General features: G+C 42.2%; 2 protein-coding genes and 1 non-coding gene across 4 annotated transcripts; all 3 read left to right on the top strand.

The window, feature by feature from the left end:
• The first annotated feature begins 24,081 nt into the window (after positions 1–24,081).
• On the top strand, positions 24,082–25,734 carry LOC124720208 (piggyBac transposable element-derived protein 4-like). Its single transcript, XM_047245531.1, has one exon. The coding sequence runs from the start codon at positions 24,082–24,084 to the stop codon at positions 25,732–25,734; it is 1,653 nt and encodes a 550-aa protein (XP_047101487.1).
• A 4,528-nt stretch (positions 25,735–30,262) lies between these two features.
• On the top strand, positions 30,263–122,309 carry LOC124720160. 2 transcript variants are annotated; one of them, XM_047245469.1, is made up of 9 exons: positions 30,263–30,534; positions 45,210–45,458; positions 54,075–54,239; positions 58,234–58,488; positions 71,362–71,495; positions 75,244–75,449; positions 78,924–78,992; positions 98,875–98,943; positions 121,712–122,309. In XM_047245469.1, the coding sequence occupies exons 3-9, from the start codon at positions 54,076–54,078 to the stop codon at positions 121,868–121,870; spliced, it is 1,056 nt and encodes a 351-aa protein (XP_047101425.1). In that variant the 5' UTR covers positions 30,263–30,534; positions 45,210–45,458; position 54,075; the 3' UTR covers positions 121,871–122,309. The 2 variants fall into 2 exon arrangements, with proteins under 2 accessions (XP_047101425.1, XP_047101424.1); XM_047245468.1 differs by lacking the exon at positions 45,210–45,458 and having other exon boundaries at positions 121,712–122,307.
• A 2,983-nt stretch (positions 122,310–125,292) lies between these two features.
• Trnat-ugu lies at positions 125,293–125,366 on the top strand. The gene has a single exon. It is a non-coding gene; the product is annotated as a tRNA-Thr (tRNA).
• The last annotated feature ends 18,813 nt before the right edge of the window (positions 125,367–144,179 follow it).

Below are 144,179 nucleotides of genomic sequence, written 5' to 3'. Positions count from 1 at the left end.
AAAACTATAATAAATAAAAGGAAAAAAGGAATGGCTTTTAAGAAGGAAGTTTACCTCAAAACTAGCTAGTAAGGTGAAGCTAGATGGAACCTCTAATTTGAATGTTCATAATATATAGGATTTAAAAAATTTTAATCCTTCATCAATTTTGTAATTTGCTTTGAGTTTCAAATATTTGTATATGTATGTAAATGTTCTATGTGGAACTGGAAAAATGTCTGATCAGAATGTGCAAATCAGAAAAAATCATGATGCAGTGAATTAAGCTTCTCAAAGGTGTTATGATAAAGTGGTAAAGTGCAATGCAATTAAATCAATGAGGTTCCCACCAAATGAAAAACTAAAATGTTATGCATCGTTAAGGATACATTCATCGAGAGCACAGATTTTCTCTGTAAACGAGGAGAGGGAATCCATTTAACAATGAGGCCAAACTTTGCCAGCAGAACAATGATGGTTGTTGCTGAAGGCATGTGGTACTCATCTCAGATACTAGGATAATTTCATTGGGCGTGGATGTTCCCACCAGTTCTTAAGGCAATGCACATCCATGCTATTGTCGGAGTCTGCATATTACATAAACAAAATTTAGTAGAACCAGTCTTGAGTTCGATGTGGTTACAAGAGCATTTTGTGTGCAAGCTCACATGGTACCATGTACAAGCAAAGACAATGCCATGACTACTCAAACAATGAAAAATAGTTGGCTGTGGGCAGTGGTACCGCAAGTGGCAGTCAAATTCAGAAGTGTATCCAACCAGCGGTGCCAGCAGAAACAATCAGATTTTTCTTTTCTCCTGCAGTCAATAAGGACCTTGTGAAATCGCAAAATATTAATCACAAAACTTCATTAAGTTTGCAAAACTTAATTAAGATAGAACGAAAAGAAAGTAGAAGTTACACCTTTTTCTTATGTATTGGACAGAGAAAGAGCAAGTAAAAATTATATGTACACGCATATCTGTGTACTGTAATATTAGGATAGTTCTCATTTTTGTACATGGTGGAGTGAAAAACTATAAAGAAATATCACACTTCCACAAAAAATGTATAACCTATTTATGTAATTAATACTAGTTTTTCTTTTGTTTATTTTTGTCATAATAATCAAAAGCAATATTTAGAGTTAAGGTATGCTCAAAGAGATTCCCATCGTAATTAACTAATCATATCACCTTATGTTCCCAGACAACAGATAGAGATAACAAAAACATAAAGGCTCTGCTCATATACCCTTACTAATGATGACACACTGCCTCCTCCTTATATATTTGTGTATGTAAGTTTTTTGTGATAACCGAAATCTTTATGCAAAGTCGATGATCAATTATCTATAAGTACTGCCTGCTGTGTATCTTTGTAAACATCACACAGTAGGGGATTTCCCAGAGGGGGAGGGGGAAAGTGGCACAGTAGGTTAAAAGGACGGGAGGGGGATATGGTGACAAAAACGTGGTTCAGAAATGAACAATCGGTTAAGGGCAACAATAGGTTAAGGGGAAGGAAAGGGGAGGGGTTACTTGGAACACACCAGTACGTTAAGGGGAGGGAGAGACATGGAAAACCACTTTACAGACTAGTAGGTTAATGACTGATTATCCCCGGGATGTCATAAATCAACATAACAATAGGTTTGCCTGTGAATGTATGTTTGCCCCTGATTTATGCAATCCCCAAAAACAAAATGTGTCAGGATTGGCTTTGCCCCACTACTTCCAGCACCACAAACAGCACCACCAGCTGGCGAGGACACAGCACCATCAACATCACTGCCAGCTCTCCCAACACCAGTCGCATTATCGCCAGGGGCATCATCAGCCGCAGCATCGTCAGCAACAGCAGCAGCCACATCATCACCAGGAGCAGCCCCAACACCGCCAGCTGCAACACCAGTTGTGACGCATACATTTCCTAACCCAGTCATCCCACTGACTCCTTTCCGCACCTAATTTAAAACTGACACTAAAACTAAGAATAGGCCAAGTATCAGTGAAAGGGTGAAGATAAGAGGACCCACCGATCTCTTCCAGATACTGATGACATGCATATCGAAATCACAACAGCAACACCAAGTTGCTCAGTAGATGTGACCCCAAATTTCTAGATTCAAAGACACTCGTATGTCACTTTCAGTACTACATACCAGCAATGTAAATCCAGCAACTCCTCCATATGAGGGATTCCTTCACCATTAAATCTAACGATCCTCATTCCCATTCATCCCTCCTCTGAATTATCCCCTCTTTACATTATGGCCTTTACAAACCCTCTGCGTAAACAAGCCCAGCCTCCAGGCTGACACACAACCGTAATCAAAAAGTGTAACGTAGACTACACAGACGAAGAGATCGAAAGTGAACTCAACTCACTACCAGGAATCAGCGTGTGCAAGACACTATGCATTGAAAGGGATAATCGACCTCATTTTTTAGTACGAGTATTCTCGGTATCACATGTCATCTCTGACACAATTGTCAAACATAGGGCCTTGATTTACCACAGGAAGCACCCTGTAGAAGCTCCTGGTCCACTACACAAGGGTACAGGTTTCAGTGGTGCCTGCAGTACATGACCTCCTGAGGTAAAATTGCAGGAATACCCACCAATACAAACCAAGCCTCACAAACAATGCCCCAACCTAAACTCCCACCTACTTGAAACGCCTACAACCATCCTCACACCACCTACTTGCAACACTTGCGATTAAATCTAAGCCCTGTGCCCAAAAGCCTGAACTCACCCTCATCATACACAGTTGATACACCATTCCACACAAACAACTCTTTCCATCCTCCATAGATATAATCCGCTTTGTAACATTAATCCTGCAGAACATACATCCTTTTGAAATACCCTTCATCCTGCAACAAATTACCCTTGCAAACTGCTTCGTCTTTCAACCTAGTACCTTCGTTATGTATTCCGAAAATCAAGCCAAATTAATTTTTTTCACCCCGAAACACTGGTTTCACCCAACCACTCACACATATTTGTTTTACTGAAAATGGCGCAACAGACATACAACATCCTATACCAAAATACCCGTTCCCTCCACTCCAATAAACATCTTCTTATCCATATCCTCCAACAACACAAAATCCATGCCCTCCACCTCAATTAAACCTTTCTTAAATCATACCATTCCATATAGGTGTCTCCTTACATTCTACATCACACCGATAATCTCAATCCCATTGTCCTGGTGGAGTTTTCGTCGCCCATCTCCGAAATATTCCTTCTACATCCCAACCACTCCTAAATGATCCAACAGAGCACCTCATCCTCATCATCTTTCTCCCAAAACTCACATTAATCATTGCCACTGTCTTCACCCACTCTAACCATCCCATCCATTACGATTTTCCAACATGTGTAGACTGAACCTCTATCACATTTTAATCGCAGCTGACCTTAACCTTCACTCCCACACACTCACCGATAAACAGCAGTGGCATCAGCTTATCAACATCCTCATGGCCATGATATCCTTAGCCCTGTCTAGTCTCGTCCTGGCACACATACAACCCCCCCCCCATGCTATTTTTGTCTCCCCCAACCTCTTGAGGCACACCACTGTAAAAGTCATAGATCCAGCTGGGCGTGATCACCTGTCTGTCCTTCTCCAGATCTCATACTGCGTACCAAACCCAACACACGCCCTTCCAGTCATCCACCCTGATATACCCAGGAATATTCCCAAGCAGACTAGAAGGCATGCCATGTCCAAGTTAATGCCATAATCGAAAGCCATGACTCAAATCTTCAAAGTCTTGACTACATACAAAGTGAGGCAGACGTTCTACAACACACCGTCTTGGATGCAATTTTCAACTATATTACGCCTCAAACTCTCTACTAAGACCATCCTACTCACCCTCTACATGCTTTTGCCCTGCTCAAAGAACTCCGAAGTGCATATAGAGCATTCCTTTGACTAGGACACAATCACATGCCACTGGAAACTCCAGCGACATGTCCGCATTTACTCACCAGCCAGATGATGTTTGGACTGGCTTACAAGATTCATTAAACTAAATAGTATTCCATAGAGTCTCTGGAAAAACCCCACTTCCACCTATCCCATCCTACATAACAACAAACCACTTCCAAACAACTTCACCAAAGCCATCCATTTCATGTCCTACCTGGAAGACACATTCACCATCCCATATGATACTAACTTTGAGTACTCGTTACACCCCTACGAGTATGATGTACTGACACAACTATCTCACCTCTGGCACCAAACTTCCAATACTTATACAGCACGCCACAAACAGGACTAAACACGCCAATAGGAGCTGACAACATTACACAAACCCTCGCTAAAAAGCGAAAGTCACATTTGCCTACTGCCACCTCAAGGATGGGCCCAGAACCTATCACGAAACCCTTACCATTCCTTTACAATACCATCCTCTACACAGGTGATTACCCAGATGGTGGAAAACGTCTACAGTCCTCCTCTTCCTGAAACCTGATAACCATTCTCACAGATCTCATCAGATCGAACTTTCAGCCTCATGTCAGTTTTCAGCAAAATCTTTGAAACTGTTATTACCATTAGGCAGAAAATTAACGAGGAAAGCAAATATCCTTACCATCCAACACAAAGCCTGAAACTGACTAGAACTACTAATAAACCATACCTGGGGTCTGCATCTCTCTATCATTATCAACACCAAGCAATCCCTCATTTGATCCAGCCTAACCTACACCAATGTTGCCTGGATCTCTGCCTCGCCTAACACCTGAATTCTGTAAGTCCTTGAAATCCTGGAAAGACAAGAACTCCACCTCACCTTCAGCATCCGCCTATCTTTCCCAAATCGCATCTTGTACCAAATAAATCACTTCCCACAACTTTTTCTCTTTCCAGAGCATCTTCAGACCTGATACACTAATCACAAAACCCAGTCCCAGTACTCAATTCCCCATCCGCTAATAACCAGTCTAGGTGCCCTGCTACACCACTACATTCATATTCCACTTTCCAGGCACCTTCATGCCGTATTCACCCCCTCCTACTGGAATTTTAACCAGGTGCCACTCCCCACAATGAAATCCATCCTGAGGTTTACTCCTCTTTCCAACATTAATCACAACACTCCTGTCTCACCATCCTTCCATTTTCTCCTTTCCCCTTCATCCATATCGATGATTATCAGTCACTGCCTGGGGTTCCACAGGACGCTGTAGTCATAATCATCATTGCACCCTTATCAAGATAATTATTTTTATGTATCACCTAACATCACCATTACATCATGGCATCATTCACATTCACCAGTGATTGTATTTAAATTATACTTAAAATAGTCAGACGAGTTTTAGAAACAACCAATAGTTTCCATCTATGATTATTTTACAAAAACTTCGTTTATTGTCATTTTTATGTCAAAATCGTTTTTTACAAAACCATCTGTTACTATCATCTTTCTACATATTAACCATTTTTTTAAAATACGGTTTATTTAGCCTTTGACTGAAGACCAGTTTTCATTTCCTGCCAACCCGCACCCTTCGTGAGGAACTGAAATAGCAATAAAGGGAAAGGAGCAGTTTAGGCAGTTAGTTGCCCCTGACGAAGTTGATGGAGGTAATCGTCGAAAGCTCAAGGTCTCACTCTGAACTGACATGCCAAGAAATCCAAGAATATATACTGTTATACAACAGTGCTTACTTTATTAATTTGATAACATGGCATAGATTGGTGAATTATATAGCAGCTTGGAAAAACGCTCTCACTTCGAAACATTCATCTGTATTTGCAATGACTAGTAAGAGGTCTTTGAAATAAATGGCAATTTCACCAAATTATTGCAATACATAAAAAATGCGTTACATTAATTGCCTGAACGTATCCTTAGCAGGCAGATAGAACTGCTCCCCAGATTTCCATAGAATTTTACTAACTGTGTTTTCTGATATTGCAGAGCTAAACTCCTAGCGTTACAATGACTTGGCGTTAGAATGACCTGCCTGTCGCCAGTAATCTCGAAATTATTCGTTTTTTCTCGTTTTCTGTTGCTTGCAAGATCTATCTAATACAATTGTAGCACACGCTTTCTCTTGGGTGTTCGACATCTTAACCTTGCTTGATGGTTAGACAAACTAGTATCGCCAATAAAATTTGAACATATGCAGGCTGCTTCATCGACGACCAAAGATAATTCAGATACACTGTACGCCATTGATTTCTGCTCATATATTTGGAGTGTCTCGTGCAAGTAAAACATCTGGCTATATGTTGATGTTTCAGACCAGAAACCAGCATCACATAACCAGCTGCTGTCCGCATGTGACTGCAACAACGTCGACAGACGAATATCTTACGTGGAGCTCTGTGTTCAAGTGGAATGTGATTGTATATTTGTAGCTATAAAATTCGAGTACTTGTCCCCATTTTGGTTCTTCAGTTATCCTTTTGCACTAACAAATCAGTCAGAATACTAAACTGACTGAATGCTATTAAAGGTAAAAATATGGTGCTAATTTTAATTTCACTTGAAAGGGAAGAGGCGTGTGACTGCTATTTTCTATTTTTTAACACATATGTGTGACTGCATTGTGAAATAAACTTAATACTACATGGTAGTCAACATTTGTTGCGACTTACATGGCAAAGTTGATTATTTTTGTGCACTTTTCCTACAAAAAGTAATACAACAAGACCATGCTATACGCTACTGGCACAATGGAGATTATTTTAAACGCATTTGTACAGATATTTTAATTCTAACTCTGCACCTTATATTTAATGTTGTATAATTGTTTTTTGTAACCTAAGTAAACAACCTTCAAGTGTCATACACACCTATTTGTTAGTGCTTGGTGTATGATAAAAGACTCTAAATTTTTTCTAGCCATCTGTATCATTGGGAGAGCTAGTTAACTGACATATTCAAACCAGCAAAGTTACAACTATTAAGGTTAATTCAGTAAAAGCGAAGTCTAGATTACTACCATATGTAGTATTTATTAAGGTTAATTCAGTAAAAGCGAAGTCTAGATTACTACCATATGTAGGGTTATGTCTGCATACATCACGTATTTGTGATAATAACTCACCCAATATTTTTTCTTTTGGAATCCTTTATTATTTTAGTGTACAATTGTAATACAATTAATTTTGTAAATCAATCGGAAGGATGGGCTATGTGATTCCCACATACATTGAAATTGATGCTATTTACATTTTCCATCATAAGCTCCATGACAGAGTTAATAAGAATGCTCGGTCAGGCAGTTAGTGATGTACCTTGATCTCAAATTGACATGGGCACATGCTCAGCAGATATATATCAAGCTATTAAAATTGATTTCATCCTTCATATATTAGTGTAAGTGAAAAACAGTTGCTTAAATGCTACACAACCTTCTTTTAAAATTTCCTTCCTTGTATTAGTCTCTGTGGAAACTATATTTTTTAACCCTTTGACAGTTCTGGGTTTTTTCTTTGTCACGGGATATAGTCAGTGTACAGTATAGTGTCCACAGAGACTAATACAAGGAAGGAAATTTTAGAAGAAGGATGTGTAGCATGTAAGCGACTGTTTTTCACTTATACTAATATATGAAGGATGGAATCAATTTTAATAGCTTGATATATACCTGCTGAGTGTGTGCCCATGTCAATTTGAGCTCAAGGTACATCACTAACTGCCTGACTGAGCATAATTATTAACTCTGTCATACAGTTTATGATGGAAAATGTAAATAGCATCAGTTTCAATGTATGTGGGAAACACTGTCAAGCAGAAGGGACAGGATGATAGGGCATCTGTTAAGAAACTACAAAATAACTCCTTGGTATTAGAGTTGTAGTGGGTATAAACTGCAGGGGAAGATAGATATTGGAGTAGACATGCTGTAGCATGGATTGCAGAGTATTGATGCAGATGTAGATTTAAAGTATGTACTTTCCTTCCCACCTTAAATATAGGGTCATATTCTGGGGTAATTTGTCAGCAGCTAAGCAAGTTTTCAGAATACAAAAAAGGCGATTAGAATCATAAAAGATGTAAACCTAAAAAGTCCTGTGTGCCCCTGTTTAAGAGTTTAGGTATTCTACCTCTATTGTGTGTTGTTTTATAGAGACTCTCGGTTTTTAAAAACTAACGTAATGGGCAAGGAATGGCAGACTATTTAAACAGTGACAATCATCAACCATAACAATTTTGTTGTGGTTATTATTGTTCTTACGATCTTCAGTCCAAAGACTGCTTTGATGTAGCTCTTCACATGACTTTATTCCATGCAAGGCAGTTTGTTTCCAAACAACTACTGCGACCTGCATCATGTCAAACCTGTTGTTGTATTCATCTCTTAAAAAGCGTAAACTATAAAAAAAATGGATGTAAATTCCAGCAGTAAATATAATGCAGCAAACAAAAACTGGCCAGATGTTCTCTGATGCTGACTGGGTATGGTGACGTAATGTCGATTTCCAGTCCAAAACGTCCGTGCAAACTGCCAAGAAAGACAGGTAACCTACAATTCACAAGACTTTGTGCAAACATGATGTAATTTTGATGTTACATGCACTTATCAAACATTACAGAATACAAATATTACACAAATAATTATAGTACCTTCACACAAATACAAAACAGAGAAACTTCTGGTACAAATTGATATTGCATAGTAAATTTAGCCAATTACAAAATTACTCAGATATAGAAGGTTATACAAACTGATCACATAGAGTGTAGTCATACGATATTCTCTGACTCACTTAAAAATTCATCAGTTTCATAAATGCTGAACTCAAGAACAAATTCTTATAATTTTTTTGAGTTGTTGAATTGGAAGATCCCTGATATGTTGGGGTATGGCACTAAAAATTTTTATGGACTTGTATAGGAAGCACTTTTGTTTTTTTTTATAGTTACTTGGAAAGAAACTGTGTCCTGCTTGTTTCTTGTGTTATAATTATGTCTCATGTCATACTGTTGATGACTGGAATAGTTTTCCTTAATATGCTTTACACACTGTAGTATAAATATTGATTGTATGGTCATAATTGTAATTTTTAGAGCTTGGCCTACAGTGAGTTCTGTGTGCCAAGTTACATATCAGTCTTATTGCCTTCTTTTGTAGTTTGAAGACATTAGCTGCCTTGCTTTGTTGTACCCACAGTATTATGTCATAGGAAATGTGACTTTGTATTAAAGCAAAATAAACCACTTAAAGTACTGGCACATTTAGACAAAGATGAAGATTCCTTAGAGGAACTCTTCCTTTGCTAAGTTGCTTCCCACTTTTTCTATATGGCTGCTCCAGGATAATTTTGAATCAATTGAGATTCCAAGGAAATTAACAGCATTTGAATTCTGCTCAAATTCAGTGTTATTATTCCACAATAGATCCAGGTTTTTCATTTTTTTGGTTGACACAAAGGGAATTAGCTTTACAGTCTGCTTCATATTTCACCTTCTGTGCTGTTTCTGCAGCTATACAGACTGCAATATCATCTGCAAATAAGTAAGTCCTAGTTAATGGCCCAACTATGCTACATGGTAAGTCATTTGTATAAATAATAAATAGAATTGGGCCAAGTACAGAACCTTGTGGGACACCCATGCCCACAGGTAATTAATCTGATTCTGAACCATTAAAAACCACCTTCTGCACTCTATCACTTCGATAAGAATTTATCAGTTCCAGAGCACATCCTGTAAAGCCATAGAATTGTAGTTTGTTCAATAAGATTTCATAGTACACAGTGTCAAAAGATTTTGATAAATCAAAGAGTTAGTCTGAACCACTAACTTGCTTTCTAGTTGCTTCACACACAATGTTAAATGTGATAAGGCAGATGTCTAGGGAAAGCTTCGAAAGGGCTTTACAGTACGATTCAGGACAGGACCGAGAGAAAGAAAAGTGGTCCATAAAGCTATTGAAGTGAGCCCTGAGGCTAGAACAGTTCTCAGGAAGCGACAAAAAGCATGTTTTGGGTTTCGTTCCGTTTTAGTTAAGGGCTATCTGGTAGTGAGCCAGTGCATAAAATGCATTGGTCAGTTGACGAGACATTGTGATAAAAGGGAAATAATTTGTCGATATTGTGGGGAAGAAAAGACTGTAATGAAATCAAGAAAGTGGCAGTGTGTGTTTCATGAAGGTATAGAGGTAAAAAATGCACTGGGAACAGAAACGAATGTCACAAGTATCAAACTCTCCTAACAAGGCAGATTTTAAGAACGGATCATGGGTAGGCATCTTATAGCGCTAGCAAGGACTCTAATGACACCTCCAAGTGCCATCTATGTAAGAAAGATAAATTACCATCTAGGAGGATGAGGAGGGATACGAAAAGAGCAACGAATTTCTGGCAAAAGGTGAGCAGTAAGTACCACAGGACAGAGCATGTGATACGGACCAAAGTAGAGCATCATGCATCTGCAAAAACGCAGCAGGAACTATGTGGTTTAACAGAGAAGGAAGATCGGAGATGGATGTAGGAATGATACTTGATACAGGCGATCAGGATTTGGTGACACAAACTGGGCAGTTGTAGATAGAATGCGACAGCATATATCCTGAGGAATACACTATGCTGCCTACAGAAGTACATCTACATCTACGTGAATACTCTGCTATTCACAATAAAGTGCCTGGCGGAGGGTTCAATGAACCACCTTCAGGAGGTCTCTCTACCGTTCCACTCTCGAACGGCACGCGGGAAAAACGAGCACTTAATTTTTTCTGTGCGAGCCCTGATTTCTCTTATTTTATCGTTATTATCATTTCTTCCTATGTAGGTGGGTGCCAACAGAACGTTTTCCAAATTGGAGGAGAAAACTGGTGATTGAAATTTCATGAGAAGATCCCGTCGCAACGAAAAACGCCTTTGTTTTAATGATTGCCACTCCAATTCACGTATCATGTCTGTGACACTATCTCCCCTATTTCGCGATAATACAAAACGAGCTGCCGTTCTTTGTACTTTTTCGATGTCATCTGTCAGTCCCACATGTAAAAGAAGATTCGCCAGTGCATGATCTGAATCTGCAATAGAAACAGTATGAGACTCAGAGACAGTTCGTGCAAGAAACAAACACCTACTACGTAGAAGTAAATAACTGGAACAGATCTGCGACAGATTTATGACAGCATAGGAAATGTTATGTAGCTCACTAGACTGGAATAGTCAATAACGCTCACTATAGCATTAAGACATGTAGTAAGGTACAAACATTCAGAAGAGAACTTTATTACTTTTCCTGTACCTGATTTCACAGTTAGAATCCATCTCAGAGTAAACAATCTGCCAACAGAAGTGAAAAAAGTGGAGGAGTTACTGAAGCAGGTATCTGCCAAAAGAAAAAAATTATTCTCCTTAGATACGTTATACAAGCACCTTTTGATGACACATGGCCATATAGCATTCGATTACAGGCGAGTAGGGCAAAACTGTAGAATATATACCCGTGACCCCTAATGGGGATAAAGAAAGGGCAGATTAATGCCGTAACAAGTGTCAGCGTATTGCATGAGGCTATAAGAGTGACAGAAGAGTTGCATTTAGATGTATTGTGTCTCCAAGAACTGTGTACGAAGGCAGGGAAGATCCCCAGTATGCCAGTAATTGCCCAGGTAGTCACACAAGGGGAGCATCCTGTGGCAGCAATAATAGTACTTAACAAGGCCATAACAGTGACAAAAATATCACAGTACTGATCAGGACACGTAATCTGTGTGGAAAGGTATCTGGAAGGGAGACTTGCATCCTGATTTACATGTATTTTCAATTTAGTAATGAGGTAGATGAGTGTTTGCTAAGACTGAAGGATATTAGGCACCTAGGACTAACTAATGATTTTGTGTATATCATTGATGCAGATGTGAAGTCGGTATCTTGGCATAGGCGTCTGAATGATGACTGTGGAAGTTAACAAGAAGAAGCCATTATGGAACTCAACCTACAGGTATTAAAAGCACCTCACAATCCGCCAACCTACGATGGGAGTGTCGGAGTAACTTCAGATATTGATGTCACCTTAGCAAATATGGCAGTGGCGCGGCGCCGTGTGAAAGGCTGGAGAGTTGCCAGTCGAATGACATCGAGTGACAATATCATCTTGCACTATACCATCACTGGGAGGGAAATCCAAGACCTCACAGAAAACACGCACACAGGGCCCAAATACAACATCAAGGTTGCTAATGGGAAGAACTAAGAAGAGTGTTTCAGTGCCCAGGAAGTCCAACACTGAGTGATAACGAAGATCTTAAAGGGCAAGAACTGACAGTGGCTATACATGGAGCAAGGAGGCATCAATGGAGGTCATTCTAAAGGAGTACCTTGCATCTGGACCTAGACACTGCAGAAATTAAGATACAAAACAAGAAGAGCCAGGAAGCTATACCAAAGCAGCATGACCCAAGAAGAAAGAGCCTTAAGGCTGCATAGATAAAATGTATGTTAAATTACTGTTTTAAGGAAGAGTTGTGGAAAACAAAAATTGACCGATGTAAGTAATTCGTTGAGGCTAATTTAGAAACAGATACCGGAGATGTACCATATTAAATAGTCTGCACGAAAATACGATCACCAACAGTCTTATCCACACTCAAATGGAGTGACGGGAAGCAACAGCAAGTTGGGAAAAGTCAGCTGCCCTGATAATGGAAACACTACTTTCTGATGATGGAGAAGAAGGCGAGATGGATGATCATCATAGGTTATGAGAAATGTTATGGGAAGAGTATAAAGGTAGAAACAATAAACTTGCATACTCCTTCACACAAGAAGAAATTAGGCAAATAATTTTAAGACTGAAAAAGAAAAAATCTGCAGGACCGGATGGGATCACTGCTGAAGCAATGCAAGCCTTATGTTACCAATTATAAGAGAGTTAGCTGTGCGGTCTATACGATGAGTGTATCTTGCAAAGAAGGATCCCTGAAGCGTCGAAGAACACTGAAGGATCCAATGGTACCTAAATTCTACTATGAATTTGTCTTTTGAATGTTCTTGGCAAGGTATTTGATAAACTGTTATGCAAAAGATTACAAGAACACAGATGGCTACACGGGATAGCCCTCACCAACATGGATTTAGAAGAGGCAAGACATTTGAAGAAGGGGATCTCACTAGCAGAGAATACTCATTCTACTTATGCTCTAGCGATGGTGATTGGTATTGCTGGCACTTGCAATAATATATCATGCCTGTCTTTCTTTGATCACCTTAGGGATTTGGAATATTCAGAAGTGAGTACAATTGCCTGATAGATTATTTCCACAGGCGACATGCTTCTCTAACATGCTCAGGAAAGAAAATGATGAAGACAACAATAAAAGGCTGCCTGCAGGGGTCAGTGGGTGGTCCGGAGTTATGGGATGGAGCACTGGAGCCCATACATCAGAAGTTACATGACAGGGTAACATAAGCGGACTAGAGATGGGCAAAACTATTCTTTTCAGAGATCGGATCAGAACTGTTCACTCCCTGAAATGAACTAGCTCTTTTTCATGACTCACCACTCATTCACAATAGAAAATAAATGGAAGGCACATTGCCCTTTAAACTTGGTTTATTCCAGTACTATACCTATATTTTGATCTTATTTGATCCTATTTTGAAGTAACACAGATAATGAGTAAGAATTTTGTATCGTTTATTAAAATTTCCAAGATATGACAATGTTTTTGATTATTGATTTATTTTGCACTATCGTGGTTTTTTGGGTGATCGGAAAATGTTGTAACTTCAGATTTACGTTAACAATATATTTGGCTATAATGTATTAAAATTTCATTAACCTCGTACTTCATAATAAAAAATCCTATAGTAAGACGAGTCATCTGGAAACTAATCTGATCAGTTTAAACAAATAAAAATAAAATAAAAACAAATGATATATACATAACATAATTATGTAATATACATAACGGTATTACTACGAACAACAATATCCAGTAGAGACGAACTCCGATGCAGAGGCGCAGAGTCAAGCAGGTCGAGCCACGAGCTGTATTACTGTGTGAGCTAAGACCGCAGAGACCAGAGTGACACCTGAGTTGCTTTGCTCAACCCTCTGGCTAGAGTCGAGAATTGGTGAGCGTTGAGCGGGCGAGTTCCGAGAGTGGGGGGAGTGGTGAACGGTCACCAGTCACCCGCTCCGTGACAAATCGTCCGTTCTCTTGCGAGCAGGTTGTTGCAAGTAGTTCTTATGTTCTCTGCTAGGAGGCTCTCTGTCCTGTTGCTCGTATCAACTGCCCAGAGGGCAGGACGTGCAACTGAAACGATCGCCGATGGAGTGCATTGCTAAGTTAAGGTGCGCCAGACACTGCATGTGGCACAGGAAGCACAGAGACGGCACGGAATATGTGAAACACAAAATCCAATGGGGCACTGCACAATGCAGGCAGCCAAGGCAGAAGCAGGGTAGAGGCCGGCGCTCGCTGTGTTGTGTGGCGTGTAGTGTGCTCTGACCAGCAGAGGCCCCGCTGATATGCTCCGTCTCTCTCTCTCTCTCTCTCTCTCTCTCTCTCTCTCTGCTGTGGGAAACGTTTGGAGCTACCGTTCTTTTTTTCTGAATCACTGATTGTTCACTCCTGTGAAAGATTCAACTCTATGAATCAGTTCAGGACTGGTGGCATTTGCAAATGACGAGCTATTCGTTGTAGGTGGTGAATCCAGAATAATTATAGGGAACAAATGTAATCTGGCCCTCCACGAACTGGGGAGTCCAGAAGAATTATAGAAAGTAAAAGTAAAGTAGCCCTCCATAAACTTGAAGACCGGTGTCTAGGTGTTAAATTGTCACTAGCACCTCACAAAACAATGTACCTCCCGCCGAAAGGGAACCTAATAAGAAGCCCTAATATAAAATTAAATGACATAGCGATTAGGAGAAGCGCAGTAGCGGGATATCTAGGGGTATTTCTTGACAAACGTCGAAACTTCGCACGTCATGTAGAGGAAGGAGGCAGGAACGGTACAAACGTGATGAATAAAATTATAACCATTGCAAACATTCAAATCGCCTTCCCTTGAAGACAATCAGATTATACCACCAATCTATATTAACATCAGTTGCATGAAATGGTGTGAGCATATGAGATCTTAGATTGCAGGTAGTGAAGCCAGCCTCAGTGGTGAGAAGAGTTCAACAAGGCGTGCTGCTAAGACTAACAGCCGCCTACTGCACTATCCTGAATGATGCTTCGTTAGGAATATGCCCACTGGACCTGGAAATTAGGAAGAGGGAAGCCTTTTACTGTTAAAGAAAGGCAGCCAACTGGAAGTACGAAGGGTGCCTGCAAATGAGGCCAATTCGGAAAAGGCAATAAAAGGTCGCATATTGCAATTGTGACTAAATGAATGGGACACCTCAGGCACAGGCAGGAGAACATACTAATTTCTCCCCAACATCAGGGAAAGATTGCAAATGAGATTTCTTATTGTGAGTGGACTGATACATTAACCTATGGGCTATGTCCCTTATGCCACATACCTATACAAAATCAGGAGACAGATGAATGCTAGCTGCGCCTGCGGCAGTGTGGACACATCAGAACACACCTTGTGGGACAGTACGTTCAGCGAAGACGCGACAGGTAATGGGCATCACGTATTAGATTAGATTAGATTAGATTTACTTTCATTCCAATTGATCCGTAGTGAGGAGGTCCTCAAGGATGTGGAACATGTCAGAAAAACAACAATACATGACAAATATTTACAACTAAAACAAATAAGCTAATGTACCATTCCACAGGTCCCAAGTGGAATGATCGTCATTTTTTAATGAACACTAAGAGTCATTTTACAAATACTATTGCACTGAATTTAAAATAAAAAAGTTTTTTATTTATTTATAAGGTAAGAAACATGTAATACAACTACTGTAATACTTATTTACAATGAACACATTACTGCACTGAAATGGTGCAGAAGTTAGATTATACTTACACACTTACACACACACAAGCACACACACACACACACACACACACACACACACACACACACACACACACACACACACACACAAATTTTCAGTGAACACATTACTGCACTGAAATTATGCAGAAGTTATGTTGTACTTATATACAAATCAGTTGGTTTTCCTAAGAAATTCATCAATGGAGTAGAAGGAGTTGGCCACCAATAAATCCTTTAGGCTTCTCTTAAACTGAATTTCATTGGTTGTTAAGCTTTTTATGGCTGCTGGCAAGTTATTGAAAATGTGTGTTCCTGAATAATGCACACCTTTTTGTACAAGACTAAGTGACTTTAAATCCTTGTGAAGATTATTCTTATTTCTAGTATTGATTCCATGAATTGAGCTGTTGGTTTGAAAAAGTGATATATTTTTAATGACAAATTTCATTAAGGAATAAATATATTGGGAAGCTGTAGTTAGTATCCCTAGTTCCCTAAACAGGCTTCTGCAGGATGTTCTTGAGTTCACACCACATATAATTCTTACTGCACGTTTTTGTGCCCGGAAAACTTTAGCTTGGCTTGATGAATTACCCCAGAAAATAATCCCATATGACATTATGGAATGAAAGTAAGCATAGTATGCCAGCTTTTTCATTTTTATACCCCCTATGTCTGACAAAATTCGCATTGCAAACAGAGATTTGTTAAGACGCTTCAGCAGTTCTGTGGTGTGCTCCTCCCAGTTGAATTTATTATCAAGCTGTAATCCCAAGAATTTAACACCGTCCACTTCTTCTATCTTCTTGTCATCATATGTTAGACATATACTCTTGGGACACCCCTTACAAGTTCTGAACTGCATGTAGTGTGTTTTTTCAAAGTTTAGTGACAAAGAATTGGCTAGGAACCAGTGATTAATGTCCACAAATATTTTATTGGCTGATCTTTCTAAGACTACACTTGATTTGCTATTTATTGCAATGTTTGTATCATCAGCAAACAAAACAAACTTGGCATCTGGTAATGTTACTGATGACAGGTCATTGATATACACAAGAAAAAGTAAGGGCCCCAAAATGGAACCTTGTGGGACCCCACATGTAATTAGTTCCCAGTTGGATGATGCCTGATAGCTTGATACATGTCTCTTTCCTAATAACACCCTTTGTTTCCTGCCAGAGATATAAGATTTGAACCATTTTGCAGCATTTCCTGTTACACTATAATATTCTAGTTTACTTAAAAGGATATTGTGATTTACACAGTCAAATGCCTTTGACAGATCACAAAATATACCAGTTGCCTGCAATTTTTTGTCTAATGAATTAAGTACATTTTCACTGTAAGTGTAGATAGCCTTCTCAATATCAGAACCTTTTAGAAATCCAAACTGTGACTTTGACAGTATGTTATTTGAGATAAGATGGTTATAAAGACGACTGTACATTACTTTTTCGAAAATTTTTGAGAATGCTGGCAACAGTGAAATTGGTCGGAAATTTGATGCTATTTCTTTATCTCCCTTCTTAAACAGTGGCTTAACTTCAGCATATTTCAGCCATTCGGGAAATATTCCACTGATAAACGACTGGTTACACAGATAGCTTAATATGTTCCTTAGCTCAGAATCACATTCTTTAATTAACTTTGTTGATATTTCATCATACCCACTAGATGTTTTTGATTTTAAAGATTTTATGATGGACGTTATTTCTGTTGGGGTAGTGAGGGTCAAATTCATATTATGGAAGTTACTTGAAATGTCTGGTCTAAGGTAATCCATAGCAGCATCTACCGAACCTGACAACCCCATCTTTTCAGTAACAGTTATAAAATGTTTGTTAAAAAGTTCTGCAACACTATACACATCTGTCACCAATGCATCATTTACTCTTAATGCTATTTGTTCCTCTTCATGTCTGGTTCTACCGGTCTCCTCCTTCACTATATCCCATATTGTCTTTATTTTGTTATCTGATATGACTATCTTTTCCTTGTAATATATTTGCTTTGACATCCGTATTACAGTCTTTAATATTTTGCAGTATTTCTTATAATGTGCTATAGCATCAACATTGGAAATGTTTCGGATTGACAGATACAGTTTTCTTTTTGTTTTACAAGATACCCCTATTCCTCGAGTAATCCATGGCTTCTTTGTAGACTTTGCTCTAACCTTGGTAAGTTTTGGGGGAAAGCAGTGTTCAAATAAGGCAAGCACTTTATTAGCAAAAATGTTATATTTTTCATTCATGCCATGAGCACTGTAAACATCAGTCCAGTGAATGTCTCTGAGGAGTGTCCTAAAATAATCAATTTTTGGCTTACTGATTACCCTCTTGAGCTCAGATTTAACAGATTTTATATCCTGTTCAGTATTAACATTTAACAGAAGGAACTGCATGTCATGGTCTGAGAGGCCATTGACTATTGGTTTTGTAATATAATTTTGTTCATTTGACTTTTCTATAAAGATATTATCAATGGCTGTTTGTGAGCAAGTGGTTATCCTAGTGGGGAACTTTACTGTGGGAATTAAGTTGAACGATAGTGTTACTAACTCAAATAGGTTCTTATTGGGAGAGTCTTTAAGGAAATCTACATTGAAATCACCAGCAACCACTATTTCTTTGTTTTTGGTTGTTAAATGGGCCAGTACAGCTTCAAGGTGGTTTACAAACAGATTAAAGTTACCTGCAGGTGCTCGATATACACTTAATATTATGAAAGATTTTTTGTGAAAATCTAATTCTGTTGCACATGCTTCCATATGCTGTTCTAGGCAAAATTTATGAATGTCTATGTTCTTAAATTTATGACCGTTCCTGATGAATGTGGCAACTCCTCCTTTCTCCATTTCTGATCTACAAAAATGAGATGCTAACCTAAACCCTGTAACACTTAAAAGTTCTATACCAGTGGTCACATGATGTTCAGAGAGGCAGATTATGTCAGCTGGGTTTGAAGACTCTAATTCATCTATGCAGATAGTTAATTCATTAATTTTATTTCTCAGTCCTCGAATATTTTGATGCAATAAAGATAGCTGACATTTCACATTGACTGACTTAAAATTGGGTGGAGTTAAAATATCTGCTGACAGTTGAAAATTCTTAACCAATGGCTGTTTATGTTGATGTAATAAGCTGGAATTATGTTTTTTGATTTCTTTCTCAAACTGAAGGTTTGTCTCAGTTCTAACCTCTCTTAAAATTTGTTTTCTTTCTGTCCTCCCTACCCTAAAAAAGGGTCTTTTCTGAATCCTATAACCACTGGTATTTTACCACTCATGACAGTGCCTCCCCCCTTTAACTTTCTTGCTATTTCCCCAGCCAATTTACCCTTCCCCTTCCTGTTGAGGTGAAGGCCATGCCTAGTATAATCCCACCTACTGATAGAATCAACATGAACCACACCAATGTGTGACCCCGCACCCGACATGAGCAGCCGTTCCAGCTCCAAATTAACTCTCTTGACAGAAGAGTTCAAATGAGGTCGGTCATGGCGCCCAAGAACAGATACAAACTCAACACTGGTATGCCTCGATGCTGATGCAATCTTCGCCAGGTCACACTCTACGCTGTACCCAGGATCTCTGTCAATACTGTTACCTGCCCCACCCACTATAACCACGGTGTCTTCCTTAGTGAAATCTTTGCAAAGTGATCCTAAATCCTCTGTCACCTGCTCCAGACCAGCACTAGGTTTAAAAAAATTGGTGACCTGGTATTCTGATCCTAGTTCATCCTGCAAGAGTTGGCCAACACCTCTTCCATGGGAACTACCTAACAACAACACTTTCTTTCTCTTTACTGATTTCCCTACATTCTTACTTTTCAATTTGCTGCTGAAAGTTTGTTGTGCCCTGTCTACACCTGTAACTGCTTGAGGCTCACCAGCTTCTAACTGAAGCAACAGGTCAAATCTATTTTCCACATTCACCATAAAGCTGTCAGACAAAGTTCTAGGCCTGTTCCTCCTGTTGCCTGTTGCCACTTCCCACCTCTCTTTACCCTTCTCCCTCCTTAACCTGTCAAGATCTCCCCTGGCCTTGTCTAACTCAGCCTGAAGGGCAGCAATTTTCCCCTCCTGTTCCAGTATCTTCCTATCTCTACTACAAATCCTACAAAACCACTGATGAGTCTCATTTACTTCCCCTATTCCCACGCCACTACAGTCACCCACATGGAAAAAACTACAGCACCCATCACACCAAAGCCCCGACCTAACAATTCTACGGCAAGTCAAGCACTTTTCACTCATGATAAACGTAATAATTTATTAAGAATAAGTCAGTTAAATTACAGATAAACACGAAAATATGGTTACACAAATTTGGCCTATACGCAACTGTGTGTAAACAAAAACAAAAGTACAAAGTTTCTGAAACAACAAGTTAAACTTTACGCTACTTTCCGGAAATGCTAGTTAAATAATGAAGAGGTACGCTAAGTTAAATTGCTGGAGAGAGCAAGGAACAACTAAACGAAATTCTATAGATTTGCTGCAGCAGAACGTAAACAGAAAATACGACTGTACGGTCTTTTCGCGTTTTCTGCTATATTACGTAAAGAGAAATGAAACCTTTAATGGTACACTTAAACGGCACACTAATACACTTATTTACCACGTAATCAGTACTAATCTATGTGTTTTATAATCTAAAATAACTTATCTTTACGAGAACACCAAACCTCGCGCTAGTCGCTTGGCTGCAGGGCTGCAATATTAACGATTTTGGATCCCAAAGCAGCACTAAGGAACCAGTCGGCCTGGCGCATCTTGGGCGATGCTGCAGCTGCAGGAGGGCCAAGGGAGACTTCACAAAGCATTCAACCACAAGTTATGTTGCTGCCATGAAGGCTACATGACACACTCTGCAAATGGAGAGAAGGTAACTCAGGGCGGCGACCACTAAGTGAAATATTGTCCCTAGAATGAACATTGCACTGGTGCAAGTGATCTTTTAAGTGTAGACCTTAAAAAGTAACAGGGGTGGGTGGAATTACTTGGTATAGTGGAAGTGCTGCTGACATGCTACCCAGTGCCTAAGGAATGTAGCAGACTACGTTTGTTGACGGGGGAAGTATGAGGGCAGATCCAGTAGTGGAGACAACCTACAAGTTAAATCCATCAAAATAAATAAACAGAGAACAAATTCCGTAGTGTTTGTAGTAGATTAGTAGCTGGGTTATTGGTTAAGTGTTAATGTAGTTTTGGAGTAGTAGAAGTAAGTACCAGAAATAAGTAATTCATACGAGAGCCAGTCGGAGTGGCCGAGCGGTTCTAGGCGCTACGGTCTGGAGCTGAGCGACTGTTACGGTCGCAGGTTCGAATCCTGTCTCGGGCACGGATGTGTGTGATATCCTCATGTTAGTTAGGTTTAAGTAGTTCTAAGTTCTAGGGGTCTGATGACCTCAGAAGTTAAATCCCATAGTGCTCAGAGCCATTTGAACCATCTGAATTAATACGAGGGTTGGAACGTAAATAGTGGCAACTATTTATTCACAGCTGATGCAAAAGAGTTACATGTTTGCACCTGTTACTGTCCTTTGAATTAGTCACGGTCGTTGTGTAGAACCTGTTGTCAGCAATGTGGAAGGCGTAGTATACCGTTAGCAGAGCCTGTTCTGTTGATGGTGCGAATGGAGCGGTCTACTGCCTGTTTAAACTCTGGAACAGTTCTGAAGCGAATGCCACGAAGTGGTTCCTTCATCTTTGGAATGAAAACAAAGTCACAAGGACTTAAGTATGGGCTAGTACGGTGGTTGGTACAGTACTTACCAGTCCCATCAACCGAAGAGGACAGCCACAGCTTGCGCTGTATGGGCCCGAGCATTGTCATGCAAAATGATGGGTGGGTTGTGTAGAAAGTGTCGCCACTTCTTTCGCAAAGCTGGTCGCAGGCGATGATCCAAAAACGAACAGTAGTACTGTGCATTGATGGTGGCATTCGCTTCATATCTGTTCCAGAGATTCGACAGGCAGTAAACCGCTCCATTCACACCATCAACAGAACAGGCTCTGCTAGCGGTGTACAATGCCTTCCACATCGCTGGCAACGAATTCTACAAAACTTTGGTGACTACTTTGAAGGACAGTAACAGGTACAAACACATAACTCTTTTGTATGGGTTGTGAATAAATGGTTGCCACTGTTTAAGTTCCAACCCTCGTACATAATTTATCGCTATCCAAGGAAATGTGATTTGTATGGCCTATTTTAGCTTTTCAGATAGTAGGCTGTAATTACGAAGAATAAGTAGAAAAATTTAAATAAATCTACTTAGCATGGTTGGTTGATTGGTTGATTTGGAGAGTAAGGGACTAAACTATAGCGTCATCAGTCCCTCTACTGCACATGTTCTCAACCCATGGTAGTCACATGGTTCTGGGACGCCGCTGCTGGTCTATAATTTGCAATAATAGCGAAACTTTAATATTACATGTATTCGGCTTATTTTGTATATGTTTTTGCATGTCCGAGTTTTAGTAACAGCTATGGTGCATTATTGTCGTTGCTACAGATGTAAAGAGAAATATGTTAAAAGAGGACCAGTTATGGATGGTCCCGGCAGAGGTTCGAGTCCTCCCTAGGACATGGGTGTGTGTGTTTGACCTTAGGATAATTTAGGTTAAGTAGTGTGTAAGCTTAGGGACTGATGACCTTAGCAGTTAAGTCCCTTAAGATTTCACACACATTTGAACATTTTTTGGACCAGTTACTTTTCATGGGTATGTACAAGAAACGTGTAATTACAACTGCCATATTGATATTAGGCTCTTTATATGTTGAAAAATATCAGGACAAGGTATTATTAAGACTTGTACTGTGGAAATAATTTCTGCGGTTTTCTTACCTTGTCTTTGCAATTGCTACAGTCAATACATATATACTGGTGCCGCTTTCAAATGCATATGAAATTTATACTTGACAGTATGATTAGTTTCCTCCAATTTATGCAGATTCTGAAAACTTTGTGAGTGTCTAAGTATTTCTGCATGCGACAGTTTTGCTATTCAGTGGTATTGTAACATCATTAATTAGAACAACGCGGCAATATGAATTAGTACAATAGAAAATTGAAAAACATATTGTTGACTGTCACTTCTTTTTATTACAAAATTCGATCATAGATGTCGTATTTTGTATTCTACTGTGCATAGTGTAGGGTTTTACTCTTCTGATGAGATGATGAAAAAATTTTATAGGTATTTTACTTGTTTATAAAAGGCAGAAGGGTAAATAATGAGAAATTAAAAATAATAACGAACAAACAAGTTTTGCAAATCGCTTATTGTATTTAATATAACAATTTCATAGTTAAAAACGAGTTGTGTTTTCGTGACACTTCGGTGCCCTCTACAGTGTCATTATAATGTACGAGTAATTAATGAGAACAGAGATTCGACAATATGAATAAGTGCAACAGAAAACGTAAAAACATTGTTGGATGCCACTTCCTGTCCCGTTACCGAAAAAAACGTGAACAAAGTGGAATCTGAGTCATGATACTGCGATGAAAAAGCACAGTACCATCACTCTTCACACCTTGAAGTCAACTTAAGTTCCTGATACCAAATTGTTATAATGCCTATAAAACGCGTATACAATATTTGTTTCTTAAATGAAAACAGCCTTTTGTTGGTGCACTGTAATTTATTTCTCCCAGGCGCGTTTCGCTTTCTTTTTTTACTCTAAGGCATATTCAACGGGATTTAGAATGATACAGTTTTGTTTAACACTCTAAGCGCCAAGCCCGTAAAATTTACGGGCCTGGGATCGCGCGAAAATCACCAAGCCCGTAAAATTTACGGGCCGCTACATTTAATTTCATTCAAAACACTGCAACATTATTTCTACGGGTTTGGCCAGCGCTATACGTTTTTCAGATGTTTATTAACAAAATGCGTCCATAGATGTCACGGCAGCGCTGTAATTCATGTTAAAACTTATCTTTGCGTTCTCAGTCTGTATATCATTCAGTTGTTTGTCATCATGTTTCGGCGCGGTTTATCAGACGCAGAAATTGCGGATTTGATCAATCATAGCGACACTCTGGATAATGTAGAGAGTGATTCAGACGATTCTGAATGCAATGGTGTGTTTGAAGGTACGTATTTCCGAATTTTCCACGTAATTGTGCAGTACGCACATATCTGTTGAACATGTGTAAACGATGTATGTAGTTACACATAATGTGATATTCTTTTTAGAAGACGAGATTGATGACAGTTTGTCTTCAGATGAAGACGAGAATGATGTTGAAGGTGTTGCTTCAAATCCAGCAGCTGTGCCGTATCCGAAAGACAGTGAGTGGACTGCAGTTGACACCTACCGACCTCTGCCTGTCAACACGACACCCAGGCAGATACTAGTGGATATTGATGAGTCGAGTTCTGTACTGGATTGCAGTAAAGTGTTCCTTACTGACAGTGACGTAAATGAACTCAAGAGACAGACAAATTTGTATGCATCACAGACAATACAGAAGAAAAGAAGAGGAAATAATCTGAAGCCCCATTCAGTTTTGAGTTCGTGGAAGCCAGTGACTATAAGTGAGATGAGGCGTTTCTTGGGTATTATTTTCCACATGTGTGTTTCGAAAAAGCCCAAAATTGCGGACCATTGGAGCACTAATCCTGTTCTTAGTTGTAACTTTTGTCCCCATGTCATGAGCCGTTTGCGTTTCACTCAGATACTGTCATGCTTGCATCTTGTTGACAATTCAAATCAGAAAAAACCAGGCGAAGATGGATTTCATCCACTTTACAAAGTTTTGCCATATTATAATAATTTGAAGGAGCGATGTATCCAGGCATATCGTCCCTCAGAAAAAGTGACAATTGATGAAGGAATTTGCCCATTTCGAGGTCGTGTGAGTTTCCGTGTTTACATGCAAAATAAGCCTCATAAGTATGGACTGAAAGTATATGCTGTTGCTGAAGCCAGTAGTGGCTATGTTGTAAATTTTGAAGTTTATGCTGGTAAGCATATTGTTGACAATTCTTCGTCTGCGGTTATTTTGCGATTGTTGTCTGACAGCAGCTTGCTGAACAAAGGCCACACTGTGTATTTAGATCGATTTTATTCCAGTCCAGAGCTATTTCAGCAACTGGCAGAGAAAGGCACTGGAGCTGTTGGTACTGTGAACAAATCCAGGAAAGGATTGCCTAAAGATTTAGTATCTGCTAAGCTGAAAAAGGGCGAAATGTCTTTTCGGCGTAAAGATAATGTATTGGCAATGAAGTGGAAAGATAAGAGAGATGTGTATACATTGTCTACAAGGCATCAAGCAACATTTGGTACGCATACTAAGAGAAATGGGTCTGTAGTATTGAAACCACTTCAGGTACTTGATTACAACCTCAATAAAATTGGAGTGGATATTGGAGACCAACGCCTGCAGTACAATCCGTTCCAGCACAGAACTGTGAAATGGTGGCGAAAATTATATTTCCATTTGCTGCTTATGGGAGTATCAAATGCATTTTGGCTGTACAATGCAGTGCACAGGAAGAAAATTACAATAACAGACTTTATAACAGTGCTTGCAGTTCAGCTTGTTGAAGACGACACACTTGAATTCATTCCAAGAAATGAAGGAACTGTAGGTCGGCTAACAAAGAGACATTTTTTGCAGCACATACCTGCAACTACTAAGAAGTATGCTGCTCGTGTGTGTCACGTGTGCAGTTCCAGGAGCAAGAAACAGAGTGGCAAGGCTTCTCGCAAAGAGACACGATACGAATGTGAACAGTGTGGCGTTGCACTCTGCCTGGAACCTTGCTTTAAAATTTTCCACACTAAAAAACAATATGATTCTGTGTGAAATTTATATGTAATACTGTATACTATCAGAAACATGTAATGTAGTGCCACAATTTTGGTTAAAAATAAATCACAATTGTATTCCCTTATTCGTATGACTTTTTCTAAATTCTTAAAACATCTAAGTGATTTCTATAACTGTACCTTAAAGCTGTGCATTGTAAAGTAGTTTCTTTCACTCAGAATTAAAGTAGAAATGTGCAGCTTCAAGATGGTACCAAATTTGCCACAATCCAAACAGTAGATTTGATGCAGTAATTTTTTTAATATTGGTAAAATTGCCCGGTTTCTAGGGACGGGTGCATAAAATAGGCCTGGTACAGAGAGTGTTAAGTATGTGCTCCTTTTAGATTATCAAACAGTTCACGTCGCGGTTTTTTATGTAAATAAATAATAGCTTATAGTTTGTTGGCATCTGCGTTTCCTCTCATTTGATCTGCAGGCCGCACTACCATTTCATTTCCGAAACATAAGTACATTTTTATATTTCGAACATTTTCCTTCACACTGTTCACCATGTTAACCCTTATTTTAGTGGTACACTATTACTGTAGTTATAGATATTTGTTCGAAAACAGTGGTAATCGAAAAATAACACATATCAGAACGAACTGTGTCGTTCTAGATTCCACTGAAGGTGCCTTAGCGTTAAAAAAGAAAAAAAAAGACGAAACACATCTGGTAGATATAAATTACAGTGCAGCAAGAGAAGGTGCTTTTTTTTACAAAACAAATATTTCTGTGCTTGCTGTGGAGTATGGCCACGCAAGCAAACTTGTTAAATCGCGTATACAACGTTACATGGTACTTCTGAAGGTGATCTATCTGTAGCAGCACAGCAATAACACTTCAAGTGCGCTAAACGCTATACGAACTAAAAAAGCGCCGTCACAAAATCAGGTGACTTGAGCTACAGGTCATATTACGGACAGAATTCTCCCTCTGCGCATCCGAAAATTCACCGCATGGCTTTTATACTCAGTGGCGTAAACCATAGAGTAAATGTCTCTGGAGAGAGCATTCACATGCGCAGAACATATTTTGTGTTGTCAACATACATTGCCGGCCTGGTCACGTGATCTCGGGACGTCGTGTGTTTGTCCGTATATGCCCTGTATATTTCGAATGTCACTACATCCCTAGTACAGACGGATTCTTTTCGCACATGTCGTGGGTTATTTATATATGTTGCACAGACATTTTAACAGTATCCATTTAAAACCGGGAATAAACCAGCTACGTAACCTTTAAGGGCAAGTGATATTGCATTTTGCTTCTTTGCGATAGGTGCCACTGTTCAGATGCACTCGATTTTTGGTAGTTTTCGGTATGATACGGCACTTTATAGTATTACAGAGCCCGCCGTACATTTTTGCAGTGATAGTCTTGCAAAACGACTTGACAGTACGCTAGTACTTTTGTAAGTGCCCGAAAACACCGAATTTGCCACACATTAGCGATTATATCCCCGCTAATTCGCCCTCTTTTCTATTTCTGCGTATTTATTTTCTCGTTTTTGCGACCTAAAGCACAATTTTTCTTACTGGTGACACTTTGAAGTGTTTATTTAACTCATTTTACGTACTTTCTCCCAGTTTATTAAATAAAGAGTGAACTGAATAAGAAGGGGGGGGGGGGGGGGGGGGGGGGAAGGCGATCGCAGAATAAATGTACTGTAAAGCAAATACAGTTGGTCATGTAAGTCAACCCATATAACACCATTATGGGAAGTGAAAAGTGACACAAAGAGTTTGGGGACATGTTTACTAATATTTTACGCTTCTTAATCAAATGGTGAAGAAAATAAATTGAAGGCAAAATACACCAAAGATGTAATTGTGTACTTTGATTAGCTAAACTGTTTTTTATTTGATTTGTGCAGAAAATGTATTTAAGTTGAATGCAGAAATTGGTAGTAGGTGCTGTGGAAAATTGAAAATGGTTGGTATAGCATCCACCTTCAGCCACACACGTCCAAATTTTTCTCTGTCAGAATATTTTGTGGGGACAAAATTACTCCTTTTTTTCTGGAGCCACATCTTTACTCGTTCATCCTTCGTAAACTAAAATATATATCACACATAATCATTCTCCATGTCCTAGACGCACTTAACACGTCCCTCTACTGTCACTTTACAGTAAACAAAAAGGTTTGGACACACATATTATACGAAGACAATTACAGACTCCCACTCTATTGAATTCATCTGTCTCCCATCTTTCAAATCTATATACATAATCGACAAGTCACTGACAAATGCATGGAGGACAGTATTTGCTGAAACAACTAACCATTCCCTTTCCTGTTGCACTAGCAAATTTACGAGAGGAAGCGATTGTTTGTAAGCCTTTGTACCAGCAGTAATATCTATTATATAGTCATAAAATCGTAGAAAAATTAGTCTACAGAATCAAGCCTTAATTATAATGCGTCTCGGAATTTTTAAACATAGTACCCATGGAAAGTTACTATCCCACCTTTCACATATTTTTCTTAGCATCCGTAGCAACAACAGTAATTCACCTTAGCTATTACACTATCAACAAACGGTGAAAACACAACAAAAACTCTTGATATTATAAACTTCAAACACTGCGGTAAGCACACACGCACAGCGAAGTCCCGAAAACACGTGACAATCCTGGTTTAATGTTAACATGCGCAGAACGCAATGCTCACTCCAGAGATATTTACTCTATGGCGTAAACCAAAGTGTTTACGCGGTGCGTGGATACCAATTTCATAGAGTGGCTATAGGTCCGCCATGTTTGAAGCAAATTGAAGTTCTGGCCGCCATGTTTTCTTTAGTCAAGGCATTCGTCTGCTGTGTCCCGCCCCCTTGTAACTGCGTTTGACTTACTTGAAATAGCCCATACTAGCTTCACTTTTTCTAAAACAAGCAATAGACAGCAGTAATTTCAGTGTACACTGACAGCAAAAAGGGATGTTTTTGTCGAAATATGGCTAAACTTTTCGATGTAGATAACACTACAAGACAACTCAAAAAAAAGTCTGTCCATCCACTATAACGTTACTTGTTGCCCATAAATTAATGCAATTAGAGCAGGTACCACCAGAATATTACGGTGAAACTTCTAAACATGCTGTGGTTAACTATTAGAAACAGTAACGGGCGCAGAAATGCGACATTTTTGTCGCTATTTCAAAGTAAACAGTCAAAGCCTCAAAAACCAGTACACTGTGAACGAGAATTTATTTGAAATGTGTGTTACAAGTAGTTAACACAAGCATAGTAATTCAATAACAAAGTCGAAGCGTTCTTGGGTGGGGTAATTTCACAAATTTTCGTAAGTAGCTGTATGCCTTGGCAGAATAAAAGTGTAGGGTCAGGGCAAATTTCCTTATTTGCTGAGAATAATGGCATACTTTAGAACTGCACTGAAGTTCCAATAGTTCCTTCAACAAACCAACTACATGTTCACTGTTTAACATATCAGAAACTGAACTACATAGCCTTCTTCTCAAACCAGCAACTAAAGTCTGTAACTGCACTATTCTTCTTTTGTGTCGTACACTAAGTTGCTTCATTTGCTTTATCCGCTTCTTTAGTCGCACATTCTCTGCTTGTACTCTGTTATATTGTGTTTTCAACTTCTTAGGGCTTGGTAGACAGTAATTGTGGTCAGCAGAAACAGATGTGGGTCCGACAGGCACTGAAAGAATGTAGTTACATCATAAGTTTATAACAGAGTTACACCATAAGATTATAATAGAAAGTATGTAATTCAAAGTAATAAGAACACGGAGTAAAATTAAATTATTGACTTACTTTGTGCTAATGATGTCACTGTAATAGCACTATCTTGCAAATTGTCGAAAGATCGCTTTCTGGGTTGTGGTCGTAATACTTTATCTTGCTTTTGTAAATGTGGTGGAAAGTTAAAGATAGTAGGTACTGGTTTTGACAAAAGGCGCCTCAGGACATTTGTGTGGTACATATATTTCTCTTCAAAATGAGCTGAACAGAGGTAACTGGCTGTAGTAGGAAACCAGTTTTCTCGCTTCATATTTATAACCCATCTTTTTGTAATTTCCTTATCTTTTAAAGGAAATCTGTAATCAACGATAAATAAATTACTTCCTGCATTTGTCTTAAGCATAATTACAATTCCAATGCAAATGACTCTTTAATAAACATTAAAAAACGTGTGTCGTATTTCGGTACTAATATACTTACTTATAATATGAAATATTTGTTGTTTTATCGCTGCGATTTGTGCAGTTGAACGCTGAACACACTGCAGGCATGTTGACTTTATATTTTGTAACAAAAAAGTCAACTAGAAAAATTAAATATTGCAGTAATATCACAACAGCTGACACACTTCCAACACAAACAACAGTAACGCTTTCCTAATGTTTTGACCAAGGAGAACATGGCGGCCGAGTTAGCGTTGGTTGCCGCTAGGAGCGCTGTAACTAGTATCTCAGCCACTCTATGAAATTTTAACTCGTTGGTGGATACTAGATACTTTGGGCCAAGGTGTTTTAACCTCGTTGCTCTGGACTAGCCAGTTGACGTTGACGCGAGTACATGCTGTTGGTAGGTGTGGGTGGCGCTGTTGGGCGGCGCTTGTTGTGGAAAAAGAGCTATATCGCTGACTTTTCGTGTGTGAAGCCCTCGTGTGATAACAAAAGAATGTGTTGAACGACGCTTGGAAAAAGGTGCCGGTTTCTTCGAAATTATGTATACCGTGACTAGAAATTATGTATGAAGATAACATGAAGTCAACAATGCATCTTTCGAGTTCATGTCGCAGGCTGTTTACTTAGCGCACGGTGAGTTCAATCATATCTTTTTAGCCATAATCTTCGAATACATATGAGAAAGAGTATGAGGCAGCTTCCGTTCCATGAACCGCGTATTTTCAGCGTAGTTTTAATTCAACCGGGAACAATATAAGTAAATAGTTGAATTTAGAGCCGAGATGGAGATCGCGGTTATCATGCAACCGGGGCTTGTGCTATAAAACTGTGGTACTCATTCCAGTAGTGGCGACTTTAATATAGCCCCTTTTAACTTTTACACCAAAGAGCTGTATTAAAATTGAAGAAATTATCCAGGTTATAAACAAGTCTTGACACCCCAAGATTAGCGTTTGTTTATTATTTTAGATGAAGCAAACAAGTGCCGTGAGAGTATGTATGCGGTCAGGGTATTCATTCCTTTGCCGTCGTTAGATTTTCTAATTTTTGAACACCTACTTGAAAATGTGACACGGGGTAAAAGTTATGTATTGGATCCCCAATGTCTTTTTCAATATGGCGCGGACGTAAACACAACACTTTGCTACCTCGTCAGTTCGTTACCACAGCCTTTATTTGCCCTCCACATTCGTTGGCTTCGCCAACTCGCAGCCATATTATCACCTTTCAACATAACTTAATCAGAAAGCGCTAACATTCGTAAGCGTATAAGCCGGGAAGTGTCATTTGGAGTTCTTTAAATATTTCCCTGTATCATTACGGCGAAGCCCTATCATTATTCTGATAGCTCGTGTTTTAGATTAGAAAGTTTTTGTGATATCTAGATTTCCCTAGAAAATCGCACCACATCTAATCAAGCTGTTCATATAAGTTCAAAAGGCATGTAACACTAATTCAATGCCGCAACAGCCCCAAAGGATTCTTAACGCACATCATTTATTTAATTTTTTATTCAAATCTTCTAGATGCATTTTCCACTTCAGTACGCATCCATCCATGCCTAGAAATTTTGTGTATGGAGCTTCTGCAATATCATAGTTACCTAACCTAATTCTTGTGCTGCTTAACTTTGCCTCTGATAGTCTGTTACTGAAATTGATCCATACCATTTTTCCTTATTCGTGACAAGAGTGTAAACCATGTAACCATTTTTGTGCATCATTTATTCTCTTTCTCAGACAATATGCTGTAAATCACCCCCAGTGCATCCTTATGCTTGTTATCAGTAAACATCACTATATCAGCTGTTATAAAATCAGTTGACAAATAAGGAACAACAGATCGCCTAACACAGAGCTCTGTGGCTTTCCATAGCTAGACCTAATATTTTTTGTACTTTAAGAGATGTTCCTTGCCTTCATGACATGTTTGTATTCTGTTGTCCAGCAGGCAGTAAGGAATTGAACCATTTGAAGGCAGCTCCCGGGCCCTATAACAGTCTAGTTTCATACGCAGTGAGTCATGGCTTATTAGATCAGATGGTTTGGACAAATCTTTGAATATTACACAGCTTAATTAGTTAATATCCAAGGCATTAAGGACCATTTTTATTAATTGAAAGACTTTTATTTCTGTTGTTCCTTAACTCCTTTTGAGCATTAGTAAGTGTTTTATCTTTTTATTCAGGAAATCAGCTATCCTTTCATAAATTACTCTTCCAGTTATTTTAGAAATAGGCCTACCTGTCAATTTGTAGAGCATCTTTATTATGGGTATCTTTAATTTTGATGGAAACACCCCCATCCTGCAAGTTGTATTAATAATTCCAGTTATCTGTGAATCTATACTGGTGCAGCTAGTTTGATTACCTTGTCTTGACTTAAATTAATACCATTACACACTTCATTTTCTAATTAATAGCATTTCTCACCTCAGATTCTGTTACTGATTACAGAAATATTCTTTCCACAAATTGGTATTCTTATATTTTTGTTATTTGAATTACATGTATTTTTAATTAGTTTTGGTGCCATGTTTGTACAGTGCTTGTTAAATATATTGACTACCACTTTACTCTCACTTTTAATTTTGGTATTATAGTATTCAATTTTGCGTTTTCCTGTGCTATTGTTTGTTACCTTCCAAAACTTTTGCCTTATTACTTTCCCTTTTGTTATGTGAATCATTGCTTGGCCTTCTTGCTGCCTTCAAAACATACCTAAAGACCCTTCTGCATTTCCTGAAATACAGATTTATTGTTTTGATTTTGCGATGTCTGTTTAGGTTTTCAACGGTGACAGCTGATTTCTTAATTCCTTGTGTTAATCGTGTGTTAGACTTCTCACTGGCATTGATGATTTTTATTTTATTTTTTATTTATTTATTTTTGCAGTGCTGTGTCATAGCAATATTTATAGTTAGTGAAAAAGCTTCACATTTCTTGCTGCATCAGCAGTTTCTTCGGTTCCCACACTTCCTTTTCAGCATGCTATTCAAAGACCTTATTAACAGCTCTTCTCTGTAGGTCCCTAAATTCAGCAACCGTAACAATCCTATGACGGCGACTGCAGTCTCGACCACATCTAAATAAATAAATAAATTCAGCGTATGGCTCATAACATCACAGTAAAAGTTACAGAAACAACACGATTAAAAAAAAAATCACGTATGTATAAACAGAACAATAAATAACAGTTTGTATGTAGAGTTGACCAAACTTTACGAGGGCAATCAAATCATTTTGGTTTAGTATAGATGCTGAAAAAAGATTGTTACAAAAAGTGGGATAGCTGTAAAAGTCACTCTAGAACTGAATGTTGCTCTTGTGAATTGTCACCACTAATACAGCACAAAGGAAGCTCCATAAGCAGGAATTCCGAAACCACTCATCATTGGTGCAAATGTTCATAGCTGGAAAACATGGTGCCAAAGCCATAAAACCTAGACTGCCGGAGCTATGGAAGACTGTCATTTGTCTGGACGGGTCTCGTTTCACGTTGTTTTCGGCTTCTGGCAAAGTTTACGGGCCAAGAATGATGCACAGTAGGGGGTCTGTGACGATTTGGCATGCGATATAATGGTATTCCGTGGGCCCCATGCTTAGTCTCTGTGGTCACACCACTGCCAGGGATTGTGTGACCAGTTTGGTTGGTCAGGTCCATCCCATGGACACTTGTTCCTCAGTGGTGCTGCTGCATTCCGAGGTGTCACGGCCGCTGTTCACACAGCTTGCATTGTCCGGGTCTTGTTTTGTGAGTGTGAGGATGGATTGTTGTATCTCCCCTGGTTACAACAGTCACCAGGTCTCAACATTACTGAGCCTTTGTCATCTACTTTGGAGAGTAGGATGCACAGTTGCTATCCGTCTCCATCATTGTTAACTTCACTTACAACTTTTCATGGGAAGAATGGTATGCCATTATCATAAAAGCCGTGCACGACTTCCATTTACCCGTTCTGAGATGACTGGAAGCTGGTTTCGATGATAATTATTTCCCTGTACCGTATTAGGCACTGTGATGGTGTGTTCCGTACACTATTATTTACGCAAATTGTAAGTAAGTGGATGCATGGGGTGTTGCTAAATCTTTTAAGTGGAGCATTTGTCTTTTAATAAAACAATTGGATTATATTCGGCTAGCTGGTTCGGTGGCTAAGCAATAAGGTTAGATATTGTATTACATATATCGCTTTTGTGAAAGAGCTAATTTAATTTTTCCATTCTTCATTCTGTATATACAGTAACACATTACATCTAATACACCAACAAAAATTATTAAAATCCCTATTTTATTTTTATCGTCAGGCTTGTAAGCAAAATGTACAAGACGACATACACTCCTGGAAATTGAAATAAGAACACCGTGAATTCATTGTCCCAGGAAGGGGAAACTTTATTGACACATTCCAGGGGTCAGATACATCACATGATCACACTGACAGAACCACAGGCACATAGACACAGGCAACAGAGCATGCACAATGTCGGCACTAGTACAGTGTATATCCACCTTTCGCAGCAATGCAGGCTGCTATTCTCCCATGGAGACGATCGTGGAGATGCTGGATGTAGTCCTGTGGAACGGCTTGCCATGCCATTTCCACCTGGCGCCTCAGTTGGACCAGCGTTCGTGCTGGACGTGCAGACCGCGTGAGACGACGCTTCATCCAGTCCCAAACATGCTCAATGGGGGACAGATCCGGAGATCTTGCTGGCCAGGGTAGTTGACTTACAACTTCTAGAGCACGTTGGGTGGCACGGGATACATACGGACGTGCATTCTCCTGTTGGAACAGCAAGGTCCCTTGCCGGTCTAGGAATGGTAGAACGATGGGTTCGATGACGGTTTGGATGTACCGTGCACTATTCAGTGTCCCCTCGACGATCACCAGTGGTGTACGGCCAGTGTAGGAGATCGCTCCCCACACCATGATGCCGGGTGTTGGCCCTGTGTGCCTCGGTCGTATGCAGTCCTGATTGTGGCGCTCACCTGCACGGCGCCAAACACGCATACGACCATCATTGGCACCAAGGCAGAAGCGACTCTCATCGCTGAAGACGACACGTCTCCATTCGTCCCTCCATTCACGCCTGTCGCGACACCACTGGAGGCGAGCTGCACGATGTTGGGGCGTGAGCGGAAGACGGCCTAACGGTGTGCTGGACCGTAGCCCAGCTTCATGGAGATGGTTGCGAATGGTCCTTGCCGATACCCCAGGAGCAACAGTGTCCCTAATTTGGTGGGAAGTGGCGGTGCGGTCCCCTACGGCACTGCGTAGGATCCTACGGTCTTGGCGTGCATCCGTGCGTCACTGCGGTCCGGTCCCAGGTCGACGGGCACGTGCACCTCCCGCCGACCACTGGCGACAACATCGATGTACTGTGGAGACCTCACGCCCCACGTGTTGAGCAATTCGGCGGTACGTCCACCCGGCCTCCCGCATGCCCACTATACGCCCTCGCTCAAAGTCCGTCAACTGCACATACGGTTCACGTCCACGCTGTCGCGGCATGCTACCAGTGTTAAAGACTGCGATGGAGCTCCGTATGCCACGGCAAACTGGCTGACACTGACGGCGGCGGTGCACAAATGCTGCGCAGCTAGCGCCATTCGACGGCCGACACCGCGGTTCCTGGTGTGTCCGCTGTGCCGTGCGTGTGATCATTGCTTGTACAGCCCTCTCGCAGTGTCCAGAGCAAGTATGGTGGGTCTGACACACCAGTGTCAATGTGTTCTTTTTTCCATTTCCAGGAGTGTATGTTACATTTCATTCCGGATAGGATTTTCATTTAATTGTAGTCTCTAGAGTCTCCATTTTCTGCATCTATGCTCTGCCAAGTTTCGGGAAACGCATGGCAGAGGGTACATCCCACTATACCAGTTATTACGGCTTCTTCCCATTACGTGGGCATGGAGTGTGGGAGGAACAAGTGTTCGACTGCCTCTGTGCGTGTTGTAATTATTCAGATTTTGCCCTCACGCTCCCTATGATGGCAATATGTAGGGGCTTGTAGTATATTACTAGGGTCTTCACTTAAAACCGCTTCTTGAAACTTTGTTAATAGACTTTGTCAGGTTAGTTTATATCTATCTTCGAGAGAGTTCCAGTTCATTTCCTTCAGTATCTGACACACTGCCGTGGATCAAACAGACCTGTGACCATTTGTGCTGCTCTTCTCAGTACACATTCAATATTCCCTGTTAGTCCTCTTCCACGCATGTCCCACACACTCGAGCAATATTCTAGAATTGGCAGCACGAGTGATCTGCGAGCAATTTGCTTGGTAGATTGCACTTTGCCAGTATTCTACCAGTAAACAGAAGTCTACCACCTACTTTATCCACAACTGTGTGTATGTCATCGTTCCTTTCCATATGCCTACAAATTGCTACACCAGATATTTACTTGCATTGGCAGAATCCAACAGTGACTCGTGTATGTTATAGTCATAGGATACTAAGTTTTTTTCATTTTGTGAAGTGCACAGTTTTACATTTCTGAACATTTAAAAAATTACCAACCTCTGGACCACTTTTAAATCCTATCAACATCTGACTGAATATTTGTGCAGCTTGTTTTGGATAGTATATCAATTTAGATGCTACATCATCTGCAGAAAGTTTGAGGTTACTATTAATATACACAGAAGCAACAAAGAAACTGGTATAGGCGTGCATATTCAAATACAGAGATATGTAAACAGGCAGAATATGGCACTGGGGTCGGCAATGCCTATATAAGGCAACAAGTGTGTAGCACATTTATTAGATTGGTTACTGCTGATTCAGTGGCAGGTTATCAAGATCTAGGTGAGTTTGAAGGCTAGAAAAAGATCCTGCAAGAACGGGACTAATGATGACTCAAGAGAATCATTCAATGTGACATAAGTAATCGTTCAATGTGACATAAGTGCAACCCTTTCACAAATTGCTGATTTCAATGTTGGGCCATCAGCTAGTGTCAGCGTGTGAACCATTCAATGAAATATCATCGATATGGGCTTTTGGAGTTGAAGGCCCACTCATGTACGTTTGATGACTGAACTACGCAAAGCTTTACGCCTTGCCTGGGCCCATCAACACCGACATCGGACTGTCGATGATTGGAAGCATGTTGCCTGGTAGACGAGTCTCGCTCCAGATTGTATCGAGCAGATGGACATGTACACTTGTACCTAATGAATCCATGGACGCTGTATGTTAGCAGGGGACTGTTCAAACTGGTGGAGGCTCTGTAATTGTGTGGGGCATGTGCAGTTGGAATGATATGGGACCCCTTATATGTCGAGATATTACTCTGATAGGTGACACATTCATAAGCATCCTATCTGATGAGTTGCATCCATTCGTGTCCATTGTGCGTTCCGATGACTTGGGCAATTCCAGCAGAACAATGCAACACCCCACATGAGCAGAATTGCTACATAGTGGCTGCAGGAACACTCTTCTGATCTTAAACACTTTCACTGGGCACCAAACTCCTCAGACATGAACGTTATTGAGCGTATCTGGGATGCCTTTAACATGCTGCTCAGAAGAGATCTCCGCCCACTCGTACGCTTACAGATTTATGGACAGCCCTGGCAGGATTCATGGTGTCAGTTCCTTCCAGCACTACTTAGTAGATTCTCTTGTATGCTCGGGGGCGGGGGTGGGGGCTACACCATATCAGGCAGTTTTTAGCAGTTTCTTTGGCTCTTCAGTGTACAATATGAAGAGCAAGGATCCCAACACACTTTCCTGAGACACACCTGACGTTACTTCTACATCTGATTTTGACTCTCTCTATCCACGATAACATGCTGCGTCCTCTGTACCAAAGAGTCCTCAATCCAGTCTCCCCTGTGGGTCCTGGTATTAGAATAGGCCCAAGGTATTTCTGCCTGTTGTAAGAGGTGACTAAAACGAGTTTCTTACGTTTTGGCTTTTGTGATGGTCCCCTGTAGGGTTTGACCTCCATTCTTCAAAATTTTCCTGAAGAGTGAGCCAATTGGGGAAGGGCACTTTACACGGTGCATCGTGTCCATTGTGCATTGAGATCTTTAGCCCATTTTCTCATCGTCCCATTTCAGTCCCGCTCATTCTCCATCTCTTGGGTGAGGACACCTTCCTGGGTGCGTTACCCAACGTGCAGTTTGCAGTGTTGATTTCTGCATTGATGATGACCATGGGCTTCTTTGCACCTCATATCCAGCACAGTAACCAGTCTGTTGTGGTGGGGCTGCCGTATAACCTGTTGGTTGTAGCCCTCTGACACCACACAGGGATTGCTCTGCTGATGTCTGCACCATTAACTCCCCACATATGCCAAGGGGTAGATGCCTATCCCCCTGGGGCATCGGGACTCCCGGCAATGGCCATCCTGCCAGGTGGCCCTTGCTGAGACTGGGTGGTACCTGTGGGGAGGGCCCATGGTCGGAATGGGTGGCATCAGGCCAGATGACACGCGATGCAGTGTAGTCTGTCATCTCTTGCTGGTGGTGAAACACCAGCAGTCCGTAAATGTTCACGAGCTCAATTCAGTGCGCAGAAGTATGACCCCAAATCATTCCCCTCCCTGGCTACACCATGGGAGGAACGTCAGGCTAAGGATGGCAGCTTATCTTATTCGTCCCGGTACCTTGTATGTTTGAGAGCTGATGGGGAATCTTCCGTGACAATGAAGCTTTAGTTTTTTGTTGAGCATTTAGAGAACAAGTTTGGGGAGGTGGAGGGCTTGTCCAAAATGAGATCTTGGTCAGTCTTGATCAGAACAGCATCCTCTGCACAGTCACGGGAGTAATTCGCTTGTGACAAGCTGGGGGATGTTTCCGTAAGCATCACGCCCTATAAGAGCTTAAATATGGTCCAGGGTATCCTATTTCACAGGGACATTCTTTTGCAGTCTGACAACGAGCTGCGTGCTAGTTTAGAGCGGCGAGGTGTACATTTCATCCGGTGTGTCCACCAGGGTCTGAGGGATAATCAGGTTGCCACTGATACCTTCATCTTGGCCTTCGAGGGTGATTGCCCGAGAAAGTGAAGGGGATGGTCTACCGCTGTGATGTAAAGCCCTATATCCCTCCACCGATGCAGTGCTTTAAGTGCTGGAAGTTAGGCCATATGTCTTCCCGCTGTACTTCCAGCATCGCATGTCGAGGTTGTGGATGCTCATCACATCCCAATACTCCATATGCCCCACCTCCCATCTGTGTCATCTGCAGAGAGCACCATTTGCCTTGCTCGCCGTACTATGGTATTCTCCTTGGACCGACTGACCTACATTGAGGCTAAGAGAAAATTTGAATGCCTGCATCCCGTACGTATGACATCTTACGTCGCCGCTACAACAGTTCTGGCGCCATTAACTGTGCCAACCCCAGTCGCCTCTCAGAGCTGGAAGACTACACCTGCCCCCTTGATGGTGGGGGCAGTTCCCTCCCTGTTGCTCCTGCACCACCTTTTTGGGACCAAACACGCCCCCCCCCCCCCCTCGAAACCATCAGGGACGCCCATCTCTGCTTCTAAGCCAGATAACCATAAGTCTTCTTCGGCTTCTCTTGCTAGGAAGGGGTCCCATGGGTCACTCCCTTCTCAGGTTTCTGCTAGTGGGAAAGATGACACCCGCCAACGGCTGAAGAGCCCAAAAGCAGCTGGTTGTAGTGCTTCACGCTCATCCTGAGTCCCGGAGACTAATTCAGTGCAGTCCTCCCAGCCAGGGAAACCCAAGGAACAGTGCAAGAAATCGAAAAAGAAACCCCGACGGACAAGGAACTTGTGGTGGCACCCACACTACCGCTACCTACAAGCTCTGCGTCTGAGAATGGGGTGGAGATTCTGGCGTCCTCTGAGGGCCTGGAGCTTTCCAGACCCTCGGACACAACGGATATAGACTGCTTAGGCAAAAAGTTGGTGGCAGCACCCTGAGGTGTAAACTGCCACATCGAATGTTTCATGACTCCCAGTCTCACAATGACGTCCTCCATTCGAATTGCGGCAGTTTTTTCCACCGCCTGGCTTAGCTACAGCAATTGTTAAGCCTTACACCTGCCTGGTTCCCGGCAATGTGGACCCCTGCCCTCTGCGGCTATAAGGGATATTACAGGAACTGTAGCAACTATAATCGAGTGTCAGGTGGAGTTTGTGTTTGTCCTAAACTCAGTCTGTAGTGACACCCTGCCCCTTCAAACCCCCTTGAAGCTGTAGCTGTCAGAATAAGGATGATGCAGGAAATAACTGTCTGCAATTTAGATCTTCCACCAGATGGTACAATATCCCTGAATATGTTAGCTGCACTGATTGATCAACTCCCTAAACCTTTCCTACTTTTGAGAGATTTTAACATCCATAACCCCTTGTGGGGTGGCACCTTGCTTACTGGCCGAGACAGAGGTGTCGAAACTTTACTCAGTTCGACCTCTGCCTCTTAAATACTGGGTCTGCCACACATTTCAGTGTGGCTCATGGTAGTCACTTGGCCCTTGATTTATCAACTTGCAGCCCAGGACTTCTCCCATCTATCCACTGGAGAGCACATGACGACCTGTGTGGTAGTGGCCACTTCCGTAAAGGACATTGTGCAAAATTTCATCGTGGCTGGAGATATGTCAGTTGGGAACCAAAGGTCCACTTTGTGTGGAATGCCTCTGTCAAGTTGTGTGGGTGTGGGTGTGTGTAACAAGGAGGAGAAGATAGATTAAAGGGAGGGAGGGAGCTTCTGGGTGGGAGAAGAAATAAGGAAATGAGGCATGGAAGAATAGGCAAGCCCACACTAGCATTCGTAGGTGAGTTTCAGGTAGCACATTAAATGGAGTAGTTGCAAGGAGAAAGCAGCATAGAGAATAAGCCCTATTCATGTAATACTGATAAGCTGGTGTACAAAGAATTATGGTGAGGCTGATGGGTTGATAGCTACCCACACAAAGCGGGTTTTTACCAGGTCTGAGCACCAGAATGAAGGTGCTTTCCCACCACTCCGATGGAAAGACGCCATCGCACCAGATCAGGTTGAAGATGACGAGGAGATGTCGCTTGTAGTCTTCCTGTCACTGCCTCGGCGTCAGGTCCACGGGCGCCTATCCGGATGGGCTCTAAACAAGGCTGACTGGGAAACTTTCACCTCTGCTGTCACCGTTGAATCTCCTCCACTCGGTAACATTGATGTTATGGTTCAGTAGGTGACTACTACAATTGTTTCTGCAGCGGAAAACACAATCCCTTGCTCTGTAGGGTGCCCCCAGCATAAGGCAGTCTCTTGGTGGTTGCCGGATGTCGCTGAAGCAATTAAGGAGTGTTGGTGAGTGCATTCGCCAACTTATCAAACGACTGAAGCAGGAGTGTTGGGAGAGATAAGTCTCGATCATCGCAAACATGATTTCCGAGTCCGTTGCCGAGCACTTTGCTCGAGCGTCTGCATCGGATAAATAGCCCCCAGCCTTTTCCACTCTCAAATGGCGGCTATAAGGGAAAGTCCTCTCATTTACTACATGCCCCATTTACAGACTGGGAACTCCTGTGCCCTTGCACATTGCCCTGACACAGCTCCTGGACCTGATCAGATCCACAGTCAGATGATTAAACATCTCTTATCTGACTACAAGCGACATCTCCTCGTCATCTTCAACCTGATCTGGTGCAATGGCGTCTTTCCATCGGAGTGGTGGGAAAGCACCTTCATTCTGGTGCTCAAACCTGGTAAAAACCCGCTTTGTGTGGGTAGCTATCAGCCCATCAGTCTCACCATAATTCTTTGTAAGCTGCTGGAACTGTTGGCAGTTGCTTTGGATCCTGGAGACACATGGGCTACTGGCTCCATGTCAGGGCATCTTCCGCCAGGGTTGCTCTGCCACTGATTATCTTGTTTCCCTCGAGTCTGCCATCCGACAGCCTTTTCTAGATGCCAACACCTGGTTGCCATCTTTTTTGGTTTACGAAAAGCATACGACATGACCTGGTGACATCATATACTTGTCACATTATACGAGTGGGGTCTCACAGGCTCACTCCTGATCTTTATCCAGAATTTCCTGTTGCTCCGTACTTTCCGTGTCCACGTTGGTGCCTCTCATAGTTCCATCCCTATCCAGGAGAATGGAGTCCCGCAGATCTGTATATTTAGTGTGTCTCTATTTTTAGTGGCCATTAACGGTCTAGCAGCAGCTGTCGGGCCCTCCGTCCCACCTTCTCTGTATACAGACGACTTCTGCATTTCGTACTACTGCTCCAGTACTGTTGTTGTTGAGCGGTGCCTCTGGGGAGCCATCCACAAGGCGCAGTCATGGGCTCTAGCCCACGGCTTCCAGTTTTGAGCTGCAAAGTCGTGCGTCATGCACTTTTGTCGGCGTCATACCATTCATTCGGAACGTGCACTTCACCTTAATGACAATCCATGCACTGTATTGGAGACGTATCATTTCAAAATGATTAATGGAAAATCTCATATGAGATGTGAAACAACTACTAACAAAGAGATAGAGGGGCTGGCCAGTACTTACCTCAGCTCAGTACAGCCGATAGATACACATAAAACAGAACTGAAAATTTACATTCCTAGCTTTCGGAACTTTGTTCCTTCATCAGGGAGGAGAGAGGGGAAAAAAGGGAAGAAGGGAAAGTGGATTCAGTTACTCACAACCCAGGTTATGAAGCAACAGGGAGAGGTAAACAGGGAGGGGTGCAGATCGCTGCACGCTGCTGCAGCTCGCTGCACGCTGCTGCAGCTCTACAGTACCCTTGTCCAATCCCGAATTGACTATGTGAGTGTGGTTTATGGCTCGGCAGTGCCTTCAGAATTGCATTTACACGACCCTGTGCACCACTGTGGGGTTCGATTAGTGACAGGAACTTTTATGACGAGTCCGGTGACCAGCGTAATCGTGGAGGCTGGTGTACCTCCGCTGCAGGTGAGGCATGCACAACTGCTTGCCAGTCACGCAGCACACATTCGTAGTTCCCCTGAGCATCCGAATTACAGTCTCGTTCTCCTGCCCACAGTAGTCCATCTCCCACATCTGCGGCCCAGATCGGGGCTGATGATTGTGGTTCGCGTGCAGTCCCTTCTCTCTGAACTGGAGTCCTTCTCTTTAACACATCTACTTCCGGTCTGTTCACATACACCTCCACGGTGTACGCCTCAGATGGAGCTTCGTCGGGACCTTTTTCGCGGCCCTAAGGACTCCGTTAACCCCGCCTCTCTCCACTGTCACTTCCTCTCGATTCTTGACATGTTCCAAGGCTCTGAAGTGGTTTGCACCTACGGCTCATTGGGTGATGGTCGCGTAGGTTTCTCATGTTCGTGGGTGACATGTTGAGCAGCACTCCTTGCCAGTTGGCTGCAGTGTTTTCACTGCAGAGCTGGCGGCCATATCTCTTGCTCTTGAGTACATTCACTCGTGCTGTGGCAAGTCATTTCTCCTGTGTACTGACTCATTGAGCAGCCTGCAAGCTATCGACCAGTGATACCCTCGCCACCCTCTGGTAGTGTCCTTTCAAGAGTCCATCTATACCCTGTAACAATGCAGCCATTCCGTGGTGTTTGTGTGGACCCCAGGACACGTCGGAATCCCCGACAATGAACTTGCCGACAGGCTGGCCAAACAGGTGACGCAGAAACCGCTTCTGGAGATAGGCATCTCCGAAGCTGACCTGTGTTCTGTCTTACACCACAGCATTTTTTGACTTGGGTAGATGGCATGGCATCACAGCACGCACAACAAACTGTGTGTCATTAAGGAAACTACAAATGCGTGGAAATCTTCCGTGCAGGTCACTCACAGGGAATCAGTTGTATCTGCCGGCTCCGCATTGACCATACGTGGCTAATGCGAGGTTACCTGCTCCATTGTGAGGACCCACCTCAGTGTCGCTGTGGCTGCCAAATGACAGTCGTCCACCTCCTGCTGGACTGACCACTTTTAGCCACTCTGCGGCAAGCTTTTTAATTTTCCCAGCTCCATGCCTTCGCTGTTGGGCAACAATGCCTCCACAGCAGCTTTAGTTTTATATTTTATCTGTGAGAGTAGGTTTTATACTTCTATGTAGGTTTTAGTGCATGTCCTTTGTCCCTCTGTGTCCTCCACCCTAGAGCTTTTAGGTTTTAGGTTTTAATGTGTTGCAGAGTGGCTGGCTTTCCCTTTTTGTTTTTCGTGGTTGGCCAGCTACTGTAATTTGCTTTCATGTTTAACTCTCTTCTGTTTCTAGCATCTCTGTTGTTTTCTTGTCCTTGTTCTTGTTTGTTCCTTTTAGTGTTCGTTGCCTTCCCTTTGTTCTTTTGGCTTTTCCTTTCTTTCCGTTTTGTGTTTATATATTTCGTCTGTTTTATTCTCACACTTGTGGTATTGTTTTATTAGGAACAAGGGACTGATGACCTCGTAGTTTGGTCCCTTCTCCCGCCTTTAAACCAACGAACCAACCAACCTCACAGGCTCAAGCAGAGGCCCGATGGCAAAATGCAGGCACTTAGTGGCACATGCTGACTCGACATTGTGAGTTGCTGGTGACTCTGTGACCACGACCCTGGCATTGCGTCAGTGGCTGGCGCTGGCATTACACACATTTTGGTGGAGTTCGGCAGGCCGTGTGTGTGTGTGTGTGTGTGTGTGTGTGTGTGTGTGTGTGTGTGTGTGACAGCTGAAACGAGACCTGCTTTGTCAGTATAAAAAATAGCTGTCCGGCCAGGCTGGGCACGGGCATCTGCCGTGTGTGAAACGGTCGACATTCCTCCACTGTCCCGACGGGACCGAGAGCCCGTGGGTCTGGCTGCCGTCCGGATAGGCCGGGGGTCGAACTGAGGTCCTCTCGGGCCGGAGCCAGTGGGGTCAGACAGTGCCGTGCACTGCTCTAGAGTCACCAGGCGGGGTTTGACCCCAGACGACACTGCCGACTGCTGCCAGCTCCAGTATTGACTCACTCTGCCCACTACACACATGCGCGCGATCGCGCGCACCTACCTCTGCCTGTCGTTACTCTGAGGCAGCTGGAATGTGCCTCTAGTAAAATTGCTGTCGATTCGAGTGGTTGGCAAGTGCCGACACCTTTCCCAACCTGAGGTTCTTCGACCACTGCCACCACTGTCTGTCCTGCCGGTGTGTATCTAGGAAGTCGGTAAATTGTTACCAGTAGCTGTCTTCATATACTGCACCTTTTTCACACCTCCATCAGAAAACAATTCGAGAAGACACCATTACAATTCTTTTGACAGCATTCCTCCAAGTGTTTGCAATGTAAATAAATGGACTTCATATTAATGGGTAATTAGTTCTATATTAACAACTGCTAATCAGGGAAAATCATTGTCTCTCAGTGTAACTCGCCCGTTTCTGTACACAGTCGAAGCCCCCGGTTTCGGGGTCTTCGGTCACCGAGTGTCCCGGAAGATAAGTCTGCTGGCGAGTGACGTCCAGTCTGGGATTGGCGGGCTCTGGCAGCGGCTCATTGAGAGTCCGATGCGGGCACCGCAGCCCGGGGTCTCGGAACACCTGCTGTCTGGCCACGGAGGCCGTCACACGCTCGCTAGCACGAGCTGCCGGCAAGGGAGGACCTGTTTGCTGCACGTGTTGTGGAGGAACAGTTGTCCCGGTGAGACTGAGTGCTGTTGTCATTTGGAATGGACCGTCTGACGAGCACATAATATGAACAGAGTGTTTATCAGACAAAAGCAGCAACTAGGTAGAGTGGTGGTATCTCGGAAGCAAAATAATGCGTGAGAGATGTCACAGTAAGAAGAGAATAGAAGAGAGATAGCACAGGCAAAGAGGACATTCCTAAGAAATTGAGGTCTGCTAGTATGACACATAGGCTGTAATTTGAACGTGGAAGTTAATTGTGCACTGTGTAAAAGCCAGGAGAGAATCAAAGTGTTCGTATGTGGTATTACTGAATGCAGATGGAAGTTAAGTGTGTTGGTATGACTAGAAGCGAGGAATACTCCGATGTGGGAAAGGAGGATGAGAAAGATTGACTAGAAAATATTGGGAATAACTTGTACGGTATTAGAGGAGCTGTAAAACATAAATGTGTAATGGAAGCCAGAAATTGGAATATATCCAGCAAATAATTGGGGTGGGGCATTGTATGTAAGTACTCAGACATGAAGAGGTTGGCACAGGAGAGACGTTTTCTGCACGATGTTTTCACAGCTGACGTAGTCTCCTTCAGGTTCTGTGAGCCGTCCCCTCGTGCGTACTCGCCGTGTGGCCTCGGATCGGGCTGTGAAGTATAGTAGGTGTCACACTGCTTTTTACTGTGCAGTTATACAGGTTGGGCACTAAGTCTTGTTCTGATTATAAAAATTTATAACAGAATAACTGTTTGACATAATGAGTTACATTTGATGCCGTTACATAGGTTAGTGTTACCTGTTTTTTTAAAGACCACTTACATTGTGTGTGCTCCCTCGGTAGCTCGGAGAATGTCGAGTCGGTATTCCACTTCCCGCCAGATGTTTCGTAACATGTGTTCTGTCACATTACCCACAGCAGCTTGTATCCTACCCTTCAGTTCGTCGACGTCAGCAACTGGTGTGACGAAGACTCTGAAAGATTACTGTATCTCATTGCCCTATCAGAACCCCTCGGGTTGGCGACCCCGGGGTCCTGAGCTGGGGACTGGTCGGCGCCGCCAGTCTCCTGTCACCGTAACCCCCGGACATGCGTCAGGGACCACCGTATGGCGCGGCGGTGGAATGTTGTGTGCTGCGGGGAATGGTAATCTTGGCTTGACCGCCTGGATTGCGAGGACGGCCAACCTCTATGCAAACCCCTCAATCTTCTGGTGTGCTCCGCGCCTATGAGATGCGTGGCTGTTGAGGTGGAACAGTCGCAAGCGGGCAGCCTCTGGGGCACCTGCCGCACCCCAGTTGTATAAGGCTTACTCGGGCACGCGGGGCTCTGTCTGAGCGGACCTTTAGTTCCCTAGCTGCTCGTGGGGCCACAATGGACCCTTCGACCTCTACATTTCCCCCTACCAGTGGCTTGGGTGGGCCACTGGTAGGAAAACACACCCCATCGAAGAAGCGACTTCGTGCTGCGAGTCCTCCAGCGCCTAGTGTTGATCGAGATTTATCAGACTGTCGTAACAGAGCACGTGCTGATAATCAGAATGTGTTTTTGATTATTAAAGGGAAGGAGGGTAGCTTTGAGAGGGTTTCTCCCTTTTACATCCACAAGGGTCTTGAGGGAATTGCAGGAACACTTAAATCTGTGAAGCGACTGCGCAATGGGACTCTCTTAGTTGAGACATCTAGTTCCCGTCAAGTCGCTTCTCTTCGGAAAGCAACCTGTCTCGGTGAGTACGCTATCGAGACCGAGCTCCACTCCACTCTGAACTACAGTAAGGGTGTTGTGACATGTAGGGACTTGGTGGATATCCCCACAGACGAGTTAAAATCTGAATGGGCTGATGAAGGTATTGTGGACGTGCAGCATATTATGAAACGAGTCGATGGGGACCTCATCAAATCCGACTCGTTTATTCTCACGTTCAGTTGCCCACGACTCCCAGAGCATGTTAAAGCGGGGTTCTTACGTTTGCCGGTAAGGCCATATTTCCCCAATCCAATGCGCTGTTTTAAATGTCAGCGCTTTGGGCATACTACGTTGGGGTGCAATGGGATAGCCACTTGTGGTAAATGTGGTCAGCCTGCCCATGAAGGAGCCGATTGTTCATCACCTGTGAAGTGCGTGAATTGCTCTGGGAGTCACCCTGTCTGGAGCCGGGTCTGCCCCATCTATCTCGAAGAACGGAAGATACAGGGGATCAAAACATCTAAGCGCATCCCCTATGGTGAGGCCAAGAAGCTCTTTAAGGCCATGCAACCTCCTGTGTTTACTACATCTTTCACTTCCGCTGTGAAAAAACAGGTACAAATGGCCACTGTTGCTACGCAAACGGAGGTTGCTAGTGTTAGCACTAATACCTGCGTTTGCCAGTGCACTTGTGCTGCTGCGGTTGTTTTGCAACCTGCGGCTCTCCCCGCAACGTCGGACAAGGCTGTGGTTGCTGACATTGGGGTACTTCCTCCCTCTCCCCATGTGGGGCCTTCTGCCCAAGCGAGTAATGCTCCACCTGTTGACAAGGCTCTGCATTCTAAGCCCCCCAAGACAAAGACGCCGAAGCTGAAGGTTTTGCCACCTGAGGAGACTAGTCAGGGTCGGTCCGATGACGAGGCCATCGTACTGTCTGACATCTCCCGTGGGTCGTCATCGGAGCTGATGGACATTGACGTCGACCGGGGGCGATCTTCTCGCCCCAGGAATAAATCTCCGGCCAGTACGGGCTCTCCTCCAAAGCACAGAGGCAGGGTGAGAGTTCAGCCCCCCTGATCACTGGCTCCCATATTACAGTGGAACCTGAATGGGTTCAGGACGCATGTGGCCGAATTACAACTCCTTGTACGAGAGTGCCCTTTGTGCTTATGTCTCCAAGAGACACATTTTCGGGCCACTGATGCTCCTTCTTTACGGGGCTATACTGTCTATCAGAAAAATGATCTGACGGGGGGAAAGGGCAAAGGGTGGTGTTGCGGTTTTTGTCCGTGACGTGCACCCCTCATCTGAGCTCCCTCTCGTTACAGACTTGCAAGCAGTTGCAGTTGACCTTCTTGTGGGTCGGAGGCTCACAGTCTGTTCACTTTACTTACCACCTCAGGATGCGATAGGCTCTGAGGCTCTCGCAGACCTTATTAGCTAACTCCCCCGCCCATTTCTTCTTCTGGGGGACTTCAATTCTCATAATGTCTTATGGGGCTCTTCGACTACTTGCCCCAGGGGTCGCATTCTGGAAAGCCTCGTGATGTCTGAAGAACTGTGCATCCTCAACTCTGGTGCTCCCACTCATTTCTGTACTGCTTCTGGGTCGTCATCAGCTATTGACCTTTCCTTTTGCTCTCCAGCACTCGCGGATTCTGCTCTGTGGGAGGTTGCTGCTGACCTCTATTCTAGTGACCACTTCCCCCTTTGGATTCGCCTCCTGGATGAGGCTATGGCATTACCAGTGCCGCCCCGGTGGCACCTCTGCCGAGCTGACTGGACACTTTTCAGCCAACTGGCTGTTTTGGAACACCGTGCCAGCATCCACGAATGGGTAGACCGTGTTACAGCCGTGATCTCCCATGCTGCTGAATTGTCAATCCCACGGTCATCCGGTCATCCCGAGAGGCATCCTGTCCCTTGGTGGACCACTGAGTGCCGCTCAGCCATCCGAGCCTGCTGTGCAGCTCTGCGCCGCTTCAAGTGCCGTCCCTCAGCTGACAATCTTGCGGCCTTCCGGGTGGCAAGGGCCAAAGTGCGGCGCGTGATTAAAGAGAGCAAACGACGGTCGTGGCAATCGTTCTTGAACTCCGTCTCCCGCTCCACTAGTTCTACGAAAGTATGGGAAGCCATCAGGAGGATTTCCGGGAAACGCAGCCAACTACCTGTCACGGCATTGCTGCATCAGGGAAGTCTTCTCACGGCGCCGAGAGACATTGCCCAGACACTGGCCATGCATTTTGCGGCATCTACCGCCACTATTAACTGTGATCCAGATTTCTGCCGCTATTGCACTGCCATCGAGAGGGGTCACTTGGACTTCTGGTCTCCAAATTCTGAGCCCTACAACTGCCCCTTCACAATGTGGGAACTGGATTCGGCGCTGTCTGTGGCTCACGATACTGCGCCTGGTCATGATCAAATCCGGTACAGCATGCTGCAGCACTTGTTACTGCCTTCCAAGGAAGTTCTCCTGAATTGTTTTAATATGATATGGTTATCCGGCACGTACCCTGACTCGTGGTGGGAGGCGGTTTTGATTCCCCTCCTCAAACCGGGGAAGGACCGAATGCGTCCCAGTAGTTATCGGAGTATTGCTTTGACGAGCTGTGTCGGGAAGACGTTGGAATGCGTAGTCAACTGTCGCCTGGTTTGGCTGCTAGAGACCAGGCAGCTCCTTAGCCCCTTTCAGTGTGGCTTTCGGAGATGTCGTTCACCTACAGACAACTTGACCTTGCTTGAGGCGACCATCCAACAGGCCTTCCTGCGTAACCAGCATTGTCTAGGTGTATTCTTTGACATTCATAAGGCGTATGACACTACTTGGCGCCGCCATATCCTCAGTCAACTCCACGAGTGGGGCTTTCGTGGCCGTCTCCCCGTCTTCATTCGGTCCTTTCTTTCCCACCGCCTCTTTCGATATAGGGTTGCTAATGTGCTATCTGATTTGTATGTGCAGGAGAATGGTGTTCCTCAGGGAAGCGTTTTAAGTGTCACCCTCTTTGCCGTCGCCATTAACAGTATCACATCCACTATCTGGAGTCCTGCCCAATGCTCCTTGTTTGTGGACGATTTTGCTGTTTTCTGTTCTTCCTCCGGTCTTGTCACTGCTAGTCGGCAGTTGCAGCTTACGATACAGCGATTAGAGGCACGGACTGCGAAGACGGGTTTTTCCTTTTCTGCAGACAAATGTGTGTGTGTTCATTTTAATCGTTCTCGATGTCTTTTTACCTCCCCTGAATTGCGTCTGAGGGACACCATTCTTCCTTTTAGCGACACTGTGCTGTTCCGGGGCCTCACTTTCGATTCCAAGTTGTCGTGGTTGCCTCACCTTAAAGACCTCAAGGTGCGGGCCCCGAAGGCACTGAATATTTTGAAGTGTCTGAGCCATCGGTCCTGGGGTGCAGATCGGGCGCGTCTGCTGCAGTTTTATAGGGCTTTCGTCCGATCGCGTCTCGACTACGGTTGCACCGTGTGTGGGTCAGCGAGGCCTTTGTATCTCAAGATTCTTGACGCAGTACACCATGAGGGTATCAGGCTGGCCACTGGTGCCTCCCGTACCAGTCCCATCCCCAGCCTGTGTGTCGAGGCAGGGGAACCGCCGCTCGCCATCCGGCGGAAACTCCTCACGGTGCGACGGGTGTGTCAATTCCTTGCCTGTCCTACCTCCCCTGCGTACCCTGCCGTTGCCCGACCGCCTACGGAACGTCTCTTTTCCAGTCGTCCCAGGGCAACGAGACCATTTGGGATTCGTGCCAAGCATTTGCTCGAGTCCCTTAGTGTGGAGCGTGTGGCCCCCCAACGACAAGGTTTTACTCGCCTGCCTCCCTGGTTGCTCCGGAGGCCCAGCGTCCTTTTAGACTTGTCGGAGTACCGGAGGAGCTGCACTCCTGCGTTTGTTTTTACCTCCTTATTTTATGATATTTTAAACCAGCATCCCGACCGTGTACCAGTATTTACGGATGGCTCTAAACAGGGGGACTCTGTTGGTTGTGCTGTTGTTTTCCCTGATCGAGTCATCAAGTTACGGCTTCCTGCGGCGTTTACCATCTTTGATGCCGAATTGTTTGCGATCTTGCGGGCATTGGAGCAGATGAGATGTGTTCCCAGTCGTAAGTTCCTCATCTGTTCTGACTCCCTGAGTGCCCTTCAGACCGTGCAACACTTGTACCCAGCGGATACGGTCGCCCGGGACATCCGTGATGCCCTACACCACCTGCAACGGCAGGGGAAGGAGGTTTGTTTCTGCCGGGTGCCGGGGCACGTGGGTATTAGGGGAAACGAACTGGCGGATGTGGCTGCCAAAGATGCGTGTTCCCTCCCTCACGTTGTTGCGTGTGCCGTCCCCCTCCGTGCTGTTACCTCCCTCCTGCGTTATCGCGTTCTGCGTCAGTGGGAAGAGGAGTGGCTGGCAGTCGGTGAAAATAAGCTGCGTCTGGTCGAGGCCACTATGCGGCCGTGGCGCGCGTCCTACCAGTCGTGCAGGCGGAATGAGGTTCTCCTCAGTCGCCTTCGCATCGGGCACAGACCCTTAACGCGTGGCTTTTTACTCCGGCGGGAGGACCCCCCAATCTGCAGTGCTTGTGGCGTCCAGATTACTGTCCGCCACATTTTACTTGACTGTCTTTTATTCTCTGACCAGAGGGCAGTGGTTTCTTTGCCACCGGATTTGCCCTCTATTTTACAAGATGACGCAATGACTGTAGTTAAGGTCTTACGGTTTTGTGTCCTGTCCAATTTGTTGCCTCGGATTTTAGGGAGAGGGTTTTAATGTGCTGCTGGGTGACTGGCTCACCCAGGTTTTAGGCAAGAGGTCAGCCAGTCACGATTACCTCCTTGTTTCCCTTCAGTTTCTGTTCTCTTTTCCTTGTTTCCCTTCCTTTTTAGTGTGTTCCTTCTCCTCTTGTTTTGCCTCTGTATGTGAGGATTTGGAACTGTGTCAGGTCTGTGTCTTTTAGCCGTTCTCCTTGTTCGCTGTTCGTCTTAGTCCCTTCACTGCACGTGTTCCTGTTTTTATGCGTTTGGGCGCTGATGACCACGCTGTTTAGCGCCCGTAAACCTCAAACACACACAGAACCCCTCGGAGAGCATTAAACACCAGTCCTAATTGCCTGATTGTAAAGTGACCTGTTTCCAAATTACATACAAAAATAACCACTATTTCAGTATACATATAATTCGAAAATGACGCTTTGGTGATTAACATTGTTCTTACGTGAGAAACATGATATAAATGTGAAATTAATACTGTAACTAATCGAAAGAAATGTAGCACATGGTCAGGACGTACCAGTAAACCTATCGGTATAAAATTACTACAGCAAATTAAATAGAACATATAAATAAAGCACGTTAATTGAATCTCCGATATATGTTAGCACTAAAATTCAGGCACTAGTTGATTTGTTATAAACAAATTTTGAAATGTAATTGTTACCTGTAACATAATTAGTCAGAAAATGTTATAGTAACTCATAACTAAGTTGAAAATAGGTTCACCTTGTTCAGCACTGAGATTGCTAAAAATTTACAATGTGTAGCTCATATTCGGTGAAACTTCTACTTGTGATTTTTTACATAAAATTGTAATTTTCATTGTAGGTAATTGTTAACAAAAGTATAAATAGAGGTCACGCAGGCGCCTTGGGGCACTCGTTTTTTGGCTAGGGTTGCGAGAAAATGTATTGTAGGCTCACTCGTTTGTTGACTGTTGTGAACTCTGTCATTTGATGTCAACTTTGGGTACATCTTATGTAACCGGTACAGTTCACCGGGCTCGGACACCAGAGTCCTGGAAATATATCAGTAGTAAAACTGCACTGTACTTTGGAATTTATTTGGGAGTCTTCCGCAATCCTTTTCATAGGCTGCATAGCGACGAGACGAATCCAGGAATTTTACAACACCCCGAGAACTAAACAACTCTCACTGTTGGTAGAATTGACGTGAAAACAACAGCGCATCGACTTGGCATTTCACTCAAAAGTCAAAACATTTGCAACGCGGAGGTGGGAAAATATGAACATCTCAACTCTGTCCTAGATATAGCCCCAGAAAAAAAAAGTCAAGGGGTGTAATATCTGGAGAGGGGAGCAATGTCTGGATCGGTGGATCGGAAGGAATGGTTCAACACCCTGGCCACCCCACTCTCCAGACATTATGCCCATTGACTTTTTTTCTGGGGCCATATCAAGGACAGAGTCTTTGTCACATCAGTTGCTGACGTCGACGAACTGAAGGCTAGGATACAAGCTGTTGTGGGTACTGTGACAGAACACATGTTATGAAACATCTGACAGGAACTGGAATACCGCCTCGACATTCTCCGAATTACTGAGAGAGCACACGTTGAGGTTTACTGACGTAAGTGGTCTTAAAAACTAGTAACACTAACCTATGTAACGCCATCAGATGTAAATTATTATGTCAAATGGTAATTCTGTAATAAATTGTTATAATCAGGACACGACTTCGCGCTGACCCTTTATTACGAGCACCCACTACACCCATTGGTGCTCATTTTGTTTTCAGGGTGCACACTGGTATTCCACAAAACGCAGTATCTCTGTTCCTAGGTCTAGTTTAGTTGCCAAAATATTGTGCACAATGTGGAATTAACAGCTTTGCTGAGCACCCGAAAGCACACTATTAAGGAATAACCGAGAAAACTTGCGTATAAAAGCTACTTCACTTTGCTCCATAGCATTGAGGAAATATACTACTAAAAATTTTTGATAAAACTAGTTTCTACAAAATAAATTTCTCTAGCAGCTTTTTAATGGTATGTACAAAAACGTTGTATGATTTATTTTTTTTAATTTTTTTTTTACTTAGCCCTGTGACTGCTTCCTGTTTATCTGTCACTTTCTTCTGATGGGTCTAATCTATTCTGTGGTAAAATTTTGTCATAGCATCTTGCACTGAGGTCAGTCTGCCCGTGTTGCAGCATGGCGACGATCGGCTCTGCCACACTGACGGCACCACTGATCTGTAGCCACGAAGTGGCGACACCCGCGTCAGTGGCACTGCCGGTTTACGATGACGAAGTGGGTCTTGGCGGGCTGCTGGACCGAGAACCCGACGACCGTCCAGAGAGGGAACTCTGCCCAGGGTAGGTGGAGCAGTGCATCGTTTCGTACGTACACGCTTCTCTGGTGCGTGCACGGTCGGCTGACTTGTTAAAGTCTTGTAAATTTGTATTAGGGTACACGTGAAGTGTGTTGTATATGTTGGATAATTATTTAAAGACCATTGAACTTTTAAGTCAGGATTACTATTTATTTTAACACTACTTAACAAACCCAGTATTGCATGGGTATTCTTTCTGCCAATTTTCTATTAGGGGGAAAAAAAAAAATCTGTGCTTTTAGTGTAATATCTGCTAAGTGTTTTTGTAAACGTCTTTATGGCAGTGTCTGAAAGACATAGCTCTGTAGATGACAGCTGTTTTCACTTACAACCATTGTGCTTCACGGTTGAAAGCTGTCAAAAGTGTTGCCAGGTGTCTGGTATTTCTTTAAGTTGACTAGACTGCAGGAGTGACTCAGTGGTAAAGATAAACATATTAAACAATGGAAATCCCAGGTTGGAGTATCAATAGTGTAGGAAGAGAGAGATTGCTACTTACCGTGAAGATGACATGTTAAATAGCAGGCAGGCACAATTAAGATGCTTACACATTAGCTTTCTGCCACAGCTGTCATCAGAAAAAGAAAGAGGGACACACACCATTCGTTCACACAAGTAAACAACCCTCACAAACACAAACGACCACCAACTCTGGCAGCTTGGACCAGAATGCAGTTGTTATGTGGAATGGAAGTAGCCATCCGGAGGGGGGAAGGAGGGGGGGAGGAGTAGTGGAAGGGTTGGTAGTGTGTGGATTCAGGGGACAGAACAACGCTGTGTGCCAGAGGTGTAGGGACTAGAATGCCAACAGGCACATTGTCAGGAGGGTGTTGGGCAGAGAGGTGGAGGGGGGGGGGGGGGAGGAGCAAAAAGGAGAGGAGTGGGGAAAGGTGAGCAGGTGCATTGGCGGAGGGTGACACACAAAGTGTGGGAGGTGTGAATGCGGAGGAGGTGTTGGGACAGGGAGGGTCGAAAATGTTGGGCGAAGGGTTGTGGGGGGCAGTACGTTAGCGTAGATTGAGGCCAGACTAATTAAGGGAGCAAAGAATGTGTTGTAACGATAATGCTCATCTGCACATTTCAGAAAAGCTAGTGGTGGAGGGGAAGATCCGAACGACTCGTGTAATGAAGCGACCGTCGAAATAGAGTATGTTATGCTCGGCTGCATGTTGTGACACGGGGTGGTCTGTTTTGCTCTTGGCCACAGTTTGGCAGTGGCCATTCATTCTGGTGAAAAGGTGGTTGGTACCATATTTACTCGAATCTAAGCCGCACTCGAAGCTAAGCCACACCTGAAAAATGAGACTCGATCTCAAGGAAAAAAAAAATTTCCCGAATCTAAGCCGCACCTGAAATTTGAGACTCGAAACTCAAGGGGAGAGGAAAGTTTTAGGCCGCACCTCCATATCGAAACAAAGTTGGTCCATTGTAATATGAGACACAATTTAGTTCGAATGAATGACGATACAGTTGCAGTAGTTTGGTTTGAGTCGTAAGGCGTCAGGCGCTCCGTCCATATTTATACGGGTACCCTTCCTTTTTCACGTGCTTCATCTGGTTTGAATTGATTGCATATTTTTCTTTGAACTGATAAGTGCCGTTCTCTTTGTTATACGTGTTTACGTCATTCTAAGCTGAAAATGCATTACTATACTGTGTCGTGCATTGTTTGTCGCATTCTGATAATGAGTGTTTACGACCTGTCGCCGCTCACGGCATGGCTTGCTTTTGTGAGCGCTGACGCCGCTTATAATGAAAAGAAGAGAGGAATCGTCTCATAAGCGAAACAATGGCAAGAGACTGCTATTTGTTGTTACTTACACTGCTGCTTACTTTGATAATGATCAACAAGAACCAAATAATAGACTGCGTATGATAGATGTTCTGAGTGAGAGTTTAGCGAAAATTTTTCTCCGTTTGAAAATCTTTACAGGCGCCTCTTTAGTACATTACATTCTGCACAGAAATTAGTTATTTAAGATCTAAAAATCTAGTCAATTGCTGTGCTTCATTTCTGACTGTATCACTATTAGGCATAAGAATAATACGAATATAAAGATGACATGATATGTATACTCTTCCACGTTTGCTGTTGTCTCAATCTAGTTTCGTAGTTTATTAGGCAGACAGTATTTAAATGAGATAGCAGCAAATACCAAACAATACATGGCAAACTGTTTTTATTCGTATTATTCTTACGGTGAAGAGAATACTGCATGTGATTCACAATTCATAAAAGTTCCTATTAGCAACCATCTCTTCTCACAGGTAGGAAAAATTTCAGAACGTAGAGTTGGCCATATTGACAAACATCCCAAACAGTCTTGTCAGTCGGATTTTCATAGTATATTGGAATGCTGCTACGTTCGAAGATCAACAATACGGAATTTGTATTTACTTCGTTGGATAATGTATGAAAATGCAGTGGTTGAGACGAAACTCTGACGGCAGAATTTAGTTGTGGCGGCACCACCAACATTTTTCAGAACTTCCACTTACTTTGCACTCAATTCTAAGCCGCAGGTGGCTTTTTGGATTACAAAAACCGAAAAAAATGTGCGGCTTAGATTCGAGTAAATATGGTAGTCATATCAATGTAAAAAGCTGTCAATGATTGCAACAGAGCTGATAAGACATGGCTGCTTTCACAGGTGGCCCGGCCATGTGTGTCTGTCTGCAGCTTAATGTGTCATCCTTACAGTCTCTAGCAGTTTGTCATTTCCTCCATTGTTCAATAAACACATTGAAACTTAATGCACGATGGGGCATTTTTTACCCATCTCGGTGTGTATGACATCATATATCTTTAACTATGTGCTGCATAATGATAATATTTGTGTAGATACATTCAGCAGCATATGTGGATACTGTTAGTGAAAGATATTGCAAGTAGATTTAGTAGCAAAGAAGTATTAATTAAAATATCATATGTGATGTGGCTCTTTTTATTGCATCTTATTGTTTGTCATATCTTCTGAACTATGATAGGAAGGTTGTTCTTAACCCCACAGCAATTGGCGCGAGACTGTGAGGGACATTTGTACAAAGTTTGGATGAAATTGGTCCAGTAGTTTTGTGAAGGAGATGTAGAAAACACACACACATATTCATTTTTATATCATCTATCAAATGTATTGATATTCGCAAGTGGTTTCGGTACATGATTGCCATCGACATAAGTGGTGTGCATATTCACTGCCAAAATGTTCATCCGTAACTCAAGAAAGTAGTACTGTAAATATTTTGCCAAATAGTTCCATGTAATTCGACAGTTATATTTTAGTTAGGTGTGTGTGTGTGTGTGTGTGTGTGTGTGTGTGTGTGTGTGTGTTGTAGTAGTAGTAGTAGTAGTAGTAGTAGAGCTATAAACTCTGTAAAGGTACAGAGTTTGTATGGACCGTCTGTTTAAACTTGAGTGTTTTGAGGTTGACCTTCATAGCTTAGTCCCTTCAGAATGAACTAAAACTACACCAGTACTGTGTACTTCAGTTTGTAAATAAGAAAGTGTTACAGAGTATGAGAAAGTGTTATTTCATTTAGAAATGGTTTGTAGGTCAAAAATTCAGTTCAGGTGAGGTGGTCAACATTCTTTTTCCTCCCTTAGACCCAGAATGATTTCAGTGGTTACTTCGTAAAGTAAATAACTAATTGTTCCATAAAATTTTGGGCGTGCGGCCGCATAAATTCAGCTCCTTCTAATATTTTGGCTGAATACTGTCTAGCCGTCTTCAGAGTGAGCCGAGATAATTGACGCTCCAGCACTTGCTCCGTCCATTTAAACCCGATTACCGAACCACTGCGCGTACGGCTAAAGATACACGTTTTTGTGCCGTGAAAATGTGGAGGTACACATTAAATAACTTATTTCCTTTTTTAAAAAAGGTCCACGCGATTAGTGAACTGGATGTAAGTGTATCGGTATTTCTTATGTAAGTGTGAACTGTGACCGAGTGCACTCAGTGAAGGTACAATTGCAGTGACTCCGCTCGCCTCTCGCACCTCGACCGACTGGCGATCGGCCGGCTGCAGGAGGTGGCGGCGTCCCGCCCCGCGCCGGCCTCCGCGTCCGGGACGTCGTCCACTGGCCGGTCGCGACCCGCGTACTGTGCGGAGCCGGCCGAACGCGAGTGCCGGGACCTGCACTCGGAGGGTCCGGCCCTGCCGCACGGAAGCGTGGGAGGCGTCGGCAAGTCGGAGTGGTACCCCTACGCCTGCTACTACTGCGAGTGCAGGTGAGTGGGCGGGCCGGTAGTTGGCTTCCGCCTTCTGTGGGTCGCTTAGGAGGTACCTGTGGTTCTGTGCATCTGGAAATAGTCAGAACTACAGAGTGCACCCGAACTCGACCAGATGTAGTTCGGAGAGATTTTCTGAGTGTTTCGCTACAAGAGGCCCGTCATCTCTGGTAGCATTTAGTTCGATTCCTTATCGGCACTTATCTTTGTAGGCGACGTGCTCGTTTAGTGGAACGGGTAGCACGTTAGCTGGAGAGACGGAAAGGTGAGCCAGATCCGGACCCGAACTGTGTGGTGAAGTGACACGTGTTGCTGGTGCAGTGGCCAGGTTGAGTTTGGTTTTTAGACAGTTTCCTATGATCGTCCAGCCAAATGCTGGGCTGTTCCTCAATTTCCACCTCAGAAAATACGATCGCAGACAGAACAGAGTGTACACAGTTCACTGCAGGCACGACTTCCCTCATATAACTGATGATGGTGGGGACAGGAAGTGCGTCAGCTCAAAAGTTATTTCTAAATTTGTGTAATCTCGGGTACAGCAGACCCCGTACTAGGAGGGAGTAATGTTAAGAACAAAACAATCTTTGTACTTATGAGGGTGTACTGAAAAGTAATGCCTCTGAATTTTTTAAGGGAAAACTCTTAAAGCTTTCTAACTCTCTTGCTTTTACAGAAGGGCTCACTGCATTCGGATTTTTTGTCATTGTACTGTTTGCCAAACATTGCCACCTGTTGCGATAGTATCTAACACTTGCTGCTAGTGTAGTTGCTCTTCCAAACAACGTCCTATATGAGCAAACCAGTTGCTTTATCTGTGGTTACTCGCACTTTAGGTACTTGGCCAGAGGTTCGAACTGCGCACGTCTCCTTTTGTGACCTGTAGATAATTCGCTGCAAATAATAACTTGTAGGGCCTAACTGTGATACTGCAGTCAAATAGTCTGTGCCTTGGCCAGAATTGAGAGTTAATAAAATACACAGACATACAAAATAAAAGTTAAACGAATGATTTAATAAAAAGGGTTGTATTGTAACGTCTGTAATTGACAAAGATGAAAGAGAATTACATTGGATAATGGTTATTTGAAAAGGACACCTCAGGTAAACGGGACGTGCTCCTACTACATTCAGCTAAGATACAGACAGAAAAAACCCTTATCAAATGCAGTAAAGTTATATTGATATCATTAAGAGAATAGCGGCAAGATACCTAAACTGAACAGTCGTCAAAGACTCGCGAAGACTGTGTCTGTTTCGTGATCACAGTATGCGAGTTACCAGTTCGAAGTAGTTCAGAGTTCGACACAGTGATTTGCAAACTGAGACTTGCGATACAAAGTAGTTACTTGTACTCTGTCTTCTTAAGTTCCATAATACGAGGAGAGTACGTTCGGACCCCTCGTGAGCTAGCCCCTTCAAAAGTAAGATTATTGTAGTGGCTATACACTGCCCAGATTTGATCAACTGTACAACCGAATCGCACAATTTACTGTAGGCAGGCTGCCTTCTTCTGGCACTCTGCACCAAATGTACAGAATCACTCCTTCGAGCTCTTCACTCGAAAAAGTCACAGTCTCCACTCTACTTTCGTAGTGTTCTGCTACTGTCTGCTTTTGCATTAGCTGAAGGCCATCCCCACTAAAATACATCCCTCTTAATTACTACAAACATAATTTGGCTCAGCTTGACCATTTCCTTGACTAAACTGTGTTACAACAATCGTTAAATAAGGAAATGTTACAAACATTATCACACTTGGATCATTTACAATAATTACAAATAAAGGTCTTTTCATGAATAAATAAGCCTGTATTCTTGCACAAGTGCACTCACAATAAATGACAACAGTGTGTTGTCATGAAGTTTGTTTAAACAGTTATATAGGCCTGCTTGTCAGAAATGCTTTTTGCTCATTTTTTTCAATAATGGTGTCAGCTAATTCATACGACTGACCAATTCTTAAATCACAATGATTTTTAAGAGAACTTTTTTAAAGTTACTGACAGAATAGTAGACTGTTATTAAATGACTTCACAAGTTTGATGATATGTGAGGTATTCATGTTGTATTTATTTACTGTGTGGAGAATACGATGTTCTGACAAACGTGTATGTAATAAAAAAGATGAAAAAGACATAAGTAAGTAAAGAAAACTGCTACAGATCAGTGGCTTTTGATAGCTATTGTACAATGCCGTCATAGCTATTGTACAATGCTATCGTCTGAGATATCGCCTGTTGAAATTGCACGAAGCATTTAAAAGTTGTTAATTCAGACATTCATTGTGAAAATGTACAGTCACTGTTAAATATTAACTTCTGTGGTTTCAAAGACATTAAAAATATTGTTGTCACTGGATGCACCGCATTTTTCTGAGCTCAAAAATGTATTCAGATTTGTTTTAATTGTGGACAATAAATTACTGTAGATTTTCAAAGAGTTGTAAGAAGCAGTCTTTCAGCTCACTCCGCCATTTATTTGTGCATCTCCTGCACAAAGACCGTGCAAGTAACAGCTGTCCAAAGTCCCAGCTTTGGGTTTTGCCCATTTCCAGTGTACCTGGACTCTCCAGTACCAGTCACAGAGCCAGACTTGCCCCTTGAGCCCTGGGCCCACTAGCATTCAGCTGTACAATTATTTCACTTCCCTTCGTACCACCTGCAGGCGGCCAAATCGTTTGCCTACGTTACACTGTGCCGGGAGGCGATGTTCCGGCCCCGTTGAAGTATTTCGGGGTTGCCACAAGTTGTGGAAATCAGGGGATATCAAAGTGTCAGGGAAATCGGGGAAATATCAAGTAAATTGGGGAAAAAATGGAAAAATCTCGTTTTTTGTCTCAGTAGATGAAATGGTTTGTCTATTGAGATTTCGTGCAGCCGAGTATGTGCGTCACTCCCTACTCTCTCGTTCCTATTGCTTCTCCCCTTCCTACCACTCTCCTCAGCTTGCAGTCGGTGCTGCCACCACTTCTTGCCACTAGCCTGGCAGCCGCCGACGAGATGGGCAGGGAAGTGTGAGGAGTGGTTTGTTTGGATCTGGTGCCCGGAGACTGCGTACGCAGTGGCCGGAGAAGGTAGTCGTGTGGACGTGAGTTGTGTCTGAGTGACTGCATGTGTGTGTGTGCTCTCATTTTCTGACAAAGGCTGTGACCAAAAATTTAGTTCTGATGGTACGATTGTCTTTTCTGTGTGCCTGTCTGTGGCACGGCAATTGTTTTTACGGTGAGTTGCTACCTATCCTCGTTAGTATTGATTCTCAGAGTATATGCGCAAGTTATCTGGTGCACGGATTTATCACCACTCTCTCATTTCGTCGACACGGTGTGGTCCGATTTCGTCGACACGGTGTTTGTGACACGTGAATAGCTGGCCACGCGAGTGGACTTCCCGTGACGGGCCAAAACCACAGGCCATTTCTGTGGGTATCTCTTATAGATCACACCTGCCGTTCTGAAGCCCATTGTTTGCCACTAATGTGCAGGCCCTGCCCGTCGGATCTAGTCTCCCCAGTCTGCCCGCAGGCCAGGTATGTTTGTGTGTGTCGTAATGCAGTGGATTTTCGTGTTTTATCCGTGGAGCCGGGACTGCCGTGCTCCTCAGCAGACCGGAGGCCACGGGCAATGGCTTTCAGGAATTGCGACTGTCGCACAGCAAGTACATTGAACGGGGTGGTATTTTATAGACATTTTATTTATTCCACTACATTTTGACACTTTGAAAGTAGTTTCTAACGCACAAAGTATGGACAATAAGAAGAAGAAAATTTTGGCAGTCCCTCGCACTTTGTACATTATGTACACACATATTTCATGAAAGAAAAACCGCACAATATCTTTAAAATAATAGACATAAACATTTTACTGGCAGTCATGTAAAGTGTTGGTTTACATAACTCTTCCCTGCCTTATGCACTTTTTTCAATGGGCCTACTTTTTTGTAAGGTTTATTCAGTCATTTGATTTAAATATAATTTTTGAAATTTCTTTTTGTTTGTCACATAATTTTAATCATAATATTAACTTTTCCATTTGCTCACACTTTGGGGCAATGGCCTTGCTGCAGTGGATACAACGGTTCCCCTGAGATCATCGAAATTAAGTGCTGTTGGGCGTGGTCGGCACTTGGATGGGTGACCATCCAGCCGCCATGCGCTGTTGCCATTTTTCAGGGTGCACTCAGCCTCGTGATGCCAATTGAGGAGCTACTTGATTGAATAGTAGCAGCTTCGGTCAAGAATACCATCATAACGACCAGGAGAGCGGTGTGCTGACCCCACGCCCCTCGTATCCTCATCCTCCTCTGAGGATGACACAGCAGTGTTGGATGGTCCCGGTAGGCCACTCGTGGCCTGAAGACAGATTTCCCCCTCCCCCCCCTCCCCCCCCCCCCCCCCACACACACACACACTTTTCTCCCCATCATTCTAATTGCTTTTGGAATCTTTATTAATGTGATTTTAATTATTTTTAAGTATTAAAGTATTAACTTCGATTTAATTTCTCAAGTGTCATCATCCTGTAGTTTCATTCATGTTATTGCAGTCATTATTTCTATTCCTCATTTTGTTTGAATTGTGTGTCACAACTTCCTTATTTCATTTAAATCTTCATCTGTGTTACTTTATCCATACTGCAATGAGAATTTGTTTTAAATGTTTGTATGATGGTCAACATAAAAGAAGTACATCTTGTAATAAAAAATACTTATTTGACACAGTTGCACGGGCAGTATAGATTATTTTGTCTTTTGTTTTTTCAGTGATAGATGGGCATTTTCAAATGTTTAAATATTATGATAGATAAATAAAAATAATTCACGTGCGTGAAAATTAAAATGGAACAAGAATGATGGGATGGAAAGTGAGAACAAATGAAAAATTTAATGTCAATTCAAATAACATGATAAAGGAATAAAAATAAAACATAAATTTAAACCAATTGATTGAATAAAAATAATGATCAGACATTTTGATAAAAATTTCAAAGCACTTAACGAGTTTCGAACCGACTACCTTCACCATCCGAAGGACAGTACGTTAATCATTATGCTAGGCAATCAGTGTGAATAATATTCCTTATATAGAGCTGTAGAGCGTCACGCGAAATTACTTTCTTGTCGCTTACTCTCTAATGAGGGTCCACCGGGATGAATGGCTCCAGTGTGATGTTATCTGTGACCTTAAGCTACATCATTGTGTAGGTGGTTTTACAGGGTGTATACAACCGGGACACCCGGGAATTTTTTCATCTGGGAGAAAACCGGGCAAAACCCGGGAATTGTTTAGAGTTCTGGGAATTTTTCATTGTTTTAGTTTTCAGTTAAATTTTTGTGATTTTGACTGGGAAGAACCACTACTCTAACAAAGGATATTACTGTATCCTGCTAGGGCATAATAATACTACAGTAACAAAACATGAAAGAGAGGAAAAATAAAACGAAAATAAAACTTAAGTTGCAAAGGAAATGCGCCGTATACAACAACAAAACAATGCTCATACAAGCGTCTGCCAACAGCAGTGTGTCAAAGGCTTCAGGAAGACTATGCAATGCTTTATAACAACAAATTGTCTCCGATGAGCGTGACGTGATAACTGTTTAAATTAGATTCGTTTGAGCAGTTGTGGGCAGGCTCTTGCGCATGTACAGTTGAGTCGCGTATGAGTAGTACCTTCTCCCGCTTCTGGTTACAGAAGTGTGGCTGGGCGCCACTACTTAATTTTGCCCAGGTTCAGAAATAAAGTAAATCTGGGGCTGATGCACAGAGCAGTCCGAGTTGTGCTGGGGAGGTGGGTCGTCTCCACTTGACCTGTGTTTACGTTCAGTGATTTTGTTGTTTCCTCTTTGTTTATTGTTCTCACGTGAAATGATAACAAAACGGATTTTTGTGGCCGGGAACTATCAAATGAATGGAAATATGTACGCATAATTACAGAAGGCTAAAATACGTTGTTAGTTTCAGATTTTATTCCCATCTTTCTGACAGTCAAGCATTAATCTCCTTACAGAACAATGAAGTTATTTTTGCTGGTTTGCTAAAGAGATTAGGCTTTTATTAATCTTTTCTGCCGAGGCAGTCAATTTATTTGAAACGAAGTGTTTAATTTCACACTACTGGCTAGTTTCAACTGTTCGCTGCACTTAAAGTGCACGTATGACATTATGCCATAATAAAGAACAAAACATAAGATAATACGGTACTGTAACTCCAAGAAAATTTACATACAAATGTGCATTTTAAGCCGAATTATACATTTTTGTATGGTTCACGAAATTCTAACGCTCTTGAACTATCCGCTTTTGTCTTTTTTTCTTCTTGTTGTTGTTGTTGTTGTTGTTGTTGTTGTTGTGGTCTTCAGTCCTGAGACTGGTTTGATGCAGCTATCCATGCTACTCTATCCTGTGCAAGCTTCTTCATCTCCCAGTACCTACTGCAACCTACATTCTTCTGAATCTGCTTAGTGTATTCATCTCTTGGTCTCCCTCTACGATTTTTACCCTCCACGCTGCCCTCCAATGCTAAATTTGTGATCCCTTGATGCCTCAAAACATGTCCTACCAACCGATCCCTTCTTCTAGTCAAGTTGTGCCACAAACTCCTCTTCTCCCCAATCCTATTCAATACCTCCTCATTAGTTACGTGATCTACCCACCTTATCTTCAGCATTCTTCTGTAGCACCACATTTCGAAAGCTTCTATTCTCTTCTTGTCCAATCTGGTTATCGTCCATGTTTCACTTCCATACATGGCTACACTCCATACAAATACTTTCAGAAACGACTTCCTGACACTTAAATCTATACTCGATGTTAAGAAATTTCTCTTCTTCAGAAACGATTTCCTTGCCATTGCCAGTCTACATTTTATATCCTCTCTACTTCGACCATCATCAGTTATTTTACTCCCTAAATAGCAAAACTCCTTTACTACTTTAAGTGTCTCATTTCCTAATCTAATCCCCTCAGCATCACCCGATTTAATTTGACTACATTCCATTATCCTTGTTTTGCTTTTGTTGATGTTCATCTTATATCCTCCTTTCAAGACACTGTCCATCCCGTTCAACTGCTCTTCCATGTCCTTTGCTGTCTCTGACAGAATTACAATGTCATCGGCGAACCTCAAAGTTTTTACTTCTTCTCCATGAATTTTAATACCTACTCCGAATTTTTCTTTTGTTTCCTTTACTGCTTGCTCAATATACAGATTGAATAACATCGGGGACAGGCTACAACCCTGTCTCACTCCTTTCCCAACCACTGCTTCCCTTTCATGTCCCTCGACATTATATGACATAATGTAAGATCTTTTAACATTTTACACGTATGAACATATGGGCTTCCTGCGTCATCGTAGCTGCGCAAGCGCGATTATGCCTCTTACGTGGCGCTCTCTTGCAACTGCTGAAACGAACCTATGTCTAACAGGTCGCGGGAAAATATTGCGAATGGTGGCCTGAAAAGCGTTATATTCAAAGCAGATTTCCTTTTACGCAAGATAAACTATGTGCGAGATGTACGATGACTTTCTTAAATCACAAAGCGTTTGACTATCATTTAAAAATCAACTGTTTGAGGCCGACCATTTAGAAGAATGCGAGCCCAGAAGATCAGATATTTATGTCTTTATTAAAAATTTTACTGGGGCGTTTATTTGATGTATCTTAAAGTGTATCACGCGCAAAAAAGATCAACATTATATGTGGAAGCTTAGCTTCTCTTCCAGCTTATTAATCTTAAAAAAAACCATAAACATTCAAAGGATTGATGAGTTTTACGGTGCCGAGGAAGAGTATACTGTCACTTAACACGGAAAAAGTGTATTTTCACCTGGGAGAAAGTGTGTTTTTAACTTGGAAATCCGGGAATTTTTTTCTCCTTGTCCATGTATACAACCTGTTTTAAAAACTGGATCCCTTTGTGGGGACTACTCCTTAGACAATACATGAATGATTTCTGACATTTGACCAATGAATGTTTTGGCTGTTCTTGTTCCTCTTGTTCTCCTGACATTATAATTCTTAGTGCTCTGTATTCGGTGGCACACCTAGCTTCTCTGTACCGGGACTCCAAAGCACAGAACAATTGCCATGCCCAGCAGGTACTGCAAAATGTGGCAATAGTGTAACCGCCAACCAACCTTGAGGATGGTTAACGTCCGTCTGTATCATTTCACTTGCAAAAATGGTGACAAAACCCTCTAAACTGTTTTTGTTTACAAACTATGTAATTAATACAGAGTGACAATTATTGAACTATAAGAAATCAAATCCTCATAATTCTGAACAGTTTGCATTAGGATATTCAAAATGCCCAGTTGGCTATGGGGCAGGATGGGAATTAATATGTGAATATGGTTTGGTTTAGCAATGAAGCCCACTTTCATTTGGATCGGTTAGTCAATAAGCAAAATTGGCACATTTGGGGTACTGAGAATCTGCATTTTTTGATTGAGAAGTCTCTTCTTCCTCAGCAGGTGTGAGGTCCAGTCACAAATAACCTTGCAATATTCCTTGATGGCACAGTGACTACTGAACGGTACATGAAGGTTTTGGAAGGTGATTTCATCTCCATTATCCAAAGTTATCCCGATTTCAACAAGATGTGGTTCGTGCAAGATAGAGCTCGACCCCATCAAAGCGGAGAGTGTTTGATGTCCTGGACGGAGCACTTTGGGGACCACATTCTGGCTCTGGAGTACGCAGAGGCCACTGGTATGGGCCTCTGTTGGTGGCCATATTCTCTGGATATGAACACCTGTGACTCCTTTGTGTGGTGCTATATTAAAGACAAGGTGTACAGCAATAACTCCAAAACCATTGCTGAACTGAAAACAACCATTCAGGAGGTCATCGACAGCATCGATGTTCCGACATTTCAGTAGGCTGTGCAGAATTTCGCTATTTGTCTGCGCCGTACGTCGCCAATGATGGCAGGCGTGTCTAACAGGTAGTTACCTAAATCCGAATGTCTGTAGTGATGTGTTAATGTTGAATGAAGTGTGTAACTAAATATGTTTTATTTTTCATGTAGTTAAATAATTGTCACCCTGTAAATGGCTCCATCTATCACAATCATCTCGTCGGCCGGTTAGAGACATGGGGTAACACGTCGAATTATTCTGAAAATTACGTGGATTGATCAGATAACTAATGAACAGCTACCGAATCGGAGAGGAAAGAGCTTTATGCCGCAACTAAATAAAAAGAAGAATGTGAATGATAGCTCGTATTCTGAAGAATCAGCGGATAATTAGTGTGGTAAGGACGTGATGTGTTGTTGTTGTTGTGGTCTTCAGTCCTGAGACTGGTTTGATGCAGCTCTCCATGCTACTCTATCCTGTGCAAGCTGCTTCATCTCCCAGTACCTACTGCAACCTACATCCTTCTGAATCTGCTTAGTGTATTCATCTCTTGGTCTCCCTCTACAATTTTTACCCTCCACACTGCCCTCCAATGCTAAATTTGTGATCCCTTGATGCCTCAAAACATGTCCTACCAACCGATCGCTTCTTCTAGTCAAGTTGTGCCACAAACTTCTCTTCTCCCCAATCCTATTCAATACCTCCTCATTAGTTACGTGATCTACCCACCTTATCTTCAGCATTCTTCTGTAGCACCACATTTCGAAAGCTTCTATTCTCTTCTTGTCCAAACTAGTTATTGTCCATGTTTCACTTCCATACATGGCTACACTCCATACAAATACTTTCAGAAACGACTTCCTGACACTTAAATCTATACTCGATGTTAAGAACTTCCTCTTCTTCAGAAACGCTTTCCTTGTCATTGCCACTCTACATTTGATAGCCTCTCTACTTCGACCATCATCAGTTATTTTACTCCCTAAATAGCAAAACTCCTTTACTACTTTAAATGTGTCATTTTCTAATCTAATTCCCTCAGCATCACCCGACTTAATTCGACTACATTCCATTATCCTTGTTTTGCTTTTGTTGATGTTCATCTTATATCCTCCTTTCAAGACACTGTCCATTCCTTTCAACTGCTCTTCCAAGTCCTTTGCTGTCTCTGACAGAATTACAATGTCATCGGCGAACCTCAAAGTTTTTACTTCTTCTCCATGAATTTTAATACCTAGTCCGAATTTTTCTTTTGTTTCCTTTACTGCTTGCTCAATATACAGATTGAATAACATCAGGGAGAGGCTACAACCCTGTCTCACTCCTTTCCCAACCACTGGTTCCCCTTCATGCCCCTCGACTCTTGTAACTGCCATCTGGTTTCTGTACAAATTGTAAACGGCCTTTCGCTCCCTGTATTTTACCCCTGCCACCTTCAGAATTTGAAAGAGTATTCCAGTTAACATTGTCAAAAGCTTTCTCTAAGTCTACAAATGCTAGAAACATAGGTTTGCCTTTTCTTAATCTTTCTTCTTCTAAGATAAGTCGTAAGGTTAGTATTGCCTCACGTGTTGCAACATTTCTACGGAATCCAAACTGATCTTCCCCGAGGTCCGCTTCTACTAGTTTTTCCATTCGTCTGTAAAGAATGCGCATTAGTATTTTGCAGCTGTGACTTATTAAACTGATAGTTCGGTAATTTTCACATCTGTCGACACCTGCTTTCTTTGGGATTGTAATTATTATATTCTTCTTGAAGTCTGAGGGTATTTCGCCTGTCTCATACATCTTGGTGACCAGATGGTAAAGTTTTGTCATGAATGGCTCTCCCAAGGCCATCAGTAGTTCTAATGGAATGTTGTCTACTCCCGGGGCCTTGTTTCGACTCAGGTCTTTCAGTGCTCTGTCAAACTCTCCACGCAGTATCGTATCTCCCATCTCATCTTCATCTACATCCTCTCCCATTTCCATAATATGGTCCTCAAGTACATCACCCTTGTATAGACCCTCTATATACTCCTTCCACCTGTCTGCTTTTCCTTCTTTTCTTAGAACTGGGTTTCCATCATAGCTCTTGATATTCATACAAGTGGTTCTCGTTTCTCCAAAGGTCTCTTTAATTTTCCTGTAGGCAGTATGATGTGTGGGAGGTAAAAATTGCACAGAGAGAAACTAAAGCATGATTACTGAAGGCATATTAAATTGAATGTAGATTGTTGTAACTGGACAAAATTGGTCTTCAGACTGAATCATGATTTTATCATCACCGCTGTTCTTTTCAAGTTAGGACTAGTTGCGTATTTGAGCAGTTGCCCATGTTTTGGCAAAGCATCTGAAATGATTAATTTGCAGTTATTTGTGCACAAGCTCTGATTTACGATGTTGCAGAAAAGGGTAACAGCCCTTAATACTCGGATAGACTATAAAAAAATAATGTTCAGTTGCATTTTGTGGTCCAGAGAATGACTGTAGTGGTGTACCCGATCACAGCACTAGGACAAAGAAATAACTTTTGACAAAATTCATTTTAAAAATGTAGATTGAAGAGTTTTTATAGGTTGTGTGTTTTCACAAGCTACCAAACTCATGAAAACTCTTTGAGGGGAATGTATTCAACACAGAAAATTTTTCGTGTAGTTTTTGTTTGTTTTTAAATATCAGTTCCAGGTCACCCAAGTAACACACCTGAGACTGAAATATACACAGCTAGTTTCAGAGTATTCAGGTCAGTACACAACAGGACTGTATCAACAACCAAAAAAATACACAGATTGTCCTAAATACATGTTTTCTGTGGGATTGAAAGCTTACTGAGCATTCTGGGTGCTCACTGTTTAATAGGGTGTTATTTGCCAGGAGCTGACAACTTACTTACAAAATTACACTAAAAACACATTAAATTGTGTGTCAGTTTCTTTTAATTCACTTTTTGGAAATAATAATCCCATTATTTCCCGTTTCTGGTTTTCATCGCAGTTCTTTTTCCCAGAGAGTTAGAACATTAGTTGTATAGTCAAACAAATTATTTTCTTAGCTTGCGCAAACTGCGTGTAAAACAAAATAACAAGAAGAAGAAATGTGATAAAGGTTAACAGTATTTGTCAGTGATCCATTTCAGAAGCTACAGCATTACTGAATTTTGTTGACGGCAAGAAAAGTATGATCAAAAATGCATTCCCTCTGATGATGTTTTATAGTATGCTTTCATTTGAATCCTGAAGGGAACCATTCAAGAAGAAAATCTAGATCATTTCGTTGTACTACCAGCTTTAATTGAGTTGAAAATTGGATGTGGATGGGCTACATGGGTAGCATTTGCCCAAAGATGTACTGGGAAATGGAAAATTTCAAGAGCATGGTGAAAAGTGATGCTTCCAAATTTTTTATTCTCTTATCAACATCGGTTGTGATATTTCATGCCACACACATTACTCGGTCGACTTTTCCACTTCACAGGTGTGTGTTGCAACCTTCTGCCACTAGAGTACTTCAAATCGTAGTGTGTATTGTGGCTGTGTATAATGTAACTATGTCGGTGTGTGAGAAACCCTCAGAAAACTAAAAGCACAAAGAATTCATCTACACGTGGATAGTCTTCTCCTTCAGCACGACAATACCAGACCACACACGAGCGCCGAGACATCTGCGACAGTCTGATGCCAGTTTTCACACAAATAATTGTGGTATTGCTTTTCAGTCTACTCTCGTGTTGTTCGAGGTGTGTGTGGATGGGAATTTGCGGCTTTGTTGCGCGCGCGCGCACACACGCACACACACACACACACACACACACACACACACACACACACACACACTAGTGATAGTAATAATGCAAGATAGTCACTGTGTGTCACACTGCAGTGTGCCAATTATGTTTTGAAATGGTTTTTAAGTAGTAGCATAGAAACTGTTGTTTAATAAATATGTGAAGTAGTAATAAGATGGCACCAATTACTTTATGCTCCATTTATTTTCAGTCGAAAAGTAACAGCACTCTTTGCTTGCGTGTCTCAGGTTCAAATTCGTGAGCGCTCGTAGCATGCACATTGTGGACGTGCACACGGACTTGATCATCTCTTCCGGGCCGAACGAGGCAAAGCCCGAGAATCGGCCAGGTGACGCGTTCGGTGGTGAAGACTCCGACCGCAGTGAGTGTCTTTCTTGTGCTTCCTCTCTCTTTTTGTTTTGTTGCTCCTGTCGTCAGTACTAAAGATAATTCGATGCAGCTCTCCATTCCTAACACTTCCCTCAGTTATTTTAATTGTTTTAGCATAATTGCTGCATCCCAAATTAACGATGACTTGCCCCTGCAATTTGTTCCTTCTACCATTTTTTGAGCTACAGTTATTGAGTCCCAGTATATATGGTCCACAATTCTGTGTCCCCTTGTGTAATACGGTATTGCAGATAGAAGAGCTGTAATGCTAAACTAATCTGTGAGAGAATTGTGGTTCAAAAATTGGTATGTTGGTCCTAGTTAAAATTGTTATTGGTCTCCACAATTCTTTTAGGAAATGAATAGTTATTAAAAAAAAAAATAGAGAGAGAGAGAGAGAGAGAGAGAGAGAGAGAGAGAGAGAGAGAGAGAGAGCAAGCATATCTGAACAGGCCTTTTGAAGGCCCAGTGGTATAAAGTCTGCTATCATTGGCATATTAAGCTCTGACTAGGAGGAGGTCAGTGTGGCATTACCCATCTCACGAGAAGCTGACTAGCAACGTCTTTGTACTTCAGCCTATTGCTGTATCCTCTTTATTTTGCCATTTGGACATACTGTAAATTTACTGCAATCAGTTAGTACTTAGTAATTGCCTGCCCGTTCTCCCTGTAGATAAAATAAGTTTAGGTCTTCTTCTGGAATCCGCAGCCTTTGACAGTGTTGCCACTTTCGACAAAAAATATAGAAACTACTTCTGATGATTCCAGAATGAGATTTTCACTCTGCATTTTTACTTCTGATGATATCTGTATTGCCTCTTCCCTTAAAATTTGTGACTATTAAGGAACACTGTATATACAGATGTGTGTGCACTCGCAAGATGTATATGCCCTGGGACAACCAGCAAACCTGGGAAAAACCCACGAATTTTTAGAATTCTGGAAATTTTTCATTGTTTTAGTTTTCAGCTAAATTTTTAAAAATTTTGACTGGTAACAACTGATGATCTAACAAGGATTTTTACTTAAACCCACTACTGCAGAATAATACTGCAGCAAATAAACATAAATGAAAGAATATCACCAAAATTGAACTTTAGTTGCAAAGAAAATGTGCCATTTACGACAACAAAACACAATGCACATATAAGCATCTGTCGACAGCGGAGTGTCTTCCTCTGTAATACTTCGTAACGCCAAACTGCTTTTGAAGAGTGTGACATCACAATTGCTTACATTTCTCATAGGTTGCAGGAATATATTGTGAATGGTGATTTGAGAAGCATTACTTTCAAATTAAATTTCTTTTTACGGAAGATGAATGACGTTGCATGTGAAAACGTGTATAAGGACTTCTTAAGTTGCAGAGTGTTAGACTGTCATTAAAAATGTAACACTTTCAGGACCAGCCAAAAACTGCAAAGTGAATTCTTGAGCAATATCACGTGTAATTGGCTTTTCTATGGAAAAGTAGAAGTGCTCAGTGAAATGTATATTCAGCCAGATAATCCACAAAATGTTCAAGCACATAGTGAAATTTATAATCTTGCTTGTCAGAAATATTCAGCTGCTGCATTTTAAGCTGTTCTCTTAAGAACCAACCAATGGAGAGGGGGGAAAAAAGAAAAAAAAAATCATATCCCCTTATTATACACTATGTGATAAAAAGTATCCGCATACCCCGAAAACCATACATTTTTTTATATTAGGTGCATTTTGCTGCCACCTACTGCCAGGTACTCCATATCAGTGACCTCATTAGTCATTAGACATCATGAGAGAGCACAATGGGGCGCTCTGAGTAACTCGCGGACTTCGAACGTGGTCAGATGATCGGGTGTCACTTGTGTCATACGTCTGTGCGCGAGATTTCCACACTCCTAAACATCACTAAGTCCACTGTTTCGGATGCGATAGTGAAGTGGAAATGTGAAGGGACACGTGCAGCACAAAAGCGTACAGGTCGACCTCGTCTGTTGACTGACGGAGACCGCCGACAGTTGAAGAGGATCGTAATGTGTAATAGGCAGACATCTATTCAAACCATCACACAGGAATTATAAACTGCATCCGGATCCACTACAAGCACTATGACAGTTAGGCAGGAGGTGAGAAAACGTGGATTTCATGGTCCAGCGGCTGCTCATAAGCCACACATCACGCTGTTAAGTGCCAAATGACGACTCGCTTGGTGTAAGGAGAGTAAACATTGGACGATTGAAGAGTGGAAAAATGTTGTGTTGAATGACGAATCACGGTACAGAATGGGGCGATCCGATGGCAGGGTGTGGGTATGGCGAAGGCCCGGTGAACGTCATCTGACAGCGTGTGTGCCGGCCGAAGTGGCCGAGTGGTTCAAGGCGCTACAGTCTGGAACCGCACGACCGCTACGGTCGCAGGTTCGAATCCTGCCTCGGGCATGGTTGTGTGTGATGTCCTTAGGTTCGTTAGGTTTAAGTAGTTCTAAGTTCTAGGGGACCTATGACCACAGCAGTTGAGTCCCATAGTGCACAGAGCCATTTGAACCATTTTTTTTTGAGAGCGTGTGTAGTGCCGACAGTAAAATTCAGAGACAGTGGTGTTACGGTGTGGTCACGTTTTTCATGGAGGGGGCTTGCATCCCTTGTTTTTTTTTTTGCTTGGCACTATCACAGAAAAGGCCTACATTGATGTTTTAAGCACCTTCTCGCTTCCCACTGTCGAAGAGCAATTCGAGGATGGCGATTGCATCTTTCGACACGATCGAGCACCTGTTCGTAATGCACAGCCTGTGGTGAAGTGGTTACACGACAATAACATCCCTGTAATGGACAGGCCTGCACAGAGTCCTGACCTGAATCCTATAGAGCACTGGGATGTTTTGGTACACAGACTGTGACTATTAAGGAACGCTGTATATACAGATGTGTGTGATGTGGGCAGACACGCTGACGTCTGTATTTACCTGCGAGTGGCAGTAAGTGGGGTTGGCGAATGTTCCTGCAGAGTTAGTGCTGCGGGCCTAGGCTTGCACTCGTGCCGTGAGTTGTGTGCCAGAGTCAGTAGCTACCGGAACCAGCTGCGTGCCGAATTACTGTCGTGCTCGTATCTGCGTCGGTACGGGTGCACCATTTCCTGTAGTTCAGTTCACATATTGAGTTAGTCCCATTTGCAGGGTTCTGTTCACCGGTCATTACAATGTTGCTGCCAGCCTGAACTGCCGTGTCAAATGTGTCGAGTAGTGCCGTTGTTGTGCATTCTGCAACTATTAATATTCGTGCTCACCGTACAGAGGGATGCCGAGTTCCAGGCATGCTTGATGAAAAGACTGCTGTACGTTTAAGCTTTTATCCAAAATAGAAAGCACACACATGTTTACACAACTCGTACATGGTTGACCACTGTTTTTGGCTGTCGTAACCAGACTGTGGACAGCAACTGTGCTTGACGATATCTGCAGTTTGGTGTAGGTGGTGGGGCTGAGGAGGTGGATGGGGGGAGGTAGGGGTGGGAGAAGGTGTAGTGTTGCTTGTGGGAGTTTGCAGGGATACAGTGGTGACAGGCTGTGACTGCTAGGTCCAGTTAGAAGGTATCCGCTGTGTAGAATAGAAAATGATAGGAAAAGGAATTGCAGCGAGCGGACTATTTGACCTCGCTATGTCTCGGTCACTGTTCAGATCTATAGGTGCTTTAGCAGCTGCATTTATTTTCAAATTCTATTTGCTCTCACAGTTTAGAGATTGGCGGTGTAATTCTTTCAGGCCCCGGCATCAACTTCGACACTCCGAAGGAAATACTGGCACACCAAAAAGCGAGTCACCCCTGGCCCGAGCCCCCGGCGGAAGAGTTGTCACCGTCTCGTGCTGGGGTCCACGGGGCGTCGCAGTCGGAGTGGGAGCCGCAGTTCCCACAGGTGCCGGCGTCCGGCGTGGAACAGGGGTCTGGGTCCACCTTCTGCCTGCCACGGGTGAGTGCTCGCCACTTCTCAGTCTGACATTCTGCCGTATTTACGTGTCTGCGGACATTTATCTGCTGCAGTACGTGTACTGTGTGGAATTTCTGTTAGGTTTCACAATATATATGATGATTGTTGACTGATGCAAAGACAGAAGCTACCAAAAAATTTGGGACAGTTACCTTTTTCCCAGTTGTTTACAAGTTCCTGCATTGTCAGCTGAGGTAATGAAACTCCCTGGCAGATTAAAACTGTGTGCCGGACCGAGACTCGAACTCGGGACCTTTGCCTTTTACGGGCAAGTGCTCTACCCAGACGAGGTACTGGCAGAAGTAAAGCTGTGAGTACCGGGCGTGAGTCGTGCTCGGGTAGCTCAGTTGGTAGAGCACTTGCCCGCAAAAGGCAAAGGTCCCGAGTTGGAGTCTCGGTCCGGCACACAGTTTTAATCTGCCAGGAAGTTTCGTATCGGCACACACTCCGCTGCAGAGTGAAAGTCTGGAAGCTGAGTTAATGTTGTCATTTTGTTCCCACCATATTATGACAACTTCCCTGGCTGCGTCAGTGAAGGTCCAACTTTTTTTGTAAATCTGAGATTGATTGCGACCGTGGGATCTTTTCTAAATTGACTGCTTCAGATGAAAACTGATTTGTGAACTATAAGCTAAAGTTGTGTAGAGGATGATTCTTATTAATGTGCAAATAAAAACCCAGAGTGATGTACGAGGTCTGTTCATAAAAATTCCAGAATGTTGTCCATGAAATTTTTCAGCACTTACCTTTTACTTAATGTGGGTGGTATAAAATACTCTCGTCCACAATTGATACGCCACTCCCAGCACTGGAAGCAGTCTCGGTACAACTCTTGCTCGAGTGCACAAAGCACCGTTCACAAATTTTCTTTTATCTCGTCTATCATTGCCAATCTTCGTCCTTTCAATGGAGTTTTCAACCTTGGACATAAAAGAAGTGTGCAGGGGCCAGTTGTAGAGAGTATGGAGGATGAAGCAGCAGAGTGATTTTGTTTTTAGTGCAATAGTCACACACCAACAGGGACGAATGAGCGGTCACGTTAACTTGTTGCAAGAGCTATAAATTGTCTAAGCACATTTCAGGCCGTTTCCTGTTCACATTTTCTGGCAAGTGTCGCAATATGTCCAGATAGTACTGCCGATTAACAGTTTATCCCTGTGGCGCGACGCGAATTGATGAACTACACCTTCAAAGTCAAAGAAAACTGTCAGCGTGGATTTGACATTTGACCTGACCTGTTTCCCCACCCCCCCACCTGTCCCCCCCCTCTCCTCTGGGAGAACCTTTCCTAGCCGATTGTGAAGACTGGGCTCTGTCTCAGCATCATAACCGTAGACCAATGTCGCATCACCAGTTAAGACACTCTTAAGGAACATCTCTTTCTAATTTGCTGTGATCCAATAGATCTTCAGACTGCAAGGTGAAGGTCTAGTGAGCTGTGGGACAAACTTGGCACCAACATGATGCATTCCAAGGTGGTGTGTCAAGATTTCATGACACGATCCAACTGAAATGTTACATTCTTCTGCAATCTCGACAGCGAATCTTCTGACATGAGCGTCGTTGGTAGATGTCCCGAATGAGGGTCATCTTTAACTTCCATCTAGCCGTTTCTAAACCGTGTGAACCATTCGCAGTATGAGTAGGGTTTAAGCACTCGTAACCGTAGGCTTCTGGTATCATTTGGTGTGTGTCTGTAAAGGTTTTCTCGAGTTTCACGCAAAGTTTAATGCAGACGTGAAGTTTCTCAAACTCTGCCATCTTGAAGTTCACAAACTGTGTGTGACGTTCTTCTCAGTACAGTGCTGAACAATAACTAACAGACATCTGACTATGAAACTTCAAGCAGTTGGTCAGCCAGAGTGGCCGAGTGGTTCTACGTGCTACAGTCTGGAACCGCGTGACCACCTCCATTTTCCATTAGTGTATTCTTACGATATACACTTAACCCCCCCCCCCCCCCCCCAAAAAAAAAAAAAAAAAAAAAAAAAAAAAAAAAAAAAAAAAAAATAATAATAATAATAATAATAATAATATTACCGATATCAATTTAGTTTCAGCCAACTTTCTTTGTATGTGAAATATATCTCTGCTCTGTTTTTGAGTCACAAATTTTGATGGGAGATGTTGATATATCACAGTTAATATTTTGGGTAGCATGGAAGATAATAGTAGTGTCGCAAGCAGTGTTTGATGTGGTAGTTGAACAGAGTGGAAAGATGTGTTTGAAATGTTATCTCTGCAAGAAAATGTGAATGCAGTAATTACAGAAGCTGGGTGTTTGTGTTTCACATAAATTGACATTTCACTCAGAGGATAACAAAAAATTCAGAACTTTCAGCAAATAACAGAATGACTAAGATTGTTAGTAGATGGCAGTGGTGTTCCTTAAACATGTGAACAATGAATGTTAAGCTTCCTATTCTTTAATAATTTTAAATACTTTGCAATAAACTTGTAAGTGTTTTATTTATTTTTATTAAACTGTGATCACCGCTTAGTTTTGCGTAAATTCAATTTCGGTGATTCAGTAAAAACAGGAACATTTCATGTGTTGTGCACTTATTTCATCCCTATTGATCAGATTATTTCATACAGTGTATTTGTTGTGTTAGGCTATGTCGTGGCACATAGCTCTGCTGTTCTATTCTGTGGGCAAACATCATTGGCAGTGAAAGGTTGTGTCAGGCCTGTGGGGAACTACTCACATGTGAGTAGCGAATCCTGGGCTGTCACAGATTTTCAACTGTAATGATATATTTGTTTTTTAGGAAATTTATTTGCCAATTGCAAATTCTTTGACATTACCTGTATTAGGTATAGAAATATTACCTATTGGTGACGTGCAGAAATTGGTGCCACACAGGGACTCAAATCTGCATTTCCCTCTTATTGTGACTGGTTGCCTTAACAATTTTGGCTATCAGTGCGTACCTTCTGGTCTTATCCAAACCCTGTATGCCATGCTGTGTACTCTCTTACTGGTCATAACATTACTCAGATTCCCACAACAAGGTTAATGAGACAAACGTGTTCAACATTAGTACGACCATAATAGTAGTTACGTCGAACGTGTTTGTCTTGTTAACCCTGTTGTAGGAAACCACGGAATGTCAGGCAGAAACAGTGTGGAATGTGAAGTTCAGGATGGTCTGAGAGTTGTGCACGGATAGCTCAAATTGTTGAAGGTGACTGCCTGTGATAAATGAAAAATAGGAGTTCAAATCCCGGTCCAGCACAAAGTTTCATGTCACTAGTAGGTAAAATACTTAATACAGCTGATGTCAGAGAGTTCCACAATTGGCAAATAAATTTCATAATATTAATACAGATGCAGACCATCATAACTCTCTCTTCCTTCAGACGTGTATCATGTTGTTGTGGAGTGGTTTTGTCTGTGCTTGTTGCACTCTGCTGTCCCTGTACTTACTCATTTCCTTATTTACTTTTGTTCAGGTGCAAATGGATACTCCCTCATCTCCGAAGCGAGAGATCGAGGCCATATATGTCAACGAAGAAAGTCCGGTAAGTACTAAAAGTAACTGTCTTTACATTTAAATACCTTCTCTGCAAGCCAGAGGGCAGAGCACAGTGCAAGATGCCTCGTATGATATTAGCCACTCATCTTAGTATTTCACTCGGAATGCATCTGAGTCTCTTACTTTATTTTTAAACTTAAAGGGTACAACATGTGACGGAACCGCAGGAATTGTTCACCTACCTGAAATGCTTGGTTCCTGAATCTACTTTCCAAACTGCATCGAGTGAGGTAGAGCAGGGAGTCAGATACGTCAGGGCAGCCGTTGAAATTTCTGTATTCACTCGTTGAAATTTCTGTATTCACTCGTTGAAATTTCTGTATTCACTCGTTGAAATTTCTGTATTCACTCGTTGAAATTTCTGTATTCACTCGTTGAAATTTCTGTATTCACTCGTTGAAATTTCTGTATTCACTTGTTGAAATTTCTGTATTCACTCGTTGAAATTTCTGTATTCACTCGTTGAAATTTCTGTATTCACTCGTTGAAATTTTTCTGCAATTTCCCTAAAATGACAAGGGCAAATTCCAGGATACACCATTTGAAAAGAATGTATTCGATTTCCTGCTCTCGGAATGTTTGGTGGCTTATTTTCCTAGTGGGGTCAATAGGAACGGGCTGTTCAAACAGTCCAGTAGTCGATCTGCAGCTTTTGTATTTGACTGGATTTTTCCAGTTCTCTTAAGTTTTGTCGGTCACTGTGCAGTATTAGTATTGCGCAGTGCCCTCTTAACTGTCAACTAGCTTCTCACTTGTGGACATTAATACTCAGTTTCGGTGATGCTGAAAGAGACTTTTTCTTGCTTCGATTGGAATAACACACCTGAAGAGGTTGAACTCAATGCATTTTCTATAATATACAATACTCATTCCTTATGATTAATGGAAAATCTCATATAAAGATGTGAAACAAATACTAACAAAGAGATACAGGGGCTGGCCAGTACTTTCCTCAGCTCAGTACAGCCGATAGATACACATAAAACAGAACAGAAAATTTACGTTCCTAGCTTTCGGAACAAATGTTCCTTCATCGGGGAGGAGAGAGGGGAAAGAAAGGGAAGAAGGGAAAGTGGATTAAGTTACTCACAACCCAGGTTATGAAGCAACAGGGAAAGCTAAACAGGGAGGGTAGCAAGGGTGGAGGCATGGTTGTCAGAGGGAAGCCAAAGATATTCTACTGTAAGTACTGTGCCAGCTTCAAACCAAAGAGGATGCATACGGAAGTAAAGAGGTATATAGTATAAAGATAAACACAACTGTGTAGGATGAAAAGATGCGTGAATGGCTAAAGAGGAAAGGAAAAGAGGAGAAGACTGAAGAGTAAATGTGAGTGAGGTCGGTTAACGTAGGTTCAGTCCAGGGGGATGGTGGGATGCAAGGATGTGTTGGAGTGCAAGTTCCCATCTCCGCAGTTCAGAGGGACTGGTGTTGGGTGGGAGAAGCCAAATGGCACGTACGGTGTAGCAGGTTCCTAGGTGCCTAGAATTATGCTGGAGGGCATGCTCCGCTACTGGGTATTGGGCATCTCCTAGGCAGTTCTAGGGACCTAGGAACCTGCTACACCGTACGTGCCATTTGGCTTCTCCCACCCAACACCAGTCCCTCTGAACTGCGGAGATGGGAACTTGCACTCCAACACATCCTTTCATCCCGCCATCCCCCTGGGCTGAACCTACGTTAACCGACCTCACTCCCATTTACTCTTCAGTCTTCTCCTTTTCCCCTCTCCTCTTTAACCATTCACGCATCTTTTCATCCTACATAGTTGTGTTTATCTTTATAGTATATACCTCTTTACTTCTGTTTGCATCCTCTTTGGTTTGAAGCTGGCACAGTACTTAACAGTAGAATATCTTTGGCTTCCCTCTGACAACCATGCCTCCATCCTTGCTACCCTCCATATTTTCCTTTCCCTGTCGCTTCAGAACCTGGGTTGTGAGTAACTGAATCTCCTTTCCCTTCTTCCCTTTCTTTCCCCTCTCTCCTCCCCGATGAAGGAACAAAGTTCCGAAAGCTAGGAACGTAAATTTTTGGTTCTGTTTTATGTGTATCTATCGGCTGTACTGAGCTGAGGAAAGTACTGGCCAGCCCCTCTATCTTATTGTTAGTATTTGTTTCAATACTCATTCCTTCTAATTGTTCGACTACATAGGTTAAAAATTCCGGCTATTCATTAGCATTAGTGCATCTCACAAGAGACTCTCAACAAATTTTTTTTACAGTAAAATCAGAACATTGTCTTTTTAGTGACGATTTCTTTGATGTTGTGGAGGTAAGGTGCGCTCTGTGCCTCACCGAGCAAATGACTCCACCGGGCAGGTAGAAGTGCCAGTTGACAGCTCTCGTCACCGATGGCACGGGATAGGTACAACTCCGATCTGCACAAACCGTCAAAAAGTGTGGTGTTTCTGCTTACTAAATACTTTAACCCACAAACATCTTTTGCCGGCCCATGAAGAGAGGAAGTGGAGCATCTCATTCTATGAATGACAGGAGGTATTAACATGTAATTTGCCTTCCGTGCTCAGTTTCCTCCATATTGTAGCCCTCCTCCCAGTTTTTGTTATTAAAACGTTTGGTTGCTTTCCTATTGAAATTGACTGGCATTGTACAGGGCTATTACAAATGATTGATGCGATTTCATAAATTCACTGTAGCTCCATTCATTGACAGATGGTCAACACACTACAGATACGTAGAAAAACTCATAAAGTTTTTTTCGGCTGAAGCCGCACTTCAGGTTTCTGCCGCCAGAGCGCTCGAGAGCGCAGTGAGACAAAATGGCGACAGGAGCCGAGAAAGCGTATGTCGTGCTTGAAATGCACTCACATCAGTCAGTCATAACAGTGCAACGACACTTCAGGATGAAGTTCAACAAAGATCCACCAACTGCCAACTCCATTCGGCGATGGTATGCGCAGTTTAAAGCTTCTGGATGCCTCTGTAAGGGGAAATCGACGGGTCGGCCTGCAGTGAGCGAAGAAACGGTTGAACGCATGCGGGCAAGTTTCACGCGTAGCCCGCGGAAGTCGATGAATAAAGCAAGCAGGGAGCTAAACGTACCACAGCCGACGGTTTGGAAAATCTTACGGAAAAGGCTAAAGCGGAAGCCTTACCGTTTACAATTGCTTCAAGCCCAGACACACGATTACAAAGTCAAACGCTTTGAATTTTCGGCGCGGTTGCAACAGCTCATGGAAAAGGATGCGTTCAGTGCGAAACTCATTTTCAGTGATGAAGCAACATTTTTTCTTAATGGTGAAGTGAACAGACACAATGTGTGAATCTGGGCGGTAGAGAATCCTCACGCATTCGTGCAGCAAATTCGCAATTCACCAAAATTTAACGTGTTTTGTGCAATCTCACGGTTTAAAATTTACGGCCCCTTTTTCTCCTGCGAAAAAAATGTTACAGGACACGTGTATCTGGACATGCTGGAAAATTGGCTCATGCCACAATTGGAGACCGACAGCGCCGGCTTCATCTTCCAACAGGATGGTGCTCCACCGCACTTCAATCACGATGTTCGGCATTTCTTAAACAGGAGATTGGAAAACTGATGGATCGGTCGTGGTGGAGATCACGATCAGCAATTCATGTCATGGCCTCCATGCTCTCCCGACTTAACCCCATGCGATTTCTTTCTGTGGGGTTATGTGAAAGATTCAGTGTTTAAACCTCCTCTACCAAGAAACGTGCCAGAACTGCGAGCTCGCATCAACGATGCTTTCGAACTCATTGATGGGGACATGCTGCGCCGAGTATGGGAGGAACTTGATTATCGGCTTGATGTCTGCCGAATCACTAAAGGGGCACATATCGAACATTTGTGAATGCCTAAAAAAACTTTTTGAGTTTTTGTATGTGTGTGCAAAGCATTGTGAAAATATCTCAAATAATAAAGTTATTGTAGAGCTGTGAAATCGCTTCAATCATTTGTAATAACCCTGTACTTACACTTTATACTGGAACACAGGCTTATGTCAAGGTACAAACATCAGACTGTTAAAATTCCTGAGTGTCCATTTCCTGTCACGTGACCTATTGAAACAGATGGTAGTAAGGTTCTCTTCAAAGTATACACAATTTAATTGAGCACTAAATTTATTGCTCTTTAGGCTCAAGCAAACTGTCCCTATGTTGCCTAATCAACATTAATATCACAGTTCCCGGTCACACATTTTTCACAGTTTCTGATAAGTTAGCCAGTGATCTTTGCATGAGGTACGGTCCCCTCACTATCAAATATCCTTTCATCGAGCACAGAAGTAATTCTGCTCTTCAGTTAATACTTACGCACTCGATTATGTACATTGCGTGCTCTGACAATATGGTCAGTACATTGGCTGACATGACTTACCCTTACTTGTCAACCAAAGTTGGCAGGCACTAAAACGTTGCACTTCTGATAATATGGAGCAGCCCTATGTTACAGGTGCTGCAGTAATTCAATGATTACTAAGGGCAGATTTGATCTTTTATGTACTGTATCTATGCCTATAACACCTACCAATCGTTTCCAAACTTTAAGAAAAAAATGAGCATTTTTTAAAACAAAACAATCCCATAATTAAAGAAAAATCCCCAAAATTTTGATAAAGTTGATTAAACACTCCAAAATTCTGAAAAAGTAGCCCAGAAAATTCAAATACAATAAAACTGAAATGATGGCCTCATAATTCAGATTATTGCACATGTAATATTAGGATATCAAAGCACATTCGTATTCATTCATCTCTGCCTAATGATAGGAAACTTTTCAGTATTTATTGCAGTTGTTTAATTATGTAATATGAATGAAAAGCAAAACTTAACAGTTGTGTGTCAGTTTACTTAAATTAATTATTCCTTGTATTATTTGGCACAATACTGATAGAAAAAGTCAGACATCAAAAACATTTACCAATAACTCAAAATCTGACACTAATCAAATTTTATGAGAATGTTACGAAGGGTTCCCTAGAAAAGTGTATTTGCATAAAACTCTTAGGCATTATCCTGTTGCTTCAAAAGCAGCCTTAATGTGGCATCTTGTAAACGTCATTTGAAAAGTGTGAAAGACTGAACAATACAAAGATCAGAAAATTCATTGTGCTGAAATAGAAAGGCACACAACAGTTGTGTGCGTTCAACTTGGCAGCAGATTTATGCTTGGAATAGATCGTAAACAGAGTGAGGTGGCGCAGTGGTTAGCACACTGGACTCTTATTCGGGAGGACGACGGTTCAATCCCACGTCTAGCCATCCTAGGTTTTCCGTGATTTCCCTAAATCACTTTAGGTGAATGCCAGGATGGTTCCTTTGACATGGCACGGCCAATTTCCTTCCCCATCCTTCCCTTATTCCGATGAGACCGATGACCTCGCTTTTGGTCTCTTCCCCCAAATCAACAACAACAACAACAATAATAGATTGTACTGTTTAGCAAATGGGGCTGCACACAGATGATACTTAACAAAAATGACGCACCACCAGCTCAATCTCCCCACGCGCCACTTCGGTACAGTGTCCCATTACTCAGAATGCAACAAATGTGCAAGCTGACTCAGCAGCTGATCTAGGATTCCCCTCAGTTGCAGTGTGAAGTTGCACGCCACTGGCTTACTGCACACAGCCCTGCAACTTCACCACTCCAGTTAAATGCAGCTCTCTTCTGTCACAGGATAGTAAGCAGAAATGCGACATACTGTGCTTGCTGTCAGTTCTTCCTAGCAGTTACATTATGGCTGCTAAATACTGCCAGAGTGCCTATAACTTGTCACAATTCTGGGCCTCGCATGTTAACAGTAAATCACTTTGCTGTGATGTGACAGTTCGTATTTGTATAGTGCCGAGCATTCATATATGTCCTCTGTGAACTGTCTTTTTGCACGTACACATTCTAAACATCTAATACTTAGTAGTACTGTTCATCGTGACTGTCAAATGTGGATTCTTACACAAATAACACTCTTTCCATATCCAGTAACTATCTGCACTGTTTTGGCCACAGTTGATACACTTATTGCTGCATTCTGTTTTTATACAAACATGATTTTTAGCAGAAATGCAAGGTCTGTTCAAAGAATTCTGGAACATTCGTAATTTCGTGCCATTGGTAGTTGGGGCAAAATGCAGTTGGCATCCTTGCACACACCTGTCTTTAATGAGTAACTGTTGGAAGTTTCATTGCTGTGAGTTTGTTAGTTATTGTTCAGTGCTGTATTGAGTAGAATGTTTTCACGCAGTTTGCGAATTTTGAGATGGCGGAGTTAGAGGAGCAATGCGCCTGCATTAAATTTTACATTAAACTCGAGAAGACCTTTACAGAGACACAGCAAATGATGCAGCGAGCCTATGGTGATGAGTACTTAAGCCATACTCTGTGTTATGAATGGTTCACACAGTTTAAAAATGGCCCGGATGTAAGTTAAAGATGAACCTCATTCAGGACACCCTTCGACGTCTACCACTAGTGCTCGTGTCAGGAATGTCAACAAAATTGTGTGTGCAAATCGGAGACTGACTGACAGAGATTGTAAAGGAATGTAACATTTCATTTGGATCGTGTCACAAACTCCTGATGCAGCATCCTGGAACGCATAGTGTTGCCGACAAGTTCGTCCCACGGCTCACAAGTTGAGACCAGAATGACCTTCTGTAAACAGCTTTTGGATCGTGCAAATGGGAAAGAGGTGATCCTTAACCTTTCGTGAGCAATGTGCTTCCCACTTAAAGTAATCCACTCCTGGTCCTGTGGGATACATTGTTCTCACCTCTGTATGGTGCTGCCACCTAGCAAACAGTACAAGGAACTACTTCCAGTTGCAAGCTCCTGCCGTTCAAGTGCCCTGATCTCTTGGAGGCATTGTGTCGCCGAGTGTAAAGGGGCTTTTGACTGCTGTTATCGTGATATTTTTTGATTTTCTTCTCACCGCTTCAGTCTGTGGTAAATACTTGTAATTTTTGTTGTGTTATCTCATTATTTGGTGTTTCCTGAATGTTGTAAAATGTGTTTTATTTGCATTACTTGTTGACATCACTGGCAATGTTTGATTTTGTTGGTGGGAAGTGTACTTTACACCACCTTTTTGGTAGATATTTTTTTCGAGACTCTTACATAAATGTTTCTCTGTTTTGACACATTTATTTGAGAATTTTGACTCGGTACACTTCAGAAATAACACGCAGATCAGTATATTATCAAAGAATGTCTCATTATCATACCAAACCAGGCACTTGCTTACACTGTATCTACTATAGTATTATTTTACCCCTTCCTTCCTCTTATCTTTTGCATTCATTTCCTTTTGGATGGCTCAGTCATTAGATCTCAACAATCGTAAATATGTTGAAATTTATAATATATTATTTTAGTTGCACAATGAAAGTGATTCAGAAACTGAAGGAGATGAAGATGCTGTCAATGAACTGAATGTTTAAGACAACACTTTCACAGGTGATTCAAGTCGCGGAGCAAGATGGTTTTGTTGAACTTGACACTGAATCATTTGTGCTTCCTACAAATGTCAATAGCAATACATTGGACAGTGGAAGTGAATGTGAAGAAGAATGGAATGGAGACTGTTCTTTCTTTGACAAAGTGAAGAACAACTTTCAAGCAAGAAGGGAAGGAAAACTAAAATTTCCATTTAGTGCCAGTGATCGAAAGCTCAGTTATTTTTTTAACTTCTTTGATGATGATATTCTCATTCTGATTGTAAACAAAACAAATCTATACGCAAAACAAAATTGTTGTGGCAGAAGCCCATCAGAAACCTGGGTAGACACACAAATTTAAGAAATGAAAGCTTTTATATAATGCCTTATTATAATGGTCATTCACCAACTTCCTGCTCTAATTTTTGGAGTTCAGGCCCTATACTAAAGGTACATGCAATCACTAATGTTATGACAAGCAAAAGATTTAAAAAGATTATAGAGAATATTCATTGCAATAACAATGAAACTACAAAGCCTAGAAATCATCCAGAATATGACAAAATGCATAAACTGTGGCTACTGATAGAAATACTTTTGCGCAGATGTAAGAACAATTACGAGCCCTCATCATTTTTGTCAGTAAATGAATCGATGATTCCCTTCAGAGGAAGATCGCCAGTGAAGCAATATATGCCAATGAAGCCAGTGAAACGAGGCTACAAAGTGTGGTGCTCGTCTGATTCACTCAGTGTATAGATAATGAACTTTGATGTTTACACAGGCAAGTGTAAAACAAATAGTAACATGACATTGGGTGAAAGGGTTGTGTTAGATCTAACTAAGGAAATGTCCAATAAAAATAATGTTCTTGCTGTTGATAGGTTCTTCACCACTGTGAAATTGAAGTCAGTACTTTTGTTGAAGGGTGTGTTCGCTTGTGGAATTGTCAAGACAAATAGAAAAGATTTACCCAAAATTATGAAGGAGAACATCAAATTGGGGAGTTCCAGTTTGGTACGGAAGGAGCCATTTCTGCTGTTAAGTGGATGGATAACCGTCCAATCACTTTCCTGTCTTCTATTCATGACCCAAGAGTAACAACAGTAGTGAAGAGAAAAAAAAACGAGGATGGAACTAGAGATATTCCACATCCCGATATTGTGGCAGAATACAGTAAAATAATGGGCGGAGTAGATAAATTTGACCAACTATGAGAAAGGCGTGCTCTTGGAAGACACTCTGTGAAATGGTGGTACAGAATATTTTATTTTCTAGTGGATGTAAATAGCTTTTTGCTATGGAAAATAAGAAAAAGAGAGAGTGGACACACGATCAGCTGAAATTCAGAATCCGTCTAGCCAGGCAATTGGCGAAGTCAGAAATCTGTTTTTCTGGCAAAAAAAGGGCAAAGTACCTGAAGTTGTTTGTCTTCCGGCTGTGGGAGAACACCAACCTATTTTAGGAGAAACTTACAGGAGGTGCAGTTATTGTAGTACCAAAGCAGCAGGAAAATAACACACGTTGTGTTCGTTCATACTGAAAAGCAGTTGGAACAAAGAAGTAAAGTTTTCAAGTTAGTATGGAATATATTAAAAATTTTGCTATTATCTTTTTAACTCCAAAGAAGGGCCGTGGGAAGAATACTTCACAAATGCAGCAAATTGGTCATTTTGTATGATTAATATATTTATCTATTAACTACTAACTGCTTTCCATTTATTAAAAACAATTGCACAGTAATTTTGCCCACAAAAGGGTTAAGAGATTCGTAATAACTGATGATGAGATGTGGATTTACGGTTATAATGTTGAGACTGTGGTTCAGTGTTCACGAAGCGTCAGGAAAGGTTCTCAGAGACCAAAAAAGCTAGTCAGATAAAATGTCAAAGCCATGCTGATAGTTTTCTTTGACTTTGAAGGATTTGTTCATCACGAATTCGTGCTGCAGGGACAACCTGTTAATTGACTGTACTATTGGAAATGTTGTGACAATGTAAAGCATTCATAAATAGAGCTCCTTCATTTCAACCGTATAGTGTCAGATTAACAATTAGTACAATGTACTTTACAATGAGCACCAGGCTGCTGCTTCTTTCTGGTCTGCATACGATAGAGTAAGTCAATTACATTAAGTTTAAATAACGTTGATTGCTAGTGCAGGCTTTTTTGTTAATCTTCCGTGGTCCACCGTAACCCCTTCCGTCAGCGGCTGCAAGGAATAACACGTCCACCAAAGTGAGTGACTTCACTACTTCTACTCATCACTCACTCCCGCAGGAGGTGCAGCTCCTGCCTATATTCTCAGCTCTGCACAAACAGGGGCCTAGCGGCAGTGTTTTGCTCCAGTCTAGTTCCGTTAACTTAAAATAATGGTGTTTTTCTCTCTCTACTTGCGTGAATATCTTCCACTTGTCAAAAAGCCTAAGAGTGTACCGTGGCATTTCCTAATGAAATCTCATGTTACACTACACGACATGTTCGTTATTGTATCACTTTCCACTTCGATGTTCTTCCAGCTCCGACATATTTGGATGCTTTGATTTCATTGTCTTTTATAGTCCCTTGTATGCGTAGTGAAACTTCTGGATCTCGTAGTCATCCTCCTTTCGTTGCTCGTGTTTTCTGATTTAGTACTAAATTGTGTTTCGTGTACACTAGAGGGTGCACAAATTTGTCACATTCTCTCTTTTGGGCCTCTGCCTTTTTAACCATTGTTTGTTTCACTTTCTTGAGCTTTTCATACCTGGTGATGTATTTGTCCATTATTTTCTGTAATGTATCCCCGATTAGACTATCTGTTGTTCTGTTAAACAAACCTGTTATGTGGAACACTGTTGTTGACATCTGCTAATCCTCTGAGCCCACCTGCTTTGTGTATTACAACAATACAACCTACACAGTCTGTCAATTTTCTTTACGACCCATTCTCCCACGGTGCATGCAGAACATTATTGGGAAATAAATGAGAGTTCCACATTATACTTCTTCAGTGTCTCTCTCTGAGCTCCTCTTGGGAACGGACTGTAGTTATTGCTAATAATGTAAAATGTCAGCTTGTGTCTGTGTATGTGCGGATGGATATGTGTGTGTATGCGAGTGTATACCTGTCCTTTTTTCCCCATAAGGTAAGTCTTTCCGCTCGCGGGATTGGAATGACTCCTTACCCTCTCCCTTAAAACCCACATCCTTTCGTCTTTCCCTCTCCTTCCCTCTTTCCTCGGAAGCAACCGTTGCTTGCGAAAGCTTGAATTTTGTGTGTATGTTTGTGTTTGTTTGTGTGTCTATCGACCTTCCAGTGCTTTCGTTTGGTAAGTCACATCTTCTTTGTTTTTAGATATATTTTTCCCACGTGGAATGTTTCCCTCTATTATATTCATAATAATGTGTTTAGGTACACACAAGTGGGTGAAGTAATGTTTTGCCATTTTTGTAGCCCTTGGCTTTTGTTAGTGGATACGATCCTATAAAAGGAGACAAGATTTGTGTCACACTGCCACTAGATTTTGGTAATGGTCCTAGTAAATCAACTTCCACTGTTTCCTGTGGTCCTCTGGGTAATATGGCATGCATAAAACCTCAATGCTGCACTGGTTCAGTTTTTATTTTACAGCAGTCTTCACTGCTCCTTTGCAGGTTTCTTCCCAGTCTCACTGTGTCGTAAAAACGGCAGTCGTGTAGAAGTTTTCCTAGACATTTCTTCGGCCCGAAATGTCCGCATCGAAGGTGTGTGTACCACACTAGTATTGGGTCTGGAATGCATATTCCCTACTCAGTCGTGTTAACATTCATTCTATAGTGCAAAACTCTGTTGTGTTTAAGGTAGTATTCCCTACTTTTCTCCTCACTTGCATAATTAAATTTTCTTGTAATTATTATGTTTTTATGTTTTTTCACCATTTTTCTGATGATTCCCTCATGTGCAACTCCTTTGTAGAGACAAATATTGTAACTTTTAACACCGGGTTGTGTCAGTTTTTGTAACCCTAGTGACAAATTCACAGCTCACGTGGTACTGGTCGTTGTCTGTGTGATGCACGCTGTACCTTAAAATAGACTTCTGTGAGGTAAGAGTCCACCAATTCGTCCTTTTATTTGTAGATACTCAGATTTGGACTTCAGAAAATTACGTTTCATTCCAGCAAGTGCAAAAAATTACACTTCACATCATATTCTAATAAAAGTTGCTGCAGGTACATTCAGTTCAAACAGCAGCATTCTATGTTGATAACAGCGCTCATACTACAAAAACATGTATATTGCCTCGGTTCTGGATCCTGTAGTGCTTGATATTATACCTCGGGATTAGATTGAGACTAGTAAAGCATTTACGCTTTTGAACTTTTGTAGCAGCTCATCTATGTTTCTTGGGTGATCTTTTTTGGGTTCAAAAATTTTACTGGCTTGGTGGGCTTTGAAAAGTAGCTTCACTGTTCTGTTCTGTTCTTTTTTGCTACTACAAATAGCTGACTTTTATACTGACTGCGTGCACTTCCATCGCTTCCGTCACTAACGTTTGCAACTCTTTTTCAGTAACCTCCTTTCTTGCTTGTGGAATACGATAAGGGGTTACATCTTCTTTCTCATCTTCACATGCAGCTACTAGGTATGTGTCTGAAAAGCCTTTTTCTTTATCTGCTGTAGTATCTTCATAAAATTTTAGCTTTGTTTGTGTTCCTTCTTTATAAAATCTTACTCTGCCGGTCCTATGGTCTGTTTCTGCCTGATTTTCGGCCAACCAATCTGTTCCGATACTGATCTACTCTTGCACATTTAGCACTGTAGCAGCATCCGTACTATATACTTCTGTCAGTCTCTATACCTGACACCACTTGAACATTCAATAGGTTTTTGTACTCGCCCACAGTGCATTTTATATTGAAACCACTAATTGGAGAATTTGGAATTTGAGTTCCTGAATCAATCCATGTCAAATAGACAGAGAAAAGTACAGTTTTTAACCTGACTCGCTTCGATTTTCATAAAATTTGATGTGTTCTTTGCACATGACAAGAGAATGACAACCAAATTACAGAATTTTAATGCAAGTAAGATGAGTAATGGCCTTGCAAAGCTCTAAAAATGAGTGGAAAATTTGACAAACAGTGCTGTCAAAAATGGCTCCAACTACTGTTCTAATAATAATAGAACAGTGAACCAGGTAATTGTGGAAAGATTTTGAAACAAGCCTTTCAGTGATACACAGTTTTGTCATATGCAAAGAATGTACACAATTTAGGTAAGTGACCTTCATCTTTGGTCTTCAATATCTCAAAACATGTCATATTTGAAACTTACGAAAAAATATATAATTCTTCATGTTACACTATAGAACATTGTAAAAAAATTAAGTTGGCATGACAATGGGATTAGAAGATATAAATTAGCGTGTACAGCAATGTGTTGCATTAGTGTGAAGTAAACTGTATTCAGGCTCCAAAAATCTCCACCTACATCTGTACTCAGCAAACAACTGTGAGGATATGTCCCATTGCACCAGTTATTAAGATTCCTGTCACGTATGGTGCGTGGGAAGAATGACTGTTCGAATACCTCTGTGCGTGCAGTGTTTCAAACTTTGACTTTTGCAGGATGTTTTACATCTGTCTTAAAGAGTCTACCACTTCAGTTCCGTCAGTATCTTTGTGACACGCTCCCACGCATTAAACAAGCCTGTGACCATTTGTGCTGCTCTTCTCTGTATATGTTCGGTATCCCCTGGTAGTCCTATCTGGTAAGGAACCCACACACTTGTGCCATATTCTAGGATGGGTCTCATGACTGATTGGCAAGCAATCTTTTTTGTAGACTACTTGCACTCCCCCAGTATTCTTCCAGTACCAATAAACCAAAGTCTGTCACCTATGTTACCCACCCACGACTGAACCTATGTGATTATTCCTTTTCATGTCACTACAAAGTGTTACATTCAGGTATTTGTGTGCGTTGGCAGATTCCAACATCGAGTCATTGCTGTTGTAATCATGGGATACTGTGTTTTTTCGTTTGTGAAGTGCAAAATTTTACATTTCTGAACATTCAGAGCAAGTTGCCAATCTCTGCGCCTCATTGAAATCTTATGAAGAACTGACTGAGTATTTATGCAGCTTCTCTCAGATAGTACTTCATTACATGACGGCATCATCTCCAAAAAGCCTACTTTTACTATCAATATTGTCTGCAAGGTCATTAACACTTTGCCATCCGCACGTCTCGTACAAACTTATTCGCTTGGCGCTGGCAGTGCTAATTCGGATTACTTGGCTTGTCACCAGGCACTTGTCTCCTTTCCGTTGATGACATGCTTCAAACACATTGACTTTTGCGTGCTTTAATTTTCCGGAAATCCTCTATTTTTCTGTATCGGTCCACAAACTCGAATTTTCTTTTCAAGTATATTCTCTGCAAGTTCTACCCTGTTATAATTATTATCTATGCAGAGGTGGTGAAACTTTCCATCAGAAGGTGTCAATAGTTCCATCACTGTTTTTGCTAAAGTTTGTCCAGCACCGGAATATATTGTGAATGAGGAAATGTATCCCATACTCAAATCACACAGCATCTGAACGAGTATGCTGTATTTAGTAATTTTCGACGGATGGTAAACTTTAAAATTTAACCGTCCACACCACGGTATGATTCCTTCATCAGCTGAGATGTTTTAACTTAGACTGAACATTTCTTTAAACTTTTTAGAAAAATATTCAATTACAAATTGCACTTTGAAAAACTGGTCGGAATTATCCAGCTTCTTGTTGCTGTTGGAAAAATGTAACAATAGTAATATTTGTCTGAATCGGTTGTGGGGCATCGTTTTGCGAAATATCTGTCTGTCTATCAATGGATTCGTTGACCAATAATCATAAATTCCCATAATGATAGCAAGCCCAAACCATTTTCTAAGTTTGGGTCCCGTAACGTCGACAAATTTGGCATTTTTTGATATCCAGTTTCTTTCTAATGCAATTTTGACTTTAGTACTCTTTTGCTAATATATTCAAATAGATCGTTCATGATATATAATTCCAAGATATCCTCAATGCTCTGTGTATCTTTGGGAAATACGTTTGGACCCGGAAATCCTTCAAATTTATTATTGATCTTTGGTAAATCAAAGTCTGACCACCATGCACTGTCTTCTTCGACTGATTCAGCCGAATTCATTATCTTCTGCCGATTCTGCTTCTCTTTCATTTTTTTCGATATCCTGTGTCTTCTTCCCAATGGGCCAAGTCATCCAGAATGTCAGACAAGACGTCCGCCCTTTCATCGTAAATAATCCTATTGTCTCTTTCGTCTGCCATGATGAAAGGGCACAAGTACGTATAAAAACAAAGAACTTGTTGACTGTGTAACTTATTGTTATGTAAACAAAACACCAACAGAATGCAAAAGATACTAAAAGTGCTGTCACCGGCCAGCAGTACGTTAATATGCAACACGAACAGCAAAAGGTCCCAATACACTTTGCTGGGGCACACCTAAAGTTACTTCTGCATCTGAAGATGACTCGCCATCTGAGATAACGTGCCGTGCGTGTCCTCCCTACCAAAAAGTTCTCAATCCAGTCACAAATTTCACTCGATACCCTCAAATGATCGTACTCTCGACAATAAGCGTAGGTGCCGTACCGAGTCAAATGCTTCTCAGAAATCACGCAACACTGCATCTACCTCCTTACCTCGACCCCAAGCTTTCAGTATGCCACGTGAGAAAAGGCTCGACTCGCTCACTCCTTCGTGCTAAATGATCTCCAGGTGCCACCCCCATCCCTTCTGCAACAATTGGGCATGTGAAAAAAAATGTTAACCAAAAGAAATTGTCTGATGCAGTGTTGGAGAATAATTGGCAGCCTCAACAAACACACTGCAGATCTATTCGGAGACTGTCAGAGGGCGAACTGCGAGTTTAGGGCAGCGTTTGAGTTCTCCACTATTTTGTCAATAGCAGTTAAATGGTACATTTTGTGTCACTTAATGTAAAACAGTCATCCAAAAAGTGGTTCCTTGAGAGTTGTTGTGGTTTTTCAGCTGATACCGAGATACACTTTTTTCCATCAGTTCAGTTTGTGTAGTTGGATTGGAATTTTTTTTACCTCGTCCTTCAAATATGATAAAATACTGACCATAACAATTCCTACTTTCTGTCTCTGAGGAGTGTATCGACCAGCGAACCCTGAGTCATTGTAGTATTGTGATGAAGGGGCAAAAGTAAGATTCCATATTTCTAGATTTCTGGAGGGACTTTGACACCTGTTTCATTGCGGGCAGTTAACAAAGCTACAAGCGTTTGGAATAAGTCAGCAGATATGCGAGTGGCTCGAAGACTTCTTCAGTAATAGAACCCAGTATGTTGTCCTCTGCAGCAGGTGTTCGTCAGAGACGAGGATATTGTCAGGAGTGCCCCAGGGAAGTGTGATAGGACTGCTGCTGTTATGTAAACACGAAAATGATTTGGCGGACAGAGTGGGCAGCAATCTGCAATTCGTTAGGTGACGATGTCGTCGTAAACAGTAAGGTGTCGAAGTTGAGTGACTGGAGGAAGATACGAGAAGACTTAGACAAAATTTCCAGTTGGTGTGATGAATGGCAGCTAGCCCTAAATGTGGGAAAATGCAAGTTAATGCGAATGAGTAGGAAGAGCAGACCTGTAATGTTTGGGTACAGTATTAGTAGTGTCCCACTTGACACAGTCACGTCATTAAAATATCTTGGTGTAATGTTGCAAAGCGATACGAAATGGAATGAGCGCGTGCAAAAGCAAAGACTTCAGTTTATTGGGAGAATTTTAGGAAAGAGTGGTTCACATGTAAAGGAGACAGCTGGTGAAACCTATTCTTGAGTACTGCTAAAGTGTTCGGTATCTGTACCAGATCGGAATAAATTCAGAGGTGGGTTGCTAGATTTGTTACTGGTAGGTTCGCACCACACGTGTTACGAAGGGTACTTCATAAACTTAATGGAAATCCGTGGAGGAAAGGCGACATTCTTTTTGAGAAACACTACTGAGAGAATTTGGAGAACCGGTGTTTGAAGCTGACTGCCAAACAATTCTACTGCTGCCAACATACATTGCTTGTAAGGACCACAAAGATAAAACATGAGAAATTAGGGCTCATGTGGAGGGATATAGACAGCTGTTTTTCTTTTCCCTCGCTCTGTTCGTGAGTGGAATAGGAAAGGAAATGACTATTAGTGGTACAGGGTACCTCAGCCACACACAGTACGGTGGCTTGTAGAGTATCGATGTAGGTGTAGATCATTGTTATAGTACACATGTTGCTTCCAGTTTCCACAGAAACTGTGTGCCATAAACAACCTATGCGTCAGCAAGTGGTCCGTGTACAGTTTTGATCTCTTTGTTATATTGATGCAGCTGTTATATTCACCTGACTAAAGCCTAATTCATATAGTAATAAATGAAAAGCACCAGTTTGCTTTTGTTCTACAATATCATTTTTATTGCAAACCGGTTTTCGGCTTACAAGGCCATCTTCAGACATGCCTGAAGATGGCTTTGTAAGTCAAAAACTGGTTTGCAATAAAAATAATATTGTAGAACAAAAGCAAACTGGTGCTTTTCATTTATTATTATAATGTTGTTCTACCAAGAACCGACGGAAGATTCTGTTAATCTGCTAATTCATATAGCTTCTCTGCTTAATGTGAACTTGACCTTGCTTTCTCAGTATCTGTAAAACATCAGTAAAAATGCAAGGACAACAGCAGAAAGAAGAAGATATCAAGTTTTTTAAAGTTGAAAATCCCATTAAATTGTATGCTCATTTTATTTGTTATGTAAATATAACTTTTCCTGTACAAAGAGTGCAAAAACAGCAGGTCGTAGCTATATCTTCCAGACCCCAGTGAGAATTTCTCTCGGTTTCATGAGTCAAGATTTCATAGCGTCTTCCGTCCCTATGTAGCTTACATGCTACATCGACTTTTTTTTTTCTTCCCTAGCTCATGGGATAAACCAAACTCGCTGTGGCTAATTGTAACATATACTTTACACTGTTCGCTTTCACTGCATCACTTGTTTTCCGTCTCTGCATGTTCCCAGTAGGTTGTTGCACCATGTGCTTTTTAGGGTGTTCCCCAGTGTCAGGACGTCTTCAACAATCGAAGGTAATTTCTGTTTGGTTTTAGTGATGTTAGATTAGAATGTGTTTAGACCCTGCTGTAATTTGCTAATAGACCCTACACTGTCGAATAAATGTTGTGATGAAATAAACAATGTATTGTTTTCGAAGTATTGCTTGGACTTCATTTGACAGCTTCTCGTATTTTCACATTCCAGTGAGATTGTTTTCATAACTTGTAGGTGTTTAATTTTGAATTTTCCAGACATTGCATGTATTTTAATAATTTTCTAAAATATAGTATTCATTTTGAATAGTTCTTAAATTTTTACGACTCGTGCCAATATTTTAATTTCAATCTTATTTTGCCCAAGAACAATGTGTGAACAACAATATAAACTTTTTGTTCACAAAATCTAAGCTCAAGACTGAGGAGGTTGTGCTGTGAAAACTGATTTTGTAAAAATGGAGTTCTTTTCTAGTTTCTTCATTTCAACAACTTCTGTTGCCTCCAGTTTCAAGGCAAATATACATGTACGTCGGTTTGTTGGCCGAGAACATCGTTACACTGGAAATGAAAATGATGAAGGTGTTTTGGGCAGGAGCCAGTTATTATTGTTGTTGTTAGTATTACAAGGCGTTGTAAAATGGATGTATGTATTTTGAATGAATATGCAGGGTGATTTTTCTTCCATTGTGCACAAACTCTACGGATTGATCAATGAGAGGATACAGAACAAAAAATGTGTAATGAACTTATGTCTGGAAACGCACGGATTCCATGCTAGAGACCATTTGTCGAATCATACATTATTACAGAGACTGCGGTGTAATACGCACTGTACCGTGCAGCCACAGTTACAGTACGTGTTGAAATTGATCTGCACGTGCCTCAGTGCGTGCTTGTGCACGCCATACCGTGTTCTGCCCCTAACATTCACATCGGTCAGGCTGCATCCGAACAGTGTCAGAGGCAGCACGAATACACTTCTCTAGTGTCTCCACATCTGACTCTGCATACACGATACTTACGAGATGCCCCCGTAACCAGAAATCGCACAGGTTGAGACCTGGTGAACAAGCAGGCCGTGACATTGGACCCCTGATCTGTCGACCGGGGAAGACACGATCGAGACGAGTTGGACGTTAACGCCGAAGTCGGCTGGAGCACCGTGACGTAACGCCCACATAACTCTTCTGATCATCAGCAGCACTTTATCACGGGAGGCAAAGTCACCCGCAAGGCGAAGCGGAAGGAGGACTGGTCCCAAACTACAGTCACCAATTATCCTGGCCCACACATTCTCGCTGCACCGATGCTGACGATTCGCTGTCACCATAGCGTAGCAGTTCTGGATACTGTCCCACAGATGACCGTTATGAAAGACGAAGATACCACTCCGTGTAAAGGTGACCTCATCTGTGGAAAGGATGGATGACACAAATTCCAGAATTGTAGCTGCCTGGTGAAGGAACCAGTGACGAATAAATGTTAAATAATTAATGTGTCTCAAAATCTTCTCCGTTTTGTCGTATTTGGCTTAGTACAAAAGTCCAGTTGAAAATGGTCTTTCCAGCCACTTGTTACTGTTTCAGTTTCTAGGATATAAAGATACCTAGAAAATGTGACTGGAAATGACAACAACAAATATGGAATCCTTCTGCAGTGGAAAATGCAATTGAGCCAGTACAGATTAAGATACCTCCTTCAGCAGCAAAGAAAAGTTGTGTTGCACTTAATACGCCAAAAAGAAGAGTTCTAGGAAAAATAGTGTGTGGAGGGCTTGTGGAATGTGTTCAAGAAGGAATAACAACAAAAATCTTTGATAATGTTTTTGGAATGGGTGTGAGTGAATGATCTATGGAGATTAACATTCAGTTGACAGAGTGGAACAAAACAAGATTTTAAAAGGTAAAAATAGAAAAGTTCATTTGATAACCTTTACACATTGCAAGAAAAAAAATTTATCCTGCTCATCACAATTGTAATGTGGGTGAAACTGTTGACATTTCAGTCAAAGAACAGCAAAGTATTTGCACTTAAAGGAAGACACCAGTTCCGCGTTGTTACTTCAGCTGATAGAGGGTTGTTGTCCATTTTTGCAGTTGATATATCTGCACTAGCTGCTTTACGCTGTTAGATTGGGAAAATGCTCACTATGTAAGGTTTTAGAAAACTGCAAATGGGCCCTATTCATTATTTTGTATTTAATGTGGTACGTTTTAATATATAGATTCGAAACAAGTAAGCAGCGTGCTTCTATCAGTAACTATGGTTTGATGAAAATTCAGTTTTCTTCTGTCTGTACAGTTTGTCCTCTTCACATGTGCACACACGAGACTAACTCTGTTTTCTCCTTTTCAGTTTCTGCAGGAGTGCGAGTTGCCCGACGGCCCCGGTAGTGCCCGGGATCCCCTAAGCTTCGAGGACGAGGTGAGTGTATCTTCACTTTGCATTTTATGTTACTGTAGGTAATTGCATTGCATTGCATGGCATTACTTGTTTGGTAGTTGGGTGCTTGAAGGTGAGTTTTAATTGAAGCATAATGGCAGGTAGAAACTTTGTGCCCGAGTAGGGTTCAGTCCCAGGGTTCGCATTTCGCATGCAGTGACTCCTTAATAGTGCTGTCCCTTTTTGTGAAACTCATAATTTTAACAAGTATTACATAAACTTTAGTGAGTTGTGAAATTTGGCGACAGCCACTGTACAGGTTGCCTCAGAAAGAATGACCAGATTTTGCAAATTTATGCTATTTTTGTAGTACATTTTTACCAATAAATATAGGTTTTTAAAATTGGTCATTCTTTTTGAAACACCCTTTATAATGACTGTAGGTATTATATTGAGAAGTATTACTGACAAGTGGTTTTATTTATTATTTTCCAATACAGTTCTCATCCATATGGGAAATGTTCTGATCTTTAAACTGAACGTTGCGAATGTAACTGGTTTGTCTGACCCAAATGTTCAAATGTTGACAGTAAAAACGGTGAGCAGTTAGGTTCACATTACAAAACGGCTAATTTATAACACACAATGTAAAACATGACTTGATCAGTGTGTTTTGTATTGGCTTAAGAGCATAGCATTGGATTACAGAAGACAATATTTATGAAAAATTTAACTCTTTCCTTTCCGCCATTCAGCACATTGTCCTACTCCCCCTTCAAATGAAACACATCCATGGACAAAGAAAGTGGTTTTGTTATTGTTATTCTTTCATTCTTGGGTAAGTCTTTCATATCTACATAATGACTGCACCCTATGTCTGCTTGTTGTAGCCTAACTTCGCTTTCCCCATATAGCTTTTAGGCACCTATATCCCAAACACTCTCGCGTCCCCCCCCCCCCCCCCCCCCCTGCATTATCTAATTTACAACTTCTGGTACCTCAAGACGTGTACTATCGATCTCTCCCTTACATTTGACAAATTATGCCTTAAATTTATTTTCTTCCAGATTCCATTTAGTACCCCTTTATTATACCCATCTGATCGTCATTCTTGTGCAGCACACATTTCAAAAGTTTCTGTTCTCTTGTTATCCACACTGTTTAGTGTTCACATACTAAGCAGACAAATACTCCTGGAAAGCTGGAAAGTGCTTCCTAACACGTAAAAATTTGTCAGATTACGCGAGACTGTATATTAAGTATGAATTAAAGTAGGAAATTGGGGGGGAGAAATTTAACGTGCACATTGAAACTAAAAGTTAACCTTTGTGCCAAGTGTAAGCTGCTGGTTCATGTGGTTGCTTGTAGGGGGTGTCCCTCTTACAGCTCATGCTTTCTTTACGCTGTGAGTGTAGAGTTAAAATGATGACAACATGGCATTGTAAGGTTTTTTATGTTCTCTGTTAAACACATGCAGTTCAGTTGCATTTCAAATCTGTCATAAAGGGCACACAGACACTGCAGTTCACCGTTGGCCCCGAAGGTCGTGTGATCTCGAGGGATGTTTTTATGGGGTGGTTTGTGTAAGACCACATATATTGTCATTTTTCCCTGTCTAGTCTGTAGGACTGCGTACGTTCAGATTGCGAGCACTGTTACTCTTAAATTCTGAATTGCTGCATCTTAAAATAATGTTTCAGACAAACCGTGTAGTTTTCATTATTGTGGATTTCTTCATTTGTAGTAGCATGCTGGGGTCTGGAAGACATGACAAGTTGGCAACTTTCTACTAAATCGGAACCGAGTGAGGTGGCGCAGTGGTCAGCACACTGGACTTGCGCTCGGGAGGACGACGATTCAAACCTGAGTCCGACCGGCCAGATTTAGGTTTTCCGCGATTTCTCTACATTGCGTGCCGGTTCGTTTGAAAGGGCACAGCCGACTTCCTTCCCCCTCCTTCCCTAATCTGATGGGAAGCTTGCCGTTTTGTTCCTTCCCCCAAATTGACCAACAGATTAAATTGAAAGTCACAAAACTTTCACAGCTGACCAGATAACTGACAGCATGGTGAAAGCAGGCGGCTTTGTCATTCTGTACAGTATCTTGTTACAATAATTTATAATGGGACATAGCAAATCTAAGGCACACAGCTACCAGGAGATCTCCACGTGGGTGAAGAATTCCTTGTATTTTATACGTAATATTTACACTAATCAACCAGAACACAATGACCATTTCCTACTATAGGCGAGAGCGGTGTCACCTGGCGAGGAACGACTGCTAGAAACAAGAGTCACACAAGCACAGTGCAGGTAGTATCGGTGAGCGTGCCGCCCGTGTGTAGAGTGGGGAATGCGTGCAATCTGTCGGAGTTCGACCGAAGGCAGCTCGCGATAGCCCGGAGGCTCGGCACGACCGTATCGGAAACTGCACGACTCGTAGAGTGTTTGAGGAGTGCTGCAGTGAGTGTCTTCGACACGTGGCGAAACAGAGGTGAAACTACGTTCAGGTGTCGTGGTGTTGGGCGGCCACTCCTCATTACAGGTTCGGAGCCGTAGGCTCGGCAGACTGGCAGAACTAACGTCGGAATTTAATGCTGGGCAGAGTAAAAGTGTGTGTGAACCTGCAGTGCCTGTGACCGTCGGCACCGGGCATCGGTGCAGTGGTAGAGTGGGGCCGACGGGAGGGAGCTAAACCGTCGTCTTCCCCGCAACAGCTCTTAGGCACCTGTACTGTGGGACAGAGTAAAGCTGACGGTGGTTCCCGTATGCTCCGAGGAACGTTCACGTGGGCACCCGCGGGTCCAGCGGACTCCGTGCGAGGCACCGTGACGGCCGAGTAGCGTCGGGCACCGGTTGCTGACCGAGTACTCCCCTTCACGAAGACTAGGTTTCCCGACAGCAGTGGCATTTTACAGCAAGATTGTCCAGGAGTTGGATGATTTCTGTCAACTCCCTCTGACGACCTTTGAGGGCCTCATTGCTTCAGTGCCGAAGGTGGACGTACCAGCTATTACAGGGTGTATACGACCCGGGACAACCAGGAAATCTGGGAAAATCACGTGAATTTTTTCATCCGGGAGAAAACTAGGAAAAATTCCAGGAATTTTTCATTGTTTTAGCTTTCAGTTAAATTTTTGTAATTTTGGCTGCTAAAAATTGATCTCTAGCAAAGAATGTTACTGTATCCTGCTACCGGGTAATGATACTGCAGCAATAAAATATAAACGGAAAAAAAATCAGTGGCAAAGGAAATGCACCATTTACAACAACAAAACATAGCGCATGCACACGTGTCTGCAAACAGCAAAAATATGTCAAAGGCCTTAGGGCGAAGACTACGTAAAAACTTAGTAACAATAAACTGTTTTCTACGAGTGTGACATCACAACTGCTTACATTAGGTTCATTTGACCAGTTGCCAGCGGGCTCATGTGCGTGCACAGTCGACTCGCGTATGAGCAGTACTTTTTCCCGCTTCCCGCTACTTCAAGTGTGGCTGTTAGTTGTATCGGCAGGTAAGCAGCGAGCAGCCAGATGGTAACGAGAAAAATTTTTCTCACACGTCCTAGCTGCCAGATTCCCGCATGCGCAGAGTTGTCTGGTGTGTAATTGGGGGGGGGGGGGTTAGTCTCTACGTGACCCGTGTTTGCGTTAAGTGAGTTCACTGTTTCCTCTTCGTTTACAGCTCCCGTGTCAAATGAAAACAAAATGGATTTCCGCAGCCAGGCGCTATCAAATGAATTATAATACATTCACATACTTACGGAGGGCAAAAATATATTATTAGTTTCAGTTTTCTGATTTGATTTTATTTCCAAATTATTAGCAAGCATTAATTGCCTTGCAGAACAGTGAAGTTATTTTTGTCAGTTTGCTAAGGAAATTTTGCTTTATTAATTTTTCCGCTGAGGCAGTCAATTTATTTGAAACGAAGTGTTTTGCTCCACAGTATTGGCTAGTTCCAACTGTTCGCCGAATTTCAAGTACGTGTTTTCATTATCTGCCATCTATGGCATTATGCCATAATAAAGAACCAAATATGAGATAGTACAGTACTGGTACTCAAAAGAAAATTTACACCCCAAAAACCACACTGAAAAGCTTAATATCAGGTGGGACCTACTTCATTGTGAATCTGGAAAAAATCAGTGTTCACTTCAAGCCGAATTGTGCATTTTAGTATGGTTTACGAAATTCCAATGCTTTTGGAGTATCCTCTGATGTCCTGTTTCTTTTATGGTGTAATGTAAGCTCTCTTAGTGCTTTATACACATGAACATGCGGGCTTCCTACACCACTGCAGCTGCCCCCGCGCAATAATGCCTGTTTTCTGGCACTCTGGCAACTTCTAAGTCGAATCTATTTCTAACAGTTTCAGGATAGTATTGCGAACAGTGGTGTGTGCTCACGCTACGTAACGGTGATCTTGCTATTGGCTGACTATAACACGTGTCCTATGCTCTGAATATCTGCAGTCATCGGCTGGTGAGTGGACACGGCACAAGATATGACTGGCTTACAAAAGGACATGGCAATCTCAGTTTCAATGCACCGGAAACTAACATGCTGTGTTTCGTGCAGTTCGAATTTATACTTCCGTAATAGGAAAATATGCAGTGTATATGTTGCTGCACATCAAAAGTCTTTCCAAAACTTCTCTCCCCCGATAATTTTTTTTTTTCCTCCTCCTCCTCCTCCTCCTCCTTCTTCTTCTTCTTCTTCTTCTTCTTCTTCTTCTTCTTCTTGGGAAGTTCTACACCAATGTGTAAAACATTAACCATTCAAAGGAGTGATAAGTTTTACAATTTCAGAGGAAAAATCTATGGAAAACCTACTGTCACTTAGTACGGAAAAAGTGTATTTTTACCCAGGAAAAAGCAGTTTTTTTTAAAATGGGATAACTGGGAATAATCTGGGCATTTTTTTTTCCCTTGTCTACGTATACACCCTATATCAGGTAGGTGGTCGTAATGACCTAATGCAATCTAGGACGCTGCAGCACGAAATACTGCCGAGCTAGCAAGTTCTACAAAGCGTAGTAAAACTGCTACTGTTCCACGCTTGAGATGTGTGGCATCAATCCCTACCAGTTCACGGGCACAAACAGTAACAAAACTTACAGACAACTTGCGATTGTAAACTACTTAACCAATAAAAATACTTCAACTAAAGCAATCATCGTACATTGGTTAGGTAGCTATTGGGTAACAGACTTTGTCACACAATGGAAAATTTAAAGTGGAATGTAAGAATATTATAAAAAGGGTATTTACCACTCGCCGTATAGTGGAGATGATAAGTTGCAGAGAGACACAACAAAAAGACTACCAGAAATTGAGCTTTCGGCCAACAAGGCCTTTGGGAGGGGGGGGGGGGGAGGGGGGGGGGGGAACTAAAACTCGTACACACGTGACCACAGTCTCTGGCTACTGAGGCCAGAGACACCCTAACTCGAATTTTCCATAATAATTTTGTACATCGCTCACGCAGTCTGACTGCAGCGAGCTCTGGTAAACCAGATTACACCTCTAGTTTACTCTCTAATTCCACAGTTAACAAGCTTTTCTTTTTCTACATCCAGTAAGTATCACTTCCTGTCACGAATTTCACCAGTTGTTGGATATATCCAGTTGTTACAGTTCGTTAGCATTATTAATCACAGCACATCCTTAACCACTCTATCACTGCTGCCAGTAAGCAAGAGGAGTTATAATTTTAGGGCAAAAAGTAACCTGCTGCAGCACTGGTTGCTATACTCCCTTTCTAAGTATTCCCTACATTCGGAACACCACACACACCTCATACAATTGCATCCTCACTATTCATTTATTAACCCAGTATGTTTTATGGAAACACAGTAAATTTGCTGGAGCATTCAACTTGCATTATGCAGCTACGGAGTAAGCGTCAAAACCAGTAGTATTCTACTTTGGTAGAACTCTTTCCTCAGAAGGCTACTTCTGAACAACACCCAATTTTGAGAGATATACGGGGTTAAAGCCGCCGGACTTGCCGGACTGGTAACACCATTTTGTCAGAGGACTGAAGTTAGCACTGTCCGGCTTGACTAGCACTTGGGTGGTTGACCTTCCTGCTCTGCCCGAGTGCTGTTGGCAAGTGGGTGCAGTCAGCCATTGTGAGGACAATTGAGAAGCTATACAAATAAAACAGTTTCTGCATCAGTATCGTGTTTATTTTGTCACTACATGTTTTGATGGTTCACACAAAAAAGCAGCCTGCCCTCAGTCTGCGACTGTGAAGACACGTGTACTCTTCCCCGACACCGACCTTATAAACAAACAGTTCTCCTCCTGAAGACAATGCTATGACCTGTCGAAAAGCGTAGTGGCAAAGAAGCAAGTAGCTGCTGCGGAAACTGTTTTACTTGGATTGCTCAACAGTCACAACTCTCATGATGCTGTTCCTTCTGGAGGAAATATTCAATTGAGGAGCTCCTTGATTGAGGAGTAGTGGCTCCGTTGACAATCAGGCAATGGCCGGGAGAGTAGTGTGCTGGCCACATGCCCCTCTGTACTCTCCAATATACTCCTCAGCTTTCTACTCGCTGTACCCCCTGCAGGTCCGGTTGTTAGAATCGGCCCGAGGTATTCCTGCCTGTCATACGAGGCACAAAAAGGAGTTTCACACGTTTCGGCCCTAATGTGATGGTCGCCTGTAGGGTATGACCTCCATTCTTCAAAATTTTCCCGAAGAGCGCACCAATTGGGGAAGGGCGCCTTACAAGCTGCATAGTGTCCATTGTGCATCGAGATCTTTAGCCCACTTTCTCATCGTCACATTGCAGTCCTGCCCATTCTCCATCTCTTGGGCGAGGACACCTTCCTGGGTGCATTTTCCGCCGTGCACTATGCAGTTTCATTTCTTGCGAAGAGGATGACCGTGGACTTCTTTGCACCTCATATCGTGCACGGTAGCCCGTCTGTTGTGGTGGGGCCGCCGTGTACCCTGTAGGTTGTAGCCCCCTGACCACACAGGGATCGCTCTGCTGATGCCTGCGCTACTAACTCCCCACGTATGCCGAGGGGTAGATGCCCATCCCCCTGGGACATCGGGACTCCCAGCAGTGGCCGTCCTGCCAGGTGGCCTTTGCTGCGGCTGGGTGGCGCCCTTGGGGAGGGCCCCTGGTCAGTGTTGGCATTGGGGCGGATGACACGTGATGAAGCGTAGTCCATCATCTCTTGCTGGTGGTGAAACACCAGCAGTCTCTAAGCGATCACGAGCTCAACTCAATGCACAGAAGTATGACCCAAAATTGTTCCCCTGCCTGGTCACACCATTGGAGGGACGTCAGGCTAAAAATGGCAGTGCATCTTATTCGTCCCGGTACCTTGTATGTTCGAGAGCTGATGGGGAGTCGTTCGTGATGATAAAGCCTCAGTTTCTTGTTGAGCATTTAGAGGACAAGTTTGGGGAGGTGGAGGGCTTGTCCGAAATGAGATCTGGGTCAGTCTTGATCAAAACAGCATCCTCTGCCCAGTCACGGGAGTTACTCGCTTGTGACAAGCTGGTGGATGTTTCTGTAACCATCGCGCCCTATAAGAGATTAAATATGGTCCACGGTATCATAATTCAGAGACCTTCTTCTGCAGTCAAACGATGAGCTGTGCGCTAATTTAGAGCGGCGAGGTGTATATTTCATCCAGTGTGTCCACCAGGGTCTGTAGGATAATCAGGTTTTTTAGGGTAATACATTGCCCGAGAAGGTCAGGTGAAGGTCTATCGGTGTGATGTAAACCCCTATATCCCTCCCCCGATGCGGTGCTGGAAGTGCTGGAAGTTCGGCCATATGCCTTCCCTGCTGTAATTCAACGTCGCATGCCGAGATTGCGGATGCCTGTCACATCCAAATACTCCATGTGCCCCCATCTGTGTCAACTACAGAGAGCACCATTCTCCTTGCTCACTTGCCTGCAGGATTCTCCAGAAAGAAAGGAAATCGTGGAGTAAAAGATCTTGGGCAGACTGACCTACACTGAGACTAAGAGAAAATTTGAACGCCAGCATCCTTGCATATGACATTGTCTTACGCTGCCGCTAAAACAGTTCTGGCACCATTAGCTCCGCCAACCCAGGTCACCTCTCCGAGCCCCCTTGATGGTGAGGATTTTCCCTCCCTGTTGCTCCTGCACCACCTACTTTGGGAGCAACACCCCACCAACCATCGGGGACATCTGTCCCCACTTCTAAGCCGGAGAAGCGTAAGTCTTCTTCGGCTTCTCTCACTAGGAAGGGGTCCCTTGGGTCACTCGCTTCCCAGGTTTCTTCTAGTGGGAAAGACGACACCCACCAGTGGCTGAAGAGCTCAAAAGCAGCTGGTCGTAGAGCTTCACGCTCATCCTCAGTCCCGGAGACTGAGCCCGTGAAGTTCTCCCAGCCAGATAAACCCAAGGAGCAGCGAGAGAAATCCAAAAAGAAAACCCTTAAGACCAAGGAAATTGTGGTGGCACCCACGCCACCACTACCTACAAGCTCTGCAGCTGAGGATGGGGTGGAGATTTTGGTGTCCGCTAAGGACCTAGATCTCGCCATATCCCCAGACACAATGGATGTAGACTGCTCAGGTAATAAATCGGTGGCAGCAGGTGACTCTGAGGCGTAAATTGCCTCATTGAATGTTTCATGCCTTCCCAGTTTCACGATGTCTTCCTCCAGTGGAATTGCAGCGGATTTTTCCACCGCCTGGCTGAGCTACGGCAACTGTCAAGCTTTACACCTGCTATCTGCATTGCCCTCCAGGAAACCTGGTTCCCAGCAATGCAGACCCCTGCCCTCCACAGCTATAAGGGATATTGCAGGAATCGTAGCGACTATAATCGAGTGTCAGGTGGAGTTTGTGTTTAGGACTTAAACTCGGTTTATAGTGAACATGTGCCCCTTCAAACCCCTCTTGAAGCTGTGGCTGTCAGAATAAGGTCAACGCAGGAAATAACTGCCTGCGATGTATATCTTCCTCCCGATGGTGCGGTACCCCTGAACGTATTAGCTGCACTGATTGATCAACTCCCTAAACCTTTCCTACTTCTACGAGATTTTAATGACCATAACCCCTTGTGAGGTTGTACCATGCTTACTGGTCGAGGCAAAGGTGTCAAAACTTTAATGTCTCATTCGACCTCTGCCTCTTAAATACTGGGGTCGCCACACGTTTCAGTGTGGCTCGTGGTAGTTACTCGGCCATTTATTTATCAGTTTGCAGCACAGGACTTCTCCCATCTTGGTTGTGACCACTTCCCCATCTTCCTGTCACTGCCCCAGCATCAGGCACACGGACACTTGCCCAGATGGGCTTCGAACAGGGTGAACTGGGGAACTTTCACCTCTGCTGTCACGACTGAATCTGCCCCACACAGTAATATCGATGTGAGCAGGTGACTGGCACAATTGTTTCTGTGGCAGAAAACGCGATCTCTCGCTCTTTAGGGTGCCTGAGCGTAAGGCAGTCCCTTGGTGGCCGCCTGAAGTTGCTGAAGCAATTAAGGAGCGTTGGCGAGCTCTACAGCGGCACCCTTCTCTGGAGCACCTCATTGCCTTTAAACGGCTCCGTGCCCGCGTTTGCTACCTTATCAAACAACAGGAGGAGGAGTGTTGGGAGAGATAAGTCTCCACCATTGGGTGCCACATGTCACCTTCCCATGTCTGGGCAAAGATCAAAGGTATTTTCGGGTACCAGGCCCCAACAGCTGTCCCCAGTGTTACCATAAACGGCGAGTTATGTACCGACGCAAACGTGATTGCCGAGCACTTTGCTCGAGCCTCTGCGTCGGAGAATTACCCCCCAGCCTTTCGTACACTCAAACGGCGGCTGGAAGGGAACGTCCTCTCATTCACTACACGTTGCAGTGAATCCTATAACGCTCGATTTACAGTGTGGGAGCTCCTCAGTACCCGTGCACATTGCCCTGACACAGCTCCTGGGCCTGATCGAATCCACAGCCAGATGATTAAACATCTCTTATCTGACTACAAGCGACATCTTCTCGTCATATTCAACCGGATCTGGTGCGATGGCGTCTTTCCATCGCAATGGCGGGAGAACACCACCATTCCCGTGCTCAAACCCAGTAAAAACCCGCATCGTATGGATAGCTATTGGCACATCAGCCTCACCAGTGTTCTTTGTAAGCTGCTGGAACGTATGGTATGTTGGGGTTGGATCCTGGAGTCATGTGGCTTGCTGGCTCCATGTCAGGGTGGTGGCTTCTGCCAGGGTCGCTCTGCCACTGATAATCTTGTGTCCATCGAGTCTGCCATCCGAACAGCCTTTTCCAGATGGCAACACCTGATTGCCGTCTTTTTTTACTTACGTAAAGCATACGACACGACTTGGCGACGTCATATCCTTGACACATCGTATGAGTGGGGTCTCTGGTGACCACTCCAGATTTTTATCCAAAACTTCCTGTCGCTCCGTACTTTCCGTGTCCAAGTTGGTGACTCCCATAGTTCCATCCATATCCAGGAGAATGGAGTCCTGCAGGGCTCTGTATTGAGTGTGTCTCTTTTTAGTGCGCTTCAGGCAAATTCTGGGATGGTTCCTTTGAAAGGGCACGGCCGATTTCCTTCCCCATCCTTCCCTCACCCGAGCTTGATCTCCGTCTCTAATGACCTCGTTGTCGACGGGACGTTAAACACTAATATCCTCCTCCTCTCTTTTTAGTGGGCATTAACGTTCTAGCAGCAGCTGCTGGGCCCTCTGTCTCACCTTCTCTGTATGCAGACGACTTCTGCATTTCATACTGCTGCTCCAGTACTACTGTTGCTGAGCGGGGCCTCCAGGGAGCCATCCACAAGGTGCAGTCACGGGCTCTAGCCCACGGCTTCCAGTTTTCAGCCACAAAGTCGCATGTCGTGCACTTCTGTCGGCATCGTACCGTTCATCCGGAACCCGCACTTTACCTCAGTGACAATCCACTCACTGTAGTGGAGACCTATCGATTCTAAGAAATGGTTTTCGACGCCCGATTGACTTGGCTCCCTTCTATTCGTCAGCTTAAGCAGAAGTGCTGGCAGCACCTCAATGCCCTTTGTTGTGTGAGTATCACCAGTTGGGGTGCAGATCGCTCTACACTGCTGCAGCTCTACGGAGCCTTTGTCCAATCCCGAATTGACTATGTGAGTGTGGTTTATGGTTCGGCAGCACCTTCAGCATTGCATTCACTTGATCCCGTGCACCACTGTGGGGTTCGATTAGCGACAGGAGCTTTTAGGACGAGCCCGGTGACCAGCGTAATCGTGGAGGCTGGTGTCCCTCCATTGCAGATCAGACGTGCGCAACTGCTCGCCAGTTACGCAGCACACATTCGTAGTTCCCCTGAGCATCCAAATTACAGTCTCCTTTTCCCATCCACGGTAGTCCATCTCCCACATCGGCGACTGACGATTGCGATTCGCGTGCAGTCCCTTCTCTCCGAACTGGAGTCCTTCCCTTTACCATCTCTACTTGTGGTCCGTTCACGTACGCCTCCGTGGTGTATGCCTTGGCCGCAGCATCGTCTGGACCTTTTGCACGGCGCTAAGGACTCTGTTAACCCCGCCGCTCTCCGCTGTCACTTCCTCTCGATTCTTGATGTGTTCCGGGGCTCTGAAGTGGTTTACACTGGTGGTTCAGTGGCTGATGGTCACGTAGGATTCGCATATGTTCATGGAGGACATATTGAGCAGCACTCCTTGCCAGTTGGCTGCAGTGTTTCCACTGCATAGCTCGTGGCCATACCTCGTGCTCTCGAGTACATCCGCTCATGCCCTGGCGAGTCATTTCTACTGCGAACTGACTCGTTGAGCAGCCTACAAGCTATCGACCAGTGCTACCCTCGCCATCCTATGTTAGCGTCCATTCAGGAGTCTGGCTGTGCCCTGGAACAGTCCCGCCATTCCGTGGTGTTGGTGTGGCCCCCAGGACTCGTCAGAATCCCCGGCAACGAACTTGCCAACAGGCTGGCCAAACAAGCGACGCGGAAACCGCTTCTGGAGATAGGCATCTCCGAAGCTGACCTGTGTTCTGTCTTACACCACAGCATTTTTTGACTTGGGTAGATGGCATGGCATCACAGCACGCACAACAAACTGTGTGTCATTAAGGAAACTACAAATGCGTGGAAATCTTCCGTGCAGGCCTCTCACAGGGAATCAGTTGTCCTCTGCCGGCTCCGCATTGACCATACGTGGCTAATGCGAGGTTACCTGCTCCATTGTGAGGACCCACCTCAGTGTCGCTGTGGCTCCCAAATGACAGTCGTCCACCTCCTGCTGGACTGACCACTTTTAGCCGCTCTGCGGCAGACTTTATTTTCCCAACACCCTGCCTTTGGTGTTGGGCAACAATGCCTCCAAAGCAGCTTTAGTTTTACATTTTATCCGTGAGAGTGGGTTTTATACTTCTGTGTTGGTTTTAGCACGTTTTCTTTGTCTCTTTGTGTCCTCCTCCCTAGTGCTTTTAGGGTGGAGGTTTTAATATGTTGCAGTGTGGCTGGCTTTCCCTTTTTATTCTCGTGGTTGGCCAGCCAGTGTAATCTGCTTTCACGTTTTGCTCTCTTCTGTTTCTAGCGTGTGTCTGTTTTCTTGTCCTCTTTTGTTCCTTTTAGTGTATGTTGCCTTCCCTTCGTTCTTGTGGCTTTTCATTTCTTTGTATTTTGTGTTATATGTTTCCTCCGTTTTATTCTCACACTTGTGGCATTGTTTTATTAGGAACAAGGGATCGATGACCACTTAGTTTGGTCCCTTCTCCCGCCTTTAAGCCAACCAACGAACCTATTCATTGGTTTTGTTTATTGCATGCATATTGTGCTGCTGAAACTTCCTGGCAGATTAAAACTGTGTGCCCGACTGAGACTCGAACTCGGGACCTTTGCCTTTCGCGGGCAAGTGCTCTACCATCTGAGCTACCGAAGCACGACTCACGCCCGGTCCTCACAGCTTTACTTCTGCCAATATCTCGTCTCCTACCTTCCAAACTCGATATGTATAATTAATTCATCTGACATAGTTATCTCTTGGATAACTTAAATTCAGTTTTGGATAACTCTGGCAATGTAATGTGTGTAGTATACTTTAAACAATAATTGCACTAATTAGTACTACTTATTTATATTCAAATCAATACAGTATTCATATCTTCTAACAAAACAGTTCAAGGTAAATACCAATTTCTTATTGATTCACATAGGTGTGACTTCACTTCAGAGCGTATTTGTAGTTTGCTAAGACTGTCTGAAATAGACTAATCAGTAGCCCCACTGTTGCTGAAGCATTAACTATAGGTAGAATACTGAGGAAAAATATGAAGAAGATAGAATAGTAAAGATGAAGTATAGTTGTATGTATACCAAAATATGAAGTAATATGACCTGTGCTTACGAGCTCATCGTGCCTGTGGTGTTGAAAAGCCTAGACCAGTCAACCCACATACTTCATTTTGCTTAATATAGGCATGAGGGCATCTACCTTTTATTTCAGAGCTTCCTTGTTACCTTCCATAAATATTGAAAATTATTATTTGATGTAATATGAATTTCAAATGCGGGTCTATAGCCAAATCTGACTGTCCTTTTAGTAAATAATCACTTTACCAAGTGTCAGCGCTGAAGCTGTCGTAACATGGGATGAGGTAGCTAACAGAAACAGGGACGCGGATGGGAAATCCGGTTAACGTGATTTTACTCTCTCTACTCTCTCGAACTTAATTTGGCTCACAAACGGCACAGTTTATGAAAATGGATACGTGTAAAATTCCTACATTAGCCCAAGTAAAATGCACATTTCCTTCCTTGTTAATATGCTAACATGTTGTTCTGTGTCCAATGTACAGAAATGTCCATTCAGTGAAGACATTATCTTATAAAAGTTCACGAAGTCGAACAAACTCTTTCCTGACAGAGAGCGCACTTCTGTTTACATAACATCAAATATTACAGAAATTGTTTCTTTTATTTAATAATAAAGTTCCACAACCTTTTAGAAAGTGTGAAAAGGTAGATAGAGAGGGGGGACGTGAACCCGCTACCTACTGCTTCGCAGTGTGATGTCCTTACCAACATTACACGGAAGTTCTGCTGCGAGAGATCTTGTATTTTTACGTTACACTCTTCTGAAGGCTCTTACCTATTGATACCAGTAGTTTCTGCCTGAAACCACCATTTTATTGTTTAAGTACCAGAGCCTTTTCGCTGGACACCACCAATTCTGTTGCAAAACACGCACGTCTAGAAGTACTCTGGGGTACTTCTGTGAATGTAATGCATTTTAGCAGACAGCATTCAAAGCAGTGATCGGCACGGAGATTTTGGAGTGGTAATTTATTCACTTTTGGGTTTGCTCCATCTTGTTGCGTAAAGTATTCTCCGTGGTTGTCTGTTCCTGAAATTAGCTATTCACAGAGTGACTGCACACATCTGCTTAGTCTTTGAGGTGTGAAAGTATTTTGAGTATTGTGTATTCAAATTTGATTGCCAGGATACTGAGCCAAGACCCTTATCTGAAGTAAATAGAGGTCAATACAGTGTCCTTTCTTTCAGACCTGTTCAAAAGGACAGACACCATATTGATCCTGCAGCCACTATTAACCAAGCCACAAAGTAGTTAATGTCATTAGCTGCCAGTGGCCATTCATTAAATTAATGTGGTACATTGATAATTTCTGCTGGACTGGGATTCAAGCCCAAGTCTCCTGCTTACAATGCAGATGAACTGACCACTGCACCATCTGGAGAGTGGTTACAGTAGCTGAATGGATTACTCCAACCTGCCTCCAAGACCTAATTCGTATCCACACAATATGGACGTAATACCCTTTGCCCATTATCCTCTTTACTTGCGACATTTTGACAATTCCTGTAAGAGTTGGAGTGTAGTGTCCATCTGCACCGAAGTGACCGTCGGCTGTCCTCACCTTCTGGGAGTCGGTGCGATCCTGCGAGAAGAGAGGATAGTGGGCAAAGGGTAGTGCATCAGAAGTGTGTGGATAAGTTGAGAATTTGGGTCTGACAGGAGGCATGCTAGTTTAGTCCGTACGGTTGCAATGATCAATGTGTCCGGTTGGCGCAATGGTCAGCGCATCTGCCTAGTAAGCGAGAGACCTCGGTTTGTATCCCAGCTGGGCACAAATTTTTAACTTTCCCCACTGGCAGATAATGTAATTAATACCTTTGTGTCTGAAGTAGTGAAGGATTGATGTTGTAATGTGATGTGAGAGAAAGTTAAGGTTTCGGTTTCTCTGGATACGTGAAATTTTGTTTCTACAATTTCAGTGGCAGCTTTGTAGTGTTATAAGTTACAGTCTGTTGGTTGCAGGTAATTTCCTAATTTTTTGAAAAATACATTACGGCACTTCCCTGCAACTGATAGTACAGAGACTTCCCTCCTGTATCAAAGACACCAATCGTTTCGTAGATTGTCGGAAACCTGTGCCCGTCACACTCCCACTGTAGTCCTTGCTTGTCCTCATTGGTGCCACCTCCATCTACTCGTACATCTCCCAGGTATGTGCTCTTTCTGCTGCTGAACAGTTCCTCAATCACCTGATTCCAAACCTTACTACCACAACCAATAGCATTTAAAACGGCTCATCAAAAATGCTTGTGTAGCTCACTGCATTGTGATGCTGAATTGCTGAGCAGCAAATACGGTTACTGTGGGCTGCTGGGGCTTTGTTGTAGAACTCATAAAACAGTCGTAGCCTTTCTGTGGTTCTGGCTGCCAATCTTCAGATTCATAGACTGTAATAAGTTCTGATATGTAATTGTTGTAGATTGACTTAATCATTATTCATTGACAAATTGTCTTCTAAATACGGTTAATCCTTCTCAGACGTAATTGCTGAACCACTTTGTCGTAATATTTCTGCTGTTGATTCTGTTGGTAAGCGCAATAGCACTATTCGTCAATGAATTTTTGTGCAAAAAATTGTCTTTTTGATATTTGTTTAATGTTTTCTCTTGTCCCAATTTCATTATTTCTCAGCACGTAATGTATTCTAGGTCCTTCCCTAGGGTGCCAAAATGAAGTGTTAAACATTTTATGATTTATGTGTTACGAAATGAGTATGTTCCGATTGTGAGTACAATCACACTTACACTCAGAGGAGCTAAATCTTGGAATAAGGTTATGATGACCGTAAAGTTCGCATTAATACGGACTTGCATTACTATTGCAGTACTGCACTGGAATCTGAAAGCTTTTATAAATTGCCGGCTTCGTGAAGAAAGGGGACTCTGGGGTCAAATTTAACAATATTAAGAAAATAATTGTTGCTATTATTATTATTATCAGGAGAAAGAAAACTGGCATTCTATGGATCGGAGCGTGGAATTCAGATCCCTTAATCGGGCAGGTAGGTTAGAAAATTTAAAAAGGGAAATGGATAGGTTAAAGTTAGATATAGTGGGAATTAGTGAAGTTCGGTGGCAGGAGGAACAAGACTTCTGGTCAGGTGATTACAGGGTTATAAATACAAAATCAAATAGGGGTAATGCAGGAGTAGGTTTAATAATGAATAAAAAAATAGGAGTGCGGGTTAGCTACTACAAACAGCATAGTGAACGCATTATTGTGGCCAAGATAGACACAAAGCCCATGCCTACTACAGTAGTACAAGTTTATATGCCAGCTAGCTATGCAGATGATGAAGAAATAGATGAAATGTATGACGAGATAAAAGAAATTATTCAGGTAGTGAAGGGAGACGAAAATTTAATAGTCATGGGTGACTGGAATTCGTCAGTAGGAAAAGGGAGAGAAGGAAACATAGTAGGTGAATATGGATTGGGGGGAAGAAATGAAAGAGGAAGCCGCCTGGTAGAATTTTGCACAGAGCATAACTTAATCGTAGCTAACACTTGGTTCAAGAATCATAAAAGAAGGTTGTATACCTGGAAGAATCTTGGAGATACTAAAAGGCATCAGATGGATTATATAATGGTAAGACAGAGATTTAGGAACCAGGTTTTAAATTGTAAGACATTTCCAGGGGCAGATGTGGGCTCTGACCACAATCTGTTGGTTATGAACTGCAGACTGAAACTGAAGAAACTGCAAAAAGGTGGGAATTTAAGGAGATGGGACCTGGATAAAATGAAAGAACCAGAGGTTGTAGAGAGTTTGAGGGAGAGCATAAGGGAACAATTGACAGGAATGGGGGAAAGAAATACAGTAGAAGAAGAATGGGTAGCTCTGAGGGATGAAGTAGTGAAGGCAGCAGACGATCAAGTATGTAAAAAGATGAGGGCTAGTAGAAATCCTTGGCTAACAGAAGAAATATTGAATTTAATTGATGAAAGGAGAAAATATAAAAATGCAGTAAATGAAGCAGGCAAAAAGGAATACAAACGTCTCAAAAATGACATCGACAGGAAGTGCAAAATGGCTAATCAGGGATGGCTAGAGGACAAATGTAAGGATGTAGAGGCTTATCTCACTAGGGGTAAGATAGATACTGCCTACAGGAAAATTAAAGAGACCTTTGGAGAGAAGAGAACCACTTGTATGAATATCAACAGCTCAGATGGCAACCCAGTTCTAAGCAAAGAAGGGAAGGCAGAAAGGTGGAAGGAATATATGGAGTGTTTATACAAGGGCGATGTACTTGAGGACAATATTATGGAAATGGAAGAGGATGTAGATGAAGATGAAATGGGAGATAAGATACTGCGTGAAGAGTTTGACAGAGCACTGAAAGACCTGAGTCGAAACAAGGCCCCGGGAGTAGACAACATTCCATTAGAACTACTGATGGCCTCGGGAGAGCCAGTCATGACAAAACTCTACCATCTGGTGAGCAAGATGTATGAGACAGGCGAAATACCCTCAGACTTCAAGAAGAATATAATAATTCCAATCCCAAAGAAAGCAGGTGTTGACAGATGTGAAAATTACCGAACTATCAGTTTAATAAGTCACAGCTGCAAAATACTAACGCGAATTCTTTACAGACGAATGGAAAAACTGGTAGAAGCGGACCTCTGGGAAGATCAGTTTGGATTCCTTAGAAATGTTGGAACACGTGAGGCAATAGTGACCTTACGACTTATCTTAGAAGAAAGACTAAGGAAAGGCAAACCTATGTTTCTAGCATTTGTAGACTTAGAGAAAGCTTTTGACAATGTTAACTGGAATACTCTCAAATTCTGAAGGTGGCGGGGGTAAAATACAGGGAGCGAAAGGCTATTTACAATTTGTACAGAAAGCAGATGGCAGTTATAAGAGTCGAGGGACATGAAAGGGAAGCAGTGGTTGGGAAGGGAGTGGGAAAGGGTTGTAGCCTCTCCCCGATGTTATTCACTCTGTATATCGAGCAAGCAGTAAAGGAAACAAAAGAAAAGATCGGAGTAGGTATTAAAATCCATGGAGAAGAAGTAAAAACTTTGAGGTTCGCCGATGACATTGTAATTCTGTCAGAGACAGCAAAGGACTTGGAAGAGCAGTTGAATGGAATGGACAGTGTCTTGAAAGGAGGATATAAGATGAACATCAACAAAAGTAAAACGAGGATAATGGATTGTAGTCGAATTAAGTCGGATGATGCTGAGGGAATTAGATTAGGAAATGAGACACTTAAAGTAGTAAAGGAGTTTTGTTATTTAGGGAGTAAAATAACTGATGATGGTCGAAGTAGAGAGGGTATAAAATGTAGACTGGCAACAGCAAGGAAAGCGTTTCTGAAGAAGAGAAATTTGTTAACATCGAGTATAGATTTAAGTGTCAGGAAGTCGTTTCTGAAAGTATTCGTATGGAGTGTAGCCATGTATGGAAGTGAAACATGGACGATAACTAGTTTGGACAAAAAGACAATAGAAGCTTTGAAATGTGGTGCTACAGAAGAATGCCGAAGATAAGGTGGGTAGATCACATAACTAATGAGGAGGTATTGAATAGAATTGGGGAGAAGAGAAGTTTGTGGCACAACTTGACTAGAAGAAGGGATCGGTTGGTAGGACATGTTCTGAGGCATCAAGGGATCATCAATTTAATATTGGAGGGCAGCGTGGAGGGTAAAAATTGTAGACGGAGACCAAGAGATGAATACACTTAGCAGATTCAGAAGGATGTAGGTTGCAGTAGGTACTGGGAGATGAAGCAGCTTGCACAGGATAGAGTAGCATGGAGAGCTGCATCAAACCAGTCTCAGGGCTGAAGACAACAACAACAACAACAACAATTGTTGCTACTCAGCACATAGTGGGGATGCTGAGTCACAGATGGTAACAGCAAAGGCTGTTGGAAAGTGAGCTTTCAGCCAACGAGGCCTCCTTCAGAAACACACCCAAGCACGCGCTCATGACTGCAGTCCCTGGCAGCTGAGGCCACAGTGGGACCGGTAGTGCAGCGCATGACGGGAGAAGCGATGGGCTGCCGGGGGTAAGGAGGAGGGTGGGGCAGCGAGGGTGAAGATAACGGGGCACGGGTGAGGGACGGTAAAGTGTTGCTTGTGGGAGGTGGAGAGAGGGTAGGGTAGGGCAGGGCAACTAGCTGCCTTTGGAAGGCTGGACGGAGGCCCAGGGGAGGGGGAGGGGGGGGGGGGGATGGAGGATAATGAGAGAAGTAAAGAGACTTCGGTACATTGGTGGAATAGAGGGCTGTGTAGTGCTGGAATGGGAACAGGGAAAGGGCTACATGCGTAAGGACAGTGACAAACAATGTTTGAGGCCAGGAGGGCTACAGAAACATAGGATACATTGCAGGTAGAGTTCCCACCTATGCCATTCAGAAAAGCTGGTGTCGGTGGGAAGGATGCAGATGGCACAGGCTGCGAAATTGTCAGTGAAACGACTGTCGCGTCGGTCGGCATGCTCGGCAATGGGGTGGTCCAGCTGCTTCTTGGCAACAGTTTGTCAGTGGCCATTCGTGCGGACAGACAGCTTGCTGGTTGTCGGACCCATGTAAAATGAAGCACTGTGCTTGCAACTAATCTTGGCGATCACACGACTGGTTTCACAGGCAGCCCTGCCTTTGACGGGATAAGTGATGTTTGTGTTGGACTGCAGTAGGTGGTAGTGGGAGGATGTATGGGACAGGTCTCGCATCTAAGTGTACTACAGGGATAAGAGCCACCAGGCGAGGGGTTTGACGCGGGGGTGTATAGGGACGGACGGGGATATTGCGCAGATTTGACGGATGGTGGAATACCACAGTCAGGGATTGGGAGGGGGAGGGGGGAAGATGGTGGGTAGGTCTTCTCATTTCAGGGCGTGACGAAAGGAGGTCGAAACCCTGGCGGAGTTGCTTCAGTCCTGGGTGGCACTGAGTCACGAGGGGAATGCTCCTCTGCGGCAGAGTGGTGGTGGGTGACTGGAAAGATAACACGTGGAAGATTTGTTTTTGTACAAGATTGGGAGAGTAACAGTCTGTAAAGGCCTATGTGAGACCCTCAGAGGGGGGGATTGCTCCTCACTGCAGATGTGACAGCTCCAGGTGGCTAGGCTGTACGGAAGGACTTCTCGGTATGGAATGGGTGGCAGCTGTCAAAGTGGAAGTATTGCTGCCGCTCGGTAGGTACGATGTGGACAGAGGTACTGATGTAGCCACCTTGGACGTTAATATCTAGGAAAGTGGCCTACTGAGTAAGACTAGGTGAAGCAAAAGGGGGAGAAGTTCGTGAGGTTCTGTAGGAAAGTGGATCCAGATAAGGATGTCATTAATGAATCTGAAGTAGGTGAGAAGTTTGGGATTTTTGGTGTTTAGGGAGTATTCCTCTAGATGACCCACGAATAGGTTGGCACAGAATGGTGCCATGCGGGTGCCCTTAGATTTGTTTGTTGATAATGCCTTCAAAGTACAAGTAATTGTGGGTGAGGATATAGTCTGTCTCCGCAACTAGAAAGGAGGTTGTAGGTTTGGAATCTGTCGGGTGTTGGGAAAGATAGTGTCGGATAGCAGTAAGACCGTGGGCATTAGGGATGTTAGTGTAACAGAAGTGGTACCGGTAGTGACAAGCGAGGCACCGTGTGGTAAAGGAACGAGAACTCTGGAGAGTAGGTGGAGGAAATGGTTGGTATCTTTATATAGGAGGGGAGGGTAGGTTGTGGGTAATAGGCTGAAGGTTTATTTCTACGAGAGCAGAGATTCTTTCAGTGGGGCACAGAAACTGGCCACAATGGTATCTTACGGGTTGTTGGGTTTATGGATTTTAGTAAGGGGTGAAATCTACAAAACTCTCCACCCTATCAGAGTTTCTCCAAAACCTCAGCACTATCTCCCCCATTCACTTCACCCGGTTCTACTCAACCCAACATACCACCTTCCTCGATGTTGACCACCACCTCAAAGAGGTCTTCATCAATTCCTGTCTATATCAGATCTACCAACCACCAGCAATACCTCCACTTTGACTGCAGCCATCCATTCTGTACCAAGAAGTCCCTCCATACAGCCTCGTCATCTGTGGCAAATATACTGAGGGTGTCATTCAGGCCTTTACAGACCGTAATTATCCTCCCAATATTGTATAAAAACTAATCACCAGTGCCTTATCTTTCCAGTCACCAATTACTCTGCAATCTCACAGTCTGGCCGCAGAGTAGCATTCCCTTCATGACTTGGTACCACTCAGGTCTGGAGCCACTGAATTACTTTCTCGACTACCTCTCACCGCGCCCTGAAACAAAGAATGTCCAATCCCCCCCCCACGTCCTCCCCCTCCTCCCTCCCCCTCCCCCTCCCGAAACTGTGGTATTCTGCTGCCCACCTAACCTACTCCATCCCTACACAATTCCTGCACCAAACCACTTGCATCTACGTCTACTACAGGAATGTGAGCCATGACGCAAGACCTATCTTGTACATTCTCCCACCACCACCACCTACTCCATTCTGAACCAAAGCCATGGCTACTTGTGAAACCAGTCCTGTGATCTACAAGCTAAGCTGCAGCCACTGTGCTTAACTTTACGTGGGCATGGCAGTTAACAAGCTGTCTGTCTGCACGAAGGGCCACCGACCTACTGTAGCCGAGAAACAGCTGGACCACCCCACTGTTGAGCATGCCACCCAAAAGTAGTCTTCATTTCAGTGATGCACGTTGTTTGGTGGTGATCGTGTGCCCAGCCGCCACTTTCGTCATGCTCGGCCTCCCAGGTCCCCAGACCTCAGTCCGTGCGATTATTGGCTTTGGGGTTACCTGAAGTCGCAAGTGTGTCGTGATCGACCGACATCTCTAGGGATGCTGAAAGACAACATCCGACGCCAATGCCTCACCATAACTCCGGACTTGCTTTACAGTGCTGTTCACAACATTATTCCTCGACTGCAGCCATTGTTGAGGAATGATGGTGGACATATTGAGCATTTCCTGTAAAGAACATCATCTTTGCTTTGTCTTACTTTGTTATGCTAATTATTGCTATTCTGATCAGATGAAGCGCCATCCGTCGGACATTTTTTGAACTTTTGTATTTTTTTGGTTCTAATAAAACCCCATGCCATTCCAAGCATGTGTGTCAATTTTTACCTCTCTATCTACACTATTCCATGATTTATTCAGTTTTCAAATTTATACTGACTTTTTGATCACCCGGTACTTTTAACTGGCGCAGTCATCATTCGTCAGTTAGGTAGACATTGGATAACACACAACTTTGTTTTCCATTTCAACATGCACAGTTCACGACGAGACCACATGGCGATCAGATTTTTGTAATTTTTTGTGTTTATGGTACATGAAGCTGTGGTGTAACTCAGGATTGGACAGCATATCATTTTCCACTTTTATCCCCTTAGGCCACCTGAAAATGTCATTTAGGTAGTTGTTAACTAAGAGTGGAACATGCCACTGTGTGCACCCTCGTTTGATATATGTGCAGATGGAAGCAAAAGGAAGCAATCTCGGCACATCGACAAGGCGCGATGGTGAACGCTCGTCTCCACCGGCCGTGGAGACCTGCTTATTCTTTGGTGCCGCAGCCTGGCAGTGCTCAGAAGTCGAGGAGAAAAGGGTTGCTGGCAGGAGTGGAAGTGATTGAGTAACTGAAGAATGGTTGAGAGAACTGTTACCCGATCTGTAATGTCAAAGCATCACACATACATGTTACGATCTATTGTGATCTACAAGTCGTGAATGATATGCATCTTCCGAAATTGTAAAAGTAATTGTACAGTAGAATTGGTGCTGTTGTAATACAGAATAATTATTACAAACCTGATTACGTCATTTCAGTAGCTTAAGTAGGCCAGAGCTCTCTTTCAGGACCCGCCTCAATTGCAAAAGGAGATGTCACAAGGCACGGTTTAGTGATGCTACGTAAGAAGTCCACTAAAGCAATTAACTTCAAGAAAGTTGGCCTAAAAGTATTTTGAAGGTGAAGTTGACACACATGCAACTGGGTGGAAAATCATAAATGCAGTGCAACCCAATAACAGCTACACTCCAAATGTAAACATGAAAAAGTTTTATTTGTAATTTTTTTTAATTTAAGCCGTCTTTATTAACAATATTTTATAAAAGATCACATTAAAAATCTATATTTACAATAAAAACTGGAGATTTTTTTGTGTAGTACATTATTAGAAATGACAATTAGATGTGTTGATAAGTATATATTTGGTGAATTTTAGATTTAAACTGCCTTAATGCCTGCTATTTAAGGCCATAGAAGCATGGTATACTGCGAACATACTTCTGATGAAAAAAATGATTTTAGTAGCTGGAGTTGGAGATCTTTGTTAATCTCGGCTTTTGAGATATTGCGGTGATGTATCCACAGAAACTTTCACGCATTTCTTTAGAAGTCAAATAACAATTCTCATGGATTTAGTTTTTAAAATGTTTTAATATGACTAAATATTTTCATAAAAAAATTTAATCCTGTATTTCACCACCTTCCTGGGTGGTTGCATTTCCAAAAAGCACTGAAACACAGTTTTTTTTAATTTCTAACTGAGAAGCCAAACACTCAATTTTTTAAAATGATTTCATTTTTATGAATGTTTTTATCCCCAATTTACCTCCTTAGGGGTTGAATTTTCAAAAACACTAAAACATTCTTTATTTTTAACTGAGAAGTCAGATACCAGCTTTCATTGACATAGCAAAAAATGCTTTAGTTGTACTTTACTAATTTGTGTGTGTGTGTGTGTGTGTGTGTGTGTGTGTGTGTGTGTGTGTGTGTGTGTGTGTTTTTTTTTTTTTTTTTCAACCTCTATCCAACCCCCTTAGTGATTGAATTTCCAAAAATGGTGGTGAAAGATTTTTTTTTTTTTTTTAAATTTCAGACAAAGAAACCAAATTTCTAGCTTCAACTTTGCCTTAATAAGGGACGTATTTTCAAAAACCTTTACTTCCCAACTTCACACCCTTAAGGGTGGAATTTCGAGAAATGAAGCCTACCGCATAAGATCAACACCTTCTCCAAATTTCAAGTTTTAGCGGTTTGGGCTGGCGCGTGAGGAGTCAGGACATTTGCTTTTATATAGAGATGACGTAGGTATTCCAACCGACTGGGGGCAGGATGATGCAGCTGAATGGAAAAAAAATAGACTACCGAAAGGAGACTGGAACCAACCATTATGACTATCAGTTTCATGATGATTGACACCTGTCTTTGAACTGATATTTTGGTTACATCACACGGCAAACGTCGATGGTTTGTACGTTGCCGGAATCGTGGACATGTCAGCTAAACTTATTTATTGGATTCTCGTGCTTAGTGGTGATCAGTGGCTGAACATATAGCAACATACCTGTTTTTCGAGAGCCATGTTAAAAATATTATGAACCCTAGATAAATGCCCCGTATTTCTAAACAGGGTTAATAAATTACTAATGCAGAGGTAGGCACTGTCACCCAAAATATCAAAGTCACCGCACTTTTCCTTGTGGATTTGCTATTGTGTTGACATCCTGGACACATTTCTTTCGTGAATAGAACCTGGATAACTGGAGATTTGGTCCCAAATCCGTTAGTTGTGATCAGCCAGCCTGTTTATAGTTGCAAGGAAAAATAGTATTTTCAATTCAGATACAACTAGAATCTTTGGGAGGAGTGTGTTGTAATGTGTTCCCCTTCGATTGCTCCAGTCGCACGAGGCATCCTATTTCCCTGCAAATGGTAATCTATTTGTGCCCATTCTTCTGCAGATGGCCAGTTTATATCGGCTTCTGAACAACTAAGAAAGTCGGTCACTCTTTCTAGGAACTAGCTGAAAACCAGTATAGATATTAAATTTGTTTGCCATGTCTCTAAATCTTGCCAGTTCGTGGTCAGAAAACCACAAAGATATCAGAATGTGCTATAGTGGAAGCAACTTCCAATTACCACCACCCCCGCCTGATACTTATGATGGCTAGAGTTCCTGATTTTTCACACAATTCCACTGACGTATGATGCAGCACACGAAAATGTTCTATAAATTCAGTGTCGCCTCCTAGGGATGGCTGGCTATTACTGCTGGAACAACAGGGTTTTCCTTTTTTCCGCGGAAGTTTACAGACAGTTAACTGGTTTCTGAAATAAGCGATTTTTGGTTCCTTATTTGTATTACATTCTGTAAAAACTCTGTTTGAGCATAACGGATAGTGAGTGCTAAAGTGTGAAAGTAGAGATTGAAGAACTCTGTTTTCATTTTAATTTGACCGTTGTCAAGGATTACAAGCAGATAAAGCCATAATATATAGACATAGGGAGCAGATCAGCTGCCTTCTATTTTTATTGTGCATTATGAATGAATTGCTAAGTTTTTATTTTGTTGCTGTTACTAAATCCCCTTTCTCTTTCATTATTTTATAGAAACAGCAGACAAATTATTTATCATTTTAAAGCAAATGAAGCAGTGTACATCATTGCTACGTGGCTTAGTAAAAATATTTCCAGACTAGGATTGCTGCCACTCTGCAATACAACAGATGTCCGGCGACGACAGCTACAAACTGGCGTATAGATGAGGTCGGGACAACTCTTGTAAACTGCATGTACGCGCGTACCTTAAGCCACGACACAAGTCAACAGGTACATTATTAAATGATAATTAATTGACACCATCAGCTGGTACAGGTGTTGTTGATATACCTCGATGGGGACAATTGAAAACGTGTGCCCCGACCGGGACTCGAACCCGGGATCTCCTGCTTACGCTCTATCCATCTGAGCCACCGAGGACACAGATGGATAGCGCGACTGCAGGGACTTATCCCTTGCACGCTTCCCGCGAGACTCACATTCCCAACTGTCCACAATTCTACCTATGTAATGCACCTTATAGACATTTGCCCATTCACTCATTACTCGCGCATGCTTTGGCGATTCCCGTAAGAGTTTGGGCAACCTGTGCGCATTCGCACAAACAAAGGTCAATGGCTGGGTAGCCTTCAACTATATACAGTTGGGAATGTGAGTCTCACGGGAAGCGTGCAAGGGATAAGTCCCTGCAGTCGCACTATCCATCTGTGTCCTCGGTGGCTCAGATGGACAGAGCTTCTGCCATGTAAGCAGGAGATCCCGGGTTCGAGTCCCGGTCGGGGCACACACTTTCAGCTGTCCACATCGAGGTATATCAACAACACCTGTCGGCAGCTGAGGGTTTCAGTTAGTCATCATTTATTCCAGGGAAAAGCTGCACGGTCATCTACAGTATCTGTTCTTTCAAGAACAGTTACTGTCATCATAGATGTAGTTTAAGGCTACACAGCCATTGACCTTCGTCTGTGTGAATGCGCACAGGTTGCCCGAACTCTTACGCGAATCATCACCTTAGTGTGCTCGAGTAATGAGTGGATGGTCAAATATCTATTAGGTACATTATGTTTGTAGATTGTTGGCAGCTGGGAATGTGGGTCTCACGGGAAGCGTGCGAGGGACAAGTTCCTGCAGTCCGCCATTCATCTGTGTCCTCGTTGGCTCAGATGGATAGAGCGTCTGCCATGTAAGCAGGAGATCCCGGGTTCGAGTCCCAGTCGGGGCACACATTTTCAGCTGTCCACATCGAGGTATATCAACACCACCTGTCGGCAGCTGAGGTTTTCAATTAACTATCATGTAAATTTTGTTTGAACAACCATCATGTATTCTAGAGAAGCTGCAATGGTCATCAGTGGTATTTTTTCTTTCGAGAGCAGTTACTATGTTCATATATACGGTCATTATTGTCACAGCAATGCTGAACCGATACGTGCTTGTTGCTTTTTCTACCGGCATTGTTATTAAAATAGTGCTGCTTCCGAAAGATTGATAGAACTCGCCACTGACAAGAGTCTCGTGGAGTTTACCCCCATTCTAACACAGAGAGCTGTGCGCATGCGCGATCGGGCAGCTTGGAACAGCCAGAAAATTTTTTTCCGGATAGTCTGTCTGTCTGTCTGTCTGCTCTCGCGCACCAATTTATCGACCGACTGGCCGATGAACCGACAAGTTTCGTGGCAGCCCACACATGTCCCGACCGACGGCAGTCGGCGTTTAGAGGTCCGCCCTGTTACGATTTAAGTTCATCGAGTTTATATTTTACGAGATTCCATTTGGTTTTACACAGAAGCAAAAGTTTAAGTTTGCCTTGGCTAATTTAGAGGTAACAAGGCCAAAAAAGGCGAGAGAAAGCTGTGGGCAAAGAAGCGTCTAATGAAAAGAACCAAATTTATCTACGATGTGTTACTTACCGAGCTGGGAGCCGCCGATTTTCGCAATTACGTAAGGCTGAATGAAACTCGTATTTCGGAGCTGCTGGACATTACAAAACCATTCTTAAAGAAAAATAGTCGTGAGACGCTTCAAGCTGCTAGGAGACGCTGTTAGCTACATTTAGTTTCTACCAATTGGCAGAAGTTTTGAGGACCTCAAATTCAGCGTTGTCCTGCCATCCCCACAATTACTACCTTCCAAATTCCTGAAATCTGAGCCGGCCGCGGTGGCTGTTCGGTTCTAGGCGCTCAGTCTGGAACCGCGCGACTGCTACGGTCGCAGGTTCGAATCCTGCCCCGGGCACGGATGTGTGTGATGTCCTTAGGTTAGTTAGGTTTAATTAGTTCTAAGTGTGAGGTGACTGATGACCTCAGTAGTTAAGTCCCATAGTGCTCAGAGCCATTTGAGCCATTTTTGAACCTGAAATCTGAACATGATTTATAATTTCCTGAGGAAATACATCGTGGTAAAGCACCTAATTAAAACAAAAGATGTTCATGACAAATCGTGGTGTGGCACGCATCATCTAACAAATACATCATCAGGTAAGTTCATACGAAATGAAGACTTTTAACAACTGTAAAATGAAATCTCACGCGTAGCTCCTCATAGCAGAAGGCTTGAATACAGACTGGACTTCAGACTTACAACAAGGAAGCAAGTACATTTTATGAGTAAAAGTCCATTGACTATATTTCGGTTTTACATCCAATACTTACGGGAAATTAAATCTAAGATCTAATCTATCTGTATTTCGGTTTTTAGATTTCATATCGGATAAATATCAGAAACGAAACCTAAAAACCAAAATACAGGAGGTCGTACTTTAATTGCCCGAACAGGTTCTCGATTAGGTTAGTGTTGTTTTAACGTCCCGTCGACAACGTGGTCATTAGAGACGGATCGCAAGCTCGGGTTGGGGAAGGATTGGGAAGGAAATGGGCCGTGCCCTTTCAAAGGAACCATCCCGGCATTTGCCTGAAACGATTTAGGGAAATCACGGAAAACCTAAATCAGGATGGCTGGAGACGGGATTGAACCGTCGTCCTCCCGAATATGAGTCCAGTGTGCTAACCACTGCGCCACCTCGCTCGGTTTAACAGGTTCTCGCCAAGCAAATATAATACCTTCACAAATGTCCACAGAATCTTACCAAATGTGCTAGCAGATATTACAGAACTAAGCTCAGAGCATTATAATGACCTGCCTGTTGCAATAAATCTCTAAGTTAATCCCAGTCTCTTGTCGACTGTTATTGCCTCTCCCGTTAACGTTTTTTGCTTCTATGTTTTACATCATATCCACGCTAATAGTTTGGCATACTATGCGAGACTCATCGGAAAGTAATTTATGAAATTTTTCGAGTCCGTGGTTCTGAATGCAGTCAGTAAATTAACAAGTGACCAGTTGCTCTTTTCTCCCCAACTATTCACGGACTTATCTCCTCTTCTTCATAGTTTTCTGTTGCTTGCAAGCTGTAGCTAATCTAACTGAAACACGCGCTTTCATTTGGGTGTTCGACATCGTAACCTTGCAAAATCGCGATGTCAGTTGACAGTTTTTGGCAATGTTAATGACAGTGTGAGGTCGCCAGGTCAAAACGCCTACACAGGTGCAATTTGTCGAGCGAGCGATTGGTTGGTTGATGCGTGGGTTATACACACAACTTCCAGGAACCGGGAACGCGTTGCTTAATGCGAATTCACGTGTGCGCATGCGCGTGAGCTCACGGCATCTACTTGAACGAACTCTGTAGTTTGTGATTAGTTGGAGATACTGGCATTAAACATTCCATCTATGTTTTCTTTCGTGCATTGTCTTTGGCTTCATTCGACAAGTGCATCGTTGGGCGTCTTTTCAAATGATGTTCGGTTCGAACATGCAGTTAGTGTTTCAGTTGCTTTCAAAAATGAGCTGGCGCGTTGATCAGGAGTTTTTATAGTCGGAAAGACGAGAAGCAGATTCTAGAGTGGTGTGTGGCGCGTGGATTTATCGCAAGAGATAGAAGGTGTAAAGTGTGCCTTTGACTAACGGATTCATGTGGAAGCATCGGGTAAAAGGGAATAATGGGCACGAGAAACAGTGTCAGTTAGGTAAGGTTCCTGGTTTCTAGGTAGCGCATTACTACTAAATCCCATTGTGCAACTGACGTACTATTGGGTGTGTGAATGTAGCAGCACACACATTTAAGAGCTACAACTTGGCTGCCAATCTGTTGCTGACTGGAAAGAGCACTGCAGTGGAGTTTATATTTGTGTGTTTCAAGAAAAATGAAAAACTTGTGGGGAGAGATGTAATTAGGGAAACTGAGGTGCTATTGAAAGAGGCTCTGATACGTGCCTTTGTTGTGTTGTGAAGAGGAATCGAAACAGGTAATTTTGAAAATAGTTATATTTCCTAGGATAGCAGTAGTTCAGTACGTATAAGTGCCTAAAAGATGCATACAAGCACCTTTCCGTAAATCATAGCCCTCATTTCAAGGATACAAGAACTGAAGCGCACGCAAGCAGCATTGAAGAAACGTGGTCTGCAATTAAGGAATTAAGGAACAAGGCAGTCTAAGGAGTTGTAGGACTATATTTATTTGAATATATGTGGGTAGGCGAAACTTAATCACTTGCATTTGTGCCACAGACGTACCTTGTAATAGCAGGCCTCGTTTTCTGTATTGCGTTTCTATTTCACTATTCGTGTCCTTGATAATTACTTGTGATTCTGTTTTCATTTCTTTGCTTCAGCGTGCCGCAAGACTGACCGTACAATGTGTGTGTTTTTCACTTAACAGAATACCAATCGCACTTTACCATTTTTACTTTGCTAAATATAGATTCGTGTTTCTGCTGTGGTGCATTCTCCGCCAACCATTTCATGATCTCTAAAGCGCATTTCAGCACAGCCTTTCATAATTTCATTCCAATTGACAGCACATTTATTTCCAAAATTAGTCACGTGTAGTAAGGTTCCTATACTTATTTATCTCTCGAAAATCACGGTTTATTATTAGTTTGTTCAGTGCATTTCAATTTCGACATCATTGTTTGTGCCGATTTTCCCACCACGCCCCTTGCTGCCATTGATATTTTTTGTAGGTACCACACTCAATGCATAGTGCCGTTTGTCATGACAGCCTTTCTTTTTCCAGTGGTCCACTGCCATTGTGAGAAGATTATCTGATCTATACCGTGTGTCGTGAAATCAGAATTGGTTTTTCTTTAGTTTTTCTTCCCCCAGTTGCCTCAGACGACGTGGGAACCGACCGCTCTCATGGGTTGAACGATTTCTAAGAGAGCTGCCTCCTCCTTGCCCGCCAGCATGACAAGGCGATGAATCGAAAGCGTTGAGTCTTGCCGGTCCATTTAACCTGCATAAGCGCTGCTCATTACATCATCGTCAGGCGATGATATCAATCTGGCTTGCATTTTGCGCTGCGACCATCGCCGTATGATCTGAAACTTGTGTTGCGTTTGGCTGCGTCAAGGTCACACCAGCAGTGCCGCGTTTGACTAGTTGCGCGCGGTTTCTCGGGGCCCTATACATAGACAGTATTGGTTGTTCCAGCTGTCGAAACAATTCATCAGGACAAAAAATATAGTTCCTTTAATTCATTACATTAATTTCCTAAGGTAAATACTATTCATAAATGGTTTGTATACCTCTTACGAATAGTATTTACCTTAGGAAATTAATGTAATGAATCCGTGGCTAAGTGGAACTATATGTATACCTCTTACGAATAGTGTTTACCTTAGGAAATTAATGTAATGAATCCGTGGCTAAGTGGAACTATATGTATACCTCTTACGAAACTATTTTCCTTAGGAAATTAATGTAATGAATCAACGGCTAAGTGGAACTATATTTTTTTGTCCTGATGAATTGTTTCGACACCTGAAACAAACAATACTGTCTATGTATAGGACCCCGAGAAACCGCGCGCCAGTAGTCAAACGCGGCACTGCTGGTGTGACCTTGACGCAGCCAAACGCAACACAAGTTTCAGGTCTTTGAAGCTGGAGAAAGGGTCGATCTGAATCATGTAATAATGTACGCCTTGTGGTGCTACAGAACTCTTTCCCAGAATAACAAACGTGTATTAATCAAACTTGGAGGTGGACACATCCATAAATGTAATTATATTTTTCAGCAGCTGCCGTTTTCATCTCCAATGTATAATGTTGCAAGCTTTTATTACAGTCCATCCACAGCAGTCTCAGGTTAATTTATCCATCTAGTTCCAACGCGTAATGCACATTCTTGCTAATTGTAGGATGGCAATAAAATTGTTTGCCTTTTATAATATAAAGTGTGGACCATTGTAAAATCGTAGCAGATCAGTGTCCAGTATTACCGGACGTCGCGGAGGTAAAAATTAGTACCTTTTTCTCACTACAATATTTGTAAATAAAGTGCGCGTGGTTGGCAAATAGTATCATTTCACAACTGCTGTTACGAATTATGAAAGAGTAAAGGGTTTATTAATAAGCGCAGATGCTGAATAACCATGTGTATAAAAGCAATTTTTAAAACCGAATGTTTTTTCAAATTCGTTTGAGAAACCGTACGAAATAAAAAAACGCGCGAAACGAAAAGTAAGCTTTCCCTTTTTGACAAGGAAAGTGAAGCTTTTACGGGGAAAAAGTTCATAAAACAACGTCAAGAGCTTTTACAACGCCAAGTGGCTTTTCCTCCTTTCGCCGTCTCGGCCCGGCAAGATACGGGCATGCAGCGTAAGTTGGCTGCGCTGACGCTTCGACGCGTGCATGTTTTCATACTACTAGTTTTGTTTCTTGTTTTCAGTTTCCGTTGCTTTGTACTTGCTGCTGTAATTACGTCTTACGTCGTTTATGCTGTTAAGGAGATGAATACAGTAAAGCCTAGTTTACACGACGACACTAGGTTGCAGGCAACTGTGGTACCGGCCATTGCGTATGCGCGCCGCGCGTTTGCGCAACTCGTTGGTCAAACAAAGCATTTTTGGCGTGTTCCAATTTTGGCAACACTAGTTGCATAAGTTTTGAGTTTTTGTGTGTTCGTAGAATGTGGACAAACTGAAATATGACGTGGGGAACGGAGAATAACGTTCGCTTTTTGGATATCTATGCTTTGCATAGGTGTTTGTCGGATTTCAGTGATTCTGATTACAAAAATAAGCAACATATTGCTGCTCCTAAGACCTTCACGTGCTATCAGAACATAGATAGTTTGACAATATCAGAGCCGCAGGGCAAAATTTACTGAATTAGCAGCACATATACAACTCGATTAAAAAAAATACAAGCGAATGTAATTCTAGCTGTGGAAATGCTCTCGCCTAAAAGACTAAAATTCCAACGTTAGAGAAGGAATAATGTTTACAGGAGGGAAGGCTACACAAATCAAGAAGCTGTATTCCTTATTCAATACTCATCTATTTAAAACATCGCAATAGTGCTCCCCATTCACATATGTTTGAATTTTGAAATATTGCCACTGTACAGGTCTAACTTCAAGTGAGTAGTTTGCAAACCATTCTCTTCTTAATGCGGCCTGCTTCGAATAATTACTGCTGTTAATGTTAATAATTAATACTGTTAATGTTAATAATTATTGGTGTTAATGAAAAAGCGTCATCACCACTAAAACCGAATCTTGCATCATGCCGAGTGTTCTCAATTGTAATGCACGCAATGTGATATGTAATTTCTGTTCTGGCGACAGTGCTTCAGCCGGCCGTAGTGGCCATGCGGTTCTAGGCGCTACAGTCTGGAACCGAGCCACCGCTACGGTCGCAAGTTCGAATCCTGCCACGGGCATGGATGTGTGTGATGTCCTTAGGTTAGTTAGGTTTAAGTAGTTCTAAGTTCTAGGCGACTGATGACCTTAGAAGTTAAGTCGCATAGTGCTCAGAGCCATTTGAACCATTTGACAGTGCTTCATGCGTTACGTACCTTTATTCCGTATCGCATAATTAACTCTATTTAGAAGAAACGTGAACAGTTCTGGTGACATTCTGAGACTATTAAAAGAACATCTTGGGTCTTCCATTAAAAATTATTTCAGCAAGGATGCTGAGCAACCGGGCTGACGTCTTTCCTTCGTCCAGTTAGGAATGTAAACACGTTTCGTATGCAGCACTCCACGCAACAAGCGTTAACTCCATCACAACTCGTGCGACGTGCAGCTGCCAAAATTTTCATTTCAGACACGACTCAGGAACCCAAAAAACGATGAAACAAGCGTATACTGATTTCGCCGTGTCTACACGTCAAATGTGAAACCATTTGCGTGCGACCCATTTCACGCAACGAGTGGCGCAACCCAATGTCGTCGTGTAAACTAGTCTTAAGCATGTTCAAATAACTTAAGGGTTTGCTGCCGGGTGACTGCTTTGCAGTTGTGCCTTGAGAATGGCGGGGTGTGCCCCTGTCGAAATATCGGCGATGGTCGACAACGTCACCCGGCAGCAAACCCGTAAGTTATTTGAACATTCAACTCGCCGGAAAAAGTTAAGATCTCACATAGGCTTATGGGGGTTCAAAAGGATGTAGGTTGCAGTAATTATTCGGAGATGAAGAGGCTTCCCCGGGATAGAGTAGCGCTCTGAGCTGCATCAAATCAATCTTTGGACTGAAGATCACAAACAACATTGCTATGGTGACAATTATGACTACTCAAATAGTCTGCTAATCGTATTACATTTGGGGAAAAAAAAAGTCGCCATAACGTAAATGCCAGGTGAAGGTAGAATACTTATATTCTTAAACAGCGGCATACACGAGTATCTAGGGTTACATCCTTAAGGATTCTAATGGCCTTTTTTGTATGAGAAAACCCCCTTACAGCTGCCAAATCACCCCAGAATATGACCCTACGATTAAAGTGGGAAAGAAAGTAGGCCTAATAGTGCACTTAATGGTTTCTCGCATGACATCCACATTATAAATATCATGCCATTTACGATTTTTCACCACCACAAACTCAGTGAAGGATTAGTAAGTATGCTGAATCAGATGGTAGTCGTATAGCTAGGGCTCAGATTGACACGGTAAACGCACACTGACCTAGTGTACAGCAAGCCATTATGTGGCCTCATCCTTCACAAAGTAGAAACCATTGAAAGTGAAAAACAGTTGCTTACATGCTACACGTTCTTCTGTTAATCTTTTCTTGTTTGTATTAGTCTGTGAAAATCATACTGGGCGATTTCATCTCAAATCATACAGTTAAAGAGTGAATGTGTTACACTACTATGTTTTGATTTTCTGATTATTTGTCGAAATGCTACAGAGCTGTCTGAATAAAAGTATTTGAGAAAATTTCATAACGAAAGGGAAAATTATAACAAATAAACCAAAAGAGATTGAGATCTGAACTTATTTTCAATGAATACTTTATTCCCGATATTATGAGACATGATTAATACATACACACTTCTGAGCTTATTCATTTTTTTCGGAAAAATAAACTATGAAAATTTATAACTTTTCCGAATTTCAAAATTATGTTCTGAGAAATGATCAAGTGGATGGGCTGCTAATTGTCAGCATTGATGCATGAAATTCTTAAACTGTCAAAATATTTGTACATAAATAAGAAAGAATCTGAATTTTTTTGGTTATTCAGAAATTAGTTTCTCCAAAACCCCATCCTAAATTTTCTAAAAATTTCAAGATACGTTTGGTTGGTCGTTGTCCTTAAGGAATGTTCAGAGTGGGCAATACCTGTCTGAGGTAGACCTAGATCTACTCTCAAGGTCAAAAAATGGACACTTAAATATTTAAACTGATCGCTGATTTTAAATAAATTACATGCAAAACTGGTATTTCTGAATCAGAATAATTACAGCATGAGACTTAGAATATTTATACCCATTTTTATTGATGTTATTCACCAATTATTGTCTTCTGTCATGATCTTACACACACACACACACACACACACACACACACACACACACACACACACAGGATGATCCAACAAGAGCAGTACTTGGGAAATGGGACTGCACACTTATCTTTTGATGATGGCCATTTAAAAGCATTAGCTGGACCATGAGGTGTCATAAATGGGACAGTTATATCCTGCAGCTCGTGAGAGATACTTATGTCGTACCCACCACCAGTTCTCCTACACACAGGAAATGAAGTTGCTCACTACAAAGCCTTCTACTGTATACTGTGGTCTCTGCATTTCACACGCCGTAACAGGCTGCATTATGTGGAGAACCGTTCTTGCAATGTATGTGCCACTCTGGGATGCAACCTGGTAGTGACTTGATTGAATTCCTACCACAGGCTTCATAGCAAACCACTTCTCTCTCTCTCTCTCTCTCTCTCTCTCTCTCTCTCTCTCTCTCTCTCTCTAGCATTAACATCATAATACTGGAGTTTAAATCATGGTTCAAGATGTTTACAGAGACCTTTTTCCTTGACTTGTTGCTGGAAATATCCATTCTTTTGTCTTAGTTCCTGTACTACAGTATTGACCACGCTAATAAGCTCAAACCGGTTTTAAAATGAGATGCTGCACCATCCGCCACAGTTGTTATGCTGACAGCGTAGCATGCATGTACACTGTCATGAATGAGATCATCACTGACAATAGCAAAACAGAGTGATGTTCCAAGGAAGGGAATGATGTGTGAATATTGATACTTGTGATGTGTGCCAGTGGTAATTTTGTTCTGCAGAGCAACAGACCAATTCTCAGCAAAGTAAGAATGAGGAACTAACATGTCAGTATTCTGGGATGTGGCTGGTTTTACCTCTGCTATGGCCTGTCTCTGAATCTTCCTGATGTGACAGTGAGCTGTTCCTTTCGTGACCCGATGCCTAACCTCTCTGGCTCTACTGTCTTCTTCACCGACTCCCCTCCCTCTCACAATGCATTGGGTACGTCTTTGTCAGTTTCCTGAAGGTGTAATGCTCAAACACTTCACCACCAGGACACATTGCACTCCTGCAACCAACATTTATCATGCGGCTCTTTCATACACAAAAGCAAACCTCTTTGTACTCTTTTTGTTTGACATTGCTTATGGTGAAACAAACAAGTTTCGAATTAGTTCAGTAAATACATGTGCATACTTCCTTCAGTGGCTGGCATTTTACCTGTTTCGGTTGTAAGGAGTACAATTTTGAGAGACCAATTTTTAAATTCAAGTCATGCTTTTTCATTAGGAGATCTTGTCTCATATCTTTTTAACTTTTTCACCATTTTCTCTAACAGATAACACCAGTCTGGTTAGGACTTTGCCTGGTCCAATCTTTGTCATCACATAGGTAATATTCTATAGCAACAGTAAGTATATCATTTTGCAACAGATGCGCACTGTAAGAATCTGGGCATGCCCAAATACCACTCATTCTTTATTTTAAGAGTTTTTGAAATCAAATAGTGTAACGAACTGGGTATGTATTCCTGTATGTGCTGCTTTGAGTACCTACCTGGTATCAGTGTCAGTAACTGTACATTCTCAAGTGGAGATAGCTGCAGAGATAGCAGTATTTAAGTTTTGAAACTGCACATCTCATTTCGTGCACATATCACTGTATGAGGTTCTTCTCCAGGTCCATCTACGTTATACACTTCGCAAAGGTTTGAAGATGTTGCTTGTGTAAAACTTGTTTCAATTTCTTCCACTTTTCTGTTTACAGACTCTTCATCTTCTTATGCTTCTTCCCTTTTCTGGACATTTAAGTGAGGATATAGTTGGCACTACAGCAGAAACACGTTCAGTCCATCAACACTTCACACCCAGGAATAGATGCAGAATGGTTTAAGTGAAAAGTCTCACTCGTTTGTTATAAATAGAAGTGTAATGAAAACATTTTATACAGAAAAATGTTACCCACTGTGTAGCACTGACTACGAACATATTAACCAAACAATATTTTGTGTAGTTCTAAAAAGTTTTTGGATGGGGGTTTCACATAAATAATTGGTAAAATCTTGTAAAAATGCAATTTTTTTATAGTTTCAGTTAAAAATATAATTTTTTTTATAGTTTCAGTTAAAATACATATACGTAATACAGATACCTTGAGCAGAGAAGATACAGCTTATAACTGCATCAGTAGTATCTGGTAATTACACTTGATAAAATGACTTCAGAAATCAGCGAATCAGATTCAATCATTTTTTTCATAATTATGTAGCAATATAGGTTGCAATGTATTTCAAACACATTTTAACAAAAGAATAATAGCAGCAAATGGTTTACTGTCTAAACCAATAAATTTCATTTGACTTAAAATGGGCGTCTTATTATTTATTAACATACATTGGATGTATATTAATGTACCACCCACAATAATCATGAAAGCTAAACATGCCGGGTATGCCTACCCCTGACAAAAACTTCGAAATCGGCGGACATTTGGGTCAAATCGTATAATTTTCTCGGGCGCGCACACACCGTTGTAGCACTGGCAACGCCCAAGTTTTTCGCAACTTACTACCACTTGAAGGGCTTATTCCTGCACGCTGTTTAAAATACAGGGAGTGACCCAGGCATCCGCGAAATATGAACAGTTTTTGGAGAGTTCTTCGCTTTTAATGAAAGGAGAGATGAAACTATGGAAGAAAAAGTAGGTTGACGAAAGTAAAAGATGTGAAACAGAAACTTAAGCTTTAAAGAACTGTGCCAAGCAGTATATATATATATATATATATATATATATATATATATATATATTTTTTTTTTTCCTGTCACCACAAGCACTCTTGAGAAAAGCTCCTTCACTTTGAGACGAATAAAGAAGACTTATTTGTGTAACACAAAGGGGGCAGGTGAGACTAAATGGATTGGCTCTTGCAAATAACATTAAAGAAAGATATCGACATTGAAAATGTCATTGAGATATTCAGCGCAAGGAAAGAGAGACTAATTGGGCAGAAGACGGAAATATCCCGTGAATTTTGTTACAGAATTTTTTTTTTTTTTTTTCATGTCGAGTTCAAGTTTTTACATTCACGTCATCTTATGTATCCAGAAAATTAATGAAAACTTGCTACAAATAAGTTGACATGTTTTATGGTTTATGTAATTTATAAAATCTCCCATATTAAAAATAAGTTGTTTGTTTGTTTTTTTGTTTTAACCTGAACTCCAAAACGGTTACCAAACAATACTTTTAGCAATACCAAACTTTACTAATTATTCAGTGGAGGACACCAACACCCCTTTTGTGTACTGAGATTCCATTAAACACCCCCCCCCCCCCCCCCCCCTTGACCGTTATCAGGAGAAAGAAAACTGGCGTTCTGCGGATCGGAGCGTGGAATGTCAGATCCCTTAACCGGGCAGGTAGGCTAGACAATTTAAAAAGGGAAATGGATAGGTTGAAGTTAGATATACTGGGAATTAGTGAAGTTCGGTGGCAGGAGGAACAAGACTTTTGGTCAGGTGAAAACAACAACCACCCCCTTGACCGACTTCTAAAATCACCCCTGTCTGGAAATATGATAGAAAAGATAGTGTTCTGTGACCTTCTAAATTATGAAAAAAAATTAAGTAGAAAAATTATCGTAAATCTTTAAATTTCCAAGTTAAAGAAAGCACATAAGTGTGGGGCTGTCATCTAAATTTCAGCACACTGAGAGGGATATTTAATTCAAAACATCCGCTAGGTCTCCATTACTTTTGGTTTATTAATTTTTTTCTCTGCTGTTTTAAGAGTTATTTACAAAATATAAATGTTTCAAGGGGCCCTATCATTTAGAAAAATTAATATAAATTGAAAATACTTTACTTCTTAACACTTATGCTGTAGAGATCTAATATGTATTTTTTGCAGAGAAATTTATGACCTGCATGGTTTGAGATGAAATCACCCTGCTACGCAATACACTGACAGTATTCCAGCGCAAAAAGAAATCTCTCAAAGGAAAATTTAATATTGTGTGTGACTGAATAATAGAGGCCACCCTTTTCAGTGATTTGTCACATTATTGTATTACCATTGCATGCTGAAAAGATGCCTTATTCCAAAAGTAAACAAGAGTTGGGTGAGTCAGAGGCGATAATCCTATGTTAGATGCAGCTCTTTGCTTCTGAGATCCTATTTAGTGTCGTCTAATTCTTTCCATAATTCCTGTAACCCACTTTTATTGTTAATAGTTTCGTCTAGAGAATTTGAGAGAGCGTTGTTGTATCTACTTTTTCGTGTACTTTCTGCCATTCTATTTTTTCCAGACACTTCTCCGAATAAGTTGAAGTATTTGGGTCGATAGAAATTTCGATAAGTTTCGTATTTAGTTTAATATATCTATCTTATCTTGGGTCTCAGATTTGATTGAATATAGTTTCAAATTTGCTTGAAGATGATTTCTCTGTCATCATTCACATTTTTAAACTGTATTTTCGCTTCTCTAACTATATGACAATACTCAACAATTTTCGTTTCAAACTCCTTAGGTAAATTAGCTGAGGTTTCCTCTAATTTGGAAATTTATCTCTTTTTGTGGCCAAATCGTAAATTTTGTTATTATTTTGTGATAGTTCATCTAGTTTATCTGCTTGACTTCTGCTGATTTTAGATAGTTCATTTAATGCTCCATTTTATTAGACATCTCTTCTGGTTAATTTGCTTGAACGTCTAGCTTTTCTAATGCTGTAAGTTTATCGAGAATTTTCGCTAAGACCGTACTATCGCTATGCCTGGTTGTAACGCTCATGTAATCTAAATTACTGTACAACCTAAAGCTTATATTACACTAGGGTGTCCATTCGTCCCGTTTTTCCCGGGACAGTCCCATTTTTTTACCAAAATGTCCCGCTGTCCCGAAAGTTTTTTTGAGGACGCTCAAATGTCCCGTTTTTTTTATGATTCCGCTTCGCTAGGGTATTTTACGCTGCTGGTTGTTTGACTTGCTATTAACTGCTCAATTATTTACGCTAGGAAGCGTGTGATGACTTTCAGCATACCCGAAACATGTACCGAAATGTCAACAATCGCAAGTTAATTTCAAACGGGCTATAGGTTACGAATAACAAGGGAGATTCTTCTCTTCTAAATCGATCCACTGAATCCGTCCTTTCGGTCCAGAGATACTCTACACCACTGATACTTGCTCTCTGGCTTTCGTCACCACACTGTTAATGTTTTGCACTGTGCAATCACTGTTTCATTATGCCAAACGAAAGTGTAATTTTAACAGCAGTATAAAAGCGAGTTTCCTTTCATCACTGGTAGTGGCGAAACTGTAGAATTTACGTTGTGCAGATCAAAATTTGCTATTGGTCATGGTGGAAGGTCTGACATTGTGAATCACATTAAGATGAAGAAACATCGCATGAGTGATCAAACGAAAAGAGCAAATAATTGCGTGAGTGACTACTATGTAAACTTAAAATCAGTAACAGAAATGGATAGGCAGTTGGCAGCACAAGAAGCTACGTTTGCATACCGCAGTGCAATGCGTAACCATAGCTTCAAGTCAATGGACTGTACTACAGCAGTTGTTAAGAAACTTTTCAGTCCTAAATTCACATGTGGACACAAAAAATGTAATGCAATCATTTCAAATGTTACTGCACCGTATGCAGCTCAGCAGGTTTTAAATGAACTCAAAACTGCTCGATTCATTTCTGTAATGACTGATACATGAAATCATCTGGATTTGAAGTTGGTTCCTCTCCTTATGAGGTATTTTCACCCTGAAAAAGGCATCACGGTGAAAGTGCTCGAAATTGGTTAATTTAACTGGAGAAACTTCAGATTTATTTCAGAAATATGTGCTGGAGGTTTTAAAGAAATATGAGCTTGAGGGAAAGGTGATTGCAGTTTCTGCAGACATCACTAACACCAATTTTGGTGGTGAGCAGAGGAAAGGAAAAAACAATTTGTTCTATAAACTGCAACAGAATGCAGTGAATAATATAGTAAGTGTTGGCTATCCAGCACATGTGGTGCTCAATTCCTTACAAACTGGCTTAGATTGCCTACCCATCGACTGCCAATTAATAGTAAACAAAATCTACCAGCATTTCCACATATATACAGTAAGGGTTGAATCTCCTAAGTCATTCTGTAAGTTTACTGAAACAGAATACAAAACTGTACTTGGGCACAGAAAGACAAGGTGGCTATCTCTGCTACCAACATTGGAAAGAATTGTAGAGATATTTCCTGCTTTGAAATCATATTTCATTTCCCTTGATAAGTGTCCTGTTATCCTTAAACAATTCTTTGATAACCCTGCGTCTATTGGTCTTCTACATTTTTTTGTTAGCCAACTAAAATCTTTCTCCACAACAATTAAATGGATTGAGAAACAAGAAATCACAATAGTGGAAGTTTATCAAGAAGTATACAAATTATTGGGCAAATTACAATGTAGAAAATCTGAAAGATTTCTCACATCCTTTGTAAATGAGACTCTAAGGAAGCTGGAAGAAGAGGGTGCAGTTACTGGTGAACAATTTCATATTTCTACTGACATCTTCTATGACTCTTGCACTGAGTATATTAAAGAATGGTGTTTACCATTTCTCACACCTTTAAAGCATTTGACTGGGTTAATACTGAAAAGAAGCAGCTGCAGTGAAAGGATATTCAGGACTGTTGTGTTTTTGTTAAAAGTATTGTACCAAATTTTCCTTTTGATGAAGACGAACTGTTTGATGAATTTTCCTGTGCACAGAACTTCATAAAAAGTGAAGGAGGAGACAAAGTGTTAGTGCAACCTGGTGTAAAAGATTCGCTTATTTCAAAAGTAAAAACATGACTCACTTGGTGGAATTTTGTCTGGCAATTCCTGGGTCAAATGCTGCTGTGGAACGTGTGTTTTCGTTAGTGAACTCTTTGTGGTCAGATGGAAAAAAACCGAATGAAAGTTGAAACAGTGAGGGCCTTGCTCATTGTCAAAACACACTTTAATGGTGTATTGACTTTTATGATACAATTTCAAACGAAAATGCACTTCTTGATAAAGTACACAAATGTGAGTACGGTGATAGTGTGGCAGAATAATTGTAAAAAGTGATTTGGTGTCATCTGAGTGCACCTTGTAAAGGTAAACTTGTATGTGTTTTAAATTAGTCTATCAGTATTTATGTCCCGTTTTTTTTCGTCATTGTCCCAGGTTTTTCTCTAATTTATTTAAAATGTCCCCTTTTTCAATGAAAATGAGATGGACACCCTATATTACACTAAAAACGTTCGTTGTTTATCAGCGTATTTACGCCATCGCCCAATGTTGTTCAGCTTTGTTAAGTCTGTTATTTCAAAAATGGCTCTGAGCGCTATGGGACTTAACTGCTGTGGTCATCAGTCCCCTAGAACTCAGAACTACTTAAACCTAACTAACCTAACGACACCACACACATCCATGCCCGAGGCAGGATTCGAACCTGCGACCGTAGCGGTCGCGCGGTTCCAAACTGTAGCCCCTAGAACCGCTCGGTCACTCAGGCCGGCTAGCTATTTCAGATTAAATAATTGCACACACATTGTGTGTGCACTTTAAAGGTCACCTTATTTGCCGTACCAGCTGCTGTAGTGACCTGCGGATGACGCCGTGTGTGTAGCGCAGTCTCCGACAGTTGTATAGCCGATCGCGCCGACTGCGAAGTGATGGAGTTTTAACGTCGTCAGCCGTCAGGAACTCGTAGTCGAAACCGCTCGCCGGAAATCTTAGTGGTCGGCTTACTTTCGAGTGATTTACATGCCTAGAACGTACAGCATCAAGTGAATAATATTCGTTGTTGACGTGGTTACTATGGCTAACTGGTGTTCCTTTTGTTAAAGACCGTGATAATAGAAGTTATTTATTTGGATTTAATTAAAGTCACAATCGTTTTAGATTGAATACTGTTGCTGCAGTTTGTACCGTTAGATATGTGCTTAGGATGCAGTTCTCGGTGGCTTGTTTACTTCTGTCAGCATAGGCAACGAAGTACATCTTTCCCTTGTCTGTGAAATTTTAGTTTAGATTTCTTGTTCTCTTATTTCTTCTCGTCAGCATCTTTCCCGGACGTCTCATGAGGTGTTCCTTTTTTTTTTTTTTTTTTTTTTTTTTTTTTTTTTTTTTTGCCAGGTTTTTACTCGTTCGCTGTTACAGCAGCTGGCTTTTTTCCGAATTTTCCGTTCGCCATCTTATTTTCTCTCTCTTCATGTCATGGCCCTGCTATGCAGTGCGACGTATTTGACCGGTGATACCTTTTCCGACTGCGGAGGGTCGAGGGCTATAAGAGCGCTTCTACATTTAAACAACTCACTACGTAATCGCGAAACACCGTTTCCGTAATTCTTCTGTCTTTAAAGTAAGTTCTCAACTGACAGCAACTGATAATTAATGAAAATATGTCTCAAAAAGCTTCTTTTCAAACATGTTCATACATGATGCTTCAATGCTTGACGAAAACAGTAAGTCCGTATTTAAACCGACATAGCATGGTACACGGTCAATCTAAAAACATCCATTTTTCTTTAGTGCTCGACCAATGTCGCCAGGCCTCTTTTCTTCTTTGGAGTTCAAATGTTTCAAATGGCTCTGAGCACTATGGGACTTAACTGTTGAGGTCATGAGGCCCCTAGAACTTAGAACTAGTTAGACCTAACTAACCTAAGGACAGCACACACATCCATGCCCGAGACAGGATTCGAACCTGCGTCTGTAGCACCAGGACGGTTCCAGATGTAGCGCCTAGAACCGCTCGGCCACCCCGGCCGGCTTCTTTGGAGTTCACAGCAACCCCAAAGCATGCAAAGTGCAAACGACCCATTTTTTTTTTCTTTTGTCATATCCGCATATAAATTGCAACAAACCCCGGAACAGTAAATGCTCTTTACGCTGCTACTAATTAGTCACATTTTTCACCCGCAAGTCTTTCATCGGTGTAGCAGAAGGAAAGTGAGAGATGTTGGTATGCAGTTTATAGCAACATGTACCACTACAGTCGTCATCACAAAGACGCGACGTACTCGGACATGATCCCACATGTGGTAGTAATCTTGATTTCACTCTTAGACCGAATAAATCTAAATAGTTTTGGCTTCGCTGAGATGAATGTCAGTGAACTACGTTTACCAGTGATACAGACGTCTAGAAAAATATGAGAGTTTCGTGTCCTACACCAAGCGTTAAAAGAGAAGTGTTTATAAAATTTGAGTGTCCAGGCAGTCATGCAACACTAAAGTAATTTGTAGGTGTAGGGTAATAATTACATTTACAACTTTTGTATAAATGTATTTGAAGTAATACGGAAAGTGCCAGCAGCATGTGGTATGATCTTGTGTTTATTTTGCGGGAAAAGCTTCAATACCGTAATACATTTCTCCGTATTTAATACACAATGATAATTAACTTAACCACATATGTTACAACAAATGTTTACTAACCTTTAATCATTAGTCTACACCGCAACAACGGGGTCACGCATATGTGTTACAAAAATAGCAATCACAAGCTCCTTTTCTGTCAAGCGAAAATTCTTAAGCAGAACTGAAACGTTAATTGGCACCATATTTTTCCCTTTAATAGCAGTCAGTCAGTTTAGTATACACACTAATTCGTTTCATGCCTACAGATAACTTAAGGGGAGTTGAAACGCCCTGTCCCGACAATGTTAAATTTAGTGACTTGGCTTCCGTGTATTTCAGGAACCACTGTAGCCATTAACATGAAACTTTTACAGGGCATTAAACTGTATGATCTGAGTCTACTGAACTACAATAATTGC

Source organism: Schistocerca piceifrons, chromosome 11 (assembly GCF_021461385.2).
Source record: "Schistocerca piceifrons isolate TAMUIC-IGC-003096 chromosome 11, iqSchPice1.1, whole genome shotgun sequence".
Lineage (NCBI taxonomy): Eukaryota > Metazoa > Arthropoda > Insecta > Orthoptera > Acrididae > Schistocerca > Schistocerca piceifrons.
Note: the sequence above shows the minus strand (reverse complement) of the source record. Positions and strands in the feature narration are given on the sequence as shown.

Coding starts and splice junctions, on each gene's coding strand:
- LOC124720160 (XM_047245469.1), top strand. CDS start 54,076: ATGGCGACGATCGGCTCTGCCACACTGACGGCACCACTGATCTGTAGC. Junction 58,489..71,361: donor TGCTACTACTGCGAGTGCAG/GTGAGTGGGCGG, acceptor TGCGTGTCTCAG/GTTCAAATTCGTGAGCGCTC. Junction 71,496..75,243: donor TGGTGAAGACTCCGACCGCA/GTGAGTGTCTTT, acceptor TAATTCTTTCAG/GCCCCGGCATCAACTTCGAC.
- LOC124720208 (XM_047245531.1), top strand. CDS start 24,082: ATGTATGTAGTTACACATAATGTGATATTCTTTTTAGAAGACGAGATT.